We start from the raw sequence: 144,179 nt of genomic DNA on the forward strand, positions 1-144,179 counted from the left end.
ACTTCAAATGCTTCAGTCAACCAGAATTAATTGTTTCATTCTGCTGAATATTGGGAATTTTTTTCTTTCTGTTTCAGTTCAATGCATAGTCTCCTCCCCAAATGGAAAATCAATAATTCTCAGTGGCCTTAATCAAATCACGCTCATTATCAGGCCTTTTAAGATCAGACATGGTCCGTTAGATGGAGGAGGGAGATAGCTGGAAGGAGGTCATCCTGCGCTCCTGAAGAGAGAACATCCCAAGGCACTCAAGCCACTCCTTTCTGCTCAGAAGGTTTGTAGTCTCTTGCCTCCATGCAGGGCCTGGTTTGATTAAGACCATCACAGAAGGGTCAAGAGTACACCTACCATATCTCATTTACTGAGCAGGGAAATCCCACATCTGGCTTCCCCCTCAGGGCCTTGTCATTCTGCAGTCATACATCTGCAGTTCCACTCTGTAGTACTCTCTGACCTCTCTTCCAAAGGACAGCTAGCTGGCCTCATCTGTCAGCAGCTTACTCGTCACCCGGTGGTCACAAAACAGCTGAGGGGTGTCCTGTTAATGGGTCCCCTGCTCCTGAGGGAGTCCTCCTGCAGTCGAAGGCTGCAGCCTTTGCCCCATCACCTGACAATCTGACGTGCAGTCTTTGATCACTGGAGAAGGTACTTGGGTGTGCTATGGGGAGGTTTCATGCTCATGATCAAAGCTGATTTAACATTGCAATGAAATAAAACTTAGCTGCCCACTCTTCTAATTGGCAGAAATAATCCAATAATTTAATCACTAATTCTCTGTTCATAGTGACACTTTCTGATACAACAGTGAGCGGGAAATAGAAATGGGTATCCAAGAAGGTAAAATACCCCTAAGGTTCAAACTGATATCCTTCTTCAACCCTGGGGTTGAGAGTTCTTCCCTTTAGTATGAAGTGAATGATTTGGTGTCTATGAAATTCTCATCTTCTCCCCTTGTGTCATTTGGACACAGACAACATTCCTCCAAGGATAGGAGGTCAAGCTCTTTTTTCATAGATCATTGAAGAGCTTGAGGGTCTTCCTTGGAACATCCTTCAAAGATGTTGTAGTCTTCACACCAGATTCCAGAAGACACAAATGCTTCTGCTTCATTTAACACATACATGAAATGGCACAACCAGGCATAAAACCTAACAAAGAGCTAGAAGTTCTGGGCTGCTAGAGCTGAACGTTTTCTTCCTAAAGCTCAGAGTCCGTTGCTTCCTTCCTGTCACTGGCTGCTTATTCACCATACAGCTGTGGGCATCCAACCATACCTGGTCCCATTTGCTGTTCCTTTCCAGAGGGACCCTGTGAGGTGTGATAACACTGAGTAGCCATGAAGAATCCAGACAAATGAGCAAACTGCCTGCGCTGGGCCAGCTGGGGCATCTCAGAAATCCTCCTTCCAAACTCCTTCCTCCCCTGTTCCATTGAGCTGGTCTGTAACACAGGAATTGCTGTGATCCACTATAATGCTGTTGACTGGTCTTATTTCTCCAGAGCCCATAACCCCCCCCACCCCCGCAGTTGCCCTGTTCCTGTCTTAGCTCATCTCCCAGGAGCATGAAGGGATGAGATGGCATCAGGACTTTGACCCCTATTGTCTGTATCCTTCACCCGGGCCAGGTAAATGCCTCGCTGCTCAATGCCCAGCCTAGTGCAGGCCATGACATCTGTGAGGGTACATCTATGTGACCTGCCTCTGCACACCACTGCTGGGGCACACAACTCCGCAAGTCGTGTGAATATGGTTAACACAGGCAACCAAAACAGGCCGTAATAATAACCACAGCTCAGCACTGCCTTCACTTGGTTTCCAGTTGGGGGGGCAGAAGTGCACTCATGGAGGTAGGACAGCATGAGTTAATGCTTGCCAGCTCTGCAGGAGCCACGAGCGCTTTTGTGCTTATATCTCCCAGGGACGGGCCTGGGAGTGCTTGTGAGACCTTTTCTATGGATGACCTAACAGAAAGGAAGAGACTGTGGAGGATGAGAGCCCCAGCCTTCTCTTGTTCACATGCTGACCTTTGCCAAGTCATTTTGTCTTTCTGTGTCTGCCTTCCCTTGAGGGAAATCAAAAGGTGCTTATGCAGCTCAGTGAGGTGTCTGGTGCTCCTACCATGAAGGGGATAAATTGCGTCAAGGAGTAGCCAAGCTACTGTGAGCTGTTTATGGGGTCTGACTTTGGGAATTTCTGCAGCAAAAAAGGAAGAAATCACAGGCAAAATATTCAGGTAGGTCTGTGCAGACATCAAGGAGGGACAGAGCCCATCACCATGAGAATCAAGCAGGTGTCAGCACCAGAAGTCACAGCTTTACTCAATTCTGTAAATTTATGGTTTGAAACTTTTTTCTTCCCTGTTTGCAGACGCTTGAGAGTTTTTCAAAGGGAAGGACACATCACTGTTTAGAGCATTTAATTCCACTAAGAAGAGGCATTTCTGGTCTCCATAGGTCACAGAGACCCCAGGTTGAAAATATCTGCTATAGCTGTAAGTAATAACTCTTAGGTACTTGCTGTTCCAGACCTTAGAGGACAACACAATCTGGGTTTCTTAGCCAAAGCATTACATGGGCCGCCTACTACCGGATCTCTGGCTTCCCTTGCTTAACTTTGTGCTGCGCTTCACTTGTGAATGAAATCAAGCATAGGGAGCCAAAGTCCTTGGTCAATATTACCTCTGAATCTTCTGTATAGCGCAGAGGATTTGAATCATGGCTCCAGATCCAGCCTGTAGATGCCTGCCCTCATTCTGTATGTTTTTTATTAAAATAGTCTCTCAGCGAATGTCATATTAGCAAACCAAAGTTTGGGGGCTCTTTCCTCTTTCAAAGGGCAGTCACTGTGTCATGACATTATATCTCATCATCATCTTTATACTAGCAGCCAAAGAGAAAGGCTCTAGACTGTATTTGATTATTAAAAAGTAAGTAATAAAACTTCATCATTTTTCATTTTGTGACTCGATAGCAAAAGCACTGAACACTTCTGTTTACCTTTTTTATTACCCAGTATTGGCATTCTTAAAGTCTGGACTGAAAACTCATCATCTTTTTTCATTAAAGTGTTCAATATCAGGCTTTCTGCAATTTATTGTTCCTTATTTTCCATGTATTAGGACAAAACGCTAAGCCTAGGATGTCCGTTGCCATTGCTAAAGCGCTTCATCCTTGTCTGATTGGAAAGCCACTCTTCATTGTTCCCTTTTGTATGCTCTCCATTAAGCCAACTGGCTTCAGCTGCTGGCAGATAACAAGCAAGAACAAAAAGAGGTGTTAAACAAAAGTGCCAGGAAAATCTCCAAGCAGCCCTCAGTGTGAGCAGATCTAGCTTGTTAGCCACCCCAAGAGAAAACTCTGGTGAAGTTGAGAAGCCCCTTTCTTAGATGCCTGTGCTCTCCCAGGAGACTCACTTGCTCTCCTGGGTAGGGTTGGTGCATTGTATCCGTCTCTGTCTGACAGAGCTGCTGCTTCACTTCCCACTTCTTTTCTCATCTGCCATATTGCAAATGAGATGTAGCAAAACCAGCAAAACCAAAAACCTCAGAGCAAAAGTGTGCTAGAAACTTGCTTATGGGAGACAAAGACAGGCAGGGTGGAGCATAACCAGACACAGCAAATGCACATGAGGTGGCTTGAAGGAACACATCAGACTGAAGGAGTGGAGCGCAAAGTCCTGGGAATGATCCCCTTCTGTTTTGCAACTATTACCCAGCAGACCAGAGGTGAGGATGATGGGCTGATGGAGCAACATTGTAGAAGCACAGGGTGTCTGCATTTTTATATCCATTTTTCTTCCTTGGAGCTGTACTGACTCATCTACCTCATGAAGACGATTTTACAGTGTCCCTAGGAGATTTCAAACTCTCCAGAAACGCTCTTCAAAACTGAGTGATGAAGGTCACTCATGATTTTGAAGTGAGGCTGCTGCAGGGCAAGAGGCTATTGGAGACGCATGTGATTTGGCATCAGCAGGACTGGTTGCCAAGACACCTTGGGAGATGATGGCTTGTTCTACACGAAGTAAATGACCCTCATAGTAACTCATCATCAACCCATAAAAGCGTGAACTCTGCTGTGACCAGACCAGATTAGTACTGTATTTAATGGCAGCAGTGTTCAGCGTGAATAAGGCCAAATCAGGCTATAAAACTGCTTCAACTTGTGCTAAAGGGTCCCACATAGTGCAAAATTTGAAATCTGGCTTTTAGATTGGCTTGCTGTGGTGGGAACCTAGTAGTGATGCCCTTTAGCTATGGTTGGGTTTAGCACTAACATAAATCCCTGCTGCTGAAGGCTGCTGCTGCTGTGCAGGACCACCAGGCTGGAGCATTGCTTTCCACTGGCATTAGCGATCATGAGTCTTTGCCCTAAGAATAGCCAGGGACCAGGTGCAAACCCAGGTCAGCAAACAAAGCCACAGCTTCTGCCAGCAACAAGCAGAGATAAATTGTTAGGGATGTGGGGACTCCAGTAGCAAAGCCAAAGGGACAGTTTTTAAAGAGATTTGGTTGCCTCACTCCCAGGGCAATCAGGAAGAGTGGAGTACATAAATGCTGTGGAAAAAAAAAATCTGGCCCTCAGGGCACTATTTGCCATAGCAACCAAATGTGGTATCGCTCATCTGGATCATCCTCAGCCCACCTCCCCTTGTGTGAAATAAAGTGTCAGGACCATTTTAAAATGAGCTTTTGACGTACTCGCAGCCAGCAGTACCACTTGTGGTGACCAGCTGCTCATCATCAATGTACTCCATAACAGTGGCCACCTCGTTGCCCAGGCTTCCTACAGCATCTGCCTCCAGAAGGAGTTAGAGTAGGAAGAAAGCAGAAGTGATAATACCTAGTGCCCTGAGGAGCCCATAAACCAAGGACTCGAAAGAGGAATAGGAGAGAAGGAAGGCTCTTAAGAGTCAGGCTTTCTTACATTTTGTTTTCCTTTAACGAGCATAGGCTTGCTTGGATCCTCACACCCACGCAAGGGTGTGTGTAGTTGCCAAGATGTGTTTGTGTGTGCAGCTATCACAGAGCTATAGAGTAATGGGTCCAAAAAGGGATTAGACAAATTCAGAGAGGGTAAGTCCATGGTGGCTGTTAAACTTGGTGGTCTGGACACAACCCGGGGCCTAGAAAGCCTTTAAGTTGCTGGTTGCTGGAAGCCAAGAGAGGATGCCAAGCAGAGCCTCGGTCTCTACATTTCCCATTCTTAAGGGTCTTCCCTAAGGATTTTCTACTGGCCTCTGCTAGGATGCTGAGCTAGACAGACCTTTGATCTGACTGTGTTCATCTGCCTTCATGTTGTTAGTCCCTTATGTAACTTGGGCACAAAAGTGGGAAATGAGCTTAGCTGTCCTCCTCAATCCCAACACCATTCCCAGCATGCCCAGTGCACGTAGGATCTGCACTCCTAGTGTGTGCTGGCTAAAGGCTGGCGGCTACATGCTTTGAGGAGGAGGAATTCATAAATCTGTTACTGTTTTCACACTCCTGAGGTTCAAAACGTTGTCTCTGCCAGAAACAATAACCTTTTCGTCTTGCTAGATGGGAAGTGGGATCCTGCTGACTCACTTTCTGCCATGGATGCTCCCTCTCTGTCAGTATTTCACTCTTTCTCTATGGTGAGGTCCCATCCCTCTGTGGAGTGATATATATTAGCCAACAAGCACGCAAAGCATTTGCATCTGGACTGAAGTTCATGGTATGTTGTTGACATTTGTTTTCTTTGTTTACTGCAGGGTAGGAGCGAACACCCCATCCATGAGCATTTCAAAGACGAGCAGCTAAGCATGTGTTGCAGTGAAATCCCCTCCTCTCAGGGGCAGAGGTGTGTTAGTCACACATTTTGTCTGGCTCCCACTGGCAGAAAATGTGGTGTTGCATGGCCCAGGGCAACACACCTATCTGTGCGGACATAGGCTGCCACATGTGAGGGTGGGCGCTGCCCATAGTCCATGTCCTGGGGCAATTTTATTCAGAAACAGGGCTCGAAAACAGCTGATTGAGTTATGTTTCTAAGCATAAACCATCCCTCAAACTTCCCTCTCCTATACCCCAGAGAGCTTCTATTTGTGCTTCTGACCCATCGCAATGCTCTTCCCCTGCTCCCTCGTCCTTCTGCATGTCTGTCTCCTGGTCTGCCCAGACCATTTCAAGACTTGTTCCCCAATTCCTGGCTCTGGGTGCTTGTTGGCTCTCCTTTCCCCCTTCCACTGACACTCTCCAAAAATACTAAAGTAACTGAGAAAAAGAAAACTTTAGCTCTTAAGTCATTTGATACCCTATTCACATAAGTTTTGTGTTGTGTCCTCCAGTCCCAAGTGCTTGGGTCCTATCTGTTTTGGGCCAGGACAGTGTTTCCCTGTTTTACATGTGTGGTTTCCCAAGCATGGGGAGGCATAGATCTAATTCTGTGTCTAGTGCTTAAATTTTCCTCTCCACCTGCTTTCAAAAGACATCCTGCTACCTCATTTTCATATCATCCAGTGTGCTCACTGACAGCCAACAGGGAAGAGGAAAAGAAGGTATAACTGGGCACTGTGATATAAATTAAATTTCTTGAAGGATTTTCTTTGGGCTTCAAATGAAGAATGGCTGAATTACTTCACACTTCAAAATAAATTGAGCTCGCTGCCTTTTCCCAGAATTCAGAGCAATATTGCTTTATCTGCTTTACGCTGGGTCAGCAGGGTGTGTGCCTTTCTGCTCAGCCTGGATGCAGTGAAGCTTTGATTTCATCCTCAGTTGCATACAGATTCTTTTCCTCGAAAAGCATGTGGCCCTTTTCCCTTTTCACTTCCTCTTCGGTTTCTCTTCTTTCATCTATTTTGAAGTTTTGATTTGGCAGAGGTCTGCACAAAAGAAAATGTGGAAGTTAGGACAAGGAGGCCTACGGCAACATGGGGACAAAGAATCATCAAAAGGAAATTAAGAACTGAAACGACAGTGCAGCATCGTTAGTGCTGGGTACTATTTTGATGCCGGAACAATGGTACCCAAAGCAATAGCTTATTGTTCTAGGTGAGTTTGTGCTGTAATGGGTTCTGAGCAGAAACAGCTCCCTGCACACCATGTCCTTTTATATAGCATTATATTAAAAGCACCTAATAGTGTCAGCCCCAGTCCTCCAAGCAGTCAATATACTACAGATATACTACTTCTGCTAAGGATCTACCTGGACTGGAAGAGATATCAAAAGCTCATTTATTTTGAGAAAGGAGACAATTTTTAAAAAAGCTGGATGGAGGGTGGGTTCTCTAGGTATTAAATGAATCCAAACAGAAAACCCCACAAAAACTGGTTCATAATGTACAGCACGTGGGTAGACAGCTAAACCACATGGAGCTCTCCTGCCTGCCTCCCTGCACATGGGTAGCACTCTGACCAAGCATGTCATGTTGCAGGATCGGGGCTCAGTGAAACCTTCTGTGATGGTGGATTTCATTTAAGCGTGCAAATTTCACACACAAAACAAAACAAAGCAAACCAAGAAAACAGGAAAAATGAGCCTGTAAAAAAAGAGTGTGAGGGTCCATACTTGTGGCTTCTGATCTGATTTGCTCAGTTTTACCAGGAAATCTTTCTCATGAGTGCCAGTTCTGCAACCATTCGACCTCTGCTCCTTTCTGGCTCATGCATCATCACCAGAAATAAAAACCCCTGCAACTGGAACTTAACAATTCCACTGCGAGGCATGAATCAGAAAGGAATCCAGAATTCTCTCCTACAGCTCCATTAGCTCTGCAGCGCTAATAAAAAATTATTTGTTGCTAGCAATTTTTTTGAGCAGAAAAGAGCTTTGCAAGACTTCTCAGAAAGGGGTCTGCTCTAGACATTTAAGACTTCATTTGCACACTTATTTTGCTGTTTGTTATTGCACTTTACAGTAGTTATTGATGGTGTGAAATATGTGAAGGTGTTAGATGTAGAGCACAGCGAGGGGCACTTTGTGACTCTATATCTAATGAGTATTTCTCTGTTCTCGTGGGAGCATCTGTCGGTAATGCACAATGCAAGTCAGAAAGACTCAATGGTGCTCAACTCTTAAAGCGCATTACAAGAGCATTTTTTTCACGCTTTGTATAACAACATCTAAATGTCTTGATCTAACAAACTGGACATAGTTTTTCCTGCAGATAAAACCAGAATCATTCTGGGTTGCGTGATATGAAGTGATGCCCAAAGTGACTAGGAGGTAAGATAGCCAGCTGAGAACCTCAGTTGTGCACAGGGAGCAGAGCAGACTAGCTTCAATCCACTGTGTCACCACTACGACTGACAACTGCAGAGCAGATTTTAGACTACTGAGGCCAAATTCCCATTAAAATTTTGCCTGAGTATGGAATGCGGAGTAGGACTCTTTATTTGTTCACTAGGGGAGGAAGTAATGCCACAGTAAGAAAGCTGTTCTTGTAAGTTATTTATTACTGAGTTTGGGGTTGGTTAGGATTTGTGCCAGGTACTAAATCACTGCAGGTCATGGAAATTTTATTTTTAAGCATTGCTCTTTTGGATGCCCCAAAAATTGCTTTAGCTGTGAATTATTCTGAAAGACCATGACCAATAAAAATGTGCGAACCGTATATCAGAGCCAACAGGTCCCTGCTGGAGAACCTGAGTATAAAATAGGAAGCCAGAATCAGGACTACTAGGAAATAGGTTCCTTTTTCTTCTGCAGGTACAGGCAATTGTAAGTACTGAGCCTAAGTTTTCAAAGAGGCTGCCTCAATTATTCCTCAAAATCTATAGGTACCTGCAAAAAAACCCCATGTTTTTATGGCCAAGCAACCTCTCTGCATCCTCTATCTATTTTGCTTTCTTGTCCCCTCTATTCTGTGCTCTCACTTTATTGCGTGTCCACAGAAAGCCTGGTTCCAGCTTATCCATCCCACATCTAGCACTGTTGTAATGCAACCCATCTCACAGAGTTCCTTCTGAGATACACTAGAGAGGACAAGACTGAGATGGTCATGGACTCTCTAGATCCTCTGCAGCTCAACTTTCTTCAGGTAAAAGCCTGAATAGAAAAGAGAAGGAGAGCTTGCCAGCAAAAAACTCCAAACACGGAAGGCAGTGGCTGTTATGCCCTTTCCAAGTTATTACTTCACTCAGTACACCCTGTTGCTCTGACAGGCCTTGAGCCCATGGAAACCTGTCCAGGCAGGGGAGAACACTACGGCTGAGAGGTCTGGATCTGTCTGCCAACAACGGACTCTTGTGTGAGTAAAGCATTTGCTAGGATTTTTACAAGGTGAGGGTTAGGAGAATCTTGCTCCTCTATTTAAGCACCTGGATTTTAGGTGGTGGATGGAAATATTAAGTAATGTGAAAATAATTCTATTCACATGATGTGTGTCTGTGGGTGGCAGTGTTCACACCTCCACTTACAGCTTCCCTTGATGTCTCCCTTAGACATGCTGGATTGTCCCCCTGAAGCACCTACCTTTTTCCACTGACTCACATGTTGAACTGACTGATCCTTACATATTGAACTGACCTCAAATGAAATCTCCAAAGTTGCCTGTTGTAGATAGTACCAAAATGTCCCTTGTTGTATGACTGCTCTAGCCAGAAGTGATAGGAAAGAAAATACTCAAGCTGGTTTGTTCCATTTGGCACTTCTTTTTCCCTACCTAAAAGCTGCTGAGCTGAGGTGGATGCTTCTGGGAAGACTGTGACTCTCTGTGTTGACAGTGTCTCCAAGCAAGTGGTACTTCGGCATTTTCTCATCAACAGCCCCAGCCAGTGCTGGTCCAGACTGGATCCCAACTCTGATGAGTCAGTGTGAATCAAAAAGTACATGTGATCATATCAGCTTCTCATTGTCATTACCTAGAATATTTATCAGTCCTTCTTGAACAACCATGCCATGCGCAACCTTGAACAGGGTCTTCCCCACCTCCCATTCTAGGGACTAAATAACAACCGACTCCTCTGCAGGAACCCATGCACTTGCTTGCAGAAGCAAGGATACAGCCTTGGGCTGATGACAGGGAGTGCGCTGTTTGTAAGGAGGAGGATGATGATGTGTGGCAGTTCAGCAACTTTCCTATCTTGTGACTGTCACACTGGTGATAGCAACTGGCAGAAGAGAAGAAGGGATGACAGCCCCATTGTACCTGTGGCAAACATCACTTTGGACACTTTTCCACTGGGCTGTTCTCTCCTTCTCTTTACCCAGCATGCTAAAATTAATGTTCTGAGTATATAATTAATGTTATGTTTTAGTAGCTGACCAAAGAGTTGTAAAATGCCATATTTTCAACAAACAATTTAACACATGGGACTTTGCTGAGCTGGTATATTCCAGATGGAAAACAAAGCAATACATGTGCCACAAATGCCCTCCTTTCCTGCTGCAAACTACTTCTACTTCTTCGTAACAGGGTTCTCTTTAGGAAAAGCTTTGTATCAATGGTACTCAGGCATGAATTTATGATGCAACTTTCATAGCTGGAGTTCCCAGGCAAGACCTGTTCTTCATGTGCAGGCATCTGTTCCCCATTATCATAGCTGTAAGGGTCCCTGATGATGCTTCTATAGTCTGGGTGTTGTAATTCATCACATATAGAAAAAGGATACCTTGGGACTGCTCTGGTAAACACACTGTTACACAGGGAGCTGCAAAGTTTAAGACCAGATATACTAGAAAAACCGTAAGCAGAGGAAAAGGAAGGAACCTGCAGTACCTGCATCCACCTTTTGCCCTTCCTTAAGATGATTCCTTAAGCTTCCTTAAGCTGATGTGCTTTGGCAGCATGGCATACTACAAGTTCTCTGTCTTTTCTGCCTCCGGATTCTTGGAAAAGTTCCTGAGCTCTTCCTTTTTCCTCACTCCAGCTGGCTTGAAAACTCTGTCTCTGCCAGGTGCCACTGGTTCATCAGGATAAGGTTCCTTGTCACGTCATGAGGTGCAGTGCCACAGTTACATCTTCAGCTCCTCTAGTTATGCCAAGCTGCAGAACTTGGGGGAGCACAAGTACATCATGTACAGCATGGACTCCATCCAGATCACCCATGCTTTAAATAAAAGCATGGGCCAATGACACTACAAACACACACATTTTTCTCCTTTACACCTTCCCAGCCCATGGATTAGTCTGTGACAGAAACAACATATTCTAACAATGCTTAATATATTTTAGACACATCTAGTAGTACTTTGTCCCAACATACCAAGACGCTTGGGAAGGAAAGCTGCAATAACAGGCTAGTACAAACAACTGAGTAAAGCCTCCTGCACAGGCTGAGGTACAACCATGGCTTCTTTTCATCAACACTCCCCCACAGAGAGAGTTATACCTTATCCATTGACAACACTATGCTCTCTCCTTGTTTCCATGACCTAGATGTAGACAATCAGCTCCCCTATGAATTTGGCTGTTGCATCTGGACACAGAATGGGAGAAGACCATAACTAGCCATCTAGGAAGCGCTCTGTACACCCAAAAGGCTTGCTAGGAAACATATCCCGCCCTTGCTGCAACCTGTCATCTCCAGTCCCTGCCCTATGACACAACAAATGCAGGACTTGTTTCATGGAGCAGAATCAAAAACATTTAGAAGGTTTTACAGACATTTTAACCAACAACTGTCATCTTCATGGAGAGATGGACAAGGTGTTTCAAAAGAAACTGTTAGTAACAAGGACAGAGCAAACATCATTATAATGATACACTAATGAAAAGATTTTTTTAGTTGTGTTCGATGTGTTCATTGGCAATACATCTTTGTTCCCACTGAAGTCAACTCTAAAGCTCTCACTGGGAGTACCTATGACAATGCAAAGAGAATCTGATCATACCAGAAAATGACATTTAGGATCTTGGGTGCTTGGGAATGGGGGTGCTAACAGGAAAAAAAAAAATCCAGAAGGGCTGATACTCTGTATCACACTTCTTTTTCTAGAAAACATATATTCACAAAAGCTTAAGTTGCTCAATTTTTTTTGTTGTTGTTAGTTTTGGGTTGGTTCATTGGGGTTTTTTTATCTTTTCTTCCTGCTTTTCTTCCACAAAGACATAAGTAAAAAGATACCTCTGAGCTTCAGCATAGACTGTTTTCTCTGTGTTTTAAATTTTCTCCTTTTGCATTGAAAACAAAAGTTGAGGATACATTTCCTCCTGCTGAAAATGGGGGAGGTAACTGGTAGATGGATGATGGCAAAATATTTATCTAAACAGGTCCCTGGGTTCCATATTCCTGATGTTAACTTCTGAATATTCATATCTGCTTGCTTCATCCACAGCTGAAGGAAGGAAGGAAGGTTATGAATAAAGATAAAAAGATCCCTCTTTCAAAAGAAATGTGTGTCTGCAGATGTGTGTGACACAGGGGAGACAAGGAAAGACTGATATCACAGTGAGAGAGGAAAAGGAAGGAAAAAAAAAGCCACGTTGGATGATGTGCAACACTGTTTCTCATCCCCACTTTGGGAGAAGGGCCTGATGCTACTGTTGTCTTGAGGAAAGATCTCAGGGGGGCAATGTTTGTATCAGCACTGTTGATGCCAGATGAAGGCAGTAATGTAGGGATAGTGTCACACAATGTAAGGACACTGTCATTCTAAGTTCCCTCTGTAGTCAAGGGATAAAGACAATCACTCTAAGAGCCTGATGTGTGCTCTGAACTCCAAACTTCTGAAGAGGGTATTCTGGAGATCTTCATCTCCCCACTGACTGTAGAGGGGTCCTCAGCTGACCAAAATCTTAACTTCTGGGCTTCAATTTCTGACAGATTTGTGACTCTGCAGATGCCAGATTCCTGCTTCAGTCTCAGCCCTGTCCCTTGGGAAACGCTAATGATAAAGATCACAAAGCCCCAGACTCCCAGTCCTGAAGTACATCTCACTTTGGGAATGCTGACTAAGCTGGTTTTCAATTCCCAGGTATATTAATGCAGGCATTAAGTCAACAATGTGGTGTTCCTTTAGGTAAGAAAGAGTCTGCCAAAAAAATGCCAGTCTATTTATCTGCATCAGTTTCACAGTAGGCTGGGACAATTTGTGCCAGGTAAGGAGCCAGCCCATAGACTTCTTTCTCTGAAATAAAGGTTTATTTCCATGTTCAAACCGAGTATACTGCCTTACTGCTTTGTCAACTACAGCATGGAAAGGAAATGCACAACAGAATCTTCTGTCTTCAGCCCAAAGCTCCTCTGGATAAACAGGATCAAATAAGCTACAAGTTCTCTGTAACAGAACATAACAAGACAAAATAGAGACACTAAGATCAAGGAGAGGATTTTGAGAGGCATAAGTGGTGCTGAAACAAAAAAAAGTCTTGCTGACGGTGTTGGATGCCTTTCTGCTCTTTATACCTTCAGAAACCTTATCTATAATAAACTGGTCCCAGAGCATCAGCCAATTAACAAAAAATTATTTTTGTTTTCCACAAAACAAAATACCTTAAAAAAACTGATTTGTAGAAACTTGTAAAACTTTTCCATGGGATGATTTTTATGGGAAAATAGAAATTATTTTTGTTTTCAGATTTTCAAGGAAATCTGAAATATTTCAGTGAACTTTCACTTCACTTCACCTGCAGAAATGTTTTTGTTACACCTTTCATGAAAAGATTTAATTTAAAATGTGGCTACCTATTTTATTTTGGTAAGGAAAGAAACATAAGTTAACACAGTAGTTTGAAATATTTCTATGAAGTGGACTGAAAGTGATTCTTTTCAGTTCTTGTGACGACGTGTACATACATTGTATTGTTCTTGGTGAATGCAACCTTACCAAAGTAAAAGCAGCAGGTTCATACTGGTGTGCCAAGGGAGAGCCATAAAGCATCACAAGGAAGATGAAATCTGCCTGCCTGAACCCAGGTATAGTCACATGCAAATTAGCAATAATCTAATTAATTTAAATTTCCCAAATAAATATAAAACATCAGAAAACCTTAGTTATCATGTTGGAACTGCTCTCCAATGCCAAATTTCTGCCTACAACATGGTTTTATGGAGACTGTAGTAAGTCCAGAAAACAAGTTTTGTGAAAATGCTGCCAGAAAAGGAGTCTGCACATAATAATGCAAACGTGTTTTTTATTGCTATACAAAACTCCTTTGTATAGTGCTGGAGGCTACCTCAGTGACTTGTGAGATGACGCTTTCTTCATTACAAATATTCTCATGAACACAGAAGCGTAATAGTTGCAGTTCATGTGGCTTGGTAGAAATGGCAGTAACTTGGCTGCCTCAGCCCGTTGAAATTCTGTGGCTGACCAAAGTGCAGTTATTTTCTAATTTCCACTGGAAGAGGTAAAAAAGAAGCCAAAGACAGTTCCCCCAAAAATACTGAACTGTAGCACATCTGGGAATGTATATGAATACATATTTTATATGAATTCTGTCATGTTCTAGATCCATGATGCTTAAAACTGAGATCCTGTCTTTAGCCAGTGTACTTATATAAATGTGTGTATGTATTAACTCTAGTGGTAGTAGTAGACAGCCATCAGCAGGTCGTATCTGCTGATAAGTTATCATCCTGATAAAGAATGAACTGTTTCTTCCTCTTCATCATCCTTCAAACATCAATGTCCCATCTGACACCATCTATCAAAGACGTGTTGCATTTTTTTAACTTCAGATGCTTCTCTGGAAAACTAACTGAAAACAATTCTTGTCTCCTCCTCTGGTTGTATAAGCAACAGCAGCAATTATATAACTGCTGAAAAACCAACCTCCTTTCAGGACAAAATGTACATCCAATTAAAAGGACAAAATAATTGAAAGATACAAAAGGACATCCAGAATATATGTTTTTCCTGTGCAGCTAACCCAACGCATCCCACCATACAAATAAAAGTTAAGCAAAAGCTCTACTACAATCAGAAGCAAATAAACTCACTGCACATCATGGTCTGGCTGCATTTAGGGAAGAAAACTTCTCCCACCAAATCCAAACTCTGCAATCCTTGCATAAATCAATGACATCATCTTTGGTGACTCACTGCCTATAATATTTATATTCAGCAGGCTGTCTCCCTCGTGGGAAAGCGTCTGTACTGCTGAGACCCATAGCTCATTCTGATCCTTACACAGGAGGTAAAGAGGATGTTCTCTCACCTTGCCTTAATTTCACACACTTTGCACAATATCCCAGTAGGATTTATTTTCTCAATTTCACAACAACATTGAACAGTTCTTTGTCTCCTGAGAAGCTTCATCTTGTGCTGTCTAGGGAATATCATAGAGAAGAACATATGTGAGTGTGCTCATGTTCCTGTGTACAACATGAATCATCTTGGTAGACTGTTTTAACATCATACACTCAGATAATGTGAAGGCTGAAAGATAAGCACTTACTAAACATGAGATGGCAGTGGTGCATGCAATATCCATTTTGTTTCAGTCTGTGAAAGAGTGATGATGCATTCTTTCATTACATGCTCATACACCTTTTCTCAAATATTCTCTTACACATTTTTGTTATGTTTTCCTATTATCTGAGCTGATCACCCCAGGCTCTCTTTATAGTCAATAAGAAGAAACAGGCATTTCTGCAGTGCAATTTGTCTCATCTGAAAATAGACATCTAAAATATGACAGCTGAATCACACTTGAGAAGCACCCTTCAGACATTTACACCTGTATAAAATTCAGCCACTTGGCTTGATTTAGCTCACAGACCATTGCCCTACATGAATGGCAAGATAAAGGACAATGCAACTCATCCATCTCCATCCTTCTTTAAACTTCAAGGCTGTAATGTGTGTTATCTCGAAGATATTTCTGGTAGATGAAAAAAAACTCCAAAGTGGCAGAGAAAATTGTAAGCAATTTTCCTCATTTCTGTAAATCATTGAATGCACCTCATTATCTTTATGAAAGGCTCTATTTTCTGAATTTGTGTCCATTCTTGTTTTCCTCTTTGGGCTGTTAAACTTCTGCAGCACAAGGAATACTACATGCTTTTCCCCTCCTTTGCACTTCTCCTCCTTGATTTAAAATTTCCGTTGTCACTTCCCTGTTGAAAAACTCTCTGGCAACAGACTCTATGTTACCTGATCTAAAAGCAGTCACAGCTTTGTATTGTGGCCTAATGGTTTAAGTAAATTATTCTACATCAAATCCTGCAATTTTTTTTTAAGTTTATTGACAAAACATCTTTTCCATTCTCCCTCTGGCTCAACCTGCATATTTGCTGTTACCTAGCTTATCATCAACAGCATTATTAGGTATACAATATACCACATAAGGGACAGTTATAAACAATTTAATAATGTTTTATATTCCTGCAACTTTTTAAATCCCAAAGAATTTTAGTCAAGGCATAGTGATTCCAGATTTACACCAGAAGAACCGAATCCAACATCTGGCTCAGAATTTAATCCAGAATAAAGATGGTTCAAACTGTGAAGCTTCTGTGTGCATGTGCTGGTGGGGGGTGGAAAGTGCAAGAAAACAAGTGTCTTTCTGAAATGGAAACATCAGACAATTTTATAATTATATTACTAAAAGCTGGGAAAGCAAGTTGTGTCTCCCACACCCAACATAAAATTATAAACCCAAAAATATGATGTTCATCTGACCCTTTAAATGCTATCTCAATTATTTTCTGTCGATGGTATTTATAGAGTATCTGTCACTGCATACAGGCACCAGCTGCATAACCACAGCTATTTGGATATGATCAAGTTAAAGCCATAGGACTAAGCGTAGCAACCATTAATTTCTATTAGGATTCCACACTGCCCACAACAATGTGATGCTCGCAGTATTACATGCACACGTACTGAGTAAGTCCTGATCTTCAAATGAACAACCAGTGCTGTTGTGAGTGGGTAGGTCTTAAACATCACTCCAGATCTCAGATCTCAGGCGTTTTTAAGCACAGATAATGCAAATCATGTGTTGAATCCAATGCAGAGCATTTCTAGACACACACAGGTATGGCTCACAAGTAGCTTAGGCTTTGTCCATACAGCATCTTCGAGCTTCAGTTACCCTGGTAAAGGGAATACCATTCCCAGCCTGCCCAAGAAGTGTGTCAGCACCCTACTTACCAGTCAGATCTGCCAGCTGTGCTGCTCATGTAACTGCTCCTCATCTATTTCATCCAAAGCCTGGCATGTAGAAACACACTGCCATTTCAGAGGAAAAAAATAGGGAGGAGTAGGAGGGGCCTGGAGTTGAAAAACTGAAGTATTTTATATTATGGATCCCTGCATGTGACTACATTTCCTCAGAAGGTGTCCTCTATTCATAGGTTTCCTTGAAGCAAGACTGTCAGGGCATGCCTGGCCAGGTTGCAATGCACATGAGGTAGCACTTCGTCTTACCTGGTATGACATGACAAAGGCCTCTCCTGGCAAAATAAGAGTGAGGAAGCATTACTCTGTCTGCCCTCCTTTCCACACAAAAAGGTGGTGCATTCATTTCAGAAGGGTGAATATGCAGATTTTTTTTAAGAGCAGAACTTCATAGCATTTCCAAAAACCTACAGACACTGAAAATATCTTAGGCATATCACCTGCTGGTGAAATCAGCATACTACCCATTTGACCTAAAAGATACATCTTGAGAAAAGATCAGGAAAATAACCTAACCTACTGGAATGAGGCATCCCCTTTTATTTGCTTCATGGAGTTTTGTTTTTATATTTTGAGATATGACTAATGAAAACCAAGGCTAGTTTGGCACAAGCTGCACAGAAGTGCTGCCGATCTCTCATGAGCCTTGGTTGTCCACAGGGAGAAATAGAGAGGGCTGTTGATCTGATGCAAGTGTGAATTCAGAGAGCAAGGCACTGACTTTTCACACAGAGATACTATGCTGTCCATTAGCCTGAGCAGTGGTGTCCACATCCCCATCGCTTTGTAGGGACAGCCTCTAGAATGGGTTTGTAGGCACCTGAACTGAGCTCTTCGTGAATGAGTGAACAGAGCATGTGGAGGTAGTCAGTTCCTGGTGCCTGGTCAGCTAAATAACTGTAGACTCCATCTGGTCCATTGGCTAGGTCTCCATCATCTTTCATGCGAGCTTAGACATCCAACTTACACATGGACACTGACATACAGACACCTGAACTTAAGTGTCTATAGTGTCTACAGTCTGGATCTGAATGGCGGCTACATGTCACTGCTTAGTTTTGCACAGGTGTGCTGATGCCCAGTGAAGCCTATCTGTAAGGAGACTGGTTAGATCTAGCCATCTGGAAGTGTCACCTTGGCATCGGAAGGAAAGGCCTGGGACATAGTCTAGTGTAAGGGTGGTGAGTACAAGTAGATTATATATACATGCCCTGTGCATGTTCTTTCACCAAACTTAGGTGAAAGACCCTGTCATCTGCTGGACGAATGCTTGCAGGGCTTACCCTGGGATGGGATACTATTCCCTCTTGCCCTCAGAGAGAGGCTACAGACAGATCTGCCACAATCTGGCATCTTGGTATGACAGCAAGGTCTGCCAGGAGGCACCGGGATAGATGTCAATGCTCTCCAAGCCACAGAGAAGTTGCAAACTGTCTTTGCTTTGCGTGCCACAGGCTTCTCAAATCAGTAACATCATCATACACAGCATAGGTCATGAAGGTGTTTTTGACTCCTGCCTGGAGTTATGAAAAATACAAAGGATAATGACTTCAGGTAGCAGACAGGGAAAATCATCCAATCTAGTTCCCTTTGAAAATGATCCTGCCAGTGACAGGGCTGAACATGGGACAACCAGAAAGCAGGGCCCAGCATTCTCTAAACTTCCTGATTTTATGAAAGCAATTTACAAGGAACAATAAAGAAATTGGATCAATCCATGTCAAGAGGTCTTTGGACTGGTGGGCTGAGCGGAATGCAGGGGGCATGCAGGGGTTCCTCTGTGCTTTCTCCACGAGGTATGGTTCCTCAAACAGAAACGCAAGTGGAAAAAAAAGCTATGTGAGAAAACAAAATGTAGTCCTTTAGCCTTATCTCTTTAGAGAGCCTTATCTCTTTATGTTTGTTTATCCTAAGCATTTTCAACTCAGTGCAGAGCTCTCTCCTCCTCCCCTGTTGATAAAGAAGATCCGTAGATGCTCAAGATAAGGAAACTAGGCAGAAGGCCACAAACAATCATTCCTCAGAGCATGTGTGTAGCCTCTGTCCCTCTACATCTTCTGCAATTAAGCACCCTCCAGAGGGACCAGACAAGACCCTGGTCCTGGTGTGTCAGATGCTACAAAAAACTGCATAAGAAAGAGTCTCTGGCCCAGTGGGAGCAGGCAAAGGCTGAGAAGGAAAGAAAGATGGCATGAGTTTAGAGGAGTGGTTAACACCAAGGTTTCAAAAGTAAGTTTTGGATCCCCAGTTTTAAATACTTCAAAGGACCTGATCACTAAGTATTTTAAGCTGAATACTTAAAATCACTAGAAGTTTTGGAAATCCTTGACCTATACCACCATGTTATGATAAACAATATTTACCTCTACACAGGGAACATTCAGGATTGAATGCTCATCCCTTAGCGCCCTTCGCTTCTACTCCACTTTGGTGAGACCCCACCTGGAGTCCTGTGTCCAGCTCTGGAGCCCTCAGCACAGAAGAGACATGGACCTGCTGGAACGGGTCCAGAGGAGGGACACAAAAATGATCAGAGGGATGGAACACCTCTCCTCTGAAGAAGAGTTGGGGTTGTTCAACCTGGAGAAGAGACCTTATTGTAGGCTTCCTGTACTTAAAGGGGATTATAAGAAACATGGGGACAGACTTTTTAGCAGGGCCTGTTGCAATAGAACAAGGGGTAACAGTTTTAAACTAAAAGAGGGTAGATTCAGACTAGATATAAGGAAGAAATTTTTCACAGTGAGGATCGTGGAACACTGGTCCAGGTTGCCCAAAGAGGTAGTAGATGTCCCATCCCTGCAAACATTCCAGGTCAGGTTGGACGGGGCTCTGGGCAACCTGGTCTAGTTGAAGATGTCCCTGCTCATTGCAGGGGGGTTGGACTAGATGACCTTTAAATGTCCCCTCCAACCCAAATTATTCTATGATTCTATGATTCTACATTAAATGTCATTCTTATCTACCTAGTGAAACTCTTGATAGAGACAGGTCCTGTCATGATTGCTTTCTAGATCTGAGGTATTAACGGCATAAAGCAGCCAGTACTAAATTGAAATATCTTCCCAGTGCAGCTAATGAGGTTGATCTAATTTGCAATACTTTTCTGATGGTCCTATAAGCATCACCAAAGCAGCAAAAAAACTACAGATGAAGGGACAGAGGTATATTCAGGCTACTCACAGTGTGCTTAAATATATATGACTCCTTTCCACTGAATTTGAACAGCTCTGGGTAGCAGGCAGGCTGAATGGCACATTGCTCTAAGATATCATACATGTTGCAAAGAAAAGGTTTGCAATTCATTTTACCTACATGTGGATTGCTAAAAGTTATGCATGTAGTCAGAGCTAATTGCCTAGAGTCCTTTTATAGACTGTGAGAGGAAGGTATTTTCAGACGGTCATTCATCATACCCGTCCTACCCCAGAGATGAATAGCCTGTATGAATGGCTGTCAGCCTCCAGTGACTGTACGAGGAGCCGAGGCATGCCTCATACTAGATCCAAAGTCTTTAGATGGTAAGAGTCATGCCAGACAGACTTACACAGGTTGAACAGGAGCCCATGTACCCTGTCCAGAAAAGTTCACATGTATGCATTTCTTTCTATCTAATAGAAAATGGTTATATCCATCAGTCCTCTTCCTCTGCATCCTCCTGCATTTTGGCTACACCTATCATTACATTTCTCTTCCTGTTCTCCTGACATTAATGCAGTAAGGCACTACTGGAGAAATACAGTTCTACTGGGGGAAGGAGGAGGGATAAAACGCGCTGTGTGCAAACCCATTTCAGAGGCTGAGATCAGAAAACCAGAGCTCAGGCAGAACAGCCTGAGTGTTTCTGGCGTGCTTGCAGGCACAACACAAGTAAACATCTGAAAGACAAAACTACTATCGGCTCGGCATAGAAAGCAAGATGCCAGATCCAGACAAAAATGAGTGTGAGGCCCAACCTAAGCATGTGTGTGCACGCTGAAAAGAGCCAGAAATTCTCTACAAATGTCACCATCCCCTCTGGTTTGATATACGGGCCCCAGAGGCCAAGAACTTGACTCTCGGATCTTTTTTCTGCAAACTGTGACATCTCAGACTCACATCAAGAGCTTGCTATATGTTTTGGCTCAATATCTGCTCCCAGTTATGTTGGTGGAAGAAACTTCAGATTCACACCAACCTAACAGAGTTTATTTTGCCATCTGTCTGTGTTTAGTCTTCATATTAATAATTAAGGCAAGCAATGCAGATTGGGATGGAAATTCTTTCCTGAGAAAGAGTTGTGTGCCATGCAAACCACCTAGCAGCCACTGAAACTATTGTTTCAAAAATTACTAGTGAGAAACTTCACTACTCATTTTTCCATGAGTATTGGCATTTCTAGGATGTCCATTGCCATGGGCCTGTTTAAAATTTCTGCTAAACAAGAGCATGCCCAAAAAGTAATGGGCTCGGTTAATAACACGCTGTGAACTTTGTGAGGGTTTTCTGAGCTATAAATGTACTTTCTGCAGTCTGTTAATGAAATCATCCTTCCTGTCAGTGAAGGAGGGCCATGGACAGGCGAGTTGCATGAGTTGTCCCTGATGGAGTTTTTTGCAGCCCACACCACAGCTCAGGTTTATTTGCACAGAGACCCCTTCATTGGCTCAGGAAACCCTTCCAGTCAATGGCCACCTCCCTCGAAAGGATTGTTGGCATTTAGTGTGGCCTTGGCTCATGGCTTTCCTCCACCCAAGAGAGGGGTGGTGGGTCACCATCGAGCCAAGAAGGTCTCGGTCAGCCATTCACTGCATTCTAACACAGGTTGTCCAAATGAACAAGTCTGGTTTATGATATGCAACACATGAAATCCCAGAGGGGAAAGGTGAACCTGGCAATAGGTAAAGGCATTATTAATTTCACGGACAAATGCATCTGTCACCGCTCATGTGGGATGTTTTTGCCTCTCCCAAGTTGTTTCCTGATTTACACTGAGCACAAGCCACTCAACTTCTATGGGAATATGACTCAACACTAAATTTTGGCACAGGCTGCTCAGAATTAATTATAATGGTGAAGTGTAGAGCTGGGGGGGCCCCAATTCTATTGATAATTCTCCTTACTATGTAATCAGATTTTAACCCCCTTTGGCCCCGCTACAAAAGTTCCCATCCAGGACCAGTACTTCTCTTCTGGAGGATAAAATACTTACTTGAGTTTTTTCCCAGGTCTCTCTATAACAAGAGATTTCAGACAGTAATTGATAAATCCATACTAAAGGGAGGGAAAACATTAACATATTATACCTCATGGACTAAAAGGGGAAAAACAGAGCTCTTGAAATGCTAGTTAAAATGTAATGGCAAGCCTCTAAAGAAAACAACAATGCCCTCATTTTTGTGTACATTTGTTTTTTTAATAGCTCTGCTCATTTTGACCCCCGGTCCTAAATTCTTCACATCAGTAATTCAAGTTTCCATAAAGAAAACACAGTTAATTTTGAAGCCACAATGTAATTAAAGTCAGTTACAAGAAAATAATCTCTGGGTAATTTGAATCCTTTTAGAACCGATATGGCTAAACTATTGACAGAATAAAGAGGGGAAATTAATGGATCTCATATCAGACTTGAGTGTAAGGCAACTGTTTAGTTTGGGAAAACCATGCAGCAATTGGCATTTAAATCTGACTTACAAAGCTTGCTATTGAATTTTTTTAAGTGTTCTCTCACTGCATATTTTCATCTTAAACAGTGATACTGAAAGAAGCTTACCATGGTTTGGCTGTCTGCTTGCAGCTTCTGCAAGGCAGGTGCTCTCGGCTCTTTGCAGCAACCAAGTTACTCCAGCTTGTTGCTGTTCCGGCTCACCAGCTGTGAGTTTCTTTTCCTCTCCATTTCTTTTTTTATAGTACATCAGTTTTGAACGTCTAGAGGCCATGGTACACAGGACTGAGAGATCCACAGAGATATATAAACCCCATCATTTGTCTTTCTACATATCCTTTCCCAGGAGAGCAGGGCATACTGCTCCGAAGAAAACAAAGAGAAAAGTATTTTTGTTGGTCTGAGTCCGAACTACGTGTTTCAAGGTGAAAACATGAAGTAGCTCAGGAGCTGCTGAGGATAGGGGTATTATTTCTAATAGAGCAGTCTCAGTTTTGAAATCCGTCGATTCTGGAAGTAGGCTGCTCGCTCCTTTGAGTGCTGCTGTTAAGCCAGCTCAGACACCGTCCATCTGTATGTGTCTCAGGGTACGTCTAGGCAGCCAAGTGCAGTCCATTGCCTGCCCAGCCTCTCAGATGACAAGGTACCCTCAACAAGTTGCACACCAACTGCACCTGGCAAGCCCTGCTGATCTTTGTCTAAGGCATCATACCATATGAGAAGTAGAAAGACCAAATACTGTGTTTAAAAAGGCAATACTTTCACTGAATCTCTTCATCCTGAGATCTCTCTTAGATTATTTAATTTCTTCCCATCTTCTGTTTCCCTCCAGCCCCCTAAAGTTGATAGACAGGATCCAGATCTACCATAGTGAAGGAGATCAGACTCTGATCTTTTATATCTCACTTCAGGGTAGAACAAGCCTGAAATCATCTCCCAAGGAACAGGAAGTGTGGTGCAATGTTGCTATAACAGCTTGTCTGTGGAAAATGCCATGTTGTCATGTGCAAGTATCCCCTGACAGTGAGGTACTTTTGCAAGAGCCCTTGGACATACTTGTGTGAATAGAAGAGCAGCAGCAGTTCTCATATTCACACGGCATTCATAGAAATTCTGGTTCTGTGAGCAGTTGCACTTCCAGGAACATTATCAACGAATCCTTAGGGCCCAGGTTACATGGGAGCATCAGTAACAACCAACAGCCCTGCAGGAAGACAGCAGTAAGTGCTGCAGAAATCTGACAAAGGTGTAGGACAATTCTTTCTCTCAGAATTACACCACTCGATGGCTTAAAGTTAATAGGCTAAGAGGCAGACAGACTGGGCTAATTCTGGACTTCTTGTGGGTCTAACAATTCCTAGAAGTGGAGCTGTGCCTGCTCAAGCTTAGCTCCAGACCATCTTTTCCGAAAGCAGTCAGGCACCAGTGCAATTGTCAGAGTCACCTAACTCCCACTGATCCTAGTTACATGCCTTTTGAAAAATCCCACTAAGGGCAACTGCAAATCTGGCCCTGAGTATACTCACGTCAGTTTATTCAGCTGTAATTATGGGTCAGCTCTGCTCACACTGGAGTCCTTCCACTGAACTGCTCACTTTCCTGGCACAGCAAAGACCTATATCATTGGGGGGCGGGGGCAAAAATTAATTCTGCATATTGGAAACTGAAAAGTGAAGCTATTGAAGGGTAAGAATGTGATGAATCAGTTCTCTACAGTGAAGTGATACTAAAACTAGCTCTAACTTAGAAACAGCACAGAGGATTTTTTTGTGGATCAATCCCCTTCTCCCTTTGTTGTTCCCCATACAAGTATCTGGAGATAACGGTACCGTGTTTCTCAGTTAACAAGGACGCAGTGTCATACATCAAACCACAAGCAAGCCCAGACTAAGAGCCTGCGTGTGATCAGTCCCAACAGTGATGTTATACCTGGACCTTATTAATGCAGGGAACCTCATTAATCTGAACACTTTGGGACCATACAAACATCTGAATTAATGAAAACTACCATCACTGATGTGTAGTCACAACGAGTGCAAAGACATTCCTTTTTTTTTTCTGTAAATGAGTATTTTGGCATAAAAAAAAGAAAAGAAAAAAAAAATCAAGAAGTTTAGCCTGCATGCATTAAATATAAACATACCCCCGGAAGACACAGGAGCAGCTGATGAAGGACCAGGTTAGCTTTTGACTAACTGAGCTGCTTGGATTAGCAAATTTTGGAATTACAGCATTACAGGCCCCAAGAAGCTGGCAACCTCATATATTGATTCTCCTGGGTTTTGGAAGGAACTTCAGAATCAGGTCAGAAACTCTTAGCTCAGGCCTATCTCAAGATTGAACTTCTGAATCTTCAAATCCTCTGCTTATTATTTTTAATCCAGCTTCATATTTTCTGTGCCTAAGACTACATCGTTTCTGGCAATGACATTACTTTGTCCATTTGTTTCCAGACGTAGTCAGAGGCAAGTGGTCAGCATCTCAGACATGATTTACTGAGGTCTCGATGTCTCCTATGATGTCATGGTTATTTATTTCCTAAGGAAATCATCTCCCTGGAAGAATAAACTAATTTAAAATACTAATGTTAATTGGAAACTGCCAAACAAATACTTGTGAATTAAGGAGCCTAGAAGTGAATAACAGATACGCACGCTGACTGTCTGTTGATGAAGCAGGACAAAACACTTCCCCTTTCATCCCGAGGTCTCTTGCTGATCAGAGAAACAGGAGGGCTGCAGAATAGCTAGGAATGAACTGCCACCGTGTGGCCACGGGACGGTTTTAGCTACTTTTCTAGAAATCTCCTTCAAGAGCTGTTTGCTCTGAGGTAAGTGACAGTCCCCACTCAGTAGCACTTACTAGTGAAAGTTTTCTGCTCCATCACACGTTTCACTTCGATGGCGCTTGCAGTGTCTCCCTAACAGTGGCCATAGGCTTCTTGGTGAGGTTCTTGCTCCCTTCTCAGTCTGTCTGGCTGGCCAGCATGAAAAGCTGGACAGTCCTTGACTGCTCAGCAACTACCCAAAACATCAGTACGTTATGAACATTTTCTCATCCCAAATCCAAAACACAGCCTTACAGTAGCTTCTATGAAGAAAATTAACTCTATCCCAGCTGAAACCAGGATACAGTCTCACTTTAATAAAAAGGTGGACTGTATCACTTTTAATTCCATAAATTCTTTTTCTATATTTGCTAATAGGTCACCTCATCTTCTGACAAGGGCCGGGGTATCATAACCACTGAGGTGATTATGCCTGGTCTTGCCTTAAAAAAGACAGATATTTTTTTAATATAAGCCTGTTAGTAGAAAACTTTCCACCATGCACTAAATTATCGCTAATCAAGTAACAGTCTCCACCCTCTGCTTCTCAGCCTGGTCTGAAGCAGCTGGGCACATATGTTCTGGTTTTCCCTCAAAATTCTTTCAGAACAACACATTTTTCTAGCCTTTATACTCAAGTCAAGAGTCATTCTACTGACTTGATGCAACTTGGTTCTACTTTACCATGGGTGTAACTCAGAGCTACAGGCCCAAAAGGTGGCAAAAGCCCCCTAAAAATAACCTGCTGTGTCAGGCCGACTTCGTGCTGCTTTCATCTCCTTGTGGACCTGCTCCACCATGGAAACAGAACAAGTGTTCTCCTGAATTTGCCCAAGCAGAACTACAAGCTGGCCCTACAGCTGTGAAAATTTTGAAGACATCTAGTAGGTGCTAATCTAATGTTTTTTATACACCCCATTCAGTCTGGAGCAGCAGATAACTATATATCTTTGCTATGCACTACCTTGGAGGACTTCCTGCATGACTTAATGCCTCCTTCTGCCTTCATTGTAACTTTATGGCACCAAAAGACTCAAACCAGAGTGCACATCTTGTCCAACTGCCAACTTTCCGTTAGCTGCCTATATTTCTTCTGGTTTTGCCAAAGATGCTTTCAATTTCAGCTCACTTACGTGCATCATGATTACACCGAGTTGCTCAACACAAAAGGACAAAATTATTTTGAATCCCCCCAGACATGATTTCTTCAACAGACTTCATCTCTCTTCAGTTACCGGATTGTTGCACACAGTGTCTTTAGTTTCTCACAGGCAGCTGTGGATGTGGCATCACAGAAATTCATAGCCCATTCAGAGCTAGTGCTGAGCAATCATACTAGCTAGAGGAATTTGAAATACCCCAGTACTTCAGCTGAGATGAATTTGAAACAACAAAATAAGAGATGCTCTCCTAAAGATCTTGCCTATTACTCCAATGCACTGTGGGAAAGAGCTTTTGGGGATCAGTGCTGCAGGGAACGCTCATACACAGCGTCCTTGATCAATAGAGCTCCTAGTTGATGCACTTCATTATCAGGGCCTGGGGGCATGACTGAAAGAGCTCACTAATAATCTCTGCAAGGGATCTAGGTCATACAGAGCTCTGCTGGTCATGAATAATTTGTCTGTACGGTTTGCATTGTCAGAGCACCTACAGTAGGTTCTTAATTTCAACACTGCAATGCCTGAAAATAGCTGCACGTTGCAGCAAGATAATTTAGAGGGCCTACCCAAGGCAGATAGAGTCCATTTAGTGTCAGCGCAGAGAGATCTGCATCCAAAGGCCTTGGGCAAACAACTCAGAGCAGCCAAGGAGCACCTTTGTAGGGCAGCCGACTGCTCCTGGAAACTCTGTGAGAAGCTGCCAGTGTCAGGCAGGGACATGGTTCTGTCTCGGGGAAATACAGAGGGTGCTGCCATTCACACTAAACCCTTCTCTGAAGAGGCAGTAACACAGGGGATGGAAATGCTTCCCTTTCCTCTCTCCTCTTCCCTTTCTGCTCAACTACCCTGTTCTAGCACAGGTAGCACAACACGCAACTTCGAGGCTTGAAGCCTCAGCTCCCATCTCCCCAGAGAGTGCCCTAAGATGCTAGGACCACTCTCCATAAGTCTGTTGGAGCTGAGCTGTGTCAGGTGAGGAGCTTGCAAGGGCTAATACGCTAGGAGAAGGAAGATGACTGCATTTATGGGGTATGAGGTAGAAAATGTTCTCAGAGAAAAACTGCTTTATTTTACTTGCTTAATAAAAATGTCCTAAGATGATAACAGGCTTGAAGTGAGCTTTAAGAAAAGGAAAAAAAAAAATTAAAAACCCACAGAATCCAAATTGAAATTACAAATATTTTTTTCACTCTCTGGCTCTTATTCATAGAAGCAAACACACATTTCACACTGGAGTTTGTGTGCTGGACAGCAGGGGGACCCTTACCCTCTGTCACAGCAGATGACCAGAGATATCTCCATTTTACAAGGACAGACAAGAAGTCACAGAGAAGGTCAAACATGTTGATGCAGTCTGGTTCTGCACATCAAAGTGCATCCTTAAAACAATAGCAAAAAGATCAGCTACTCCAATGAGTAAAACCTTGGCACTATGAACATGGAGCACAGCCCAGGCTAAAACACCATTGGAATCCTTTTATTTGTCTTTCATCGGTATTTTAATTATGCACATGCCTGATTCTGTTATAGTAACTGAAAAAGACGGTGAGGTTTTCTGTCAGCATCCATTCATGCTGCAGGTTCTAGTAGCAAAAATGTGACCACACACTCAGTAAACATATTCCTCGGCAACTTCAGTGTGAGATTCTGCTTGGAGAGGGTTTTCAGGGTGACACAGTTGCCAAAAATGTGCAGGTTTTGGCCTTAAATGATCATATGTCAAAGGCAGAACAGTTTGAAAGACAGTTATGAAGTTCAGTTCATGGCAGTCAGGACAGGACTGGGGAGGTACAAAGGCAGCAACACTCTCTGTATAGACAATACAGACTAATCATGAGAAGGACCAACAGCAGGGAAGCAAAACCTAGACCTTAATTTAAACTCTTCACGAAGATGTATCAATGATGTTGGTTAAACCAGTCATTTTGAAAAGGAGATAGACTAGACAAAGAGTGGGAAAAGTATCGCCAGAATTAAAGTGCTACAGAAACAATTCACCTCTTCCCTTCATGAACGCCACTAGAAAAAGGAACAAAATGCTTTAATCAAACAGGAGATGCCAGCTCTGAAAGGAGGAACATGTGTTTTTTTGGCACTCTCCTATCTCATGACAGAAAGTGTCCTAGATGAGTGAGATCTGAAAGAGGTACTTCCACCTCATGGCAGAAATGCTGTTTGAATAGCTCAGTCACAAAAACTAGCAACACAAATCAGAAAGAATTGCCACCTACCAAATGTTCTGTGTGGTGGGCACAAGGTTTATGGAGGTTATGATATATCAGGTGTGTTATACTGATGGCCAGTGCCTTAGGAAATTTATCCAAGCCTGTGGACATTAAAATACAGAATGTAGAAACAAGAAATCACCAGTGAATCACCATCTGGTCATACCAGTGCTGCCATGATCCATCTGTCACAGTGAACCACCGACTGAACATCAGATGAAAAAAATCAGAGTAAGGAGAGGCTTGATTCCAAACATCTCAGCAAATCCTTAAGACAAAGCATGAGCTGGGGCATGTGGCTCAGACTGATGCCTGTGATATAAAAAGTATTGCCCTATCTGAAGGGCCATAGGCTAGTATTTCCATAGGGTGCTAGCTCCTTGTCACTTTCTATGCATTTTTAAATTGCTGTACATCAGTAAAACTGGCAGAGTATGGGGCTTAACAATTCCAAGCAATACATGGAAGACATAACACCTCTAAGATGAAAGAGCCTGAAGAGGAACTCCTAATATATAGTCTTTAACGATGAAGTAGCAGAATTCCAAATATTGGGTATAATCTAATGCTGATGTAGTGGATTTTTCTGCAAATTGTCTTCTGCCCTTGAGAACAACCTTTGCTTCAATTTATTCACAAAGTGTTCTTCTCCAAGACATTAATCTTTTCTAGTGTACACTGGGATATCTAGATTCGGCAACTGGGTGTTAGCTGAAAACTAACAGGTGGTGTGACCATATGAAAAAAGTTGTATACATTTGTGCATGCAATGAATCCCTTAATGTTGTATCACAGGACAGAACCACTCCCAATAGCAAGTAGGGTACTAAGATAACTTGTTTTTTCAAAACACACTAAAGCAATTCCTCAAAACATAGGTTTCTAATGCTGATTTCTTCACTGCAGCTTTTTCTGCTTGTACCACAGCCTGCTTGTACCTCCGTGCTGCTGTATACTCTCAGATCACAGAGTCAATGATGGCACATACAAATTTTCACATGCAAAAAAAAGACAAAATTCTGCTTCACTGCTCTGCAGATGGAAACACTGGTGCAAAAACTCCAACATATTAGCTGAATTGCTTGAATTGCTTTACAGTACTGGAGTCAGAAGAAAAAATACTGCACCAGGCAATCTCTGAATCATTGCTTTCAATAACAGCACTAGCAGTTTGTCAAGTTGGAGTTCCCCCCAAGCTGAATGACAAAGCAGTATTGTTAGGCACAATGAACTCTATGAGTTAAACCCTCATATGAGTCAACGTTGGAATAGCCATGGCTTAAAATATGTCCCACACAAAGAACTTTTGGTGACTGCGCATGTCACTTCTAGAGTGTAAAAGTTGAGTCAGAGGTAAAAGAAAAAAAAGAAGCAGGTCTTACATGATCTATTTCATATATTCTATCTTCAGCTGAAGAGGGGATATTCTTTCAATATTCTTTCTTACGTGTTTTGGGCTTAAATTTTAAAGTGCTATATGCCCCTTCCACTGCCTTGGGCAAGTACATGGGATGTCTTTCCAACCTCTTCCTAGAGCCAGTGGTTCTCCGCTGGCTGTTTCTTTGAGACTGGTTTGCAGCCTTTGCTGTTTGGGCAGTATCTTGTGAGTATCTCCGGGGAGCACGAAGGATCCAGTTTGAATGTAAACTGTGTTCGCTTGTGCTGGTAGCAACTGAAAGACAGAATATAATCTGGCGTTAACAGTTTGCCATTGATATTTTTACATGCACAGTGAGAGAACAGGGTGCCTTCTGGGTCCTTCCTGGAGGTAATGCTGAGAAACCAACTTGGTTTCACTGCAGGATGTTGCTTGGGATGGGATTCATCTTATCTAGTATTTCAATGTCTGCAGTGTAAATACGTATGTCAGAGCTAGTCCCTTTATACACACTTTTAGAGCACAGCTAATCATCTGACCTGTTTCAGATATCCACCTTAGTCTAAGACAAAGGAGACAAATGTCTGTTTCTCTTCACTGATTATACAGGATAGATGATGAGCCCAGATAGGCACATCTTCATTTAGTTGGGCAATGCCATCCTTTCTGATGGAAACATACCACTATTTAGCCTAATCTCTAAATGACTTCTTTTTCTGCTAGTTGAAGGGAAAACATCCAGCCATTGTTCAATTAGAAGAATGAAAACCAGATGAAGAAGAAATCATCTTTACATATATTTTTATAGCTCTCTTCCAAAGACAGCTGCATGGGCGGAATTCACCTGTGTGCAGAATGCAAGTGCTATTCCAGCACTACATACGCTACATTTGCTCATGCAATGGCCACACATAAAATAATTGCACCTTTTCAACAGGGAACAAGCAACTTATTGCTGTAGTTTTACATACTGCATGTAACGGTCTTAGATTTGGGAAGCAAAACTTGGTGGAAAACCATGTCTGTTAAATAAGCAAACATAATCTTAAAATGCCACTCCTTCCTCTACCCTCTGCACACCATAAGTAATCAAATTTCAGCTGGTTTATACTGCACCATCAAAATCAACATCCACATTTGGCAGTTCTGGAGCTCTCCGCCATCTCTCTGAATCCAAGTCTGCAATAACTGAGTCGAAGAAAGCTATTGCTTCTCTTACATCTGAACTGGACTGTGGGCCTTTTCTCTCCATGGGCACCTGTTGATAAGATAGGGGGGAAAAAAGAGTTAGCTAAGGGTTGGGCACAATGGCTTCTTAATGAGCAAACTGTGTAAGGAAGCTGCAAAAATTGTATTTGATTTCATACTTCAAGCTGGCAGAAAAGGACACAGGTCCATATTACTCTGCAGTTTATAGTCATCAAAGAAAGTGGGACAGCAGTCTAATCCATCTTGTTACATGCTCAACACCAAATGTCTTCCACTTGGGCACTCCTAGCCAAGTCTCATAAAATCCCTCAGAATCCCCATATCGGGCCATTTAATTAGGTGGCTAAGTGACAGCTGGGCTTTGTGGACAAATTTTTCCTACCTAGCAGTAGGCACCTAATGAGACACACATTCGATGTAGTCATGCAGGGTTCCTACTGTAATTAATGCAGAGCTTGAGTACCTTCAGAAGATGAGTCAGGCCTTAGGTAGGCTGAATTCCCCTCTGCAGGCATCTCTTTCTCTTAGCTGCAGAGGGATTCTGGGGTAACTTGGTTACTAATTTAAGCATCTTATTAAAATGCCTAGGTTAGGTGAAATGAATACAGATCTAAATTGCTGAAGTCTTTTTGAAATGGAAAAGGACGGTGTGTGCTAAAATATGAGTCATTCAACACTGTGCTAATTCCCACAGGAAAGCCATGGGGTGTAAAATTAGGAGCCTGTCTTGATAAAAAAGCAAGTGCCTGTCTATATATGCTGAAGCAGTCATAAAGCCTCGGTTAGCAATTCTGTAGGTCCATGTGGGATGAATACTTCCTGCCAGGCTCTACCTAATGAAAGTCAGTATATTTTCACTGCCAGTCCAAGCTAGATGTATTGCCAGGCAGCAATACCAAGTCCAAAAAGTACTACCTTGGGTTTCAAACATGCAAGAAAAAGGCACGTGCTCTATCGCATCTCTGAAGGACCGGCTTGCTCTCCATTCTGTGGAGGCAGAGAGATGAGCTGGCTTATTCCCCTCCTGACATTATGGGTTGATTGACATCCTCACAAGTGCTAAAAGATAACTGCTACCACACATCCACTGAAAATAGTGACTGCTATTATGACTAAGCCCTTATTTGTTAAAAGACATTTTCAATAAATGCCTATGTACTTCCAGCATCTGACACACCTTTCTGTTCTTCTCTCTCACTAGACCCAACGGCAAATTTTGAATCCACAGTCAGCCTGTAGTCCAGGCCCCAGGGATCTTTGGATTAAACCTCCCATGAGGACAGGGTTGTCTGGACAATACCTTCTCATTAGTCATGCAGCAGGTAGGAGAAAGAAATTAATTTCCACTGACAGGCAATTTAACACAAACAGATAGTTAAGGACAAAATTATTCAAGCCTGTTGATAAGACAAACCTCACAATCTGTGAACATAAAATTTGTCATTAGGAAGCAGAGCATTCTGGCTGTTCTAGAAGTCTTCTCAAGCTTTCCCTAATTTTCTGTAAAGCCAGGGCTGTGCAGCTTTGACCTTGCCATTTGTGTGGGTAAGAATGACTCATATGGGTGGCATACCCTGATGATGTTCCTGTCTGTTCCTAAGGGGATGGCTCGTGAAGATAGCGTGCCAGCCAGTACCAGGGCTATTCATACATAAGAGCTAGGTGGCTACAGTCAGATGACAGCACTCTTAGCCTCAGCCTGTGGGAGATTCACTTGTTTGCCAAACCCAAGTTAAGCTTTTGGTATTTTTCTTAAGTGGTATTTTCAGTGGCAAATCTCAGAAATTCACAAACCCAGATGAAGCCTAGTTGTGCAGAATCTATCTCCCAGCCACCTGGTCCATGGTTTTAGTACCCTTTTGTACTCATTTTTTTCCACCTGGCTGATGGTTAGTCATGTACAGCTCTGCTACATCACTGCTCTGATGACTACATCAGGGAACGGGCATGCTGTAAATCTTCACTGCCTTAAGACAATCTTTGTGTGACAGTGCACAAAGTCAGTTCACAGACTGTATCTATAGTGTTGAGATTAATTTTCTGGCACCTGGGAACACCAGGCCACTCTCCTATATCTCAGTCATTCTCTTTGGATGTTTCTCTGGCCCTAAATTTTAATGTCTTCATAAAATCTATCTTCTCCAGCCCACTGAGCTGAGTATTGTTTCCTACTATTCTTAACTTCTGATAGTCACTGTTCAAAGCATTAAAAAGATGACATAAAGCCCAATAAAACCAAAAGAAAAATTCCCACTGATTGACTGGGTATTAGATAAAAATTAAAATATTAAAAAATGTGATATCGAGCCCTAGACATGTGACCCTTGTCCTTTGATTAAGCAATGCCTGTAACAGAGCTCAGCTTCAGCCATTCTGACATTCTGCTGTGGCAGAACATCTAAATGTGGCAATAACTTTTTGATTAAGTCTACCTGGTCTAATCAGTAAGTCATCCATACATCCCTTCTTCCCACCATCCCCATTAGTATCCAGTTTAAAGTCTGCACTGGGTAACCTGTGAGTCTGCTGTCAAAGTCATGTTTGTGGTCGTCTTACCTAAACTATTACCCCACCTGCTACAATCATCTCCTTTGTCCTCACTGAATCAAGTCCAGAGTCATATGACTGAACTGTCTAGAGACACGCAATCTATAAAGTGCAACCAGGAGGAAGCTTTGCAATGCTTTTCTCTCTAGGATACATAGAAATAGTCTGCACCAAAGATGATATTTCAGTTTTATTTTTGTGGTATTATTACAGTAAAAGGTGAAGAATTAGACCGTCTCAAAATGACCTGCCAAAAGAATTCCTCATGCCCTACAGCCTATAGTAGAGCTTGCACTGATGTGAAACATAGCACTGACAAGCTATCTGACCAGTCAGAAAAAAATCCCATTTGTTTCAACGAATTTACAATTATTTTGTGTAAATAATCTTATGCCAATAAAAAGTAAATTTAGGGATTACGGTGCTTGTCAATCATTAGGAGCTATAAATAACCATAGTGGAGAATTCTGAGGCACTTAAGTAGCCTGTCAGAGTATTGAGAGAACAGCTTGCTCTTTCATACCATGTTTTCAGATACTTCCCACACTCTCATACCTCCTCCGTCTCCTATTTTCTCTCCCCTCACACAAACATAGACATGTACATTTCTTCCCATGACCAGTCATTCATACTTAATTTCACACTACTCAGAAAGAATCTTAAGGTATTTAGCAGCATTTCAAATGATGTAACAGTAAAAAGACAACCATCTGAGACCAATAAAGTAGAAAATCAATGTAGGTCATAGTTACTTCCTTCATGACTTAAGCCCAAGCACAAGGCAAAAGTTCTTAGGAATTACCTTAGAAGACTCTTTGGAAGGAAATGGAAGAAATGACTTCTTTCCAGTATTGGATGGCTTTGTGGATGTTGGGGAATCTGCAGGCATATGCATGGATTTCAAGTTATTGATGTTGTGAAGGTATTTTTTCCTCAAGGATAACAGATCCTGTAAGTACTTCAAGCAGTCCTGAGTCTTAGAGTACATCCAGTCTCTGTCTTCCTCTTTTGACTGGAAGCAAGAGTCGATGCTGGTTGTACTTTTGCATTTTTTTAGTGGTTCACTAACTGTTTCCTGCTCACCTCCAAGGACGTACATAGAAGTGCTGCGGATCAATCTCACTGCAGAACCTGTGCCATCACAGTAAGGGATGTTAGCTGTCACATTTTTTCCGTGGGAGTTGGGGTGAAATATAGAATGGATCTTTTTGAACATAGTGTGTCGCTTCCTCCCCTTTATACCTTTTTTCTTTCAGCACCTTAATTCAACCCTAGATCTGGTAATCGGCAGCTGTTACTCTTGCCCTCAGCAGGCAGACAATTTTGCCACTTGCCGTAATGAGGAGAAAAAAAAAAACCAACTAAACCCAGCTATTGCTGCACAAATTGCTTTCAGTCTAATACATTGTGAAGAGCATGAAGGCAAGGCAGAAGTGTGCTTTCTATTCCGTTTGTGTCAGTGAAATCGCTGTATCCTTTCCTCGGTTTAAAATATAGTACAGGAGGTCAAATATCACGCCTTGACCTTTCATGTGACCGCCGCACCCCGTAAAAAACATCAGCGCCGAGGCAGAAGCTCCCTCTCCCGCCTTTCCTCCGCGCTGCCGTGTCCCGCCGTCCGGCCGCTGACCGTGGTGCTGAACCGCCGCCGCTCTCCTCCCGGCATCCACCCGCCCCCGGGGGCGCGGAGCGGCAGTCCGACAGGCCTCCGCGGGATGCTTTTTTGGAAGAGCTTGTTGAGATCGTCCTCGAAAGGGACAAAATTCTGAGTGCGGAAGAACAGTTTCTGTCGGATGGAGTTCAGCTGCTGAGAGAAGTCGCTCTGGGTTTCAACCCGACGGCAACCAGGAGATGGCTACAGATACCTGATACCACAGCACTACTAGGAACAAAGTGGATTCAGATGTCAGGCTCTGTTACACTCAATACAAAGATGCCCTGTGTAAGGGATGCTGTAAAATAAAACACTTTTCCAAAGTACTCATCTGGCAAAATATTACAGACAGAAACCAAAGAATTTGCATCATTCCACATTAGTTCTTCTAGATTAATGCAAGAATATTTAACACAGTGGTTCTGATAACTGTTTTTTTGCTGAAAGCTACTAAGAACATTGACTACTATTGGCATATTCGACCATTGCTAGTATTTGTGACTGTGTGACAGCACGATGTATGCTTTAGAGATAAGTAGATAGTGAATTTGATCAGTTCTCATGACTAAGACAATCAACAACCATTTAAAAGAAAGCAGGAATGTCCAGATTTACCGTGTTCAAACGAGTTTCCATAATTCATCTTGCTCAAGCATTGAGTGCTTGAGAAAATAATTATTTTGAGAGCAAATGGATATCAACCTGCAGACTCTGCTGAGCAAACTTCTGCTAATGCCACTGGAAGTACCAATTGAACATTTAAGCATCCTAAGAGCTGTAGGATCTCAACAGGAAAGATAGGTTCTAATGTAAATTTGCATCCATTCCCTCAGGAACTCTGATTTAAACATTATTAAACATCATCATATTAAACATTACCACAACCATCTTAAAACATGCACTTTATTCCTTTTGCTTATAGCTAAAGTTGAAATGTCCTTATAACATAACTAAAAATTGAGGCAAACTAACTTTTTGCCACTTTTTCAGCCTTCTAATACTAGCATAGGCATGACTCCCACTGCAGCTGAGAGCAGCCTAGAAACTCTTCTGAAATATATTCAGCTGTTTGAGATTTAGCGGTATAGAGGTATTGCATTATTTATTATCTCCAAAGTCCTACTCAGTCCCACAGCTAGGTAATAGATTAAGTTGACTTTATGCTAGCATAGACCATTAGAGCCATGAAAAAGGATGAGATTTCTCCCCAAAATTACATGTCTGAGATGGAGAAAGTTTCTGGTCATCAATACTAACATAGAATAATAATAATAGTAATTTCATCTACAGTTTGATTTCATTTTCAGAGCAAAAGGCTACAAAGGGATTTTAATTTATTGTCCTGAATGAGTGAGGTAAATATCTGGCATAGTCATTCTAGACACAGTGTTTACTAAGTTATAAAAATGAGATTGTTCCAGAATAAACCTATTAAAAATTACTTAGATTTGCTACATGGGATACTGGTCTTTGTTTATAGACATGACACAATACCAGTGAGCCTCACAGAGGCACTCTAAGAGACCTGATAGTCACAAAACCTGTGATTCAAGAAAATCGGTGGGAGCTCAAGGATTATTGACACAGAATTCGGTCAGTAAGATCGATGGGAACTCCAGCGAGCAACTGCTTATAGGATCAAACATTGCCATTCAATAGTAGATTGATTTCTAATTTCTGGATTTACAAAGAGCTACAGGGTAAAGCAAAAAAAAAAACAAAAAAAAAAAACAACAAAAAAAAAAACCCAGACCCAAAATTCTGTTCATGAAACCACAGAAGAAGATACACCTATGAAAAGTAAATCTGATTATATACACTGGGATTTGAAAAACTTTTCATATGGGCCATAGATTTTCCTATCCTGCTTCAACTAAGTACTTAAAACACATGTTGACCTCTCACTAATTTAAAAAAAATATTTCAGGCTCTTAGGAGGATTCTCAATTTCAGGCACGTTCATTTCCAATTTTTAAAAAAATCTTGCTGGGTGACATTCATTGCATGCCAACATATATGTGGTTCCTGTTGTTCATGGTGGTGTTAAAACAAGGAAGGATTAATAAATGCATGAGACAATACAGTAGCTGCATTATATACTATAATTTCATTTGGAGTACTAGTGGGTCATTTATGATTATTTCAGACATGAATATTTTATTCTATGCATTGGTTATGGGCAGTGGGAATACACAATCTTCCTCTCCTATTATAAAAATGAATATTAATTTGTTTTCTTCAGAGTATCTACTGTAACTTAAATAGCTCCATGGATTTAGAAAGTTAAATGACAAAATAATGGATATATTTAAAGGTTATAAAGGTCTCTAGTGTGTTTTGTGGGAAGAGGAATGCCCTATGTCTTTTTAAGATATTTTCCTATAAGACATTTGCATTGAAAGATGTTTCCTGAGTAGTGGTTTATTTATTTATAGTCATCCTCTGGTGCCTGTGTACCTGTAAGTGTCCCTATCTAAGTAAGTAGCAAGGCAATTATAATTCAGCCACTGCAGATCACAGGTCTCTTCCCCAGTGTTACTGCTAGGGACTGAATATGCTATCGTTATCTAAGATGGACGGTAATTAAAAACCAGGGTCTTATTCAAGAATTATTTCCTTCTGCACAAAGACACTCATCAAATGGCAAATACAGTTGAAAAAGAATATTTAGTCTGTTAATTCAAAGTACCAAATTCACGGGCAGCTATTAAATCATAAAAAAGACCTCCCAAAGCAGGAGCTTGTGAGAAGCAGATCAAATAGACCACACTAAATATTTAATGGCATCTAAGATTACTAACTGTGGCAAGGCAATGCCCATACCCTGTTCATTCATTTGGCTCCTTGAATCTGACTTCATTTACTCAATGTTTCTTATTTTAAGTGGCTTTTTTTACTGCTTTCCATGTTTCTGTTTTCTTTGTAGCTAGCAGAGTGATCCAAGTTCCATAGACCACCACCCAATCACTCCCAAAACTGCTTTTGTTATCTAGCCCTGAGACATCAGGGTAGGAAAATCAAGTTAGAAAATCCAATGTATGTATTCTGTTTAACTAAATTAACTATACAATTGAACAAAACCCCATAAAATCAGATTTATAAATAAATATACTTAAAAGAAAAATCACACATCTTTTAAGTTTTTCACAATAACTTATTTGTCAAATTGCATTGTTATCTCCAGAATAACATGATATCATGCATACAAATCTATCTACTTCATAGTTAGATTTCACACAAGTGACTGATACAAAGGAATGTCAAATCATACCTGAAATGAAGTAAAGCTCTGATGCCAAAGAAGAAAACCATTGACAAACTGTAGATGACAAAGTATTAGTTTTCTATCATAAAGTTGTATCAAGCTGTTGTATCTCATCCAGGATAATATACTTTATTATATTTAAAATATTAAAGTGAAAACACTTCCTTCACTTTTGAAGAAAACAAAATCCACACTTACAAAACATGTGAGTGGATAGTAAAATTATTGAGCCTTGTGTTATTTTAGATAATTCAGAAACTAACGCACAGTTGGCAATCTCTGTTGAACTCTGCTGCGTCTATATAGCTACATAAAAGAGTAGATTGTTTGGAGAAAGCAACTGAAACGATCCAAAACAGAGGAAAATGGAGCAAATAATTCATCACAACAGGTATCTACACTTTGCTCCCTAGTCCCTTACTATTTACCACTTCATACGTTCCCTTGAACCTCTGCAAAGACACATGAAAAAAATACACAAACTCCTAGAGATTTAAGAGAAAATCAACAAATGCAGAAATGCTGAGACCACAGCTCAATACTAAAGAAAAATAACAACCCAAGTTTTGATACCTGAATATGGTGGTTGTCATGACAGTTACTGTTTCAAAGACAACACATACTTGAAAAGATTAGATGGTGGGGCATTCCCAAATTGTAGATCAGGTGCTGAATGTCAGTGCTTTTGGTGGGTGGCAAGAACATCCACTATTAGAGGTGCAATGCCACAGGACTCCTACCTTTCATTGACTAAAAAGGAAGATGGAAAAATTATGGACCTTGTTATCAAACAAAGAAGAATCTTCAGGAATGGTTGTTCCTTCTCTTTCAGCCCATGAAGGTAACAGTCTGGAGGAGTTCTACCTCCCCAGAACTGCTACCAGCAACTGCTTGATATCTTCCTCTTTTGGGAAGTTGTCAAAGTATGGGAATGGAGAGCAATTCAGATACCATGCCTTTGAAATAGTTATGATTGCTTCTCTGAGGTGTGAAACTGGAGAAATCAGTTTCCCAAGAATGAAGGTAAAGATTTTCATTTGAGCTGATATAGGTGTAAATGCAGTAAAATCTAGATGTGTTGCCCATGCCAGATTTAATAATGATTTTTTTTTTTAAGGGCACATGCTTGAGCCGTTGTGTCAGTCAGGCAACACTGACGGGCAAAACCAGCTGAATCAGAAAATCGAGGCTCCTGTCAGAGGATGAATAGAATTTTTTGTAAATATGGAGCATCATCTTTCCATCTAATATAAGGTTGAATCTAAGTATTTCCATTTGACTTAGACCCTGCATATTCTCCATAAATTTTCACCGTATGCAAAATTTGCATTCATTGAATAGGTTTTGTTGCAGCATAAGCACTGACTGCGACCAACCGAAGCAGTGACTGCATTCCTATCAGGCATGAGAAGATAAATGCCATTCATGTACAGAGAAATGCTTAGGAAATGATTACACAAATAAGACATCAGTCAATATTTTTTTTTTTCAATTATCCTGGCATAACTGTTATTTATTCAGTTATCCTGGCATTACTGTTGGGAAAAGTTTTGTGTGCATCCTATAACAAAGCAATCAAATGCACTCTAGTGAAACAGCCCTTGCTTTAGAGTGATCTCTATAGCTGTTGCCTGGCAGCATTTTCAGAGGGTAAGAGGTTACCACACTTATCCCCTGCTGTATGTAGCCTCCTCTTTCCCTTTGTTTCCTCGAATAACAAGGGAAAAGCTTTACAAGGGAACTTTGTCTTGTCTTCTGTCACACAGGGTCAAGGGACAACCAGTTGGCCTTGCTTGTTTCATTAGGAGAATTCATGTCCTTTTAGTAGAAACACTGTTAGGACCTTTCAAAGCTTTGTTAGTCTTTGTTGAATTAGTTATTGTCTCGCCTCTTGAGGCTTTTGTTCCAAAGACGGCTGAAGAATTATTGTGATGTCTAGCTTGTTGCCTGTCACATCCATCACCCATTGATAAAGTCTTTGCCAGGAGAATGTGATAAATAGCTAAGATTCCTTCATGATAGCTCAATGAGGAATGGATGCTGTAAGCAGCAGTTCTTCAAATTAGTTTATAAAAGACAAACATTGAAATGACCTGTCTTGATCTTTAACTGGATCGTCTTCTCTCTCATCTGTTTCTCATTCAAATTAAATTCTAATGCACTATTTATCCTTCCCACAAATGAAGTCCATAGGATGATTATGAGAGGGGACAGTCTGGATCTCCTGGTAAAAGTTATAGAGTTGCCAGACCATATCAGTCATCTCCAGGCAAGGCCCACTCACAACACCTACAGATATTTTTGTAGGCATCCTTGGATCCCTACCTCCCATTTCTATCTCCTTCCTACTCTGCTAGCCCAATGAAACAGGGCAAAGACTAGTTTAACTGGAGAAGAAAACAAGGAGCAATTTGGCTGGGATGTCTGAGAAAGAGAGACTCAGTACAAGTGATATATCATATGAGCACTAGGGAGGATGGAAAGAGAAGAAATACATCTTAAGCACTTCCCAATAGTTTTTTTGAGTATATTAAACATTTTTCTGCTCAGACCACAACGTCCCTGGGGAAAAATATATCTGTATACAGCCTAACACACAGTGGTCCTGCCCTGACCCTGCTGCCACAACATAATTAATAAAGAGGAATTATCCTCTTTCCTATACATTTCTTGAACATATCTCCTAGTACATCTCTTTCAGCACCTGCAAAAGCAGTTTCCAATTGGAGCAACTCTGGTCATGCTAAGGAATACAAGGAGACAGTCAGGACCCCTTCAGCACACACCAGCTACATCTGCAATGACACCTTGCAATGACAAGGACTGAATCCTACACCACCATCACTACTATGAGCGCACACCGCCAGCTGTCTGCTCCAACAACTGCTGTTACCCACTGTTGGAATGGGAACCTTTTACTGATAACAAGTAGCTCTCTCAAGGGAAGCAACCAGAATATGCAAGCGGAATATTAATCAGGATTGGCAGGAGCAGTTTTATGTTGCCTCTCTCTAAGTGGTCAGTAAAGAAGCAGGAGAATTCAGATTCCAAGTTGTTCTTGCTCATTTACCCGTTTTAACAGGAAATAGTGTTGCTGGTAAACATGAACTCTTTCTCCTCGGATAGTTTGACCTTCTGCCTCTACTCAGTTCCCACCTACCCTTCCACTGCCCTTGTAACGCAGCCCCGCTGGCCTGTATTCAATAAGACACACTGAAAAGGTGGAGGAAGGAGAGGAAGAAGTGGCTATCCAGCCTCGCCCACCACTTTCCAGTTAAACTTCAAAAAGCGTTTCCTCTATAACCAGTGTGAACCCTCAAATCACACACTCAGAGCTGTGGCTATCTGCTGGGGCAGAGAGAGTCCATTTACATCTGCCCAGGAATTTTCAATCAATTAACATCATCTGCTATAGTAGCTGACCTACTATGTGGAATCTAAAGATGAGGGAAAAAATAGCATTCTAAAGCAGTGGCTGCACAGAAATTGTAAAGAGACCTGCCACCAGCCTGTTGGGCACAGTGTAGCTGCTGCTGGAATATCTGGATTCAAAAAGGCTGCATAAAGCCCTTAAGCCACTTGCAAAAGTGTCCCTGGAGCAGACACTGCCTGCAGTGGGTTTGGAAGTTTTAAGAAACTTTGACATGGCTCACCATTAATACTAAAGGAAGTAAGACAAAAATAACCTTTATGTACTTATGTCCTTAAAGCAACCTGAAAAGTCTCAGGAAAGGTACCTGGGTAAGATTTCAGTCAGGTCTGAAAAAACACAAGGAGACACAGGTGCAGGTGGGCATGTATGCTGAACTGGGTTTGCAGCTTAGCAAGATGTTTGCAGTAATCTGCAAAGCCAAAGGACACTTTCCAGGTTAAGCTACTCATTAAATGCACAAAGCTTGCAAGTCAGCTTAGGCTGTGCTCGAAGGAACATGGAGATTTACACCTGCACCCTGAAATCGGGCAGAACATGTACCTTTGACCCAAGGTCTGCAAAATATGGAGCTGCTAAATATGTTTTTCTCTGAGACCTCCAGGTCGGGTAGGAGGGAAGTGAAGCTAGGTTAACTGAAATGGAAGGAAATATTTATGTGAGCTCTGGTGAACTGAAACAGCTGAATCTTACAGGCCTGTAAGCTGGACATCAGCACAAACTGAAAGAGACCATCAGAATGCAAAAGATTGAGGTAACCAGCATTCCTCTTGGGACTTTTTCCTAAAACCATTATTAAGAAAAAGCATCTCCAGGAAACTGTGGTAGTTACAAAAGTTCACAGGCCAAAATAACAGATCAAGTTGTGGCTAGAGCTGGCAGCAAGCAAAGGTCACTGCATTTCTAAGTCAAACAGTCAGCAAGGACTTCATGGAGGATCTTTTACATATCCACTGGAGCTAAGCAGATACAACAGGAACATCCAGAAGAATTTGCTGCAGTGGAAATGAACTGCAATCTATCATCCATAATTCTTCCTGCATAAAGAGAAATCCAATTGTCTGAAAACATGAGGCAGCAGAAACTGAGTTGATATTTCAATTTAATTCACTTCACCTTATAGACTTCAGCAGTATGCAGAACACTATCTTTTATCACTCAAGTGTCACTGTTCTTCAATGTTTGCATAGTGAATATGGTTATGGCTACTGATGTACTTATGAAATATGCACTTACATTCCTCCACAGTGTGTCTGGATTTGTGCCTGTGGATATCACGAATTGATCTGTGGTGGTTGGGTGTTTGGTTTGGGGTTTGTTTTTTGTGGTGTTTGAGGGGGGCAGGGAGAAAAGAGGAAGGCTAATCTTGCAAAAGCAACCTCTACAAGGTCACAGAACTCTTTCTTTAGAGTTCACTGCTGTTGCAAAGACTGTAATGTCATTACAGTTTGCAAGAAGGGCTCTCTTTGTTCCATCTCTTTGGCATATCTTTGCAGAAGTGATTATGAGCCTGATTACAGTTCTAAACCATGTGAGAGAAAAAAGATTAACAAAAGGTCTTGACAAGGATGGTCGTAACCTGGAAAATGTCATTCTCCTCAATTTCCATGACAGTCACATTTTTTTCTGAAAAATGAAATCTGAAAATATAGTTTACCATGCAGAAACCAAGCTTTGCTTTCTGCCATGCCTGAGGCCGTGGGTCGGGCTCACAGCTCATGCAGTACACCTGACTACTGCCAGTACATCCACAGAATGTCCTGCCTTTAAGTAAAAGACAACACCCAGCCCAGTGAACTGTCCTCCCTTCCTGTCTGAACTACACTGCTCCTTCCAAACCTCGGAGATGTTGTGGGTTGCCTGGCTTTTCGCCTCCTTTTATTTTCTTGCTCTTCTCCTCAGTTACAGCTTAGGACAAGAAGGAGAATGTTCGCAAGGACCTCAGCCACCCTCATTCCCATGAGCTGCTCCTTTTGCACCTCTAAGTTTTACCACTAGATGGAAGCCTTGACCTCCAGAGTTACTCCTTCAGCTTCCTGACCATTCAATTGCACATCCGACCTTCTCGCTGAGCTGTTTTATCCACACTGAGTCAGAAATTTAAGTAACAGTTCTCTGGGCTCAGGCATTTCTGTAGCTCACTGATTCGTACATGGAAAGTATAAACCTCCCGGATGTGGTGGAATTCTCAGACAAAACTGTAGAGATTACTAGGGCTTTATAAATATTTACTAACAACATGGAGCTGGATCGGATTGGCAGTGGACAAGCAAAGGGAAGAGAACGGGATCACTCCTTCCCACCAGTCTCAGCACAGGGGGGTAGTCACCGGTGGTATGGTTGGGGTTGCAAAGCCTGCTGAAGGCTATTCCTTTTGGCAGCACTGAGCTCCTCAGCACAGTACTGAGGTCCCAGGACATAACATAAGCAGTGGCTACACACTCTGAGTCTCCTACAACATTTCTGTTTGCAAGCACCACGTGAATGAAAAGTGAGTTTTCCATTGTTACTGTGAGAAATTTTGCACCAAATACTGCCTATAAATGAATATTTTTTACATCTTATTTCCAAGCGGTTCACTGTGAATTTTTATGTTCAGTATTCAAGGTGTTTAGGACATACGGCTCTCACGGGATCATTCTCCGACTGGAGAAGTAGCTCTTAGTAATAGGATATGAACTGCTGAATACTCATGATTATGAACTCAGAATTTGCTTTTGAAGAAAACTCATGTTGGCTGTTAGCCAACATCAATGAGATCAATGGGAGATATTTCTGCTCCCGAGTGCCAAGTCAGATGCTGAGGACTCTACTGTGTTAGTAGACAGCAAATTCATTTCAATATTTAGACAAAGCAAACAGGAAACATAGTTTATAAAAATTCTCTTAGAAATTCAGAAGACCGTTCCTGAAAAGAATTTCTGGTGCTTATCTGCCTTTAGTCTTTACTTTTATAAGGCTATGGAAACATCTAGGGGCAAGGGGATGACGTTCCTTGGTTCTTGCTCTTCAATTACAAAAATCTGATGTGATCTTTCTGTTTATCCCTATGATTGTTCTCACACACAGTACTACAACTGTTATGTCTTTAGTGCTACCAAACTGCAGAACAGTTTAGATTAGATGGTGTGCATGTCAACCAGTGGCATGTGAGGGTACATCTGCACAGGTGCATCAGATAGTGAAAGGTTGAACCTCTGGCTCTGAAGGAAACAGACACAGCATGGATTACATCTACCTAAATAAATTCTCTTTTTTCCCCAGAATACCTGGCTTTGTCTTTAATGCCAGAGAGAAAGATGTCTAGTCTGTGTGGTTGCCCAAATTGTGATGGGTGCTGTTTGATGGAGAACTAGTTGACATGAGCTAAAACTGCTGAAAAGCACGTAGCCAGTGTGGACAATCACAGGCTAGTCATGATTCCATGGACCTGTTCTATCTACCACTATAGGCACAGCTTTTAAAGTCTAGGCCCTGAGCTGGTATAGATAAACTAATTCAAAGGATTTACACACATTCAATGTAGTCGAGGATTTGGTGCACACTAGCACAGATCAGTATAGATTAGGAAAAAAAAAAATAGGTCTATAGATTTGTTTTCATCATAAAAAAAAAATACCTGGAAATTTCACATTGCCATTTGCCAATTACTTTTGTGCAAGACAGACAGAAAAACCAACCCTTTCATGGGCTTCACAGGCAGCTCTTTCCTCTTGGGCTCTGCTTGGGGTTAGGATCATGCTGTCATTACTCTAGATGCCATTAATCTCTTCTGTTCATTTGAACCAATCTGTTTCATAGCCCTGCTTGGCTTCTTTAGGGGTCCTTTTTGTGGATTGGGGCATGAAGGGGAATATGTACCATTTCTATAAAGCAATTGCATTGTAACAAGAAATAGTATTGCTTATTACAAGAAGGAGAATGCCAAATGTGTATGAGCTAGCCCACACCATAAGCATGTTATCTCAGAGGGACAAACTACTTAAAGTCTAAATGTAGTATGTCTGAACTTCAAAAAGACACTGTAAAAAAAACCTACCTTTTCTGGAAAATTGTTTGATGTTACCACAAGTAACACTGGAGATTATTGTAATTGAAAGGGATAGAAAATCTTGGGCTTGGGCATGGTTTCTTTGCATACACATTCCTGTTCATTCTTTGTGGAGCATATTACATGGGTTAGGGTATGGCCCTGCACCAGCTGCACTTCCTGGTTAAGCTTGCCTCAACTTCACCATTACAGAATGATAGCTTGAACTAATAATATTCAGCTTGTATACATCTCTTATGTAGTAACAAAGAAGGGAAGAAGCCATAGTTGAATGCAAAAAAACCCCAACAAAAGCACCAGCTGGCAGGAATGATGAGTGGCTGTACTATCTGAAAATACTTTGAATTTGTTTCTGAAACGAAATGCATTTTGGGTTGCCAGTGTCCCTTTAAGAAGTACTGTTTAATGTGAAAGCCATTTGGAGAAGAGAAGCAAAAGTCTCATTGATAATAGTATCAGCATGGAATGAAGGATGATGTCATGGTATTTCATCACTGCCTTCTGTGGTAGGGCTTGTGTTTATTGAATGAAAAAATGTAAATAACAAATATGCGGTATGCTAGAAATAGCACCTTTTTGTTACACTAAGCATTTTCGGTTTTCTGTGATTTGCAGATGTCTCGGATTTTAGAAGCAGGAAATGCACATACACAGAGTGGAGCCTGGTGTATGGGAAGAGGTGAGAATGCCAGTATGATGGCTAAAATTTCAATTAATATTTGATTCGTGTTTTATTTTAATCTGTAGTTATAACACAGTCATGTGAACATTCATTTTAAGGGCCAAACTGCTTAAATCTTTTCTTCCACTAATGAGCCAGCTGCTGCCGAGACATTCACCAAATTCAATAGATTCATGATCTGTTCCTTAATCTAATTACTAATAAAGGTGCCCACAGAAAACTTTTTCTGGATTGCTCAATTTTACAAAGTTTAATGTAGTTTTACCAGTCAGAGATATAAGTCAAAGACTGCACTGGTTCCAATGTCTGATACAATTAGGTTAATGGCATGAAGCCGCTGGAGTGTGGAGATGCAGGCAGACTGCTCCATGCCCAGGAGTCAGAGCCATGGTCATATTTGCCCTTGCTGTCAAAAAGAAGGGAACAGCAGTGACAACAGTGGCTAGAAGGATCTTTCTAGAAATAAAAACTGTCAGGCTCTCCTTGCATTCTCATGCCCATAGGCAGCTGTCCTCCAAAGTACTCCCACTTCCTAGAAATTTCAGTAGGTTTTTCTGGGTGTCGACAGAGAACTTTTCACTGAAAAAAATGAACTTGGTCTAATGAAAGACATGAACTGCTGTGCTCCTCAGGTCCGAGTCTTTCCTTATGTAGGCACTAGCATGAGAGTATAAAGAGAGATCAGAATGAGGTCTCCCTGCAAGCCCCTAAGATGTTAAATTTTTGCAGCAGTCTTCCTAAGTATAGGAGTTTTCTCCCCATTTTCTTCCTGCTCCTTGCCTCCATTTTTGTGGGTTTTTTTATTCCTAGGTTCTATCAGCCTGTTTCCAAGCCGTGTTCTAATTCAGCTCTAACAAATTCAATGCTGAAATGAGTGGCCTACTGTCCTCCTTGGCCATTTTTCTGGCTATATAACAGCTTACCTCACTCACCCTTCAAGTTTGTAATCAAGATCAAGTTTGATGTCACATCTATACACTCCTCCCACAACTCTTTCTTTTCTACAGAGGTGTAGATACAGGCCATTTCCACCTTGAACAATATCCTCTGTCATGTGGATTTGCCTGTGTATTATATGGGAATCATTATAAGTATTTCTGAAAAAGAGCCTAGTTTATATAGACATGAAGCCTACTTTCATTAGGGCAGTCGGATTTCATTTATTCATAGACTGGTTCTAGCTTTTTTTTTCTCCTCAGGAAAAAAAAATGCTCTCAGACATAATCCTGTTCTTGTTGTGTGTAGAAAAGGAGGTCAATAGGAGGGATTGGAAAACACAGAGCAGATTAGGTGGAACATTCTCATTAGTGAGATTAATGATCACCATGCAACCATCCATGCAAGGGTCAGACTGTGCTTTCTCGCTGGCCCTTAGGGTCAGATTATCCAACCTGTTAGGGATCTGCTATGCTGCATAAGCATGATGAAATCTCAGTTGGAGCCTTAAAGGAGCTAGAGACGCCTGGAGAGAACCCTTCAGTATGAACCAGAAGTGCTGTGCAGGTGGAAGGAAGGTATCTGGATATGACATCGCTCAGGTCCAAAAGCAGTCTGTTCACACGGCACTGCACCCAGTTTCACAACCTTTGTTTCAGATGCACCATTACATGAGTTCAAGTCAGCGTGATTTGGGATTTGAACTGGCAAGTCCACCTGGCTTGGGAGCATCCCCACCAGCTGGGGAATCTCAGTACTGTGCTGCATTCCCGGGTATCTCCTCTCCACAGGGATGGATGGGGAGAGGTCAGACAAGGACCTCCCCCAGCACCACAGGACATTTAGTATATTTAATTGTGGAGTGCGAAAAGAAGCGCTTGATAGTTTTTTAGCACATAGGCCCAGGCTCCCACTAAGTGACAAAAGCTGGTGTGGATTTCTAATGCTCTACAAGCAGTCCCTTTCTTCTCTTGCCCATGTGTAGCTTCAAAGCAGTGAAAAAAGAAGTCCATCTTTTAAAGAGAGATATTCTTACAAAAGAGCTCTTGAACTGCTGGAGACTTTTACTTGAATGCCCCCAGGAGTCCTAAGGCATGCAACTTCTAGAGATTTTATTGTAAAATGGAGTTCAGATAAACATCAGTAGCACCTCGCCTTCCTTGCGGCTGCTTTCTGTTTGCCCTGGCCACTCTGTCGGAACTGATCAGTGACCCATGAAGATCAATAAAAGATCACACAATAACTACACACACTCACAGCTCAGCATCCCAACAAATTGTTTGGTTGGTTAGTGTCATCTAGATCTTAATAATGTGAATTTTCTGGTTCAAGGCACAAAATCTGCCATGCAAGTACATACAGGGGCTATTGATTTCAGTAACTCAAAGCAGTGAAATTAGGTGTTTAAGATACTGCCTACTCGCAAAAAGTGTGCTGCCTAGTACTTGGAAGGGAACAAATTCCTTTGGAGGTGACTCAGAGGACCTATTTCTCTTCACTGGCTTTGAAGGCAGTCCAGAGAGATAAGTTTCCAGGTGTCTAAACCTCAGCAGCCTGACCACTTGCCCAGAAATCTTCTCCAAGACCCTCTGCTACGTGGGAGCAAGGAAGATCTCCCAGAGTACAGCCACAGTCCTCCAGCACCGTGTCCCCAGTGCTGTTCCGGGCAGCAGACAGGCGGCCCACAGCCAAGGGCCTTACTGCAACAGCCGTAGCGACACCCCATCGCCTGTGCCCGAGGCAGGAGACCCAAAGTCAAGGGAGCTCCTTTCCAGGCAAGGGCTTTTTGCTAAACTGCGATGCAGAGGAGTGAGGACTGGTCCTAGTACATTTCTTAACTGCATGGAAAAAGAAAAGAAAGCCAAGTTGTAAGTGAGGATCAGGCCTAAAATTAGCTCAAAAAACCAATGTGATGAATATCATGGAAAGGTTTCCTCTTGTAACCAGAGCTGCACAAATAGTGAGAAAAGCGAGTAACAATGTCTCTCTGTTACAGACTAAATAAATATTCTGCTACTGAGGATGCTGTTGCAAGTAGAGCTTGCACTTGGCAAATAAAGAGATCAGATTAGCAGCAGGATTCATAGCCTTTTAGATTTACTAACATTGCAAAATAACCAAGACAACACTCTTACAGCACTTCATATTGTCTTAGCACTGTGTAAACATCACCTAGCAATATACCTCAACAAAACCCTCTATCTTCCCAATGCCCCAGCAAGACCTAGCTTTAATCAGACACCTGCTCTGTGGGAAGATTGGCTTCCCTATCTGTCCAGCCTTTGGCCAGCCCTACAAGGTGGCTAGATATGGTTGTGGTCCTCTGTCACTCATACTAGAAGAGAAACCTACAGCAGATATATCATTATATAGTTTTTGGACTGTAAATCACTGCTATTTTTTGTTGGCTTGTGAAATGATCCAGAGCCCACACTCAGTTCCCTGAGCCATCTAATACCCTTTCCACAGCTTCCACCATTATCACCCATTAAAATTCTTCCTTCCTTACAGAATGTTTAAACATATGTTATTGTATCATAGCTGATATGATCATGGCTGACAATGTGGGTGGGGAGATGAATAAGACTTTTTTTGGTCCATTTACTTCTTCCAGTACCCAAAAGCTTTGCCAAAAATGCAAGAAAGGAAGCAATCACTCAAACAATCCAATAAACATTTTCTTCATGTGGGTGATCTCACGATAAAGCAACCACAGTAACTATAACAGCTACTTTTCTACCCCAGATAGATGATCTTATCCCACAAGAAAGGTTTGTCTAGCAGAAATAGGCAGTACGCTAACACAGTTACATTAACTGCAGTTTATTGGTTAGGATTATAAAGCTCCTTCAAGAATGAGGAATTTGGAGGCATCTGTCTATACAGGATAACACTATCATAAGCCTGGACACAGTTTCCTTACCACTCACATGTAGGCTTCTTCTCTAGCAATGAAGAGAGACAACATCCAATGTGAATCACCCTGAGGGTGCCTGTCTTTCTCCATTAACTAAGGCAGGCAGATGACTAGGTCAGCTAAGCTCTTCACCTGACAGTGCTCAGAAGAGTGCCTAATATTAAGCAAAATCCATTCTGTCCGATACCTGTTTGGTATGGTCACTGTGCCCTTGGAATACAAAATGGAGCTGCATATGGCTCTTCACTCAATGAACTTGCAGCCTGCTTTCACACATAGACAATCTCCATTCTTCTATTTCAAATCTTATTTCAGATAAAACACTTCCTTTACACTTTCCCCCAAGTGGAGACTTTTCCTTTACCCTTGTACGCTGGGCTGGTGACTAATGCATCTGGCTTTTTTTGGCCTGTAAGTTGACATTATTAAGTTCTCTGGACAAAGATCTGTTTCTCTCATACGTCCAGCAGAGACTTCCGAAGAAGGAGAGTGAAGGAGAAGATGACATAGCCCTTGTTTATAGCAGTACAGATTTTCCTGTACTCCTGCACCGCCTTATAATAAATATTCTCCAAACTTCAGCTGACTGAGGACAACATGCAGATGCTGGAACTCATAGTAAGAGGTATTTTCGCTGTGATTTCATGAGAGCACCAGGAAAAAAGTGGAGTTTTGCAGAAGACAAAAAAATAGGGTAGGGACCCTGAAGATGAGCTAAAGGAGGTCACACTGTGGCAGTTAAAAAAAAAAAAGATACTACTAAAAAAGTAATCTGCTTAGGGATATGAGCCAAAAGAAAGACTGGAAGATGGCAATTTATATGAAAATCAGAGGAAAATAAAGGGATTCCGTAACCTTGGATGGACTAACTTATGCTTTCCTATTAATCACTCCATCCATTTCTTACAGGCTTGAGAGCTTCCTTATCCTCTGAAAGCAACATTGGAATTAACGGCTCATATTCAGAGCAATAACAGAGATGTAGATTTTGAAGAGTGCTGAGCATCTGCATGACCCATGGACAGTAAGCTCTGAAAATCTTGTCAGTATTATGTGGGAATCTAAACACAGATATGCATACCTAACTCAAAATGGATAGGCTTGAAAGTGATTGTCTAAATGTAGGATGAGATTTTATTTGATAAATCCCAGGTGATTAAAATTGGCTTCTGAATCATTACTCCATGCACAGAACCTCTGGAGAGCAAAAATTTATGGGAGCAACTTTTGGGCAAGTAGAAGTAACTTGTAAAACTTCTTTTCACATTCTTTGAGGAGAAGCAAGTGCTTAAAATCATGTATTTCGCTTCTTCCTTTGACAGCCTTGGAATAAAATTTTTACAAGTTTTAGACCTTTTCTTTTTCATTTAAGTTTTTCTTAAGGGTGGCTTTTATAGCTTTAGCATTATCATGGAAAACAGCTGAAAATGATCCATTTATGACATCATTCCTGCAAATACAGAATACTGCCCATAGTGCGTATTCCAAAAATACTGTGTAGATCCATAACATACTATGCAGTAATAGGCCATAGTAAATAGTCACAGAAATGCCAACATGCACACACACACATTTAAGGTTATAAAGGATGTATATATTAAAAATGAAATTTCACATTTTTACATAGTACTGCCATTTGCTGAACAGATAAAAATAATGAATAGTGTTGCTGTAACATTAACAGTGCATTTTCAGACAATGAACATAATGAATAGTGTTGCCGTAACATTAACAGTGCATTTTCAGACAATGAACATAACTGTTTCATTGGTTTAATCCATTTCTGTTTTGCCCAGGATCTGTATCTAAACCATTTAATGAAATTCACACACACCATTTCTTTGAGCATAAACAACATTCCTCACTCACAGAGAAGAACATGCTGCTTGGCTTCCTTGAAATAGCTAGTTAAAGGAGATATGATGCATTTATTCCCCATTCACTGTGGAGTGGCATTTTTTTACACGCTGACGTGCTGTGATGAGCACTTTATGATGCGTGGCTGACTGGCTCTAATACCACTTGATCTTTTATAAATTAAGAGGCAAGAGGCTGCAGCCTATCATGTAACTCCATTACTGGGATTTGGATTAAGGGTGTCTTGCACATGTTATTGTCTTTCTTTTAGCTGCTACATCTTAGGTGCCTTGAGAATAGCTTTTGGAAACCTTTTTTCTCAAGTCGTCCTTTTACTGCCCATCCGGGCTCTCTGTAAGGACCTATTTGCCAGTGAGCTGCATGGGCCCAAGTCTGGGGGAAAATCCAGCAATCAACAGAGAAAAAGAGTAAGTTTAGAAAGAAATGTTTCCATTTCATTTCCATCTACATTGCAAAACCTCATCCTGGCTACTAGAGTAAATGCTTTTATTTGCATAATTATTTCTAGGTTCATCCTAAAAAGATTTTACCTGTTATATTATGGCAGTGACTGTTTTCCTAAGACATCTATTATAGCAGGTATAGCAGTGGGTACAATAGCAGCTAGGCCTTTTCCTTTCATCTTTGAGGGTTGCTGGATTTTTAAAGTTTAAAGACAGTTTTCTTGCTCCTGCATTCCCTGGGATATGGGGCTTCCTACTGCAGCACACCCCTCCCACCCCAAGTCACACAGCCCCTGGTACACCCAACAGATGGGCCACATGGGATTTTATGGGAAGGAGTAAAATTAATAGGGAGCAGGGAAATGAGAGTTTAGACCCCCTCCTCCCTCTCTGCCACAACAGAGAAGCCAGACTGATACCATTATTCCAGCTGTGGCCCAAGGGAAACAGGGCAGAGGGCCAGTGGGACTAGGCAGGGCTGTGCAGGTCCACATCAGATCCTGTAGCACGGTGGAGAGAAGATACGTTTCAATCTTATTTCATAAACTGGACCTTCTTCTTCCTGAAAGGCAGAATGGTTAAATCCAGCTGGGTTTCTTCACACTTATGACCAGCTGGGCTTCATTTGTGCATCAAATAGCTTGGAGCTAAGAGGTGCAATTAGCAAATTTGATAGTTGGACATTGTCTCTTGATGTGTCTTCCATGAAGATTGATACTGTTATCTTTATTCTTCCAGACAATCCTTTTCCTCTGTATTGGGTTTGCGCGCTATGCAATTCATTGCCCATCAAATCAAATCAAATCAAATCAAATCAAATCTGCATACTCCGAGAGGATATGACCACTCAGCTGTGCACAGGATGATACCTATAAATCACGAGAGGCCAACTCCAGGCACTAGCACTGCCAGCCACTAGTGCAGAGGTCTTGGCAGATTCACCAAGAAGCTTGTGTTACATCACAAAACTCTGACTGAGGCATACCAGAGCTAAGAACAACAACCATTAGATGCTCTGTCACCTACACAGTGCAGCTTTCCAGAGGCAAGGAAATTAGACTGTAACTGTGCTAAGACATCTTTCCTGTTTTGTTAAGATTTTTTCCCCATCACTAGCTATGTTGACTGCTACTAGAATGTGCAGAATTCACAAAATGAGACACATATTCTCATAGCCAAACTGCTACCACAGCCAGACAGAGGTGGGCTAAGTGTACCTATGCACTGACCCACTTTGTACACTCCTATGATCCATGGCCTTCTTAAATATCAAAGTTACATCTTGAGATAAATCAGGGAAGTATCATTACAAGTTTCCCCTGTCCGTACATCTGCTTTTGGCCACTGAACGAGACAGATACTGGGCTAGATGGATCTTGGATATGACCTAGTACAACCATTCTTATAGTGTCTAATAAAAGAAGATTGCAGAGCAGCCAGGGATTCCAAGAGGCACCGCTTTTCAAAGGGAGGGCACTCACATGCTCCAGTGATGGGCAGCCATCCAAAACGCTAAGGTAGATGGATGGCAATAAACTCCAGAGATAAGCAGATGGCTCCCAAGCTACAGAATAAGTTCACAACAACAAATACTAATGGTCTTAAGCCATTTTATGAACTTCTCACAAAATGCCAGAGCCAGCCACATGTCTGAGCTTCTTAAACATCAAAGCTATTTTCTTAAAGTTGATTTATACAAGCCAAAAGAAGTTATGTAATTTTCAGTTAAAACTTGCAGACCACAGAAATAGCATCCAAATTTTCTTCCTAATAATCCTTTCTGGCTAATGGATTTTTGGGCCAAGTTTCTGCCCTTCATATTTTTATATAGCCCAGTTATAGTTCTGCATAGTTCTGCAACTTTTTCAGTGCAGTTTGAGAACAGCAGATGAAGCTGAATTGAATTCGGGCTACTGTGGTCCCATCCTCTGCCATGGAAGAGCCGTGCACGCCAGCCATGCTGTTCTGTCCCTTTCTGTTGTCTTGCTGCTGGCATTTGTGCAAGCAGAAGATGAACCTCTCCAGGAAACTAATTTGGCTGAAGATGAACCTCTTCTATCTTTTGCTGGGCTGGTTTTCAGTCCGATCAGCTCCTGCAAATTCTCCAGGTAGTGTGGAGGTGAGGAGGTGGACACGCATGGTCAGGGACAGCAGAGAAGGGCAGAATTTGCAGCCTCACTTTAGCTATTAACTGCTGAGGAGCTCTGCTGCTAGCAGAAGTATGAGACACCCTGGTTCTGCAGGTCGTTGGACGATGCAGTTTGCAGGTTTAGTTGAGACCTTTAATTTGATCCACAAGCTCTCAGAAAAGGCCACCCTGGTACAAGTGGATCAACCAGAAAACTGGGATGGTTTACATCCTTTCAGCAACTTGCCTGCTGTGAGAGGACATTAAAGAACTGCCTGGCCCATATGCTGGGGCAGAGCGTTTCCCCTCCTTTCAAGTCCCAGTGACGTTCTCTCTATGGTTCCTGTGCAAGACTCTGCTTTCATTCCCTGCCAGTTTTTAATACAAGCACATAATTTGCATTCTCAGTTGTGAGCGAAGTAAAGAGAGAGGTCAGCAAAACTGCTACCATGGACTTCCGGAGGGCAGACTTTGGCCTGTTCAGGTCACTGGTTGAGAGAGTCCCTTGGGAGACAGTGCTGAAGGACAAAGGGGTCCAGGAAGGCTGGACAGCCTTCAAGAAGGAAATCTTAAAGGCGCAGGAGCAGGCGATCCCCATGTGCCTTAAGAAGAGCTGGCGGGGAAGGTGACCGGACTGGCTGAACAGGGAGATTTTGCTGGGACTCAGGGAAAAGAGGAGAGTTTATCACCTCTGGAAGAAGGGGCAGGCAACTCACGAAGAGCACAAGGATCTCGTTAGGTCAAGCAGGGACAAAATTAGAAAGGCAAAAGCTCAGCTAGAGCTCAGTCTGGCTACAGTTGTAAAGGATAATAAAAAATGCTTCTACAAATATATTAACAACAAAAAGAGAGGCAAGGAGAATCTCCATCCCTTACTGGATATGGCGGGGAACATTGTCTCCAAGGACAAGGACAAGGCTGAGGTACTTAATGCCACCTTTGCCTCAGTCTTTAATAGCCAGACCAGGTATCCGCAGGGTATTCAGCCCCCTGAGCTGGAAGATGGGGATGGAGAGCACAATAACCCACCCATAATCCAGGAGGAAACAGCTAAGGACCTGTTAAGCCACCTGGACACCCACAAGTCTATGGGGCCTCATGGGATCCACCCAAGAGTACTGAGAGAGCTGGCGGAGGAGCTTGCCAAGCCACTCTCCATCATTTATCAGCAGTCCTGGTTAACAGGGGAGGTCCCAGAAGACTGGAGATGGGCCAATGTGACGCCCGTCTACAAGAAACACTGGAAGGAGTATCCGGGGAACTACAGGCCTGTCAGCCTGACCTCCGTACCAGAGAAGATCATGGAGCTGTTCGTCTTGAGAGTGCTCACAGGACATGTGCAGGACAACCAAGGAATCAAGCCCAGCCAGCATGGGTTCATGAAATGCAGGTCCTGCTTGACCAACCTGATCTCTTTCTATGACCAGGTGACCCGCCTAATGGATGAGGGAAAGACTGTGGATGTTGTCTACCTGGACTTTTGTAAAGCCTTTGACAGCGTCTCCCACAGTATTCTCCTGGAGAAACTGGCGGCTCATGGCTTAGACAGGTTTACTCTTCGCTGGGTGAGGAACTGGCTGGATGGCCGAGCCCAGAGAGTTGTGGTGAACGGCGTTAAATCTGGCTGGCGCCCGGTCACAAGCAGTGTTCCCCAGGGCTCAGTTCTGGGGCCGGTCTTGTTCAATATCTTTATTGATGATCTGGATGAGGGGATCGAGTGCTCCCTCAGTAAGTTTGCAGATGACATCAAGTTGGGTGGGAGTGTTGATTTGCTGGAGGGTAGGAGGGCTCTGCAGAGGGATCTGGACAGGCTGGATCGATGGGCAGAGGTCAACTGTATGAGGTTTAATAAGGCCAAGTGCAGGGTCCTGCACTTTGGCCACAACAACCCCATGCAACGCTACAGGCTTGGGGAGGAGTGGCTGGAGAGCAGCCCGGCGGAAAAGGACCTGGGGGTGCTGGTTGACAGCCGGCTGAACATGAGCCGGCAGTGTGCCCAGGTGGCCAAGAAGGCCAACAGCGTCCTGGCCTGTATCAGGAATAGTGTGGCCAGCAGGAGTAGGGAAGTGATTGTGCCCCTGTACTCGGCACTGGTGAGGCTGCACCTTGAATCCTGTGTTCAGTTTTGGGCCTCTCACTACAAGAAGGATGCTGAGGTGCTGGAGCGTGTCCAGAGAAGGGCAACGAAGCTGGTGAGGGGTCTGGAGCACAAGTCTTATTAAGAGCGGCTGAGGGAATTGAGGTTGTTTAGTCTGGAGAAGAGAAGGGTGAGGGGAGACCTTATTGCTCTCTACAACTACCTGAAAGGGGGTTGTAGCGATGAGGGTGTTGGTCTCTTCTCCCAAGTAACCAGCGATAGGACGAGAGGAAAATGGCTTCAAGTTACACCAGGGGAGGTTTAGATTGGATATTAGGAAAAATTTCTTCACTGAGAGGGTGGTCAAGCATTGGAACGGGCTGCCCAGGGAGGTGGTGGAGTCACCATCTCTGGAAGTATTCAAAAAACGTGTGGATGTGACACTTCAGGACATGGTTTAGGGAACATGGTGGTGCTGGATTAATGGTTGGACTTGATGATCTTGAAGGTTCTTTCCAACCTTAGTGATTCTGTGACTCTGTGATTTATATGAAGTACGATTTCTCTTTTGCACCTGCCTCTCCCCATGCTGATCATCAGTGATGACACCTCTGAAGCAAAACACTCTTGACTCACAATTCACTGGAAATCATTGCCTCAGCACAGGTAGATACATCATGTATATAAGGTTGCTCCTAACATGAGAGAAGGGATATTTTAACATTTCTTCTCTCACCATATCAGTAAAAGGACTAATTATAGCCTCAGTCTAATGAGGGAGACAAAAATTGAGTGTGCAAAGCCACCAGACACAAGAGCTCCTACACCAGCCAGAGCAAATGGGACTTTAACACCTCCCTCTACATTAGTAAAACTATTCTTGGTTACAGATATGAAAAGTGGAAACAGAATCAAATATCTTCTAACAAAAAATATTTAAGTTTTATTTCTGTGATCTACTTCACTATGTTTACCATGGCTTAGATTATGCATAAAACAGACATTCCTGCTGTTCACTTGATAAATCTGTTACTAAAACTCACAACTACCAGATAAGGAGTTTTCATAAAAACATTTAAACCTAATAGGACCATCATTAAAAATTTATATCACAGGTAATTCAAAAATGGATTTTTAAAAATGTGATAGAACAATTAAGAAATAAAATCTCCCTTGGAAATCCAACAGTGTTTTAAATGTAGCTGCTTTCCAGAGTAAAATGTTTTACTCTCACAGCCAGCTGCAAAGGAAAAAAACTGAAGACCATTTTCCCCTTCAGAAGAGGCTGAACGTAAAATCTGATATAATGTTTACTGCTGCTGCCATAGGGGTTTAATCCTTCCTCTTTGAACAACAGTAGTGGTCCTTGGGAAAAAAAAAACCTCCTCTGCCTTGTAAAGCATACTATTTCATGAAAAACTTAATTTAATAGGAGTTGCCATGGTTACCACCATAGGAGTGCTTTTGTGAATATGATGATCATTCACTGACTGTATGTGAAGGGCTCAGGATGCTCACTAGAAGCCAGAACTGTGTCGCTGTCCTCATAAAAGTGACACCAAGTCCATTTTCCTGGTAAACTTCTCAGATACGTGGCACCACATGACACTTGCTAGCACTCCTAATGTGACAACTGAAACATTTCTACTGTGCTTTAATGGATGTGTACCAATACACTCTCAACACTTCCACCAAGGGAGTAACCAAGCAAACACTTGAGCATCACCTAACACCCACTCTGGCTCAAGCATTGCCTCCCCAACTCAACAAGTCCACAGAAGACAACTACATTCTCCATCCTTTGGCCAGCACAGATCAGAGTAGCTTCTAGCCAAGCAGGCTAAGAGTACCTGGAAATACGTGCAGATTTGTAGGTCTACATCCAGCCATTGAGATTTTGAAAGCAACTCTCCAGTCCCAGTGGAGTCCCAGATGGCCTTGTTTGGACTGTGCCAGTGCACTCTCTCTTGCAGGGCACCAAAGGAGAGGTGCAGTGTAACACCAGCAGCTGGTGACCAGAAAAAGGGGAATTCATCTGCATGACTTCCACATCCCTTCACATAACTGTGGCATGTAGCCCTTGTACACCAGGCTTTCCACATTCAGGGCTGTCCAAAATGGTGCTAAGCTCTTCTAGGTTCCCTCACACCAGTGAAGGCTGAGTCAAGGTTTGAAGCAAAAGCTCACCTCTTATACTTTATCTGGGATGTCAGTATCAATCAGTCCACTCACAGAGCCTGAGGACCAATTCGTTATTCCTTGGCACAGAGCCACTGCCCTAAAGTCCAAGCCTGGGTGCTGATCCTGGCACCTACACACAGAAAACCACTGATTACATCCACTGGAAAGAATGTGGCCTCACACTTGCAATGTGAGGGCAACAGGAATTCTTTCAAGTCCATGATACAGAGCCACCTGGCCTTTACGTACCCTGAGAAGGGTTTTCCATCACCCAGCTTAGTCAAGCCTCCAACTAGATGGTTGCACAGAGGTGGGGTGCAGCTCTGCTCCCCCTTGTACTCCCATTGAGTTCTGGGCTTCAGGATGACACAGAAAGGGACTCCAAATACTCAAGTTTTTACAGCAGTTGTTACTGAGTGCTACAAGTTTTCAATAAAAAATTTAATACAGTAGAATTCAAGTAAAAAAGAGCAATTTGCTTATAAAATACATATTTGCTACACTGTATCATGAACTTTGGTAGGAGTGTGCATGCTAGGGTTTTCAAATGAAACTTAAATGAGTGGGACCTGGGAACAAAACTCCCTGAAACTCCACTGAAAACCCTTGCCTCAGTGCTTTGAAGAAACAGCTTTTTATTGCATAGTTGTATTTTACCTCAAAATTGTAGAATTTTAGGAGGTTGGGTGTCTGGCTTGAGACCTACCACAAATGAAACTGACCTCATTGTAACCCTTAAAAAAACCCAACAACCCAACAATCTATGTGAGAAACTGCCACAAATATTTTGGCAACATTTACCAGTCTGAAAGTCAGCCTCTTAGGGCTGACCTAGAATGAAGACTGAACCACATGCCAAGCCATAACTCCGCTCCTCCTTCCAAAACTGCAATTGTCTCCATTTTTTTAATCCACAACCCAGTGTCTTAAGTCCAGTAGTGAATGTTAACAAAGTCTTGACCTGCAGAGTGCTAATTTCCTCCGGGACCACTAAAGGAGAAAACCTTCTTTATAAACACCAGATCCTGTAAGCTGAGAAGTTCATCACTGCAACACCTAGAGTGGGATGGAAAGTGCCAGGGATGGAATCCAGAACCCCTTATTAAGGGTGAGATTCTGCCTCCAGAGCCAGGTAGCAGAGGATGGAGACTCTTTATAGTCCATTATATAGTGGATTATAGTCCATTTTGAAAAGCTAGTTGGGAATGAAAAACCCCATCCTTTAGCGTCATTGTCTTTTCTTCGCCTAGAGTCCCAAATCCTCTGCTAAGCTAGGTCTGTGTTCTGTCTCTCAGAAACTGGAAGGACTCTTTAACTTATAGTATAATGCCAGAAGGAACTGCAGTGGCCTCTGTCCCTTTTTCTTTTGGAATTGCACAGAAAAAGGGAGAGATCCAAAATGCTGCATGAAAAGAACTGAATTGAGTACTTTTTTTTTCCCAGCAGCTCAACCTTACCACCAGAATTTCAGTTACATGAAGAGAGACACATTTTTCTCCTCTCTCCCTACCCTACAGTGAAGCTCTGCCACTGTATAGAAAGAAATACAGGTGAGAGGCTAGAAATATCACATAAGGGATACCAGAATCGGTAGGACATCCACATGGGGCAGTGGTCAAAACAGCCACTTCTTTTCTTTGGGCTGAAGAGCCAGACTGACGCTCTTCTGCTTATACTCCATCCTCATGGCTGGTGCAGGAAAGATGATAGCCCAGCAGGCAGAACTCAAGGAGCAGAAAAGAGACTGAAATTTGAATCCAGGTGTGGATTCATGAGGGAAATAGATGCTTTTGCTTCCTCTCCTGTTTTAGCACACATATGATCTGATGCTGTTCATCTATCAGCTTTCCACTCTCCCTTTCTTCAGCCTGAGGCTGCAGCTATCGCTCTCCTGCACCATGTTCTTGGTTACTAAGAACATTATGTGAGGGATGAGGAGGAGGTTCTGCTGCTTGCATTTCCTTCTGCGAGGACAGAGGTTATAGCAGCTGGAGGCTGCAGGTAGGTGGTGCTTAACCTTGCTGATACGAGCTAAGACAGTTAACCTTGTACAGTCTGGACATACAGCACCATGCACATTTAAAGTTTTCTTTGGAAGGTAGACACCTCCTAATTAGCCACTGTGTAGGACTTACCAGGCTAAGAGATTTGAACACAGTCACAAAAATTCACTTTACATCCTCTTTTAAGTACCTTAACTCCTATTTTAGGTCTGGCCCTAGGCAAGAAGAGGCAAGAGAACTTTCTACAGAACAAGCATTCATATCATTGTCCTCAGTGTTAGTTTGGTTTTGACAACAGAGTGGTTTGCTTGTTTGGCTTCTTTGAAGATGTCTCCTGATACTTTTGTGTCTGACAGTCTTTGTGACCACTGCTATTAAATGCTGTTTAATGAAAGGCTTGAAATTTGGGGACATTTAACCTAGGAATATTTTCACTATGTCCTTATCTTTAAACCAGTATCACAGCCTTGTAAGTATAAGAAAGTAATTAAAACTTAACTTCTCCTTCAACAAACGCTACAGAGGAGCTAATGTGAAGCTCAGGTAACAGAGAAAAATCTACGTAAAGGCCAGGACTTAACACCTCATTCATTAAAATCTCTGAAAGTCTTGGAATTTAATGCGGAGAAGTCTCCTTTTCACCATAATTATGTGATAGACCAGAATAAAACAGAGTTAAATGAGGCAAATATATAAATAAGAGAGCCTTGAGTTTGTGGTAGCTTTACTTACTATCTTAATTATATATTTCCTTCAAATGTTTCTTTTCTCCCTCCCTGGGACAGATGGAATAAATTAATCTTAAATGCAGCATAAAATCTATTCCAGATCCTCTCATATGCCAGTGTTTAAACATAACTAACTAGAATAATAGAAGTCAGAGATGGAAAAGATCTATTAGCTGACCACCTAAAATTTTACATATAGAAATGTATCAATTTAACTAAACCTATTTCTAAATATTTAAGGAGGTTTGGTTACATCTTAAATCAGTTCAACAGTGGCTAGAGTTGATTTATTTCACTTTGAAATCACACTTAAAAGCAAATGGAAGTGACTTGCTTTTAAGCACAGTTGCACTAACTAAATAAATGCATGCGTGTAGACTAAGAATCACAGAGACAGCAACATCTGTCCAGGTCTGGTAACACAGACTATGATACCTCCTTTGGGGGGCTCAAGGTCCTCCACTGCCATTGCAGTTGACAGAGAATAAATATTTACCTGTTCCCAAAACAGAGGCCCAAGCTGGGAATAAGATATACTGAATTGATATCTCGGTTTTGCCTCTTTCTGACCTTGGATGAATCTCTTAACATCACATTATGTCTGAAAACATGTTAATGCCTCTTACCTGAATATAATGATTCAAATATGAGCAAGCTGAGAACCAGCTCATGCCATGGTTACTTTCATAGCCAGGCGCAGCATTTTGGTCCCAGTCCTAAAAGAAATTGTACACATTTAATTTTGTGAGTAAATTAGTTTAGATGGCAGTTCACCAGTCACAAAGGATAGAAGAGTTTGTTTCTGTATATTCTGAACTACTACGTAGGTGCCTGTACAGGACTGTTCTGTATGAGCACTTTTTAGAGCATTTTGTCCAAACTAATATGTTTGGTAATGTTTATGTGAAATCCTCACCATAAATCATTTATACTGCTTTCAAAATGACATGCATGCAAACCCAGCTAGATATTCAAAAAAGATTAAATACCATCTTTCCTATACAAGGATTTTTTTTTTCCTAATTCTTGATGAATAGTAGAGGCTGAAAGTTTCTTCTAAAGATCACTGGAGACATATGGTGGACTGACCTCCTGTGATGCCAAGAGACCGCAGGACTGCACACGAGCCCAGCATCTCTCCGTTGCAGAGCAGTGGGAATTCACCAGTTTCACAATGAGCATTTCTGGGTTTGGTACCTGCTCGTTGTTCCTACAGTATACGAGCAACACTTTGACAGATCCTCCCAAGGTGTTCTCCTTTCCTTTGATTTTACAAGCATCCTACCCACATCCCAATTATTTCAGAGAACCAGGGCCATACACTGTCAGAGACAACAGTGGCATGAACTACACCCAGCATGAGCCTGTTAAACAATGTTAGATGTTGCTGTTAATTTGTGCAACTGTGTGCCTATATATGTCTTAATGTACCACTGACAAGCATGAATGTATCTTGAAATGAAGGATGTCAATGCCATACAATGTAGACATAGCTAAAGAAGTACTGGTGGCAAACTAAAACCGTTTAGCACTTCTTATGCCAATGTAAGATTGTCTTATACAGTATATTTTTACATTATGGTCCATCTTACATCTCAAATATTGAGATTTTCACTATTTTTCTTCTTTCTTGGAAGGCACAAATAATAAGTAGAAGAAAATAGTTATTTTTTTAACAACTTTTTTTTTTTAACTTCTGATCACTTTCTGCAAGTGGCCATCTCCTGCAGCCAATAGTAATTTGGTAGTTGGAGAATTCTGAAGATGAAATTTCAATTCATCAAATATGATATTTTCCACAAAACATTAATGGAATAGGTTTCCCAGTTCTGGGGTAGATTTCTTTTTTTTAATTTTCCCACAATATCTAGATTGTGGGGAACACAGAACACCACCTCCTAGTTCTGTACTTGAACCTGACCCAGAAGAGACACAGGTGCTGGTGTCCCAGCTTGGAGACACAAGCTAACAAATCAGTTCTGTCCCCTTCTCTTGTCATCTGCTCCGGCCTGAATGACCAAGTGGATTAAAGAAAGACTAATTTTTTTTCTTCTGAGCGAGAGATTGGGTCACACCTATGTGGGTGAATATTTGTATTTACGTAAGCGGTGGAGAAACAGAGAGGTGTTTGACTCCAAATACAAAACAGACGGGCACGCCTGACATGCGCAGAATACAGAAGCTCACCTACAACTTTTCACAGCACTCTCACGTTATCGAATACAACTGCCATACAATGGCAGATATACATCAGAATATCTTCCCAGGCAGCATTGAAAATGCACCTTTTGCATCACATCATTCTTTTGTCGTCATTACAGAAATTCTCATGCAGTGGGAAAACCATCCCCTGCCCTCTTCTGCGTGTAATTCCAAAATGATTATATCCGATGTAATGAGCAAGTGCCAGGCAGCACTGAGGGAGCCTGGAGAAAGCTCAGCGCAGCGAAAGACTTCGCACAAAAGGCTGTAACGGCGGATACTCCAAAAGCACATGGGGGGCGAGGACGTCCATCCACACAGCCGCTCCGCGCTTTCACTGGCTGCGGGGCGCCGCACCTCTTAGCGCTTCTTCCAGCCGGAAAAACAGAAGTGATGTAACGAAGGTGCTGAAGCGGTTTCTAACACACGAGCACCCAAACACGGTGGCCCTGTCGACAAGCGCGGATGGCAGGTCTTCGCCGCGGGACGGGGGTGTTTTGAGGGGCGCGGGCGAGGCAGGCGGTCCCCCTCCCCTCCCAGCGGGCTCCCCCGCGGCCCGCGGGCGGCGGGGGGGCAGGGGCGATCGGCGCCGCTACGGGCCGGGAGGGAGGGCCGGGCCGGGCCGGAGGAGCGGCTCCGACCCCCGGGCAGGCGGCGGCAGCGGCCAGTGTTGCCTCTCGCAGACGGCGGAGCGGCGGCAGAGGCGGAGGCAGGTCGCGGCAGCCGCCGCTGCCCCACGGGAGGGCGAGCGGGCGGGCCTGGACCCGCCGCCGCCATGGAGAAGCAGCCCGGCGGCGAGGACGACTGCGTGGACTCGGGAGCCGAGACGGGCGGGTGAGTGGCGGCGGCAGGGCAGGGGGTCTCTTACCTTCTCCCCCCCACACCGCGGGCCGGGCCGTGGCAGCAGGGAGCTCCCTCCCGAGCCGCAGCGCCCGCCCGGAGACGGCACTTGTTGCCCGCTGGGCGCCGCCGAGCGCGTCCTGGCAGCGGCGGGGCCGGGGCGGCGGGTGTGTGTCCTGGGCTGAGCCTCCTCCCTCCGACAGCCGGGGCTGCACCCCGGGCAGCGCGATGCCCTCCTCCCTGCCCTCATCCCGGGGCTGGGGGTCTCCTGTGTAAGCCCCTGGGGAAGCGGGGAGCGCTCCGGCCGCGGGCGTCACGGTGCTTGGAAAGCCCCGGGGAATCCACCTTCTCTGTCGGTTCAGTAGGAGAAGGGTCCCCATTAGCCTCCTTCAGCACATGGGGAGGAGGGTACTCTAAGGGATCGTGGCTGTGGTCTTTGAGGTCCAAGGCACGTTGTGCTGCCCTCGGCAGTGGGGCCCAGTGCTATTGCTTCAGGGGCTGTAGAGACATCGGCCAGGGCTTAGTGCTGCACCATCCCTCTATCCCGGGATAACTTGTGTTAAGGATAGTCTAGAAGCATGCCCAGCTACCTATGCTGTCCTTGTGGCAGTGGCACCTGAACAACATCAGTCAGACAGAGCTGACTCCTTAGAAGGACCATCAGAGAGCCACAAAAGCGGGTTAGATTTGTAGGCACCCTGAAATTGGGTTGCTGTTGTCATGATACTCACTGTACATCACCTATGAAGTGCTGTGAACTTTGCTGGTAGTTGTCCAACCTGCAAGTGTCATAGAAGAGTCAAGGCGAATGCCTTTTTTTCTGACTTCATGACCCTGCTGCCAGAGGTGTGCTATGTTTGTTAGTTGGATCACTTCTCCTAAGATGATGGAGCTGCAATGATGATCCATGGAATCTCCAATTCAGGTCCCACCTTCAGCCCTTATCTGTGGGAGATAGAGGGAAGTGCTTTCCAGCCTGTCCTACATGCTGCTGCTGGGTCATCTTGTGGGGAACGACAGTGAGCCTTTGCTCCTTCTCTGGCTCCAGAAGGACAAAAGAAAGTTGCCCACTCCTGTTAACACTGTTCCCTCCTAGGTCTTCATTGTCCTCCTTCCTTGCTTTCCCAACAGTTTTTCCCCCCGCTCCCTTGTCTGGTGTATCTCCTTTGGTTTCTAGTCGGACTGTTGTGTGGGCACAAGGGTGTACGCAGAGACAGATACTTCCCTTTGCAACAAGGTCAGACAGTGTTCCTGTTCTTCCTCCGACTCCTTTCCTTCCTCCTACCATAACAGCACATGCTGATGTTCAGGAAAAACGATGGTACCCTAATCTCAGACTGCTACTGGTACATAATAGCACCCACCCTTGCATCAGGGCTCCACGCTGTTGTGGAGTCTCCTTCTCTGGAGACCTTCAAAACCTGACTGGATGCGTTCCTGGGCAACCTGCCCTGGGTGATCCTGCCTTGGCAGGGGGATTGGACCAGATGATCGTCAGAGGTCCCTTCCAACCCCTACCATTCTGTGATTCTGTATGAGACTGAGAGCATAAACAAAACTGTAAAGACAATTCTTTTTTGCCAAGTGGTATCAGGTGCATGGCACCAAAACTGAAGTAGCAATATTACAAATTGGCGGGGGGGGAAAGGTGGAAATGGAATATAGCAATCTTTTTCATACATCCAGCTATTAATTAAATAATTTTTTTACTCTCTTCTGTGGTCTGGGAAGTTAAGGACTTTTTCCATCACCTTAGTTGACACACCTAATGGGAAAAGTTTTTAAATGTTTTATGTGACATGAGCTTAAAGGAAAAATCCAGGCCTCTTTCCAGATAGTGGGATAACAGGTTTTTAGTTAATCTTTGGCAAAAGTGGTAAAAGGAAGACAAAATAATCAGTAAAATCATGGCTGGTTTAAAGCTCAAAAAGTCCTTGATGAGTCAAGTCACTTTTAATTCGCTGTGTTTATCTGGAATAGAAAAACCTGGGTTTTCTTGGGAGGGGCACTTGGAAGGATTTGACCCAGCTGGTGACATTAGCCTTTAGACCTCAGTGACCAGCATGACAGCTGCTTTGTGTCTGGTGTTGATGAGGTGCTAAAGCTGATGATTTTATGAAGAAGCATCCCTGTCCCAGGCTTGACACAGGAGGGTGTAGATTAGCAGAAGAGCCTGTCTGAGGAATCTGAACAATGACATATGGCGATTAATAACTGCAGTGCTTTGTGCTGCAGCTTGTTTTGAAAAGCGGCGAGTCTCCGCATTTCAATTATTATTTTTAGATTTTTTTAGCAGCTATTTTAGTCAGATAAACATGTTGCGTATGTCTCTCTCACAATGTTTATATTTCAGCTTTCTCACCAAACCAACTGTTCACAGCACTTGCTTTTGCCTCCTACCAGAAGATCTGCTTTTTGCTCTGTCTCAGTCCCATCATAGCTATTGCTAAGTTGAGCTGTTTTCCTTTTTCTCCAATTATTCAACGGTTAAAACCAAATTAATTAACTATTTTGAAGTTCAGCCGTCATCCTCTGAAAGTACAAGGAGAGGCAACTGTCGAAGTAATTCAGCAACAGTTCTACATCAAGTGGTCCCTTTCTGTCACCGAGGGGACAGTAGTGGATAGCGACTGTAGTAAATCCAGGCGCTGCAAGCCCTTGTCATCTCGATGACTGTATTTAATGATGTGTGAGCTCTTATACGGAGCCTATACTGCTGAAGCTGTTTATAGCAGCTAACCAATCTAATACATCAAGTACTCTACCGCACATATATTCCTTAAGGTTTTGCTGTGGCTTCCTGCTACAAGAGCAGGCAAATCTCTGTGCTACAGGCAAGATCAGTTACAGTTTGAAGCCTTCATTTTCCTGATTTGCTGGAAAATACCTTCCTCTTACTGCATTTACTTCGATAAATGGGGTTGGCAAAGAGGCTGCTGAACAAAAAAAACGTATTTTGAGTTCCTGAATCCAATAAGAAAGGATTGAGCTGGTGTTGTCAAGAACCTAAATAAAGGGAGTAGAACATGTAAGCCAATTAGTTTATATTGGCTATTTATTAATGAGATTTGAAAAAGTTTGACCATACTTGGTCTTAGAGATTTTGCCTGTACAAGTTGTGTCTTCTTGGGAAGTGTATTTTTGGGCTTTATAGTATAAAAACCTTATTTTATCTGCTTCTGAAATCTTTTAGCCCAGAAGTATATGAGAGAGACAGTTTTCTGTAGTAATAATGTTAGTAGTGGATTTGTACTGTAAAACCTGTCTTTTTAGGAAGAAGAAAATTTCTTTGGGCTTTGATTAGAAAGCAGGGGGAAAAACAAGTGGAAAAAGAATGAAAGGTGGAGAAATATGTATGTTTAAAGAACTGTAGATAAATTGCATAGAAAATAAAAGCTAGAAAAATTAACTCTAAGCTACCTAAAATGAGTTATAGAAATGTTAATTTTCAAATTTTCTTGAGAGCAATTATTTCATTATTTCACTGTCCGTACTCTGAATAGCAGAGCAAAGGTTTTTTGGGGCTGAAACTCCCAAGATGACAAACTAAAACAATTCTAGAAGTTGTTGGGCATGTAATTTTGAAGCGATGAGACAGATTCTTGCTACTGCTGATGTCCAGGGCAAAGCATCAGCTGAATTCATTGTGTGCAGGACTGATAGCCAGAGCGATGCATAGCGAATGTGGAAAACTGGTAGCTTCTCAGACCTAGAGTCTTAAATTTTTGATTCCTAAGCTTTTATTTGGTCCTGTTAGCTGTGCTCAAGGACTGCGTCTATAGGAATGCTCCCTCCTATTTATCAAGTGTATATGCCTTAACTGAGGATAACACCGGCATTAATGAAGATTTCAATCTATGTGACAATTCCCAGCAGAACTTCAATTGTTCCTGTAGACAGCTGTGAGAGCCCATGTCTTAAAGGGTTCACCCTTTAATCATTAGCTTACTAGTAGTTTCAAAGTTTGCCTAAACCCTCAGTTTTCTCCTTCCTCGCTTGGAAGTCATTTAAAGTTTTGAGAAGTTATAACTTTTAACTTAAATTATTTGAATTTGCAATATTCCCACTTGTATTTCAATTAATTTATTTACCTTTTTAGAGAAAGCGGGGAGACATTATTGAAGTACAAGGGTGGTTTCTTTCTGTATAATAATTTAAAACCCTAAATATTGATGATTCAAACTGAATTTATGAGTAGTTAATTGCCAAGTATTTGATGAATTTTAGGAAGAAGGAAAATTATACTGTCTCTTTGGTAGCAGACAACTGCCAAGGAACAGTTCAACGATATATACAGAAACCTATTGCAAAACAGACAAACAAAAGATTCTTGAAGCATAGGGCACTGTACCATGCAGCAGCTGTTTTTAATATTTCTTTAGTAAAATCCATTACTACTTGGTTACAGTTATATTCAGGGGCGTTGTTGGTTCCTTTTCATTTTCTCCTGTGGTTCTATCGCTCAGATTAGCTTTTCAGAGATTATGCTAATTTTTTGAACTGTGCTGTACTTGTTTGTTGTTTTTCCTCGTGGTTCTCGCTAGCTGCATGTGTGGCCAAATCATGAATTATTTGAGCCTCTGTTAAGCAGAAAAGCAAATTCTTTCTTCGTTGCCGTTCTGCAAAATGTGTGAGACACTAAAGCAGAAAATACAATTGCTAATAGGAGACAAGGCAGTCTATAAAAAAAGAGGGTGTACCCCACTTAAAGGAAAAAGTATTAAGAAAATTGTAATTCATGTATGTCCTCAGTCAGAATGCGTTGCTTAAATTATCAAATGAATAGTTGAATGGTTTATTGGGGTGAGAGATTGTTTTCATGTCACATGTTTCTAGCTTGAGGGGATTCAATGTTTATGACTGTCATCTGTGTGGTAGTCCTTCAGTATGACATGTCAGTCTCTTGTCACATATTTCATCCATCTATGAGAAACTCTTAGGAGTAGAAATCACTGCTGCTGAAACCTATTTTAAGGCCTGTTTTTACCTTGGGATTTCTTTTATTATTTTTTTTCTGAGACTTTCACTTCTTATATATCCATTGTTCCAGATGTGCCGAGGTAGACAACTTGTCTCCGATTTGACATTCAAATAATATAAATTTGAGCTATTTGTCCCAAATCAGGGTTGAGGCACCATTTCTAACCAGATTTACTCGGTGGAATGAAGCTGTTTGGTTGAACTTCAGGGTAAGCAGACCTGCTAGCGCATGGCATTGGGGCTAGGCACCAAAAGTGAGGTTGACACAGACTTTAAATGACATTCTGGTAGCCAGGAAGTCTATGCTGACACCCGTGATGGTTAGGTCCCAGCAGGCAGTGAAGTTCACCTCAGCTAAGGTGTGAAGGTTAGGCGTTTGGTATAAGTTAAGCTGCTTCTCTAGTTAGTTAAGAGCAACAGGAGCCTGGGAGGGTGACACACACGCTGGCTTTGGACAGGCGTGTACGTGCCACCTGAGTCCTGATGAGTCCCTCTGGTGACCGCTCTGTAAATGAGCGGTGAGTGGGGTGTGCAGGCAGGTGTGCTCACTAAAGCAGAGCGTGGTCCTGCCCCATCAGATGCTTTTTCAAAGATTACAAACAACCCTTCATCCTTATGACAATGATGATGATGTCTCCCACACGGGGCCTCAAGCACTGTTGTTGGTATTAAGGTCCTGAGTGTGGTAGTTACAGCTGAGGGATGGAAATCCATCATCTGACTTCATCACTTGACTAGAAATCCAGAGCAAGGTGTTTCAGGACAAGATGCTCTGAGTTATTCCATTGCAGTTGTCTTGATTGCAGAAGTAGAAGTACAGTGGAGGTAATGGTTTTGCATTGGACTGATATTAGTGAAACAGATTGTAATCTGACCTGCAGGAATGTGGTGAGAAGAAACCCAAGACAGAGCTACAAAGCTAAATCTTCTGACTCACACATTGTGCTTTAACTGCTATAAAATCGTCCCATGTGCCCTGTGGAGCACTTTCTAGGGAGGGAAGGCAAAGAAGCTGTTAAATACAGCTTTTAATATGGAACAGTGAAATCTGAAACAATGCTAGTTGGAAAAGGCAGGGAAATGTGAATCCAGCAGGTGCTGTTCCGTCAGTCCTAGGCAAGCAAAGGATGCAAACAGCATAAGAGCTAGTAAACTTTCCACAATTTCCTTCTATGGGGGGACTAAGGAGTCCTGGCAATGGTGACCTTGGGCATATCATGGTGTAGTGTTGTGTTAGAATAACTTGAGAGACACGTGTTCCTTTTACACAGCAGACCGCCTTATGGAGATGCTGTCTGGCTTGGAAACCCTAGCTACAGCCATGCCAGTGCATTAAACAGCATGTGAGGGTGTCCCTGAGCCCTGGGACAGAGTTGTCCATGTTGTTGAATACTTAAAATGGTTGATGGCATCAGTTTGGATGGGGCCATCTAGCTCTTTTCCATGTGATTCTTGAGTGTATTTTACCGTGGGCCAGGGACTTGTTTTACCACGTTACCATGGCCCAGGGACTGTTCCTGGCAGACCACTTGCCAGTCTGTTTTGGAAGGCAAGAGGTTTTAATGGTACAGGTGCAGACTGTTTCATGGCAGTTGGCCTCAGTCCCAGACAGTTCTCCTGAGCGCATTTGTTTATTAGCGTAGATGTCACAGCTGTAGCTATGTTAACGTGATGCTGTGCCATGGCTGATTAGCATGCCGAAGTAACCCAAGAACAGTGTGATGCTGGTGTAGCTACATGGCTTATGTGATTCAGAGATGTAACATCATTGTGCTCCTTACTCAAAGAAACAGATTTAGAGTGTTTTTATATACCATACTCAGTAATTGCAAGTTGTGCTAGCAGCTGCTTACTGGTATATCCCTTTCTTGGGCTATTGCCCTTTCTTGGGTATTTTGAGGCTCTGTATTGCTAAGCAGCAATGAGTATTGCAGGCTGATCTCAGGGGATTCCTTCGGATCATTTGTGCTCGTGATGGTCTTACGCTCTCCGATAACGCAAAGTCATGATCCTTCAAGGGCACTAATGGGAATTGAGGTCCCACATTTATCTAAAGCTTCTACATTCCTATTTTAATGTCTTTTGACATGTTCACAGCTCCTCTTTGCTGGTGGGCTGACCATTGAGCACAAATTCTTTGCAGACCGATGTGTCTTTTGACTGAGCGATGAGCCCTCCTTTTCAGTGTCTCCCACTGCTTCAATACCCTTTTTGATCATTTTTTCCTCATTATGTCTATAAAGGGAACAGTCCTCTATTTGTTCAGTTTCTGTCCTGAATGTCTCTTTCCTTTTATCTATAATGTAATATCTATCAGAGGAAATAGCTTGTTGCAAGACCATGTAATTGGCCTGGAACCTCTGAGCCCCAGTATGGCCCCAGTCTGCCACCATTAAAACCCCTGAGTGCTTTACTCTTGACTTGTCCTAATGGGAAAATCCTCTTCCAAGGGAACTGATAGAAGCCGATACTCAGGGTGTTTAAAACAGGGATGGAAAGAATGGGAAGGAACAAAGCTGCCTGATGTCCAGAGAGTCTACATGACCCAGGAGATGTTTATTTCAGTACTTAATTTTTCTAATGCATGGTCATGTCAAAGGGAATGTGTGTTGTGTATACACACATTCTGAACCAGGATATAGTCTAAAAAGCTTAAAAGACTTACAGAAACTTCAGAATGTAGTATCCTAAATAGCTGACTGTAAGGAAAAAAAAAATGTATTTTGTAAGCCAGCACTACATGTCATGAATCTGAAGGGTTTGTGCTAATGTTTTGAAAATATTAAGGATTTTACTATTTACACTATTATTTTTGTTCTTAAGAACTAGATTCAAGACAAAGAAATTCTAAGAAAGAAAGGAGTCAGAGGGAGGGCAAAAGGCGATTCAGGTTGGCCCTGAGAGCATGTAGAGAGACTCATACTCATCCCATTTGGTTTTAGGCATGTAGCTGAATGTGGTTTCTGTAGGCTTCATCTGTCGACAACAGCTAGGGAGAGACACACTTCAGACCTCTCTTTTTATTGACTATAGAGGGAGCTTAGGGAGGGTACGGTCCTCATTTCAGCAGCTGAGGTTGACATAAGCCTTTGAGCTTAATTATATCTTTTTTTTTTTTATTCTTTGTATGTCAGTTATGCAACAAATATGAATTAAATATTAGCTTGAACCATATTAGAATTATAAAAAGCCCCCACTACAATTCTAAAGCCTATTAAAATGTGTCTGTGCAATTAGTCTCCAAGCACACTGTTGTCTCCTCCTTTCTCACTCCCCATCTTTTTATTTTTCCTCTTGTCTCATTTTTCATGTCCTGCCTATAACGTCGACTGCCACTTCCTCGGTTCAGGACTCATTAATTCTCCGTGTCATATAATGTGCCTGCAGCACTTTGGGATAATAAAATAACACTGTGAAGCAATGGAAAGCTGCTTCTACTTGCAGTAAGCAAAAGGCAAAATGTTGTTGTGCTTCTATCCAAAAAACAAGCAGTGCAGATTCATATTGAATTAGCCACCAACTGCTTAACACAGATATATTGAAGGACAGCCCCGGGCTGTTTTCAAACAGAAGTGCAGACTAAATGAATGTTTGCTTGGGATGCTTGGAGGCAGCTGGATGTATCTTGCTTGCCTCTGGGCTTGTGAAGAGTGACATGTTACACAGTTTTCACACCCTTCCAAATATACATGGTGCCAAATTTATATCGATCTGACTTGCTGAAAATACCACGCAGCTTTGTGGCCCGCACAGCACTACTTAGCCAGCCCTTGGGATCACTTCCCCTTGGTCCCTGCCCAGAGCCGGACCGCTGGTGTGTACGTGGCCCAGCAGTAGGAAGAAGGAGGTCTTCTTCTCTGCTGGTGTCGTTACTGCCTCTGCCTTTCCCAGCTACACCAAGGTCCTGGGAGAGGCTGGTTGAGGGATTTTATCCATGGAGGAGGTGCTATGTAGCAGGCATATATGGGGCGACTGAGAGGGGCTACCAATGACTTAATCCAGTGGTCTCCGCCATGTGTGACAGATGTTTCCTTGCTCCCTGGCATTACCAAAGTGGCTGGGGGTGCAGAATTTAGTAAAGGAGAGAGAGTGAGGGCGAGCTGCAAGCCCTCATGAACAACTCTCTCCCCAGCATTGCACAGACCTTTTTCAAAAGCCATGATAACCTCATGGTACTTGATGGTATTGGTGGATTTTTTCTTCATGAGTATTCTGAAGAATTCAGATTGTGTCATTTTCACCAGTCTAGCGGGATTGGCAAGAAGAGTTGGGAGTAGTTCCTCATGGTCTTTCTCACTTAAACCAGCAGTCTTAGCATCTGATCTGCAGAATAGCGAGTGCTAAGCTAGGGGCTATGAAATATGGGGATGACTGTAATTGGTTTATTTCTTCTGCAGAGATATGTCCATATTAAAATCAAAAGCAGCTACTATAGTTATGTGGGGTTGATGTCCTTCATTCCCTTGGATGCCTGAGAGCCTGGTATCCTGAGAATATGCTTAGATGGTATTTATTTCCAGACAAATATCTTAGGAGTCAAGGCTCACGTTTTTTTAATTTAAAGCAATATTGCCAACTTGTTGCAATTATTTATATAAAACAAGCATTTAGGTTTGGATCCAAGTACTGTGTTACGGCTCCCCGAACAGTTTGCCTGTTACGTTCAGGGCATGGCAGGGCATATGCGCAAGGCGTTAATTGTGGCGGAGAGCTCTGGTGAGTGGGGTCTGTTTAGGGGACCCAACGAGTGGGGGAGTGGAGGTTCTATGACTGTGAACTCCAAAACCAAACCCTCAGAAGTCATAGGTACGACCTCAGAAGTGGAAATGATTTTTTTTTTTTTCTATGCAGTGATGGCATATTTGTTTTACCTTAGTATTTCTGAATTTGTAGGACATAAATGGGCCATGTTTTAATCAGCCCTGAATGGGCTATTCAGGAGTTTGGGGTTATATGCAGCTGCAAAATTAATTGCACTGTCGCTCAAAATACTTAAGTGCTCAGACTTTCTCACGGGTAATCCAGTATGCAGTGAAGTAGAACCAATGGGTGTATGGTTTTACTGACAGATGTCTTAGAGGAAAAGGGTTTCCTAAAGCAAAAAACTTTGTCATATATATGTTTGTATTTTGGTACTTATTTTGTGTCTTCCCTGACAGTTGTGACTAACGAACATTAAAATTCTGCTCTTTGAATAGAGTTCTCTTTTAAAACAGACAAAAATCTGCAAAGCAGCATTTCGAGAACATAAGGTGAGGAAGATGAGGAGCAGAGTCAAAATCTAGTTAGACCTCTGCTCCTAACCTGTGTGTGAAGCAGCCTATTTTTTCCTTTTAGAGAGCCTTCTGAGCTTTAATTTTTATGCCTAAAGTTAGGTTGCATGAATAGCTCCTAGATAAAACCCTAGTCGCTTCATTCATGCTATGTAGGTGTTTTCAAAATTCATGCAAGATGCCAGTTTTTCTGAGGCCATGTTCAAAACCTGTTCCAGTTACTATCTTAGCACAAAAATAATGCTAAATGGGTATTAAACTATTTTTAATGTGCAATGTGAGTTAGACTTAGTACATTTTTCATTATCTATTTTAGATTTTATATAGTCTAACTAAAATCTTTGTCTTGCAGGTCTGAGTACAGCCGTATGTCCTCTACCAGCAGTGAGTATAACTTTAAGAATTTTTTTGCAATGGATTCTCATATTTTTTTTTTTCTGGTTGCTAATATTTATTAACATCAACCTAGTGTTATGATGGAGTTCACTTTGACACAGTAAAACCCTTGTTCTTTCTCTTCTTGGATCCATGTCTAGAAACAGTATAGAAAATTAAATTGATTGAATGTTTATGACCCATGTGTAAAGTCAAAAATATTGGAGCTCACAAGAATGCAAGGTAAAATGAGAACAAAATCAGTAGACACAGTGAGGCCCGTGCAAATGGGTCCTCCAGCCAAATGAGTTTGCAGTGATGAATGTCATTAGAGCTGGGGGATGCAGGAATAATTGAATGCTTATTTGTAAGCTGATGCCAAGGAAGCACTTGAGAGCAAATTCCATGCAGCATTTCTTTGATTTCAAAGATGATAGATGTTGTAGTAGGTGTCACAGTCTTTCTAGATGTTTATGATAGCCACTTGAATGTCAGGTTATCCAACTGATAAACAATGAATCCTGGTATCTGGATTGTTTTTTCTTTCTTTCTCACCAGTGCAAAATGTCCATTTTTTAAGGAACAAGGTGCACTTTTTCAGTCCTTTATCTATCCACTCCAACCGTTTTCTTAGTTGTAGGACATACTGTATCCACAGCACTTTGAAATACAATAATGCTTATTCATGCACAGCTACTAGTATCTCTCTCTTGTCAAAGTGCAAGGTGATGCCTGTCTCCCTGATTCACATGTAGACATGAACTTTATTTATGCCAAGCAAGCAGAACAAAAATTCACAGATGACAAATTGTGTTTTATAATCTGAATCTTTAAGCATCATGAAAATCAGAGGGGAAGAAAGCTGTCGTTTTTTTCTCATTCACACATTCTGGCTGAAGCGTGGAGAGGGTTATTTTCCATCTCCCATGGTCTTCAGTGGAGGACGTTTATTGATTTCAGCAAGAGCTGGATCAGACAGCGTTCGTAATGTCTGGCTCCTGAGCTGATGTGGCTAGCAGGGAGCTCGCTGTCTTTCCTCCATCTGCCCTGTGTGCGTCTGTCTGAGAAATAGAGAATTTAGTGCAGCTTTTTCCTAAATTCTGTTGTTTAAATAGATTTCTGGATTCCCGCTGTCAGACCTAATTTTTTAAATGATTGGGAAGCAAAATCCAGGCAATCAATTTTTCTGTGATAGTGAAAGCAAATTGGATTAGTCTGGTTACAGCAGATGTGTGCCCTGCCACTCCCTCAGCTCGCAATTTGGGGTGATGGCTTGGGGAATATGCTTCCTCCACTTTTTGGGAGGTGGCTTGGAATTCTTTGCCTAGTAGAAGTACTTACTTGGCAGATAAGTTCAGAAAACAAAGTGTAAATAAAGTATTTCTCACCTAAAAATTTGCTTTTGATCCCTTACCAACTTTGCATGACTGCTGCCTGTTTTACAAATAAAGGTAACAAATTACATGTTTAAGTCTTTGTTTTTATTAAATGAGCTGTTTGTAAGGGTAATTTTTGGTTGTGTGGCAGCTACAGTGTGTCACCTACAAACTGTGGTCACCTCAGTGTCTTGCTGGCCACGGCTGTCCAGAATATGTGGGGATTACAGTTGTATTTTAACAACAGTCATTTGTCAGTACAGGGAGGTATTATCATTTCAACAAAGACACAAAAGTTCAGGAGACAGAGCAGTCTCCTTCTTTCTTTTTTCTGCTTCCAAGGCAAATTATATTCATACAGCTTCACAAGTAGTGGTATTTGACTTTGCATTTTGTGGGGTTTGTGTGGTCGGTTTGGTCAGACAGTCTAAGAGTAACAGAAACAGCTAAATGAAAGAATTTCAGTAAAATAGAAATGCTTTCATGTCAGAGGCTGGCAGTCACGGGTGTATAATGCATTTGAAGAAAATATTATTGGGGAAGAGATATGCAGGGAAAAAAGGTGATTTGGCCGTTTTAATTTCTTTGGGGAAAAGATTCAGGAAGCAGTATCGTTCATACGACAGAAAGCAGTCTAATCAATGATGCTGTTAGGCCCTAACATAATACAAAGTAAGCTGTTGTAAATTAAAAAGCAAAGAATCTCCATTACCTACAGCTGCTTTATCTGAAGCTCCTGGTCTAATGAAGTGGAGTTTATCTAAACCAGAAGGATTACAGGTTAATTTGGTTTTACAGAGGTCTTAGTACTACTGATGAGGCTCCAATTTCAGTGTTTAATAAATAAATAGTCTTCTAAATTTCTGGATGAACTCCACTGGACAACAGTTTTCCACAGACATGCCAAGAAAAGGATAAGAAAGATTTAGCAGGTGAATTAACCACAGCTGCCTATATCACTTGCTGCAACAACAGCAGCTGAACAAACTGCAGGACTTTGCACCAATGCAAAAGTATACAGGAACCCTAGACCTCCCAAGACAGAAGTAAAATCTCATCAGCTGCTCTATGGCAATGGAACGATCATGCTATACATGCGTTATTTCTAGTACGTTTTTTCCCTAAGCATATGGCAGCAGTTATCGTAGGCGACGTACTGCTTCAGTAGTTCAAAGCCTTGCCTGATGGGTTGGTTGGACCTTGGGTCTTATGAAGCATCTCAATTCTTTTCTTCTTTGCCCTTGTGTCCTGGCTTTGGGTAACCCAAAAATGCTTTTTACTGGCAGCATTTGTCTAACATTTGTGGTTTCGTACAGCAAGTACTTTGGGAAACAGCACCAAAGTTTGCAGAGTGTGTCCATTTCTGCAAGAAAATGCAGCAGTTATCTGCCCTGTGGGCTCTGGCTGTTGTCAGGGTGACTGTGCCCTTTTACCTTTTCTTACTGAGCAGAGTAAATAGGCCACGCAAACCCGTTTGCTGGATGCTGGGTTTTGAGGTATTACAGCTTTGAAAGGTTCAGCAGTGCGATGAGGAAGAGGTGCTAAATTAATTTTGACTTTGTTTTTCCCTGAATTCTGGTGTGTATAGCCACTTTTCCCTTTGTTCTTTAGCAAGAGGTGTGCTTTGTCTTATTAATCTTCATTAATCTAGAAAATGTATTAAGCTTCTTTTTTGCTCGTATTTTCAATTACCTTTTCAATTATGGTTTTCAATTACCACTAGGGATCCCTACTCATATACAAGAGGGAATTGTGCTAGGCACTTTACACACACAGAAGAGATCTTTACTCAAAGTGCATAATACCAAAATATGAAAAACATAGGTGGCATGTGGATACAGGCAGTTGGAATCACAAAGAAATAATTAATTAGTATTGGTCAGCACAATAAACAACAGTCTCTGCACATCAACATTTTAATTATCTTCAAATTGCTTTGAGCTATGTGTTTCAGGGATGATTTTCGACCAGGGAGGAGGAGTTTTGATGGGGGCCGCTTATTTCCTCCTCCGCATAATCTTTGCGTTTTATGATAATGGCTCTTTGGAAAGGCTCAAACCAGAAGTGGGCACTTTGAAGCAAGACTTTTGTGATTTGTAACGTTTGAAATATTCCATACCTAGTCAGCTCTGGAGCTAATTTAACCAGGTTGTCTTAGAAATACTTTTGGAAATGAGTGATTTCTTCCCCCCCCCCCCCCGACATTTTTCAGCTAGGCAGTCAGTAGGGATCTGCCTGGATACACGTTTGTACCATTCCAGCTAAGTCAGTAAATAAACATCAAACTGGCCCTATGGGATAAGATGCAAGTTTGCTGCAGATTTTACAGCATTTGAGATAGTAAAACCTGTAGCACATGGTGGTTCATGTTATTCTTCTCAATGAGGTAAAGGGTTTGTCACTCACCTGCTTTGCAGTTCACCTTCCTCTGCTCCCCTGCCTTTCATTTAGCAGCTGGGAAATGACTGAGTCCTTCTGGGGTGTTTTTTCATTGTTCATGTTCTTCCACACTAAAACTGAGAGCTGGGATACTAAAATTTTATTTCCGTGTTGCACGTACTTCCTAACCCATAGAATTTCACCCAATTTCTGGTTCTAAAAGTTAAGCGCAAGACAGTTTCTTATGGCAGGTTTACAAATATGTGGGTTACTGAGCATGTTTCTTTTTAATTTTTTTTCTGCCTGGTATTCTGTTCAGATCTTTGTTTTGGGATTTGGTCAATGTTTTGTCAGTGTCATCTGCATCACCTCCCTGGGCTGGTTTGGGACTATATTTTTCTCTACAAGTGACAAGAATCCTCATGTGCAAAACTTGTCGTCTTTATGGAGGGTTAGTAAGGGCAAGGTTTCTCTTATTCTTAGTTCCAGAGGCAGGGTGAGGTGCTAAGGCTGTGTCTTACCTCCGTGCACCAGCTGTGTGTTGAAATAGGCTGTCCTAACGGCACTTTGGGTGACAGATTTTATCTCCAGAGTGGTGTTTGCTCTTTGTGCTTGATCTGGCCACGGGGACGGGAAATCACTAGCACTACAGTGCTTGCTGTTTCTGAAAAGCCCCTTGAAACTTTGTGTTTGTGTATGCACCCTGAACTAGTCCCAAGACAACATACCCTAATTGACGTCCTTTTTCTTTCAGGCTTATTCCCAGTCTTTTTTTAGACACCTAGCAATTCTCATTAAAGACAATTAGGGTAAGTTAATGGGATGTAGTCAACTGACAATATTCAAATTAAAAAAAAAAAAGGTTGCCCAAAAGATAGTGCTGTCCTGAATTTGAGGTAAGCCTTTGTTTTCCTGAAGCTGCGTTACCTTTCTTTGCTGATTCAGTGCTGTATTTATCTGCCCTCATTTTGAGTAACTGTGTGTGCTTTGAAGCCAGCTGCGAGGTTAGAAGTAGAAATTACATATTTGTGTGCGCTGTCACTCTGAGGACCCATCAAAAGCTCCTCAGGTGCCGACGTAGTCCATCGGGTGGGTTGTGAGGGGTCAGTGTTAGGCCACTTGTCCCATCCATGCTCAGAGCTTACCAAGGCACACTTACATGACAGTTTTCACACCATTTCCATACTGTGTGCGTGTAACAATATGCTGCCTTCTCTTTTGCTCTTTGTTTTGTCTCTTTTTATATTTTTTTTTTCCCCACCATGGCATCTGCTTCTTGATGTTACCTGGCAAGAATCTTTCTCTTCCCTTTCTATTTGAGTTATTAGGTTGTAAGAGTTGTTGGAGGGAAACGTGAAGAGGAAAATGTATCCCTGAATAAAAGACAGAGTCAGATCCAGCCTGAGCAATAGGTCCTTTATAGAGGAGAGCAAAGTCAGTGTGTCTCCAGAAGTTCTCCCATTTCTAATTCTTAAGAATTTTTGTCACCAAACACTCCAGAGACCGAGGGATCACATCTGTCAAAACGGGCACTAATGGAGCTTTTGACAGAAAACAAAAGATGTAGCCTTGCTGGTTACAGAGATAATGGGAGCTACAGAGGTGTAAGGATTTATGTATTAGTACATAGTATTATGTAGATGTATAGGTGCCTTGTAACAATAGCATATGGAGAAAAGGCTTCCCGTTACTTGTGTATCATTTCAAAATCTGTCTGCCTTCACTTAATTGTTAAAGATGATGAAAGCTAACCAAGAGCAGGAAGGGGGCTGGGTTTGATATGGGCTTTTAAAAATCTGTCATGAAACTAAAATTTCATAATATAGTTGCCTACTTTAAGTTTGGTTAGCTCAAACCAGTTCTGACTGAGGCACCGCTGGACTGGGCATCTTCTAAGTATATTTCTCCAAACAATGTAATTTAATAAGTGTAAGGATGTAATTACATTCCTTTACTGCAATATGAAGATATACTGTAGTATATTGTTTCTTATTTCCATAGAGAATTGAGATGCTTTTACAATGGCTGGCAACAAGCTGTATTAAATACAATTGTAAAAACAATTTACAGTGGGCTTGCCAGCATCATGCTGCATTTCCAGAAGGTGTTGTTATCGAAGGAAGACTAATTAAAGTATGAGGGAAAAATGGAAGAGGAAATTGGACCCAAATTATGTAGAGCGCTCAGCCTGCAGCATCTGTCAATGTTGCAAATTCAGGTGTTTTATATAGTAGTGAAATCTGAAGTGTCAGCTCCTGTGGAAAATATAGTGACCAACTTCTGCATATCTTGCTCGGCCTGTGTTACACTGCTGGAGGTAAAGAGCAATGCTGTTTCCCACTGTGGCTGTGTGAAGAAGGAAAACGTCATTGCTACATGCCACCTAGCAGTCTTTGACTGTGCAAAACACATTTATGTATAGAATCACAAAATCATTACGGTTGGAAAACACCTCTAAGATCATCAACTCCAACCGTCAACTCGACACCACCATGCCCACTAAACCATGTCCTGAAGTACCACGTCTACACATTTTTTTGAACACTTCCAGTGATGGTGACTCCACCACCTCCCTGGGCAGCCTGTTCCAATGCTTGACCACCCTCTCGGTGAAGAAATTTTTCCTAATATCCAATCTAAACCTCCCCTAGTGCAACTTGAGGCCATTTCCTCTCGTCCTATCGCTAGTTACTTGGGAGAACAGACCAACATGCACGTAGGTAGTCGTAGAGAGTGATACAATCTCCCCTCAGCCTCCTTTTTTCCAGGCTAAACAAGCTCAGTTCCCTCAGCTGCTCCTCTCAGGACATGTTCTGCAGACCCTTCACCAGCTTTGTTGCCCTTCTCTGGACTCATGTAGCTGCTTGTCATCAAATTCCACCGTGATGAAGGAGCAAATGCTTGCATACAGGATAGAAAAATATAGTACTGAACCACAGAAAGTTGAGGTTGGAAGGCAGCTCTGCTGATTGTCGAGTCCAAGCCCTCTGCTGAAAGCAGGGGCAGTGAGAGCAGGTTGCTCAGGGCAACATCCCATCATGTTTTGAATATCCCCACAGCCTCTCTGGGCAACCTCTTCCAGTGAGTGACCACCCTCACAGTAAAAAAGTTTTTTCATATGTTTAAACAGAATTTCCTGTATTTCAGTTTGAATCATCAGCCCAGAGCAACATCAACAAGCTCTGTTGCTCTCCAGTCCCTAATTTTCCCTCTCACTTTCATAATTTTTAATCAACTTCTTCCTGTTTTACAATGGTATTTGATCACAAAGCACCATCCCCCCTCCCAGCTCCACCAGCATCCCAGTCTCATCCACAGATATCCACAGATGATGCATCCTGATTTTCAGGAGCTGCAGATGGACCCTTGCCTATGTCAGGAGCGGCACGGAGTTATCACAGCTGCCGAGCACCATTGCCTGGAAAACATGCTGGAGATGTTGATATTGAGTTAACATTGTTATTTACGCTTTCACCTTTCAAGAAGTTGAGGTTAGGATGCTGTTCTAGTAGGGTGATAGCATGTTGAGGTTGGTCTTACTGTACATGGTAATTTAGAACCATAAGGAGTAGAGACGAAACGTGCCCTTAAAGACATGACTGAAGATGTCCAGTGGCCAGAAAGAGAATGTAAAAAAGGAATAAAGTGCAGTCATGTGTAAGGACATGCACAAATGAATGTATAACTGTGTTTAAAATCAAATCTAGATTTTATTTTTGCATGCCGAGTGTGTGATATTAACCACAAGCATGCCCTTCCCACTGTAAAGACTGAAGTTCCCCTTTAAATGTATTTAGCTTGGAGTAACCCATTTGTGTCTGTTCTTTGTTAAAATCAGAGTTTCCCTCTTTAGGATCATATGGAACGCACCAAACTGTGTGTCCCATGGTTAAATTACTTCCTACTGGCTTAGTGCTAGCTTGGGATTTCTGTATCGAGGGGGTGTAAGTGTACCCTAAACAGTTACTGGACCGGAGCTATCAAAACTCTGTTTCTGTTGTTTTGTATATTGTTTTCTGACCACATCCAGTCAGGTTTTTTTCCTGTCATAGAGATACAGCAGATAAAAACTGGACTGGTTATTAAAAAAACAGTAGTAATTTGTGTATGAATGACAATCTGAATGGTTTTTTAACTCCTTTTTTAAACATAGTCACAATAAAAAACACGTAAGCAAATATTTCCTCTTTCTCATTCCCAAGCATGATTCAGAAGCATATGAAATCTTTGATAGACACTGAGCTATAAAGTGCCACACAATTCTAGTAAAAATTTGCAGGAAAGATTTCAGAGAAAGTTAAATTGGATTATTAGGTGATTAGATTTCCCTCTGTGGAAGCGTTACTGCTGCTGTCTCAGAAAACAGCAGTATTTAGTGGGTCTTTTACCCTGAGCAATGGGTTGCAGGAAAGATGTTGGCATTCCAAGTTCAGCTGATACAGTGATGAGAATGATCTGGAAGTTGTTGAGACGTCTGTCTGAATTGTTAAAGCCCACAGAGGGAAGCTAAAAAAATAAATCTGTCCCATGACAAGTCATGACTCAGAGACACTAGTTGTGGTAGAATGGGAAAAGCCATCTGACTCATCGAGTCAAATGACAAAACATTTGTGAAGGCTGAAGCTGTTAAGGCAGTTGCTACTAAATGCATGCCGTTTTGACAATGCCAAGAATTAGTTTCCTCATTTTATGGCCGCAGTACATCATCGTGGTGTATATTCTTTAATTTGAACTTTTTAAAATAAATAAATTTTAAAAAATATTTCTGCAAGCTTGGTGGGGAACCAGGACATTTGTTAATCGGTGTGTGCCATATTCTAGAACAGTAGATGTCTACTGCCTACCTCACTTTTGTTGGTACCACATAATTGTTGATTAATAGTTTCAGGAATAAATCTTGTATATGTAATTTCTAAAAGGTTCATGAAATGTTTACCAGATGACTCCTGGCTGCCACCATATGGGATCAGGATGAATAACTGATGACAAAGCATGCTTTCTATTACGGCTTCCCTTTTCCATCAGCTGTTATGGGGTAGGTCTTTTGAATCGCACACTGCTGTTGGCTGAAAGGATTATGAGATTCAAAATACTTTTCCACAACTGTCAAGTCTAAATGGCTCCTTTGTTGTGATGCTAGTATTATTGATTGTCTAGAGAGACACAAACATGGCAATGCTTGACCATGTCTCAGGGTTTGATCCCATATTTTCTTCAGTTGTGTCTTGAGTGTAGATACTTTGTTGTGGCTTGTGCCTTCTCTCTGTCTGGGTTTCCCTGTGTCCTGGTTTCAGCCAGGATAGAGTTAATTTTCTTCACAGAAGCTAGTGTGGGGCTATGTTTTTGATTTGGGATGAGAAAATGTCGATAACATGCTGATGTTTTGCGCTGTTGCTAAGTCAAGGACAGTCCAGCTTCTCGTGCTGGCCTGCTGGCAAGAAGCCTGGGGGTGCACGGGAAGCTGGGAGGCGACACAGCTGACCCAGGCTGGCCAAAGGGATATTCACAGAATCACAGAATCACTAAGGTTGGAAAGGACCTTCAAGATCATCAAGTCCAACCATTAATCCAGCACCACCGTGTCCCCTAAACCATGTCCTGAAGCGCCACATACACATGTTTTTCGAACACTTCCAGAGATGGTGACTCCACCACCTCCCTGGGCAGCCTGTTCCAATGCTTGACCACTCTGTCCGTAAAAAAATTTTTCCTAATATCCTCCCCTGGTGCAACTCGTCCTATCACCAGTTAGTTGGGAGAATAGACCAACACCCTTGTTGCCACAACCCCCTTTCAGGTAGTTGTAGAGAGTGATAAGTTCTTCCCTCAGCCTCCTCTTCTCCAGACTGAATAACCCCAGTTCCCTCAGCCGCTCCTCATAAGACTTGTGCTCCAGAACCCTCACCAGCTTTGTTGCCCTTCTCTGGACACGCTCCAGCACCTCAGCGTCCTTCTTGTAGTGAGGGGCCCAAAACTGAACACAGGATTCGAGGTGTGGCCTCACCAGTGCCGAGTACAGGGGCACAATCACTTCCCTACTCCTGCTGGCCACACTATTTCTGATACAGGCCAGGACGCTGTTGGCCTTCTTGGCCACCTGGGCACACCGCCGGCTCATGTTCAGCCGGCTGTCAACCAGCACCCCCAGGTCCCTTTCTGCCGGGCAGCTCTCCAGCCCCTCCTCCCCAAGCCTGTAGCGTTGCATGGGGTTGTTGTGGCCGAAGTGCAGGACCCTGCACTTGGCCTTATTAAACCTCATACAGTTGGCCTCTGCCCATCGATCCAGCTTGTCCAGATCCCTCTGCAGAGCCCTCCTACCCTCCAGCAGATCAACGCTCCCACCCAACTTGGTGTCATCTGCAAACTTACTGAAGGATCACTCGATCCCCTCATCCAGATCATCAATAAAGATATTGAACAAGACCGGCCCCAGAACTGAGCCCTGGGGAACACCGCTTGTGACCGGCCGCCAGTCGGATTTAACGCCGTTCACCACAACTCTCTGGGCTCAGCCATCCAGCCAGTTCTTTACCTCGCGAAGAGTAAACCTGTCTAAGCCACAAGCTGCCAGTTTCTCCAGGAGAATACTGTGGGAGACGCTGTCAAAGGCTCTACTAAAGTCCAGGTAGACAACATCCACAGCCTTTCCCTCATCCATTAGGCGGGTCACCTGGTCATAGAAGGAGATCAGGTTGGTCAAGCAGGACCTGCCTTTCATGAACCCATGCTGGCTGGGCCTGATCCCTTGGTTGTCTTGCACATGTCCTGTGAGCACTCTCAAGACGAACAGCTCCATGATCTTCCCTGGTACGGAGGTCAGGCTGACAGGCCTGTAGTTCCCAGGATCCTCCTTTCGGCCTTTCTTGTAGATGGGCGTCACATTGGCAAGCCTCCAGTCTTCTGGGACCTCCCCTGTTAACCAGGACTGCTGATAAATGATGGAGGGTGGCTTGGCAAGCTCTTCCACCAGCTGTCTCAGTACTCTTGGGTGGATCCCATAGACTTGTGGGTGTCCAGGTGGCTTAACAGGTCCTTAGCTGCTTCCTCCTGGATTATGGGCGGGTTATTGTGCTCTCCATCCCCATCTTCCAGCTCAGGGGGCTGAATACCCTGTGGATACCGGGTCTAGGTATTAAAGATTGAGGCAAAGGAGGCATTAAGTACCTCAGCCTTGTCCTCGTCCTTGGAGACAATGTTCCCCGCCATATCCAGTAGGGGATGGAGATTCTCCTCTCTTTTTGTTGTTAATATATTTGTAGAAGCATTTTTTATTATCGTTTACAACTGTGGCCAGACTGCGCTCTAGCTGGGCTTTTGCCTTTCTAATTTTGTCCCTGCTTGACCTAACGAGATCCTTGTACTCTTCATGAGTTGCCTGCCCCTTCTTCCAGAGGTGGTAAACTCTCCTTTTTTCCCTGAGTCCCAGCAAAATCTCCCTGTTCAGCCAGGCTGGTCGCCTTCCCCGCCAGCTCTTCTTACGGCACATGGAGACCGTTTGCTCCTGTGCCTTTAAGATTTCCTTCTTGAAGACTGTCCAGCCTTCCTGGACCCCTTTGTGCCTCAGGACCGTCTCCCAAGGGACTCTCTCAACCAGTGACCTGAACAGGCCAAAGTCTGCCCTCCGCAAGTCCATGGTAGCAGTTTTGCTGACTCCTCTCCTTATTTCAGTCACAATTGAGAATTCCATCATGTCATGGTCGCTAAGCCCAAGATGGCCTCTGACCATCACAGCTTTCACCAGTCCTTCTCTGTTTGTAAACAGCAGGTCAGGCAAGACACCTCACCTGGTGGACTCACTCACCAGCTGTGTCAAGAAGTTATTCTCCACACACTCCAGGAACCTTCTAGATTGTTTCCTCTCTGCCGTGTTACACTTCCAGCAGATGTCCGGTAGATTGAAGTCCCCTACAAGAACAAGGCCCAGCGAATGTGAGACTTCTGCCAGTCGCTTATAGAATGTCTCATCTGTCTCTTCATCCTGGTTGGGTGGTCTGTAACAGACTCCCAGCAAGATATCTGCCTCATTGGCCTTCCCCCTCATCCTTACCCACAAGCACTCTACTTGGTCTTCACAATCTTTGATTTCTATGCAATCAAAACACTCCCTAACATACAGAGCCACCCCACCACCTCTCCTTCCCTGCCTATCCTTCGGAAGAGCTTATAGCCATCCATTGCAGCACTCCAGTCATGAGAAGCATCCCACCATGTTTCTGTGATGGCAACTACATCATAGCTGTCCCGCTGCACAGTGGCTTCCAGCTCCTCGTGTTTGGTGCCCGTGCTGCGTGCATTGGTGTAGATGCACTTGAGCTGGGCTATCATTTTCAACTTTGGCACACCACCCCTAGACTCATCTTTAATGAGCCCGGTTTTATCCCCTTCCCCCTTCAAATCTAGTTTAAAGCCCTCTCGATGAGTCCTGCCAGCTCATGAGCAGGAATCCTTTTGCCCCTGGGAGACAGTTGCACTCCATCTGCTGCGAGGAGGCCCGGTGCCGTGTAAACTGCCCCGTGGTCAAAAAAAACAAAATTCTGATGACAGCACCAGCCCCTGAGCCATGTGTTGATCAGGTGTGCTTTCCTGTTCCTTTCAGCGTTCCTCCTTGTCACTGAAGGGATTGATGAAAACACTGCCTGTGCTCCCACTCCATCGACCAGTTACCCCAGCACTCTCAAGTCCTTTTTGACTGCCTTTGGGCTTCTTGGTGCAACCTCATCGTTGCCAACCTGTAGGACCAACAGTGGGTAGTGATCAGTGGGCCGAACCAGACCAGGGAGTTTCCTGGTGACATCTCTCACCCGGGCTCCGGGGAGGCAGCAGACTTCCCTGTGGGTTGGGTCTGGCCGGCATATTGGGCCCTCTGTACCCCTCAGAAGGGAGTCACCTACAACAATTACCCTCCTTTTTTTCTTATCAGAGGATGTCTTGGTGCGTGGGACTGGCTGACTCACCCTAGGCACCCCCTTGGATGGACCTTCGTCAGGGTCCTCATGTTCCTGCCCCTCACGTTCCAGAGCCCCATACCTGTTGTGTAAGGGCAGCTGGGACGTGAGGGAGGCCAAGAGGGGATTTGCCTGCCACCCCGAGCAGGTACCTGTTTCCATTTCCCCTCACCTCTTAGGTCCTCTCCTTCTGCCCGGCAGCAAGAGGGCAGGGGATCCCCTGCTGCTTGTGGAGCCTCCACCAGCTGCCTCTGCCTCAGGGCCGCCGGGGCGTGGCTCCACCGATCTGTCTCCCTCTCACACTCCTTGATGCTCCTCAGCCTCTCCACCTCCTCTTTCAGCTTTGCCACCAGGCTGAGCAGGTCGCTCACCCAGTCACACCGCATGCAGGTGTTGTCTCCGCTGGTCTCTGGCACAAGCGACAGGCTCGGGCATTCCCTGCAGCCAGACACCTGGACAGCCGCGTGCTTGAGCGGGAGCTCTGTCTGTGTCGCCACATTCTTTCTGCCCACGGTTTTCAGCCGAGTGGCGACCATGGCTGAGCCTCTTCTGGGAGGACGATGGCCGCTTGTCAGAGAACCTCTAGTGCCGGGGGGGGGGACTGCGCCCTGCCCGCACGCCTTCCCTGCGCGCCCTGTCCGCGCAAACTGACGCGCAAACTGATGCGCCATGTCCTGTTTGCCCGCCCTGTTCGCCATCTTCCCAAGAAACCATTACGCGTGATGGAGCCCTGCTTCCCTGGAGATGGCTGAACACCTGCCTGACGATGGGCAGTAGTGAATGAATTCCTTGTTTTGCTCTGCTTACGTGTGCGACTTTTGCTTTGCCTATTAAGCTGTCTTTATCTCAACCCATGAGTTTCCTCACTTTTACTCTTCTGATTCTCTCCCCCGTCCCACCGTGGGGGAGTGAGCGAGCGGCTGCGTGGGGCTTAGTTGGCGGCTGGGGCTAAACCATGACACCCTGCCACCTCCTTGAGATACCGGGAAGGTTTGTGCAAAAGCTCAAAACTGATTAGAAGAAGAGATCTGCCTGAAAAATAACATTTTTATCCAGATCAGTTCTCTGACTGCCACCAGAAGCACAATCCTGATTACTCCTTGTGTGAGGGCTTCTCCTCAGTCTGTTCAGCAAGCTGTTTCACCTTGCACATAGACCTGACACATGGGAAGCACTGGAAACGCTTAGCTGGGAATAGTAGGGAGAAGAGTGCCAGCAGCGAAGTCTTAAATTATCTTAAGACCATCAAAAATTCACACTCTAAGTTAACTAGAGTACATTGTGTGAGGTATGGAGCTCATTGTTGGAGCAAATTTGTCAGCTGCTCCAGTGTACAGCATTTCTTGGGTTTTTTTAAGGCAATGGTCTTTCTGCCCTTTTATAAAAACCATATTTTTGGGAATCTCGGCTTTACATAGGAGTCAGATTTTAAGAAAGTACAATGCTTGCAATCAAAGGACTCTGAACAGTATGGTGTTGGACACAGTTTGAATGCTGACATGCATTGTACATCTTTTGATTTACTGATGGGAGTTTTGCTGCATTACTACACCTTGCAACTCTGTACAGAATCTGATATTAATACCAAAGATCGGTGTCTGGGTTCTTTCCAAGTACAACGATCCATCTCGTTCTTCAGGAAAATTTTACGATTGGGAAGGACGTGCATCTTTGCAAATCTTAACTCTTCTAAGGTGGAAATCTGTAGCCATTTGGAATAATGCTCTCTCTGTGTTTCAATTTCAGGCCCTCTTCTCTTCCCTAACTCCCTAAAAAGTGAGGCGACTATTTTTTTAATTCTGCATACACTATAAGATAACAATAAAACAAATTAATGTCACCGTTGAGCATTAACAATTAATGCACCTTCCCTGTATTTCTCCACTGGACTGAATTTAGCAGCAATATAGGCTGTTACATACAGTCCCGCACCTTACCCTGGTGACCCAGGCTCATTTGTGCCAGTAGCATCACCAAACTCACTGGAGCAAATCCTGTGAGCAGCAGCTCACCATTGGGCTTCAGTTCCACACTCAGGGGTTTCTGATTTCTTCTTACTGTTTCTTCTTGGGTGTTTCCGAAAGACACAGAATGACAATTGCCAGCTGTTTTCCACAGATCAGGAATATGTTCCAGGTTATAAAAATTTTCCTTCCTGTTTCTTTTATGGGTATTGGGTCTCCTGTGAGAACTAATCTCTGTGTGATGAAGCCATTTGATCCCCTAGATAGGCAAATAGAGATAGATTGTGGCTTTTGAGTGAAGACAGCTAAGACAGTGAAGACAGTTTGAAGGTGTCAAACCATGTCAATCTGTTTTGTGGCGTGGACAACATATGCAGACCAAGACACCAAGACAGCTCTCTATTTGTGGTGAACTGTGGGAGGGAAGAGGGGAAATGACAACAGTTGACATCCAGGAGAATACGCCTGAAGGTACTCACCAGCATTTTGGGTTCTTGCCTTTCAGCAAGTTAGTAGCTAAATCTGTGGTTGAGGAGAATATTGAAGTTACTTCAGAAGATAAGTAGATGATATGGATTTTTTTAAAAAATAATTGTAATTCTGATTATTTCCAACTTTGCTGTTTCCAATGTAACATATGGTGTCAGCAGCGTATTTTGAGGGAGAACACTAGGTTGCAAGAGCACCATGCAGCAAGAGTAAAGAGCTCATGGAGAAGACCGCAGCATTGGCAGAAAAATCCTTAGCTTCGGAGGTGTCTGTGAGGAATTGCCAAGCAGTTTGCTTGCTTGTAAGCATGGTGTGAAAGCACCCGCTGTGGGTTCCTACAGTTTGTCTGCATGAAGATTCCATACACTTTCTTCTCAGAGTTGGGGGTCTTTTTTTGCTGGGTGCTTAATATAGAATAATGCACAGCCTCTGCTTTGACATGCCTACAGGCTCCATAAAGCCTAAGTAGAACACACGGACACAGCAAGGAGAAGGCTGTAGTGTCAGGGACATGGGATTACACAGCCACCCATCCCTTTCTTTTTAGCCTGTTTTTGAAGGGAAACATGATGTGAACGTGTGCTATCTTTCTTCACAGAGACACTAACTTCCCACGGGTTTCATCAGAACTGGATGAAAGGCAGTGGGACAAACCTTTGTCTCCACAGAGAAAAAAGGCTGTAATGTGAGTTCAAGTTACCCCTTCTAACCTACAGCTGGACAGTCAACCCACAGGCAACACATACACCTTTATACCAAGCGTGAACTGCTTCTTGTCTGCCAGGTAGTTAGGGGATGAGTGAGAAAGCAGCAGTACTGTGAACGAAGAGATGAGGGAAATAGGGACTGAGAGTATATCTGTGACCTAAGGAATCCCCGACTCTTCGCCTGTCAGCAGCCTGAGTAAAGGAGTCAAAGAGGTTGGTTTTGGAGGATGTAATGGAAGACATGACAGTCACATAGTTCAAGAGCATTTCTTCCGTAACGCTCATCACAAAAGCATGTCTCATTTGTTGACAAAGTGGTACAATAAGGCAGGATACCAGAACAAGAATGATGTTGAAGATAAGCATGTAGACCCACAAACTTTCCCTCCATTTTAAGTTGCATAGCTGAGGTGCCCAAGATGGAAGTGGGAGTTACTTGGTTCCCACTATACTTGTGGACAGTGGAGAGTGATGGGCCTTATCTGAGGTTTGATTCTGTCTCTCACCATGGACTACAAAAGGAGCACAGGACAGCCAGCCTCCTTCTGAAGGGACATCTGTCAGATACCTAACCTTCTGTGGGATGACTCTGGGCCATAATGGTTGTGTTTCCTATGAAGATGATGGAGGTCATATGGTCCTGAAGGCAAGACAAGATATTGATCTTGGCACCATAGACCCTGTGACTGCAAACAGGAGAGCGAGTGTCAGGGTGCAGCTGCATGATCAGCTTAATATGTGTAGCCACACAAGTACCCAGGCCAACATAATGGAGTGGGCAGGAGTGCATGGAGAGGTGAAGGATGTAAGATGGCCCCTGTCAACAGCAGCTTAAGTTGATCATGAAAAGTTACCCTTAGGCAGGTCAGGGAAATGTAGCTGGTGGGGAGGGATGAGAATTTACTGGGGCATGTAGCCCAGTGGGGAATTTCAGCAACTGCTGCACCATCTAACAGCAAAAGTACCACATGATGAGATCTGCCATTGCTTTTGCTTGATCATGCAAGGCTTCTGTGGGCATTAAGCATCACTTTTTGATAAGATTCATTCCCGCAGGGCTGGCTGCATGCTGTACACTAAAGGCAATGACACCTCGTAACACTGTTCATATTAACGTACCAGAGAAAGCTTTTTATCTCCATCAGGCAGATAATGGACTTAATTTTCCAGCTTCATTTTTGCTCAATACTTTTTTTGGGGGGTTTTGTGGGTTTTTTTTGGTTCTACAGCAACTGGATAACAGCACAGAGAGCCTATATCATGTGCCCATCTGGAGGAGCAGATTGACCATTTTGCCATGCTTGTCAGTATGCTGGTCTGCTGTGCATTGTCTATACTACCCTAGTGCAGATGGGGGAGTGAGCATCCTGGCACCATTATCTCCATTAGAGAACATTCAACTGCAACTCCACAGGAAAATGCTGCTCTGATGGGAGCGTGAAAGACGTTTCTCCTCTTGTCGCTGTGCTGTGCAGAATATCCCCTTTCTTATTGCTTCTGAACAACCTTCATGAGTTTGAGGTGGTATGCAAAGCAGGGCGTGCTGAGAAGCACATTATCCTGCAGCCCCACATTTGTCAGATGCTATTAAACAGCGGGGAAAGAGAATGGAGGAGCTGGTGAATCTGTCACATCCTGCTTGTTCAAAAGGTTATTGATGCTGCATAATTCATCAAAGCATGACCTCACAGTGGGTTCTGCTGCCAGAGGTGTCCAGTAACAGCTTCTGTTGCAGCTGCCCATAAAGTGATGCTCCTTGTTTATGAAAATAGCCTCTGTCTCTGTGTCTGCGCATAAGCCTTTCAATTAATACACCTAAAATGGTCAGTCTTGCCTTGGACTCAGATAAAATGTGAAGGTCCTGTTTGGTAAGAAATGCAACCATCTTGACATTTCTTAGTGTTCTGGAATGGGATTGAAATAGGGAAATATTGACATTTTCCGTGCAACAGAAATCCCAGGAAGTTTCAATTATGAAATGTTATAGTGCTTTTTTTCTGACATTATTTATACAGTGTTTGGATTTTTTACATTCCCACAGTTGAAACATTTTGATTTATTAACAATGAACAAAATATGCTGATCTGTAATGTTCAGTTTTGTATTATTTCATTAATTCCTGATAGCATTTATTTCCTGATAATGAAGTCCTGCTCTATGGGAGATGCAGGTCAGAAGCTTGGTACATTCACTCTGACCCTCTCCCACTGACTGATTTACATATCCTGTAGTGCACCATGCAATTTTGTCAGAATGAAATGCGAAATCTTACTGCCTAATGTAGTGATAAAGGAATCTAGTCTGTACAGTGTAAGAGAGGTTTGGCTGTTGGTTCCCATGAAGCAGCATGTCACAGCAGGAAAATGGAAGTTCGTGTTCCAGTATTTAGATTCTCAGTGCAATATTGCAGGTCAGCTAAAAAAAAAATGATGTCAAGTATTTATAGGTTGAATACTTCCTCTGAGTTTCCTGAATAGAAGATTGAAAATGTAGGTGGCTAGAAGATTAATAATACCTGCCACAGTTTGGAAACACACTTTCCTATGCACAGACTAGGGCTGGGATCCAGTCTGCCTAAAATTTCTCTTTGCGTAGACTCCATCTTAGCTCACATACCAGGTTTGCCTAACCCTGTAGGTAACTATTCATTAAATATCTCCTGGTGAGTCTGAGAGGTCTTTAGGTCCATGTCTTGATTCACCAGCACAGGGTTAGGAGAGACATTTCATCCTTCCTAAGCTCTGCTATGGGCTGATTTTAGGCAGTCAGTGGATTTCCAGCCAAGTCTACTGGAGAAGCCTGGAAAATCATATGTCATCAAGACTGCTGAAGGTGGTGACTTCACCTGAAATAAAAAAGTGGTTGGAGCACTGCGCTGAGAAAGGACGGGTCTTCGTGCAGGGCGGCTCCAGGGGAATGCAACCCCGGCCTCTCACAGCGTAAAAGAGGGACCAGACTGCAAGGTCATGGCCGGATAACCCAGTAAACGTTCTGCTTGAGCCAGGTGCGCGAGAGTCCTGGGCCCAAAAGCAAATGCAAGAGGAAGACTTCTCTAACCTAGGGTTACTCAGGTGGCATGGGAGAAAACTGTGCTCATTGCTTCTAGGGACATTTTGCCTCTTGTGTGGTTTAAATGTAAAATGCGTACATACTTCAGGGAGAAGGAGTTGTAACTCCAGTTCCCCGTACCTCCAGATGAGCCTAGCTGCTTCTCAGCTGCTGGGGTTGCTGACCAGAAGTTACACCCGCTTTTGCCTGCTTTGGGCCAGGAGCCCTGCCTTCCTGGCCAGCTGCAGCAAGGATGACGGTGTTACCAGATACCGGAGTCTTTATGGCACCGCTCAGGGGTTGTGGCTGCGCTCCCCACCCCGCTTTCCACCCCAAGGGAGCAGAGCACTTAACCCATTGCTTCCCACTTCAACCATGGGTATTTGTGTCACTAGATTGCCATTGTTGTCATTGCCATCCCACTAGCCACTTCTGGCCAGGGGAGGGCTGGGCAGCTCTGGATGCTGAGAGGGTTGTCCTCTGCAGACGCTGCTGTTCCCTACAGAGTGAGGGGTGAGGAAAGGAATTAGGGAGCCAAGATCATCTAGAGGGTAGTAATCAATGACTCAATGTCCAGATGGAGATCAGTGATGAGAGGTGTCCCTCAGGGGTTCCTACTGGGACCAGTACTGTTTAATACTTTCATCAATGGCACAGGCAGTGTGATCGAGTGCACCCTCAGCAAGTTTGCAGATGACACAAAGCTGAGTGGTGCGGTTGACATGCCTGAGGGACGGGATGCCATCCAGAGGGACCCGGACAAACTCGAGGAACGGGCCCGTGCAAACATCATGAGGTTCAACAAGGCCAAGTGCAGGGTCCTGGACCTGGGTCGAGGCAACCCCCAGTCTCAACACAGGCTGGGGAATGAAGGGATTGAGAGCAACCCTGCCGAGAAGGACTTGGGGGTACTGGTGGACAATAAGCTGGACATGAGTCGGCACTCACAGCCCAGAAGGTCAACTGTCTCCAAAGAAGCATGGCCAGCATGTCAAGGGAGGGGATTCTGCCCCTCTACTCTGCTCTGGTGAGACCCCACCTGGAGTCCTGCGTCCAGCTCTGGAGCCCTCAGCACAGGAAAGACATGGACCTGTTGGAGCAGGTCCAGACGAGGGCCACAAAAATGACCAGAGAGATAGAACACCTCTCCTGTGAGGACAGGCTGAGAGAGTTGGGGTTGTTCAGCCTGGAGCAGAGAAGGCTCTGGGGAGACCTTATTGCAGCCTTCCAGTACTTAAAGGGGGCTTACAGGAAAGATGGGGACAGACTTTTTAGCAGGGCCTGTTGTGATAGGACAAGGGGTAATGGTTTTAAACAAAAAGAGGGTAGATTTAGACTAGACATAAGGAAGAAATTTTTCACAATGAGGCTGGTGAAGCACTGGCACTGGTTGCCCAGGGAGGTGGTAGATGCCCCAAAACTGGCAATATTCGAGGTGAGGTTGGACGGGGCTCTGAGCAGCCTGATCTAGCTGAAGATGTCCCTGCTCACTGCAGGGGGGTTGGACTAGACGACCTTTAAAAGTCTCTTCCAAGCCAAACCATTCTATGATTCTATGATCATCCTCCGCAGGTTTTTCAGAGGCGGCAGCTTCTCTCCAAGCACTCGGCAGGGGACGTAGACAACTGAGCTACAGGCAGGTACCTGTCCTGTCTTCCCCCAAGACAAGGCAGCTTGAATTTCAGTGAAGTCCTACTGAAATGAGGCAGCTGGCACAGACAGACTTGACAGCACCCACTGCTTTCTGTCAGATTGTCTTTCGGATGAAAAGATCCTAGTTTCTGGGCAGTGAAAGGAGGGGAGGAAGAACCACGGGACAAGACTGCCATTCTGCTTTGCAGGACTTTGTTTTTTCTTCGCTCAGCAATATTGCGTCAGCAACAAAATAAAAGTAATATGTAGAGAAGGACCGATCCAAAGCTCAGTCATGAAATATCAGGTCACTCTCAGCTACCAGCTTTAGGACATCAAGTGTGACAGCCCCACAGCATTTGGGCTGACTGTTTGCTTTAACCTCTCATGGTTGGTTAATACTACCTAAAAGAGGAGTAAAAAGTTTAGAATTGTAAAATACTCTTTCAATCCTGGTTGTAATTACCTCTTAGCAATGTTAGTGCCTTGCCAACTCAAAGAGAACTAATCCCCTTCTGTCATAGGCAAGAAAAAATGTAATAGCTGTGAGAACTGTGAGCTTATTTTCAAATAGATGCCTCAGCATTTTGATATTTTCTGTGGGATTAACTAGTAACACAGGAAGGCTAATACATATGCAGAGCTTTCATTTGCTTCTGTGACAATTTGCCGGGGGCAAACTGAACTGTGTCATGAGAAATGGTGTCGTTTTCCCCCCTTCCTTGTCAGTTGAAGCAAAAAGACTTGTTAGTAACCCAGAAACAATTTGCAACTTATCATCGGTTCACGGGAAGTTTCCCTTAGCTCCTTGCCTCATATTTCTGCTTTTCTCATGTTTCTCTTTTTCTTACCAAAACAGAAAGGGCTCCCATTTTATAAGCCCAGAAGCCACATAATTAATGGCGTAAAAGTGTTGTGGTAAAAGCATCTTTGCTAATATAAAATAGATACTGAAGCTCTTTCTGTACTGATTTGTTAGACTTTTCCCCCTTCAGCATAGTTGCTTCTAGCTCAGAAAAAAAGATTATTTGCTCTGCTGCACATATAACCCTGGCTCCTAACGATGGCTTTGTGCCGTGCTTTGAGGTGGTCTTCTGAGGCTGGTGCTGCGAGCATCTGGTGCTGATGGGCACAGGCAGCGATGGCTGCAGAATACTAATGCTGGGGCTGGCTCCCACAAGGCTCCACTTTTGAAAAATGCTTTAGCCATTCAGTGTCCATGCACCATGCTGAGCAACAGGAGGGCAGAAAAGCCGTGCTCAGGGATTTTTTTTCCATGCAGAGCAAGAAGCCAACAGGAACGATGGCTCTCTGCTTTCACGTTGTTGTGCCCAGGCTTCTTTCAGAGCTGCAGTCATTTATATGCATAAATATCAAGCCTGTCACTTGTTGCAGGCTTTGCTAGCATTTGTGTAACAAAGGGAACAGAGGGAGGAAAGAGCTGAACATCTTCTATTCCAGCCCTAGAAAATGAATGACTGCGTAGCCATGGCAATTACTTTCTTTCTGGTTTTATTAGATCACTGTCCTCTGCAATTTGTTTTCCTTCCTGTCCTGCTGTCCTGTGTAAAGGACCATCAGAGGATTTCCCCCCAACACCCCCTTTGTTTTTCTCCCACACTGTGACTGTCCACAGTGGATATCTCAAAGAATTACCTGCCAGTAACAATTGTCATAGCAAAGCCTCTTGCTATATACCAACACAGATTTTTTTTTTTGCTTCAGTTTTTTTCGTCCATTAACCACCTGACAAAGTCACTCCGCATCACCCATTTCGTGCAGAGATACGAGAACTCTGCCGCAATTGTATTTTTGATTATTTACTTGATTTTTCTATATCTCCCCTAGGCAAAATGCATGCTTGATATTTGCTCTGCATACCATATCTTTCTGCATCTTCTAAATTGAGGCTGATGGTATGTTTACCAGTCATCTCTGGAAAGCTGTGCAGTTGCATCTAGCTTTTCTCTGGGTCTTGCAGCTATTCTGTATTGAAAGACAGCTAAAATACATTACTTGTATAATACTGTTTTTCCATTAAAGCAATTGCTGAAGTATTATAGGAATGTTATTCTGTTGCCAGGAGGGAGGAGGGAGAGGTTCGTACTGACTGCCAATAGGAGGGGAAAGAGCCTGTGAGACAATCCCCCTATTAAATGTGGTGTGCACAATGAAAAGCTTGGGAAGCCTTTCTAAGGCTTCACACATTTAGGCTTTGTGCCCAGGCTCGGGGTCTTGGACATGGAGGTGGTTTCAGAACACCACACAGAGGGAACCTTTTCAGCAAAACAGCCAGATTACCTGGATAATTTATTAAATTCTCTTGGATCTCTATTCACATGCATCTTTACTGGCATGCAAGTCCAGCAGAACAGAACTGACAATTTCTCCCCTGCCCTCCAACCAGCCATTGCTCTGCTTCTGAGCTGTCGAAGAGGTTTCAGGGACAACAACAGTTAGAGCCCCTGTGAACATTCCCAAGGCTAACCAGAGGTTTCTTTTTTCCCCTGAGTAGGTGTAATTTTTTGTGCTTCCTGCTTTTACCAGTCTTCCCTAATCTTATAAAAACCTTGAAGTAGTAGTATTATAGTCTTGATGGTCTGGAGACATAAACAGTGCAGGATTTGTAGAGACGAGTAATATCTTTTCCTGAAGAAGGGCTTGTGTGCCTGAAGGCTTGTCTGGTTTTTTTTTCCCAACTGTATCAGTTGGTCTAATAAAAGATATTACCTCTCCCTACAAACTTTGCCTTACTTATTAAAACAGTTGCCTCCAGGACACAGAACACTCTTAACTGGGTGGAAAATGCCAAAGTCAAGGTGATAAGAGTGGATTTCAGTGGTGTGATTTTCCATGCTCCAAGCCAACTGGCAGAAAATAAAACAAGGTGGGATGAACGCTGTCCACCCTGATCACTCTGCATATCATTAGTGCCCCCTTCACGCCTGCTGTACATCAGTATTTTTATCTCTCCTACTGCTCAGCTGTATCAGGCAGCTCTTTTCTGACACAGAAACGCACACCAAGTGACATCTTTTGGATGCTGCCTCAGTAGAAACAGCGACTCTTATGGTATGCTTCATGAAACTTCTCTGTCTTCTGATTATTTTCTTGGTTGCTATATCTCTGTACATGATTTTTATTTTACTGCAGGTGCACTTGAGAAAGATGAAAAAAAAGCCCAGTGTGACTGAGTAGGCTGTTTCTCCTTCACTGCTCACCTAAATGTTGACAACTTGGTTACAAATCTTAAAGGCTATTATTTTTCTTTTTATACTCTCAGGTGAACTTTCTGTGGAAGGCATACAAGACCCATTCCTTGTTAGTGTGCATATTATCACAGACCCAGGTGAATCCAAGACTCTTCAGCAAGCCATCGATAAGCTTCTAGCCTGGATCCATCCAGACCTCCAGTTGTTTCGAGTCTCAGAAAGACGAGTGCCCAAGAAGCGCGGGAAGCCAGGTAAGGCTGGTGTTTCTCAGCCAGCCCTTGCCGTCATTCTGTTTCTGCAGGAGGAATATGGAGAAGAACCAATCTTGCAGCTCCATGAAACCTTCCAGCAGCCACCTTGGCATTACCACCACACCGAGCGAGTGCATGGGAAATTCCTCCCTTACATGCCATGCAGCCAGGACTTTTACACTTTGGCTCCAGAGACTCCTCTATGGGCCATTCGCCCAGTGCACTACGGGAAAGAAATTATCCGCTTCACTATATACTGCAGGAGTGAAAACTTTGTTGACATTTTGAAATTGTACGAGTTAATACTGAAAAGACCAGTATGTCAGAAAAAAGCAGACTTTTGTGTTTTTCCTGTCTATTCTAACATGGAAATAGACATTCAGTTTTCTTTAAAAAAACTTCCGAAGGGCCAGGTGCCAATGCCGACAGAGTCAGCAGTGCTGGAGTTCAGAGTGAGAGATGTGGGGCAGCTTGTGCCTCTCTTGCCCAACCCTTGCAGCCCCATCAGTGAAGGCAGGTGGCAGACAGAAGACCATGACGGAAATAGGATCCTTTTGCAGGTAGGTTCAGTACACAGGGAAATAGAAGCACGTTTATTGCTTTTGTGGAGGAAAGCTTAACCTGCAATGGCAGCCGTAAAAGGAGGCTTTTTTTTTTTTTTGCTCTATCCTAAGAGAAAGAGCCAGGGACGTACCACTAAAGAAAGAAATTGAAAGCCCTTACTGTGTATGTAACTAATCAGGAAAGCAGTGGATGATACTATCCAGACATCAGTCAAGCTCAGTTTATGCAGAGAGTGATGTGAGACGAGGTAGCTGTTTAAAAGAATGAGGAGAGAAGGAATTATGAGCCCGAGTGGAGAAATAATGGCTGATGGGTGTAGTTTTATAAGAAATATGGGCACAGAACTGACAGGGGTTTATAAAATAGCTCTCAGTTATGAGGTTTTTATGGAAGACAAGCAGAATTCCTGATGGTACTCATTATTTTCTAGTATCACAGGGTGACAAACTGCATCTCTCTTTTGCACAGCGATAATAGGATGGGGAGAGAGGTAGTGAAGGACAAGAAATGCACCCTGAAGAGCAGCCTGAGAGAGACATTGCCACAGACTCTCTTTTTGAACTAATCTCAAGTGCTCTTCACCTTTGGAAGACTGTTGTTCAGATTTCGGAGAAGGGTATTTTTTTAGAGTGAATTGCATTCGTGAAGCTTGTCAAATTGTCCAACCTCGTTTCTGTGGAAGAGGCGTTGTGGGTGCCATCCTTGCACCGTACGGACCTCCCAGCGTGCAGAGAGGTGTGTACACAGAGAAGTGTGTACACCCCCCTGCAACACAGCGCCTCTGGGTTTGTAGCTCTTGGGACTGAAAATCCAGGTACATGGGGCATCTGTGCTCTGGTGAGTCACATCAGGTGGTGGTGAAACCTTTCAGTGCAGCTTTGCAGATGCCACCCACAGAGACACCCCATGCCAGAGCTGAACAGCACTTGTGCAGGGCTCAGGAGGCAATTCAGCTTCCCTGCCCATCTGCCCAGATAGCCACCAATTTGTCAGCATTACTGCTTGCACTGTAGGCATATCTGTGTTATCCTGAGATGTCTTGTTAACTTAAGCTCACAAGAGCCATCATGAAACTTTTACACAGCAACCACACTCACCTATGTCCCCTTTTCCCAGTTCTTTTTCAGAAGGTTTCTGCGATGTGATATAACTTTGGTTTATGGGATCTTGCACAGGTTTCAAGTAAATTGAAGGGAAGGGTAAAAAAAAAAAAATAGGGCCTCTAAATAAGTCTTTCAATTTCAAAACAGCAAGGTTTCAGAAATAACAGGTGCCAGGCAGTACAAAGGTAGAGCGAGACTTGCCAAACAGCAGACTGAGGTTAACCCTGCAAAGAAAATCAGAATAAAATTTTAGCCATATGCACCAAAAGAGGAGAGTGAAAGCCTGCTAAGTGTGGCTTCCAAGTGCAATTAATTTTCATTTCTGTTTTCAGTGAGGACAATGATGCTGAACAGGAGGGTAAAATGGCAAACAGGAATGAAGTTACGGAAATGGAAATCATCACATTGGAAGTGTGGTGAAGCAAAAGATGTTTAATGTACGCAAAATGGGGGGAAACCAGACACGGGATCTAACTTACGCGATTGTAAAGTCATGAAGCTCCTAGTATACAGGTTTTGAACAAGTCTGTACAACCAGAAGCGGAGCTCTATAACTAAACCGAAGGGAAAATGTCCTGTTTGTACTCAGATGACTACAAGCCACCAGCGTAACATAGCCATGAAAAGAAAAGTGCAGTCTCTGGTGTGTACCAGAGTTAGTATCCCCTAAGGCGTGTGGGAAGTGCTTGTGCCATTGCACAAGGTCCCATGGGCCTCACCTGTCTTCAGCCTTGGGCTTCAGAAAGGTGACTGCAGAGAGGGCTCTCACCCATGCAGAGGAATGGAGAGACATCTTACAAACGGAAACTGGAAGAGTAGGGTCATCTGAGCCTAGCCAAACTAAGTCTAACGGAGCTCTGTGCTCAGAAAATATACCAGAAGGTAAACAGCAGGAACGGGAAAAGGCTGTTTCACTAAATGACTTTTCTGGCACAGGAACAAAAAACTGTCAATAAATAGATTTAAGTCGGCAGCTGTACATATTGATGGCCAACTACATAACAGCCACCCAGCAGTTACAAACAGGTTAATACCCTAATTCAAGACAGGTTGATCAGTTATGGAAAAGGGATTATATGATGAAGCATGCATTATAGGAAACACTGGATTTGGTGATCCATGGACTCATATTCTTTTAACTCATTCTGAGCTTAAAACAATTATACTATCTACCTTTTAAAGTAACAGGATTACCTTTCGCCTTCTCGTGGAGTGCAGCTATTAACAAAATTATCAATGCTACAGTGTTGTTAGTAACTTTCACCTCTTCCCAGGTATATGAACCCAAACAATGACCTCCTACTGTTTTTCAGCCTACACATCAGTTGGTACTTAATAACCGTCAGAATTTTTTTATTTACTTCATATGGATACTGCATCTTTTTACAGATTAAAATTACCAATTATACCCAAAATGGTAGACTAACATCCCTGTTAAATTACAGGCAGTATTTAATGTTTGAAGTTTGAATGATTAGACTAACAAGATGTGACCTCTGTGTTTTTCTTGGTGTGCTTACAGGGACTTGGATACTTGCCAGCCAGATTGATCCATGTTCTTAACCCATTTTGCAAATGCAATTACAAGGGGCTTAGATAAAGTCAGTGCAAGAGAAAATAAAGTTATTCATGGGCAGGATAAGTCTGTTTAATACCACAGAAACCATTCCTTCATTTGCAAGGAAGCCCTTCAAAATTATTTTGTCACAGTAGCTTTTCCACATTGGCAAGTTAGCTCCAAGGGTGCAGCTATATACCAGCTGAGGCAAAGGGTAAGCTTCAGTTGGCTTTAGCAGGAGCAAGGCTTAAGAGCATGTTTGCATCCTGTGGGAAGACACCCACACTGCTTCACCAGTACTAAGCCCAGAAGCAGGAGCACTGGGGAGCTCTTGCCAGAGCAGTGGGAAGAATATGTAAGTAATGTAGCTAAGAATATACCATATACCAGTATACTGAATATACTGCCAGTTTTATAGGTCTTGTCCAAATTTGTGGCTGCCTCTGGGCCTAATCCGCACAGAGACAGCTGAAGTGCTAATGAACTTGCACTCCTGGCAGTGCAATGTGGGAAGCAGGAAGGGTTAATAACTGATGGGACTGGCTTGGCCATGCATGTTTGGGAAGCAGGGATTAGTGAGTAGAGAGAAGAAAGTGAACAGATGGCTTCTTTAAATTATGAGAATGTCTTTGGATAGGGTAGGAAAGGTAAAATAACATTTTGGCAGAATTTCCTAGCTGCTCTTGCATGAGGGAGGACATACAGACATACTTGGGAGGAAGGTGGGTGACAGAAAATTAGTATCTCACCTAGGTAGTGACTCAGCACTTAAGCATAAGACCTACTGCCATTTTACATGCCAAAGGGTAGCTCAGCCACCCAGAAAAAGTGTCCTGGCAGATTAGACTCAGGAGGGCTGTGCCCTCCTGGAGTGCCAAGCAGGCACCCTAGGAGATAGCAGAATGGACTAAACATCTGTGTTCAGGCACCTGATTCACCCTGTAATAACCAATTTCTGGCTGAAATCCCTCCACCATCTTCAGCACCAAGAAGCAAGCAACATTGCCAGAAAGCCAAGGCAAATAAAAACCCCAAGAAATGAGTGGTTTGTTACCAGTCTGTGCTAATCCTGCCTGAAACAAGGTAGTCAGATCTGGCATTGTAAGGCTTTTATGCCAATTACTATACTAATGAACCTCTACTATTTATGGGGTGGCGGTTTTTTGCCTAGCATTGCTTTATAGAGCATCCTTGAAATAACAGGGCACTGGGCAACCGTAATCTTGAGATCAGAAGTGGTATAATCATATTTAGGAAACATGGTTTATTACCTGAAGCTTTGGTTCTGGGAAAAGATTGGCTGTGGACCCAACCACTAAGAATGATTAACCTGCCGCTGTGCTACCTGCAAGCTCAGGTCTCTGCTACCCTGGAGGTTTCTTCATTGCTCGGTGTACAAAATCAGTACTCTAGATCTATGGTCAGGCAGTAGTCATCCCCTAATGGTTTCATGAGGTCAGCTGCAGTCATTTATGTACAAGATCAGTATGTTACTGTTGAATATGTCCTTGGAGTTGCCAGAAGTCATTCTGGGGGTGCAGGTGTCTGCCAGCTGCATGCATAAAGGCAATGCAAAATGCCTGAAGATGGGAAGCCGCATGAAGGTTACATGCCTACACGGTCATCGGCAAGTATGTTATACAGAAAAAAGAATCAAAAGCTTATAGCTGAGAAACTCTTTGTTTATTCAGTATATTATATACAGGTGTCTGTGAGATTCATGAACTCATCTCTTCATCCCCTTTTATCTGGGGCCAAGAGGAGAACAAAGTGCCTTTATTTCCCTCAGCTTATTTAAAACATGTATGTATCTGCATGAAAAATGTGGTTGTAGTCAAACCTCACACTCAAGATAGCTGAACACAGAAACCAGAAAGAGAGATTTTTCCATGAGGCACAACTGGCCCAATGTGTTTTAGGGAGCAGAGACAGTGCCTTCTTACAGAGTGCTGGAGGCTCAGCACTCTGCGTCTGAGAGAGTCCTCTCAGACAATGCAGAAAATACCCTGTCTTAGATACATGGGCAGCAAGGGTGGGTAGTACTGCGTTGCTGAGGTCAAAATAATTGCAAGATCTGAAATTAGGACAAAGCTTTTCCTTTTCCTCTCCCAGCCCCAACTGAGACTAAAAGAACCATTTCACTGTCCTCGGCAGGACAAGTTTGCCTTTCAAGGAATGGTTTGCCTTTTAAGCTTGTCTCGGCCAAGGAGAGGCAAATCTTGGAGGCTCAGGGTCTACTTTTGTGTTGAGAGGTTTATGACACAGGTCAGCATGGTCATGGTTGCATTTCCTTCAGCTGACCCACCAAACCCTTCCAAGACCTCACCTGGCTCTGCATTTCCTCTCTCCAGCACAAAGCAGTGTTCCTTCTCCTTCCCTTAGTTTCCAGTTTGGGTGCCTGGATGATCATCCAGCATTTGTATAAATTCATATCTTGATAAAACATCTAAATAGCCTAGGAGCATTAGTCAATCTGCTACCATTTTAGGGGCCTTGGGCTTTGTGGCATCTCTGTCTTATGCACCTGCCTGAAGCAAAATATTTTACTCTATTTTTCCATTCCTTTTAGTGCCATAAGTGTTTGGTTCTTCTTAGTACTAATGATTGCTTTTGGGGGGAACACAGCACATCAGTCACTAACTCAAGTAGGAGGAGACTTTTTAGTTGTTTTTCTTCCTCCTAAGGTACTTTCTTTCTGTCTTTCCCATTAGTGCAGTTATGTTTCATGGCATAATAAGATCTCTGATGACTCTATAGACCCAGCAAAAACTCTTGAGAGTGAATATATTTAGCGTTACAAGACACCCACCTGTTCACATTTTGTAAACACAGTACATGCCACTTTTCAAATGTCTTCAATTTTAAATCAAATTTGTGCATTTTGCCTTTTGATATACTGCCCTTCTGAATTCATTTTGCCTTTCAAGTAAGACTCATTATGGTAATACTGAGGACCAACCTCTGCCACTTTTTCTTGTGTTGATTCTTTTTTTCCCCTGGATCAGTCCCACTGCTTTTAATACAGTTACACAAACACCATTGCACTCCTGTTGAGCAAGGCAGGTATAAATCTGGGCTCGAGATGGTGACGTCATTGCCGTGCTGGCTGTTTGGCTGGGTTCTGACCTCAGCAGAGCCTTGCTGGCAGTGCTTAATACAGATAATGTGTAATGAGATCACTATCTGCTTTCTTAAAAAGCAGATAACTTAAAATAGACTGTAGGAGCATTCATGGGTTTTTTTGTGTCAGGTATAGGCAGCCCAAGTGAAGCTGAAAGTGCATTTCTGCGAGATTCATCCCAAGTTGTTTATGGTGTTCCCGGATATTCATCATGAAATTCTTCTGCAGCCCATTGTAATACACAAAGACTCTAAATCCCTCCAGGCTTCACAAAGATTTGTGCAGAGATTATAAATGAGCAGCAGATTAACGCCAGATGAAAAAATCTGTTCTGTTAGAGAGCTAATCTCAGTCAGTTTAGTCAATGGCCGGGTTTGTTGTGTGTCTTTATGGCAAGGTCTTTCTCCCTGTATTTGGAATTTCAGTCAAAATTAACATGTCAGTTTGGATCAAGTCTTTTTCCTCTCAGATGGCTGACCCCCTCTTCAGCATCTCTGCCACGCTTGTGCCTGGCACAGGCAACATGGCTACACCAGGCAGGGCTCTGCCGGGCTGCAGCCAGGTAACAGGCAATGCAGAAAGCAAGCTGTGAGAAGGCTGAAGATAAGGATTAAAAAATAAAATAATTCAGAAAAACTAAAGCAGATGCAATGGCTTCCAAAGCCAAGGGAAGAACAGGGAAGGAGGAAGAAGGCTGTTCTGATGAAAAGAGGAGCTGCGTGTGCATGACGCTGTACTCAAGGGACAAAAATAGGTCTTGCTGATATCCCATGGCCGAAAGGGCAGTGGGAGGTCAGGGTCACCCACTTGCTTGTCGTGGTTTCTCCCAAGAGCAGTCACACCTGGAAATCCAGTTTGAACTTTGTGGGGCTGTCAGGCACTGTAAGGTTTAAACGAAGGGAAGCGATCACATGAACGCACAGGCTGCATGCAGCTCTCCCTGTGCCCTGCCAGGGTGGTACGAGGGAGCACAGTCAACAGCCTTGGCACAGGACTAGGAGCTAGTTTTGCCAGAGTTTTAATCCTGGCTAAATCATTGAATCCTCTGTGTGATCTCTGACAACCTACAGAATGTAGATATAGAGGTCTTATTAGTCCACATAATCCAGTTCTCTCTCTCTCTCTCTCTCTCTCTCTCTCTCTCGGATTAGCCTGTAATCTTTATTCACTAGTATTTCATGAGATGGAGCTTCTGACACTCCACCTGTAGTATAGTTGTGCAGTCTGGTATGCTCACAGTCGGGAAAGTTTTCAGTTACGTTGCATTAAGATGAAAGTATTAAAAAAATCTCCCCTTATTATTTCCCCTTTCTGCCCATATCATGAAGAGCAGCATTGGAAAATAAGTCTTCTAAATCATAATACATCTAAACAAAAAACAATCGAGGTAATCAAGTCTTCCTATAAACAGAGCTGTTCAGAAATAAGCTGCATTAGTGATGTCTCTTGGTCTGTCCTGCGGGCAGCCATCCTAAGGGCAGGCTGTACCTGTCCTCTTCTCCTCACTGATCCACCATTACCTCCTGCCAAGCCAACTGGGCCTGACCAGAAGCTGTGACCCAGTAGCAGGAATAACAGCAAATACCTTGTATAAAGTTAAGTGCTCTTATCTGTCGCAGGAACGTTAAAGAGCTAGGAAAAAAGTTAAAAATAACAAAACCTTAAAACTAATATCTTACCTAAAGTAGATTTTTCTTGTTAGTGTAATTATGTTCCAGTCAGGCCAGGTACTTAAAGCTGTTCAGCTGCACAGGGCAGGTTGCCCCTTCCAAGTGCTCCCACTCAGAAGTGCATTTCCCCTTTCCTTTGAATCTCCACTTTTATCTGCATTTTGGTTAGAAAGTTCCTACATGAGAGCCCCCGGGGTTTCTAGCCAGGGTGTTTCATCTCACCTCATTCATTTATCCTGGCCTTGCCCTCTGCTCCACACCCTCGTAGGCAATGCCTTGGGTAAGCATCCTTTTGAGTACAGGTAATCTGGTTGCACCTATAGTCATTGTGTTGCATATCCAAAAGTAACACAAGCTCATTTAAACTGGAGGGTTTGTAAATATTTGAAAGAGCTCGAAACAGCTATTCTTGTGTCTGTGCTTTGTTCCCCAAATGCTTAAGACTTTACCTGTATTAATAAATTAAACGTGCCCAGGAACATTCCCACTGAAATCCCTGGTATGGAGTGGCCTGTGCACGTGCTTGCAGGCCAGGCAGGATACTGCAGGTACCTGCAATTACACAACTGAATCAGAGCTAGTATGTCTCACCAGTGGTGACCTGAGAGACCAAATTAAATTACTTTTTCTTTGGAACACATGTCAAAAGTTATGTCGATAAATAAGAATAACAAATTATTACCATGATCTAAATACATGAGACTTTTACTAGTGTGCAAAATATCTTCTCTATACACCAAAGCAAAAGGAACACATGGGAGTTATCTTTGCAGGATTTGGTTCAGCTCCAGATTGTAGATATCTGAAACTGGTGTCTAACTGCAGGTATTTTTGTGTGAGCTACAGTCTGTGTTCTCACTGTAGTTGATGGATATGTACTCAGTACAGCCCAAGGACTTAGAGAGCAATCCAGCTAACTAGATACAGGAATTTCCTCTAGGGAAAACTGAATTGCTCTCCAGGCTCCACTGGCTCTATTAACTAGACAACTAAATCCTACCTGTGATGTCTGTGGGCTCTGCTTTATATATACAGACAGATGGTATGGTCTGCCCAAGGTAAAGGCAAGGCTTTTGTACTGCCCACAGAACTCTCCCTAGTGCAAGTGTCAGATCTGTTCCCAAAAGCCTTGTGTTTTCAGGTACAGTTTTGTCCGAGCTGTTACCAGTGCTTGCGGTCCCAAAGGTAAGGACCTCCTTACCTTTTCACAAACAAGAAGACTGTACTTGCTTGGATCCTTGGTTTCTTTGGATGCTTGATCTGCCAAATTATAAACTAACCCTATGAAAACACAAGAATATAACAGAAAAACTAGCCATGGTCAGGCAATCTACCATCTTCTGTCTGAGAGGTAGGAGAAGTGTTCTGGAGGTGCTTCTGTCGATTAAGCAATCGTGGTGGCTGAGTCTGTGTAGTGTATCTGATATCAGAGCTGCTGCACAGAAAAAAATAGTACCTTTGGTTAGTGCAAACAGCAATATAATGAGGAGTGTTCTCTTGAAAAAAAACATCAAAAGAGTGCCGTGATTTGGTTGTGTACTTCCAGCATGCTATATTGTTATTGCTGTGTTATCCAGAAATGTCTTCAGTTAAGAAACAGCTGGTATTTTCTTCATGGACACAAGCCTTTTATCTTGCCGAGTGATTTTTTTAAACAAATTAGCTCACCTATTGCATAAATAAAATAACGTTACATGTAGAGTTCTAAAGCGATTTCTGGTTAATGTTTTATTGACAATTTGACTTATTTTATTTGACTCTTGTACTCAATTTCTTATCAGCTAATGAAACTGCTACACTACTGTGGTTAATTTACCCATTAATTCATTTAATTCTTTATGGCATTAAGGAAAACAGCTTATTATATTATACAGAAATAGATAATGAATTAACATACCTCATTACATATACATTGGTCGGTATATAGATATTAATCTACAAGGCCTAAATGAACTCCTATTGTTTGGCTGTTCTATAAATCACCTCTAGTGAGAATGAGCAAAACGTTTTTTGCCGATGTGAAAATCCTTTTTTGCCTATAAAATCACTGCAATAAAATCAGAAGATGGCTATGACAGATCTGGGTCACTAAGACAATGCGATGTGCACTAGCAAGATGTTATAAGCAGCAATGTATGGAGTTCTTTTAGAGCAGTGGATACAAAGGACCTCCTTGGTTGCCAGGTCTCATCCCTTCCCGTCATGTCATATAATCTCTTTGGTAAAATGATCAAGCTCCATCTTTATGCATTACTCACCCCAAAAGACTCTTCTTACTTCTGTTGTGATTAGAAACCTTTTATTAGTTTGTGGGTCAGGTTTTTTAATGGATAGTTCACATTTTTTTTTTTTCCTTGTGGCTGCATCTTTTTCAGTTTGAATTTATTCTTTTTCACGTAGGCATGATTTGAGTCATGTGCAGCATTCTGGATGAGGCCATAGCGGTGTTATACACAGCGCATGAATACTTTTACTCACTTGAGACTGCCCTGAATCAAATTTGTCACATCCTTGTCACTTTAATAGCACACAGTGACCAAGACCTAGTACTTTCTCGTCTGTTATTTCCAACTGACAAGTCCCATAGCTGAGATTAATGCTTATACTCAAGGGTATGATCTTGCGCTTTGTCCGACTATCCCTTTTGGGACAGAAATCCAGCATTTTGTATTATGTGAGAAATTTCTGTAAGAATTTAAATTAAACTTTTTAAAATGCAAACTTCTAAAAGGCGTACTGAGGTAAGTGGGTTGATGAAAAACCTTATGATTGCTTGGACATTAGGGGCTCAATTCAGTTACCCACACATCAGTGTCTAATCCCATAGAAAGGCTACGTGGCCTCCAGACAGCTTCTTTAGAAGGAGATTGGCTCCCCATTTGTCACAGCTGCTGTCTGGCAGGTAGACAACTGAATCCTGCCCTAGGGATGAGATTCAGCTCCAGATTCAGATCGTAACCATCAGGCTAGGTCTTCAGTCTAGGTGTCTTCACGCAAATTAGATGTTCAAAGCTGTCCTTAAAGTCATTAGGAGCTAGATAATAGAGTAAGTGGGTTCTAGGGTGCACTGTTCAACTAACCAGATGTGAAAGAGAAAATGTGAAAGAGTTGAAAGAAGTAGTAAATTCCCGTTGAGACAACAGAGAAGGAGGTTGCTTGCTAAAAGCTTTTTGATGTTTCAGAGGAGGCATAAAAATATTTGCACCACAGTAAGGAAGATATGAGAAATAATAATGATGGTAACATACATCTCCCATTTCTTCATTTTTGTTCTTTAGCTGTCCAGTGAGGCAGTAATGTTGGAAGACAGAATATGAATGAATCTGAACAAGTCAATAGTAAGTGAGAATTTCAGGCTAGTGTAATTCAGCCTGCAAGGCAGGGCTCCTCTACCATTTATTCTTCTTGTCTTCAAGGGTCCTTATGTAAATATTTGGGAATTTGGCAGGGTACTTTCTCTTTGTTATTGAAGTGAAACATTTGCTGCAAGCATACTGAATGAAGTCTGCTTCGTAATTATTTGCAGTCACAACTCAGCAACGGAGACTTACGGTTGTAAGACTGCCAATTCTGTATTAATGTGATCTTCTTTTCTCCCTCTCTCGACTGCAGCAAGCACGCAGTTGGTGTAGGAAGTCTGCAAAGCAGAACAAGCAACCATATCCATCTGTGTCAACAGATTCCCGCTTCACCACTCTGCCAGCCTTTCTTCCTCAGAGCCACAGATCTGTCCCTGAACAACCAGAAGAAATGCGTCAAAAAAAGGTACATCATGCAAACGGCCTTGGTCATCATCTTGGTTTCTCCCAGCAGGATTTGAGACACAGTGATCAAGGACACTTCACACGCAGCGCTTCCAGCATTTCATGGTCATTTCAACGAAGCAAGTCTCTGTTCTGCTTGCCCACAGTGAACTCCTCCTCAGCCTCAGAGACTTTTCATTTCAGTGAACCATTTCAATTTTTAAATACTGGGTCACCTGCAACCAGGTTAAAAGCATGGAGATGCAGCCCCAGGCTTAACATTGATGACTTGGAGGGTGCGCAGGAGACTGATGTAGACACAGGGATGAAGCTTTCATTCTCAGACCTGTCTGTGGTCTCTGCATACTCTGCCCTTAATGGATCTTGCAATGACTTGGAAGCCTCTCTTCCCCCACAGAAGCAAATTCTTGGTAAGACTAAACAGGCAGCCACCAGCAGAAGGCCTGTATCAGCCATGTGCAATACCTTTGAGTCAGTTGATGGTTCACTGCCTTCTCTCTCTGAATGGTCTTCCAGCTCATTCACGTCGGCGTCTGTCTCCAAGCAACCCAAACAGTCCTCAAGAGGACCTCCTTGTTCTCTGGATGATTGTGGTGGTGTTTGCTCAGCTTCACCAGCTAACGAAGAAGAATTTTACATCTGAGGTTTCTCTACCTTACACTTTCCGGGGCAAATGTGTTCTACTTGTGAATGACAGCAGTGGGCCCACCTTGAACTTGCAGAAGATTCCTCACTGAGGAGAAGGTGGTACAGCAGAGCATGCTAAGTATTTGAAGAAAGCATTTGGATCCCTCAGAGACGGGTGTCCCCAAAGTACATACAGTAAAGCAATCTGAGCCTGTATCCTGTACGTTTGTGCTGGAGGCTTGTCTACGACAGTGCAAGGTGGATGGTTTCTATGACTGACCCTTGGACTGGTGGTGGAGGAGATGCCGGAACAGGTGCATGATAATCCAGTTTCCTTTGGCAGAAACTGAAGAGTAATTTGTGACACCAAACTGCTTTAACTTTTCTGAGAAATTCTCTTAACTCAAGAAAGATGGGAGGAGAAACGGGTCTTTTTTCCCTTTCAAAAGTTCTAAAAGCAGCTCTAAGCCCAGCAGGTCCCAGTAACACATCTCCAGTAGAGTCAGGCAAGACATTTCCTGTGAGGACACACAGTTCCTTCTAACCTCTGAGAGTTGGCAGTGCTGAGGTGGGGAGAAGCTTCACTCCTTCCCCAGAGAAGAGGAAGTGCCACTGTATCTATTACTTTGACAGTCCAGGTTGTGGCAAGTGCCAAAAGTGAAACCTTAATGGAGCGTTTTCAAACCATCCCCTCAAAAAGCCCATCCTTTCCAGTTGGAAGGGAGCCAGTCTGGGCTGTTGTCTGACCCACTCGTGTAGACAGTGGTAAACCCAAGTAAACCATGTTTGCTACTTCTAACTCAGGCAATACAGAGCTTACCTTTTTGGAATATAAAACAGGGAAGATAAGATAACCCAGCATTTTTATATATTGCTACACCACTAGTCCCAAATATATGGCAACTCCCTATTTTTTAAGGGGTGGTTATTTTTCTGTTAAAAATAATTAATGCAGAAACTTATTCTTCATATTTCCAGTGCAAGCATACTTCTTTCTGAGTAAAACGCTTTTTTTCTCAAATACCTCTCTCCAAAGGGAGAACAAGTCAAATTTTACTGGCTTTTCAAGTGATGTTTTTAAAATATGCCTTCTTGATAATCTGTTTTGCTCCGACTCATTTGGTATTTAAAAAAAAATAAGTAAACAGCTGTTAATATGACAGCTAAGTACCTTCACCAGGATTTAAGTTGTATATACAGATTGCATCACGCATGTTCTGAAAAGTTACATTTTTGGCAGAGAAGCGGCACTGATTGCAACACTGGTCTAGCCAGTGAGGAAATTACCGTGTTAAATGGTGTATGTATAATGCTGTATGTAACCTATATACAGGTACAGATGCTGAAGACCTACCATGATGGCATTGTGGTGGATGGAATAAAAACACATTTGTGGAGAAAAATGTTTGCTTTATTACCAGGTAGTTTTACTCAGAAGAATCGCTGCTTTGGAAAAAACAAAACAAAACAAAAAAAAAAAAAAACCCACACGTACTCTAAATAATATTCACAAAAAGTGGAACAGCTTCCCCTGGCCCATTTACATAACAAACAATTCTGGAAGAAAGCCAGGGGAAAATTGAGTACAGGTTTATAGGGGAGGAGGGGGGATTCTATTAAAGCTGCACCCCCAATCCAGAAGAGGCCAGTGGGATAGTCAGGAGTCAGGATGCTACTCCTCAAGGCTTTTTCCTTGTGCTGCCATTTTCTCCACGCAGGGAAAGAGGCACCAGGCTGAAGTCCAAGTCTCCTCTTTGTGAGATGCTATTGCAGCAAGTACCAGACGTAGACCTTGTCTTTTGCGCTAAACACAATGTATAAAAAGGAAAATCTGTTCAAGCTCTAAGAGCACAGAAGATTATCAGCCTTCTCCTGCCATCCAAACTCTTTAGGCTTACTGCAGTTTTGGGTAAACTGTTCTCTGAAGACATCTCTTGGACCAGAAATAGCACCAATGAGAGATTTGTCATGGTGTGCATCTGTTTACCTTCTCTTTACTCTTCCAGAGTCCACGCAGTCTTTCCTCTGACTTCCGTGGCCTTTAGATCAACCCCCCTCTGAACACAGCGAACCCAATTTATCCCAAGTTGTGCTCCATGTTATTGTTTGTACCCTGTCAAAATACTTGGAGAACACTGTGAGTTCAGCCGTTTTTTCCATCAGCTTGCAATCCACCATTTGAGCAGCAATGCCTAGGACAGTCAGGCTCCACAGATTTAAACTTATGATTCATTATTTTCTGTCATATTCGTGGTAGTACAAAAATAAGTGATGAAATAGCATTGCATATTTATGGGACAGCCATTTTATCAACACTAGCCACCTCCAGATAGGACAATCAACAGGATAAATTTGGTTCAAATCTGTTAAAAATTTTAGTATTTATTATTTGGAACGGGGGAAAAAAAAAGCCTTTTCACAACATTTTAATAATATAGGTAACATTTGATCTGAAAATGAAATCAGAAACTGGTTTGTGCTGATGTGTCTATCTGATCCTGGAATCATGCCCAACATCCAGACTCCCGACAAAAGCTGGTTGGGGCTTTTAAGGAAGAGGAGGCTTTGAAACATCTTTCTGCCTGGGTTGTGCCTCTGCAAGGAGGAGTTCAGCCCATCTGGGGGCCGTCTCCCGACATGGCAGGAAGCACTGGCACTGGAGGTCTACGAGCAAGCACAGGATAGCTCAAGTATCAGTCGTGAGGCTCATGTGCGGCATTAACCGGCAGCTTCGCAAACATCTCAGCTCCAGATTTTACCACGTTAATCCTAATGGGAAGGAAGCCAAATGAGCTTCCACGGACTCTGAATTTATGCTGTCTCCACTGGTTCTGTTTCCAAGTATTTCTCTTCTGTTTACTGATACTTAACTAGAAATGAAAGTTTTAATTGTTTACATTCATGGTGCTTGTAATCAAATTTTGGAATAACTGAATGTCCTACTGTCAAGAAAAACAGAGTTGATGATAGTGTGCAGAAAACTTTTTGTCTGTAATAAAGCAAGGCAGATTTTTAAGAGTGTTTCTCTGAAGGTAGGCTTCATTAATTCCCTTCCCATTATTTAAGGGGCTGATCTCTTCAGGGAGTCGAATATGCACAAGTTTTATGGCATTTACTTGTTGTTTTGGTTAAATTATGGACAATTTCATTTGAGAACTGCAGGTTTTCCCTGAACTTTCTCTCCTTCTTACCCCAGAATGCACTGCTTCTGTGAAATAAAATAGAAATGAAAGGTCAGTTGTGCTTAACATTCTGCGTGTTCATTTAATGAAGTATTGCAGACTTACTATTTTAACTAGGCTTCAGAATGAGTGCAGTGACACAAGCTATCCAGCTCTTGCAGTGTGTGTTGGTGGGATAATTACAAAATAAGTATAGCAAAAATATTTTTATGTTGGACTCGGCTTTGCCTCTGCAGACCAGATCTTTTGATTCTCACTGTGCTGCTGTAAATCATTTGCCCCAGTAAAGCTGAATGATGAAATAGGAGCTGTGACACATATTGGTAATCTTGCGTGCTTAAATCCCATCTTGGTTTGTTTCATGTACATTGGTCTTCATAATAGTGCTTCCCTCTTATTTCCATCAGTTTGTGGTGTTACCTATTGCACATTTCTTTATTCCCCTCATGGAATGTGTCAACATTACATTGTATATGCAAAGCTGTGTAGGTTTGGCTTTGTTTAGTTTTTATGTGTTTATGGTTTAACACTGTGGGGTTTATATATAATTTATATGGCAGTTATAGAGTTGTAGAAACATCAGGAGTTGGAAGAGGCCTCTGGAGGTCGTCTAGTCCAAAGTGTCTGCTGAAAGCAGTCACAAAGCTGCTGAAACCTCAAAACTTTGAGGTTAAATCAGGTTGTTAAGGACCTTGCCTGGTCAGGCTTGAAATATCTGAAGGTGGCAATGTCACAGTGTCTCTGGGCAATGTGTGCCAGTGCTTAACCACTGTCCTGGTGAGGAAGTACTTTCTAATCTGCAGTCAGAATTTCCCATGTTCTAGCTTGCAATCTTTCCCTCTTGTTTTGCTGTGTACCTCTGAGAAACTCTGGCTCTGTCTTCTCTGTAATTCCCCTTTAGGTGCTGGAAGACTGCAGTTGTTCCCACAGCCTTTTCTTGCACATCGTATGCTCTAGCTCCCTGACAAGCTGAACTCTCTCCAGTTTGTCACTATGTCTCTTGTACTGAGGCACCCAAAACTGTATGCAGCCCTCTGGATATGGTTTGAGGAGTGCTCAGTAGGCAGGAAGAGCAATTTCCATCAACCTGATGGCTACTCCCTTACTTATACCGCTCACTATGCTGCTGGCCTTATCACTGCAAAATCGTGTTCAACTTGCTGTTCTCTGGGACCCCAAGATCCTTTTCTGCAGAGCTGCTCCTTAGCCAGTAGGTGCTTAGCTTGCGCTGTCATAGCAGCTTAGTCCATGCCAGGTGCAGGACTTGCATTTGTCTTTATTGAACTTCGTGAGGTTCTTGTTGGCACCTTCCTCCAGCTAGTGAAGGTGTCTGTGAATGGTAGCCCTGCCCTTCAGTGTATCAGTCATTTCCCCTAGTTGGGGGTCACCCGCAAACTTGCTGAGGGTGCATTTCATCCCCTTATGCAAGACATAGATGAAAACATTGAACAGCACTGGGCCCAGTGTTGACCTCAGAAGAATGGCTACCAGTTAGACTTTAAACTGTTGTCCAGTACCCTTTGAGCCTGACAATCCAGTCAGTTATTCACCCACATTGTAGTCCACCCATCTAGTCCATGTTTCCCTGATTTGTCTATAAGGATACTGTGGGAGACTATGTTGAAAGCCTTGCTAAAGTCAAGGGAAATTCCATTCACTGTTCTTTCTTCATCCATCAAGGAAGTCATCTCATCAAAGGTGGAAATTGTGTATTCTACTGTTGGTAAATACATGCTGGCTTTTCCAAATCACCTTCTTGTCCATCTTGAGCATGGAAATGGCTTTGAGAATTTCTTGATCATCTTCCAGGGGGCTGAAGTTCGACTGATCAGCCTGTAGTTCCCCAGATCATCCTTCTTGCCTTTCTTGAAGTGGGTTATGACATTTTCTTTTTTCCAGACATCTGGAACTTCATCAGTCACCACAATCTTTCAAAACTGATAGAGAGCAGTTTCACAATGACATTGGCTAGTTCCTTTAGCACAGCCAGATGTATCCCATCCAGCCCCATGGACTTGTGTACGTCCAGCTTATTGCGTCCCTGACTCAGTCTTCTAGTGTGATTATTCATTTTCTCCTCCAAACTTTGCTACTAGATACAGACACGTGGCAGGCCTGACAGCAGGTCTTCTGAGTGAAGACCTTCTGAATGAAGACAGAGGTTTTTCCAATTGGCAGGTTTTTCCAGTTACAGAAGACGGGAACTGTTCTAGTCTGTTCTGAACCAGTATCCAGTTGTTCAAAGAAGGCTTTGTCTGTCTTCTCTTCTTGATTGAGTGGGTTGTAGGAGGTGCCCACAATATCCCTTTTGTTAGCTTCTCCTGAACAATGAGCTCTTGACTGTTCATCCTCTGTTGCCTCACAAAGGTGTGTGTATTCATGCCACTGAGTTGCCTAGAGCACAAACTTCACCACCATCTGCCATCCTTTCCTAAAGAACCTGTATCCAGCCACGGCAGCTGTAGTTATGCAACTGTCCCATCACATCTCTAATCATCTGTTTCTACATCCTGAGAGTGCTGAGGTCTTCCAGGAGTGATTTCCAGGTTCAGCAGCCTGAGCATTGGCACTGGTCATCCCATACGCCCAGCAGAATGGAGCTACCCTGGTCTTGGTAAGACAGTCCCATCTCACAAAGGGATTTGGATGCAGAGTAAAACTGTGGATGTGTTAACTATTGAAAAAATCGGAATATTGGAACACATTGGTGTTTTCAGTGGCTGGTATCAGCAAGGAGATGAACTCTTGTGATCCTGTGCAGAAGCTTTCTGAGGCCTGCAGTTTCATGCCTATGTAGCAAGCACTGCAGTGGCCTAGCTTGGACACCTGAGCTGCCTTCATAAGAACATATACAAAGGCGATACGAATGATTGTGTGGCTCAGGAAGGCCTGAGGTGCCATAGATGGCACTTCTGTAAATGGTTTTCCTCTCTTGAATTTGTCCAATTGTTTTCTTATCCCATTTATCACCTGCAGCATCAGCAGGGAGTTCCACTGCTACACATGGAACTACTACATGTTGTGCTGGAAGGGTTATCTGCCAAACCTGCCACCCACTAACTCCATTTGATACCCCCTAGGTTTGCTCTAGGGGGATGCAGTCAATAATCATTTCCTGTTCACCATCTTCAAACCACTCATGGTTTTATAGATTTGTATAAAACCTCCCTCTGTTCCATTTTTTCCTTTCAATCTGAGAAGTCCTAATCTAGTTAGTTATTCTCAAACGAAAACCATTCCATGCTTTTGTTCATTCTTGTTACCCTTCTGTATTTTTTTCTATTCTGTTGTGTGCTTTTTGAGGTAGGGGATCCATAACCACACATAGTTTTGGAGATGTAGATGCACTCTGGATTTACATAATGGCTTGAAGGTGTTTTCTGTTTTATTCTCTGTTCCTTTCCTAGTAATGTGACTTGCTGCTTTGACTGTGGCTGAGCACTGAGCTACCCTTTTCATAGATCTTTATATAGCCCCAAGGTCCAATTCCCAAGCAGTAAAACTCAGTTCAGAGCCTACTGTCATGTCTGTAAAATTAGATTTATTTTTTTGTTGTAATTAATTTTAGAATTAGCTACACTGAATTTCATCTGCCTTTTATTGCCCAGTTGCTGTGTATTGTGACACTCTTCTGCAACTTCCCCAGTTGTCCATCATCGTTACTATCTTGGATGCTTAATAACCTCAACAAACTCCCATCTCATGAAGGCCCCCTTTTTCCAGGTTTATGGCATGCTGAACAATATAAGCTTGAGTACAAATCCCTGCATGACTCCGCTGCCAACCTCCTTCCACTGTCAGAACTGGCTATTTATTCTACCTTCTGTTTCCTGCCTTTTAATCAGTCCTTTATTCACATAACCTTACATCTTAAACCATCACAGCATGGTTTCTTTAAGAGGCTTTGATGAAGGACTTTGGAAAACCGTTCTTAGCTGTATACCTATTTGTTGATGCCTTCTGAAGCCTCTAATAGATTTATGAGGTGTGATTTCCCTTTATAAAACCATGTTGACTCTTCCCCAAACTAATTCAACATTACTTATGTTGAGGTAATGAATTCTCTCTCATCTCAGCCAAAGTGTCATTTGAGTACAGAGCAATCCTCCCTGTGGCATCCTTTCCCAGCTTCCAGGACTCAGCACAGTGCAAATTGCTAAATTTACACAGAATCCAGACTTCCTGAGCCAAAAACTGTGTTCAGATCACTGTGTGACCAACTGCTACATTGTGCTACCAAAATTCATTTATCCTCCATCAATTTGTCAAATTTTCTGTTGAATCTCTTTTCATTCCTTGGGTTTCCACAGCAGTTCATGGCAATGAACAGCACTGAATTCATGCCCTACATGAGAAGATAGTCTTGTTTATTTGCAGCCTAAACCCAGATAATTTCACTGAGTGCTTCCTGTTTCAGGAGGAGTCAATGCAGAGTGCTGGGCCATGTTACTTCAGTACCTGGGAAGGATCCTGTCGCCCTGAGCTCAGGAACAAGCAGGTTGTGAGATAACTGGGTGGAAATGTCCTGCATTTGTGCATGTGGGAGAGAGATCCAACTGCTCGATGTGGAAAGCCCTGCAAAGCATTGCAAATCCTGTAATGAGGAATGTCTACAGTGGTAAATGGAAGAGGAACAGGGAGAAGGTTCAGACACTGGATCATTTGGTTGCTTGTTGGCTCTGTTTTGCACCGCTTCAAGCAGCTTTCTCCCACTACAGCAAGCCTGGGTGCCTCTGTCTCCAGCACTGTCCCACCAGACTTTGCATCTTCCTGTCCTCCCACATGCCCTTGGACATCCCACAGGGCATGAAACTCTCCCCCTCAGGGCCATGCTGTAAAAACACCTCTCAGCTGGGCTGCAGCGCAGTCCTCGCTTTATTTCGGATAATGACCTCCTCTGCAAAATAGGATAATTGTGTCCTAGAGCTGTAAGGATGCCTCAGCACTCCAGGAGGGAAGCCAGGCCAGCTGCTCTGTGGTATGTCTGTCACCGATGGGACAGCTCTGAAGGGTGTGGACACAAGTAAAACAGTGCTGGGCTGGCCCTAGAGCTGGAGATCAGTGTTCAGGCTGCTTTAACTTAGCAAAAAGGCATCTGGAGCCTTAGAGACTGAACAGGCGCACCCTTGTCTCTGCTTTGACTCAATCTTTTGCATTAAGCATGGTTTGCTTTAGAATCAGTTGTCCTTTTTAATCACTTTTCTCCTGAATACATCAGGCATAAAATGCAAAATAGCTTGGTAGATGGAGGCCATTAATCAAATCTGCCCATTGTAAATAAAAATTGCTAACTATTAGTACATAATGAAATGGCAACGGAGATGGATTTAGCCAAAGCTGACCAGTCAGTAAGAAAAATACCTTATTCACGTCTCCATGACTGCAGAGTACCTGTGTTTTGAGACGGGATCACAGCAATGCAGCATGCTATTTTTTTGCATGTACCTCGCTGGGAAGCCACCAACCTGCAAAAGTTGCTAGTGCCATCTCGTGGTCTCCATGCACGCGAGTGTCAGCTCAAGGACCCGCCAGCCCGGGGAAGTGACACCCCCAGAGCACCTGGTGGGGGACCCTGCAGGCCCTGGCACGGTGCCCTCCGCACCCTGCAGTGGTGCCTGGCGAGCCCGAGACCTGTCCCCATCCCCGGGGTCCGCCGGGTTCTTTGCAGCAAGCGTCCCCGAAGAGCGTGGAGTGAACGCGGTGATGGCCACTTCACAGCACGGCAGAAAGCAAGCCGTGCTCCAGCCATCTCTGCCATCATGACCTGCCTGCTCTCGCACCCTCTGTGCCCTGCGTTTCACTATTAGCAGCTGACAGTGCCTGCGCTGGGTTTCCACCGCGCCGCTGTGCTTCGTCACCCTCCCTTCCATCACAAAGCTGGGCAGCAGTATAACCCAACGGCTTGATGACCCAAATGGCTCTGCCGTGTCCTTTTGCTGCATCGGAGCCACGGGCGAGGAAGCAGCCACAGCCCACGGGGCGACCTCCCAGGGCTGCGCTTGGGATGGAGCCGAGCGTCTGCTGTGAACAAGCCCTGGAGCACGACGCGGTAAGCCGGCTGGCTGTCACAAATTCCCCTGTTTACTTTGATGGAAATTTTAGCCCTCTTGGTACGGAGATAATCTGCTAAGTATGACCCAACTGCCTGCCAAGACAACGCTTCTTGTTAGGTTAGCAGTGCCACCAGAGCACTCCTGCTCCTTAGGTGTAATGCACTCGGTGACAGGGCCTCCCAAAACTTGTACAGTTTAAAAACGCAATACTTAATAGTAATTTTATAATTCCTCCTATTTCGGTGAATTAGCAGCCATCTTTTTGCAGTTCACACGTGCTATTGCATGGACCGATTTTTTTCAAACTGGATTGTGGTTAGGAGCAGGTGGTTTTTTACATGGTTTGCCATGACACGGCTATGAGTCCCACTTTTTCCTACTCTGGGTTTTTTTGGTCACAAGAAAGCAAAGGTTTAATTAATTACTCTGCTCATGGCTTTTGAGTAGTTGCCAGCGTCCCCTTGTTGTGCCGCGTAAAGCCACAGAAATGCAGCCACTGCCCTGAAGTTTCTTTCCCAGCTGCCTTGCTTGCTTTCAAGAGCTGGTTGCTCTATGGTTTTCCCACAGGAGGGGAGAGGATGCTCATTCCCACCCTGCCACGTTTGTAAAAACTGCAGAGATTTTGAAGAAAGGAGTTTCAGGGCTGCCTATGGCAGCAGTAGGCACAGCTGCTGCTGGGGCTGCTGCTGTTGCCCGCCTGGATATGTGATGGGGAGGCAGGAGCTGGAGATGAGGGCAGGGGAGTGCTGGGACAAGCCAAAGGGCAGGAGAAGAGCAGAAAGATGGGATCCATCTGTGATCTTCCTCCCTTCTTCTATCCCCAGATAGTGCACCAGCCATGGAAGACCCTGCTCTTCAAGGCATCGGGGTGAGATAATGGGGATGGTGGATGGGAGCCATCAGTCCCAGGGGCTAAGGATGCTGAAGCTGTCAGGTTGCCAACAGGGCCCGAGTGCACAGAATGTTTTCTAGGTTTCCAGGACAACTTTTGCTCTGAGCTGATGGGCTGGTTGCTGTTTCAAGCCCTTCCTTTGCAGATCACAGAACCACAGAATCACAGACTCACTAAGGTTGGAAAAGACCACTAAGATCATCAAGTCCAACCATCAACCCAACACCACCATGCCCACTAAACCATGTCCTGAAGTGCCACGTCCATACGTTTTTTGAACACTTCCGGTGACGGTGTGTGTGACCACCTCCCTGGGCAGCCTGTCCAGTGTTTGACCATTAATGATGGTTCATTAGTGATGAAGTTCCCTTGGGTAAGATGACTTCCCTTGGGTTCGTGCTGCCTGTCCCCATAGACCCTCCTCTTCCCCATCCTTCCCTTCTTCCCCTTAATCTTCCCTTCTCTTTGTCTTCCCATCCAGCTCATCCCTCTCCTTCACAAAACCCCAGGCCCATAAGAGTCACCTTCAGTAAGGCACTAACCCTTCCTTGGGCAACACAAGCCTGGAAGTGCTCCCGCTCTTCCCACCACCCAGTTCCCCAACACACCCCCTTGTCTCATCTCTTCAGACAAGACCCACAGTTGGGGCTGTGCCGGCAGATCTGCATCCAGAACAGAGGAGGACAGGCCCAGGCTCCTTTCCTCCTGCCCACTCCTCTCCTTAGCATCTTCTTATTGAATCAATGGGTTCTGGTACCTACCTTATCTCTAGCACGCTGCAGGGTACAAAACTCAGCTTTCAGCATTGCTGGGAATCGTTCAGCGGCATCTGCGAGGATGCAGCTGCAGGTGTGCCCTGCTCTTCTCTGGGCATGGAAGCTCGCTGTCTGTTAGACATACCAGGTCACCAGAACGTGCCTTTTCTGATGCTGCAATTTTTGGTAGATGGTCCAAAGAAAACCTGGCTGCTCTCTGGAGTGACAGCTAGCTTGCAGCCTGACACGTATGAATGGCATAGCAAGATGGAACAGATTTTTGCCCCAGGCCTTCTCTGCTGATGTGTTAAGTTTGGTGGCATCATTTAGAGAAGAAGTGAATTAATCTTATTGGAGTGGTGTACAAAAGAGACTGGGGGGGTGGGGGAAAAGGGGGAAAAAAAAGGATGTGTGAATCCATGTTGATTATTTTGAAGCCATAAACAAGTGGCATCAGAAAAAAATTTGACAACCATATGGACTTTCAGAAGTGTGAAATCTTCTGAAAACGATATGCAATTATGTAAAGACTGGCAGAAGACTTGAGATATGGATGGATGAGGAGTAGAGACAGGGACTGCAATCTGTGATACAGGAGTTAAGATTCTGGGTACATGAAAAGAATGCTATATAGAAAAAAGTTTATAAATTAAATTGAGTTAATTTAAATTACATGAGAGAGTTCTCCTAAAGGTGATCGGAATAACAATCAGTCCTATTTCTTGTTGCTGGTTCTTAGCACTAGACTCTTTAGGGAACTGCAGTCTCAGGGACTGAGCAACAACTTTTCCACAAAAATAATCATCATTTTCCTGGGAAGCTTCACTCACTGAAGATGCATTCTGGATTTTGCACAGGGCAAAAACTGCAGGTACAAGAGAGCAGATCCTGCTGAAGAGCATCAGGCTGTTTCCACTCAGTTCAGTAACTAATGTGACAGTGCCAGGTTTGTCCCCTGATGTTGACCAAAAGAGTGAACATCAGCATTTCTTATCCCAGAAGTTGGGAGGTGCTGGCATTGCCCCTGAGAGGCAAGTAGGAGGACAAGAAAGCAGATTTCCAAATTTTGTAACTTTGGTGTAGCACATCTCCATACACACTATACGTGTGTATGGTGGGGTGTGGTGGGTTGACCCTGGCTGGACACCAGGTGCCCACCAAAGCCAATCTATCACCCCCCTCCTCAGCTGGACAGAGGAGAGAACATGTAATTAAAAGCTTGTGGCTTGAGATAAGGACAGGGAGATCATTCACCAATTACCATCACAGGCAAAACAGACTCAACTTGGAAAATTAATTCAATATATTACCAATCAAATCAGTGTAGGATAATAAGAAATAAAACCAAATCCTAAAACACCTTCCCTCCACCCCTCCCTCCTTCCTGGGTTCAACTTCACTCCCCATTTTCTCTCCCTCCTCCCCCCGAGCGGCGCAGGGGGACGGGGAATGGGGGTTGTGGTCAGTTCATCACACCTTGTCTCTGCCGCTCCTTCCTCCTCAGGGACAGGACTCCTCACACTCTGCCCCTGCTCCAGCGTGGAGTCCCTCCCACGCAAGGCAGTCCTCCATGGACTTCTCCAACGTGAGTCCTCCATGGACTTCTCCAACGTGAGTCTCCTCATGAACTGCTCCAGCCTGGGTCCCTCCCATGGGGTGCCGTCCTTCAGGAACAGGCTGCTCCAGCCTGGGTCTCCCACAGGGTCACAAGTCCTGCCAGCAGCCCTGTGCCAGCGTGGGCTCCTCTCTCCACGGGGCCACAGGTCCTGCCAGGAGCCTGCTCCAGCGTGGGCTTTCCACGGGGTCACAGCCTCCTTCGGGCATCCCCCTGCTCCGGCGTGGGGTCCTCCCCAGGCTGCAGGTGGAGATCTGCTCCCCCATGGAGCTCCATGGCTGCAGGGGCACAGCCGGCCTCACCATGGGCTTCCCCAGGGACTGCCGGGGAATCTCTGCTCCGGTGCCTGGAGCCCCTCCTGCCCCTCCTTCTGCACCGGCCTGGGGGTCTGCAGGGCTGTTCCTCTCACATGTTCTCATTACTCTCTCCGGCTACAATTGCACACATTTTTTTCCCCTTCTCAACTCTGCTCTCCCAGAGGTGCTACCGCTGCCGCTGACTGGCTCGGCCTTGGCCAGCAGCGGGTCCGTCTTGTAGCCAGCTGCATTGGCTCTGTCGGACACAGGGGAAGCTTCTAGCAGCTTCTCACAGAAGCCACCCCTCTAGCACCCCCACTACCAAAATCTTGCCATGCAAACATGAGACATCTCCATGGGCCACAGCACCAGACTGATGAAGGTGCGTGGTATGAAGTCACCCACACACCAGGTAAGGAGTTGATGACTGCTCTGCTGTCTTGGGGAAAGGGGGGCTATTGGCAGGGGCGACTCATCAGATCTGGACAAGGGCCACCATGCTGTGTGAGGTCTTACCTGCTAGGAGGAGAGAAACTTGAGATGTCTGGAATCTGTCTCGGGGGGACTAAGTGCCACTCTGAGCCTCTTTACACCCTGAGTGTTTGATGCCTTTCCCCTTCAAGTTATCACAGTGCACAATACTGTGAGACACAAATTGCAGCAAAAATCTGTTCAGGTTTGTTTTATAAATGGCTCTGATCCGCCTCTGATTTAAGCTTCCCCTTTGGCAGCAGCCCAGGTCCAGATACTGGCTTGTAATGCTCACCACACCGTGAGAGAATGGGAAAAGTGGATGAAAGGAGAAAAACTGAAAGTGGAAAACAAACCAGCTGTACCATCCTAAAGAAGCAGGAACAAAAGTAAGCCGAATGCTCAGAGAAGGAATGATCCATCATAAGAAAACACGGATCAGAGCAAAAGCTGGCTTTCATGTGTCAATAGAGATGTATGATGGAATGAAATGAGTGATGTATATGAGCTGTAGCTATTGGCATATTTGGACGTTGGATCTAATACACCAGCAGAGCTTTGGCTGTGCGGTTACTGTGGTTTGGAAAGAGGAAGATGATGCTACCGGTGCATCCTGTAACGCACATTACTGCAGCACACCAAAGCACTGGGGTCTCAGCCCGAAGAAATGCAAAGATGGCTGATACAGGGGAGCCCAGAGCCAACTGAAAGATCCTAGCTGATCTCTCAAGAGAGCACTTGGGGCATTTTGGAAGCCCTGTAAAATGTGTGTTTGTTTAGCTCAGCAAAGATGCGTGAAAGGTAGCAACGATCATCTTTTCCCCCTTCAAATTGACAATCGCTTAATTGCCTCAATGGAAAAGCTGCCATTTGGGCCCCTTCCTGGCACATTTTCCATCCTTCTGGAGGATGCCATTGCAGTAGGCAGCAGTGCCTGCTCCTTCTCCATCAATAGGGATGTTCCCTGAGCCACAGAGAAAGCAGAAGGCCCCTCTGTGATGTGGTATATAACCAGGCCCTCGTATGGCAGCTCCAGGACCCAGATCTCCAAGAAGCGTCTTACATGGTTGGCTCGCTACTACAGCCACAGCAGCCTCTCTCGGCTACATCCATCAACAGATATCCTGCCTCCCTACAGACTTCACGGGTCTTACACAAAGTGGAAAGTTTCTGCAGGAGGATTTTGGAGCAGCCAGCCTCAGCTGCCCGGGGAAGGTGGTGAGAGGCAGGGAAGGAGGAGCTCCTGGGAGATCCAGGCTGTACGACTGCTTTACGACAGATCAGACGGGGAGGATGTGCATGTGTGTCCCTCATAGCCCAGCTGTGGTGTGCCATCACTGTGGCATCCCAGGAGACCTGACTTGGGAGCCGTGGAAGGGAGGTGAGAGGGATCCCAGCCTTGTTCTGCCATTGCACGGGATCAGTGTTGAGGAGACCATGTGGGTCATACCAAGCATTGAGAGAGCAGTTGGAACATGGCCAGACAGACAGGTTGTTCCACACTGAGCACTGGTAACAAGGTTTCTGGGGAAATATCTTCACCTTTTGGGGGCTTCAAGCCGTTTTCTGCTTTTCTCCAGTGTGGTTTATATCTCAGCAAGGTATATGCTACAGAATTGCCTACCTCTACTTTGCTTTGCACCCAGCATGAAGAAAGTACAGAATCTGGGACATATACAATCCTATAGCCTGATATTTTGTGTTGCTCTCTCCATTCTGCAATATCCCCATTAGAACCCAATGTCTTTAAGAAGTCAGTACACACACAAAAAGGTTCACATGTATCTTAAATTTTTCCAGATGTGTCTTCTAAGTACACCCTTTCTCTCTTTCCCCTTGCCTTTCATTAGGCCATCGCAACACCCAACAATCTTCTATTGCTTAGACATTATGACATTAGACATTAGAACAGTCATAAGTAAATTTAATGTCCCATGGTCTCCTTCCACCACTGAAGGCGGTAGTCCTCAAAGGGACGAGCAAGAAAGTGTCACTGATCAGAATGTGATGAACTGTATAGAGGAACATAAGGCTCCTCTGCTATTTAAAAAGGAAACTCCTGAGAATAGTTTAAGATGCCATGATCTGTATTTTCAGACTGTGGAATGACAAGCCTAAAGAAAAGCATATCAAGACCTTTCTTATTTCTTTATTTAATGAGGTACAGGGTTTAGCTGTGGAATTTAAATGATTGACTGATAAGTATTTGGAATTCTTGAGGGTCATAAAGATCAAGGCAAATGGATCAATCCAACCTAATTCATTTTGACACTGTGATGACTGCTAGCTCTTTTTTTTCCCTAAACAAACTGAATATTTTTCCTCTTCTTGAAATTTTGAAAGAATTTCAAAAATCTACTGAAGTAAAAGGAGAGTCTTGTTTTCCAATGAATTGTAATATTAAATAAGCCTATATTTGACACAAGCACTTACAGACAGATGTAGCTGTTCTATCTCTAAAGGAAAAAAAAACACTGGAAAACAGCAATTTCTTAATTTCATGATTCATTCATTCATCAGCTGGTCCTTTGGCACTTTTTCTTAATTAATAGAGTTGTTGTGAGACAAAGCAGCAAGAGAGATACACTAGGCAAGGAGAAAAAAATCCATTGAGAAATAAATGTTTTATATTTAATTACAACAGTCATGCCATGAGCATATGTGTTATGCCACATCTCAAGCAGAATCAATGCATCATTGTGTTCTTGAAGAAGTAACCTTCAGAAAGAGCAATTAGCTTTTTAACAGTTTTTCTTTTCTATTACTAGTAATGTTTTTGATAAAACAAGATAGTTTAGCAGTTTAATTTTGTCTTCCTCCAGAACACATATTTGCCATGTTTACATTTCCAAACATACAACCTCAGGGGCTGGGAATATAACAGTGCGGAGAGTCCCAGCTTGAAAGGCATCTCAGGACAAAAGTGCACAGAAGACAACTCCAGATGAAACACCAGCAGCCATCCTGTAGTTAATGGCACGTTCCTTCTGCATGGCTTCACACAAGACCCTCAGCCACATGGTGCCTCAGCCTCCCCAGAGAAAAATTGATAGTAACATTGTGTTACCAAGCCTAGGTCTAATGTAGAGCTGCTTACTAGAGAGGAACTTAAACAAAACGATATTATTCTGTTAGATGCATATTCCAGCAGACTTCACTTTAAAGGAGGAGAAGGCAGCATATGTTTTCCGTCAGAGCTGAGCCCACACCTGAGCCCTGAAAGCTCAGCTTGGAGCCACCTCTCTTCTCCTGCCAGACTCCCGCTGTGTCGGAAAGCGCTCGTTGCTGGGTATGAAGCAGGCTGCACACTGGTACGATAGAGGGCAGCTTCCCAAAATCCCTGCTACTCTGGATATTATTTTTACTCTCTTGATCTCCAAGAACCGCTATGGCTCAGGGGTGATGCTTCAGAGTTAAGGGGTTAAAAAAAAAAAGGGCATATAAGCAAGCAAGCAAGCAAGCTTCATGCTGGAAACCAGCATTTGTTCGTGTGAGTACCTGCTTGCCTACTTCTACAGGTTGAGCTGCTCTTTGCCTTTCCTGTTTGGGGCCATCTGAACAAAGGTAAACCCCAGGCAGTGGATCACGCTGTGCTTAGAGGATCGAAGGTGCCCCGGTCATCACCTAGCTTCTTGGTGAATTTGCCCAACGTTAGCTACTTCAGGATCAGTAAGTTACTTTTCAGGATTCCACTTCTGGGACATTCTTCTTCCCTGACCTGTGTTCTGCGGCTTCCTCCCTTTTTCCATCTGGAGGATCCACCTGACCTACCTAGTGGATGGGGGAAAGACTGTGAACATTGTCTACCTGGACTTTAGTAAAGCCTTTGACAGCATCTCCCACAGCATTCTCCTGGAGAAGCTGGCGGCTCATGGCTTAGACAGGTTTACTCCTCGCTGGGTAAAGAACTGGCTGGATGGCCGAGCCCAGAGAGTTGTGGTGAACGGCATTAAATCTGGCTGGCGGCCGGTCACAAGCGGTGTTCCCCAGGGCTCGGTTCTGGGGCCGGTCTTGTTCAATATCTTTATCGATGATCTGGACGAGGGAATCGAGTGCTCCCTCAGTAAGTTTGCAGATGACACCAAGTTGGGTGGGAGTGTTGATCTGCTGGAGGGTAGGAGGGCTCTGCAGAGGGATCTGGACAGGCTGGATCGATGGGCAGAGGCCAACTGTATGAGGTTTAATAAGGCCAAGTGCAGGGTCCTGCACTTTGGCCATAACAACCCCATGCAACGCTACAGGCTTGGGGAGGAGTGGCTGGAGAGCTGCCCGGCAGAAAAGGACCTGGGGGTGCTGGTTGACAGCCGGCTGAACATGAGCCGGCGGTGTGCCCAGGTGGCCAAGGTGGCCAACAGTGTCCTGGCCTGTATCAGAAATAGCGTGGCCAGCAGGAGTAGGGAAGTGATTGTGCCCCTGTACTCGGCACTGGTGAGGCCGCACCTTGAATCCTGTGTTCAGTTTTGGGCCCCTCACTACAAGAAGGACGCTGAGGTGCTGGAGCGTGTCCAGAGAAGGGCAACGAAGCTGGTGAGGGTTCTGGAGCACAAGTCTTATGAGGAGTGGCTGAGGGAACTGGGGTTGTTCAGTCTGGAGAAGAGGAGGCTGAGGGGAGACCTTATCGCTCTCTACAACTACCTGAAAGGGGGTTGTGGCAACGAGGGTGTTGGTCTATTCTCCCAACTAACTGGTGATAGGATGAGAGGAAATGGCCTCAAGTTGCACCAGGGGAGGTTTAGATTGGATATTAGGAAAAATTTCTCCACCGAGAGTGGAACGGGCTGCCCAGGGAGGTGGTGAAGTCACCATCTCTGGAAGTGTTCAAAAAACGTGTGGATGTGGTACTTTGAGACATGGTTTAGGGGACACAGTGGCACTGTGGTTGGACTTGATGATCTTGAAAGTCCTTTCCAACCTTAGTGATTCTGTGATTCTGTGATTCTGTAATATAGAAAAAAAAATGCAATTTTAAAATTGTTTCTCTGAGCCATAAGGGTGATCCTATCAGCCTGCCTTGATGTGATGCAGAAGTCTTGAGCAACCATCATAAACGAGGCAACATGACAGAGGCAACAGTCCAGCAGGACTGAGGGTCTGTGAAGAGCCTTGAGGAAGCAACAGGATTCTGTTTTGTCCAGGGCACGTCTTTGTGAGAAAAGTTTTATATTAACATATTGGTTCCCTATTCGAGTGCTGGTCTGGCCATTGCCACTGTCGTGAAGATCAAGAGCCAGAGCTGCTAACATCCAGCATTAACACCAGGTAGGGGTTATTTTGGCTCTCCAGCAAGTTTTCTTGCCACCTCGTGTACCTAGTTTTCTCTGTTGCCTTAGCAAATAGTAGACCAACCCTGGTAGAGCTGAGCACCATCATCTCCTGACACCAGTGAGCAGGAGGGTGCAACTGCAAATTACTGCTTGTTCTTGGAATTTGGAAACGAAATCCATGAATTATCTTCAGGTCTAACACTGCATTGCACTTTTATCCTTGCATGCTCTTTTCATGGAGGAGAGAAATGCAGCAGCCACAGGTAAGACCTGTGTGCCAGAGCCCAAGGGAGCTGCCCAAGGCCCCAGGCTGTGATGGGGGTGGGAGCGAGGGGGCTGGGGAACGGCCAGCAGACACTGCCAGGCCATCGCAGCGGAGGGGAAACCAGTGGCACAGGGCCAGCCGCCGGCAGGGGAATCAGATGGCTGATTTCCTGAGCTCTTCCCTGAAGAGTAAAGAAATCTGCTTTGTCTCCTAGTGAGAAAAGCCCCTGGCTTATTCTTAGCAGGTAGCCCTCTCTCTCAAGCACAGCGGAGAGAGACAGGAGCTTCTTTCCCGGAGACCGAAGGTACCCTCAGATACTCCATTGGGAGAGAAAGGACACTCTACCCTCAGCTGCCGCATCTACTTGTTCGGGAACCACATGCCAGGTCCAGGCTTGAGCTGGTAGAGAGCTGCTCAGGCCCGTGAAGGATGTGTGCTGGGGCAGTTGCCTTGCTGGAAAAAGAAAAAAAGAGCTGCTGTAAATGCATACATCTTTGCAGAAAACTGTCAGCAGGAAAACAATGGTGTATAACTGGAGAGAACATGCTCACGAGGGGTGTGATGGTTCATTTCTCAGCCACATCAGCCAGACCACATTAAATTGGACACCAGCAGGAGGTGCAACCCATCCACCCTGCTGTAAATCAAGCCCTTAATGCTCTCTTCTGCACTGACTTTGACTAACTTCAATTACCAGAGGGATATTTCCACTTGAAAGAGGATCCCAATGCCATTCTGAATGTATTTATTAATCTATTTTTGGACCTCCTGCTTTCCCCCTGCTCTGATCTTTACGGCTGTAAACAAACCTTGATTTTTCTCCAGCAGGATTCTTCGTCCGGGTGTGTGGCTGTTCCTTCGGGTCTACTCAGCTGTCATTCACAGCGGTCACAAGGACAGGCTGAGCCCATCACCCGGACCACTAGGTAGAAATACTGGACATCACAGCTCCTCTATGGAGATGGTAAACCAAAGGCTTTGCCTTTCCTGGTGCAGGGCACTCTGGGCAACCATTGATCCCACATCAAGAGGGAGGGGAGAGGAGGAGCCTGGTTGCACCAGGACACCTGGACTGCAGTAGCCCGAGAGCTTTGCTGTGGTGTCTGTCCCTCACACGGGTCTCCTTCGTGCCCTGAGCACACACATCCCTCCCCTCCATCAGACATGGTGCTTGTACTCAGGAAAGAAAAAGAGAGAGGATTTCTATCCATAAAGCCATGCTCCTTTACTGCTGAAAAGAAGAAGAAACTGTTCTTCTCTTTGGATTTCCATGCTTTTCACTTCCTGCCCTGTTGCAGTGCCACGCTGAAAAATGCTGTCTGTGAAAAGAAAACCCCGATGGAAAGTTAGTGCTTTCCCCTTTCCTTACAGCCCAGCTTCACACCGCGGTCTCCCCACTCCGTGTTTTAAGCCGTATCTGCCTGTAACTCACCCACAACCCCGAGCACTAGACCTCCCTCCGCGAAGCACATGCACCGGCAGATAATCCAGATCAGTTTACCTCTGTGTACCTGGCAGCACGCTACTGTGCAGTGACCAAATATCAGAAGAGTTTGTGGTTAATTAGGATCAGATTAATCCTTACTGACTGCCTGTCTCTGTGTAAAAAGGGCACTAGAGGTTAGCAAGTATTAAGTACCTTAAACGTCTACTTGCATAATGTAAAAACCTACTGAAGATCCAGACTTTGTGCTTGAAAGTGTTGATGTGAAATTATTTACCCCTAGAGGGATTTAAACATGCATCTTTTCCTATCCAAGCAAGGAAATCCATTAAAAATTTTCCAGGAGGAAATGTAACAAATATTTGGCCATGGAAAATAATAAACCAGCAGTACAATGGAGACAAGACATCTACAAAAGAAAGGCCTTAGAGATTCTGTACATTATTTCCAACTACTAAAAATTTAGTTCAGCATATAAAGCATAATTTTTATAGCTGCAATAAAGCTTTTTCTGGGATACAAATGTACCTAGTTTTCCATTTTATTAGTTTCTATTTATCATACAAATACAACAACTAATCATTAGATAGCTTCATATTTACACCCATGACACTCCCTATGGAGCCCAGGGGCCTTCACAGAAAAAACCCATTTCCTTGCTCTTATATGTTCAAATTATTTAACGCATTCCTGACACTGAAATGTAGATTATATTCTGTTGAAATGCTTAGCTATCCCTAAGCATGTAAGTGATTATTGGACCTGTCAAAATAAGAGGAACTTTTGAGCTTTTCTCTTAATCTTAAACTTAGTAGTACTTTTAAATGAGGAAGGATCCTGAGGTTGATTTAAAAAGCCAAGCAGCTATATAAATGGAGATAATAGTAGAAAGATTTTTAGAGGCACGACAGACTAATGAAGGATCTACAGGTCTGTGAGAAAATGTCAAATTCACACATATCTTCACCTATGCTGATAGACCATCAGGCCTTTTTTCTTTCTGATTTTTTTGTAACTGGCACATTTATATAAGTATTAGGGACATTTATATAATAACAGGGTCTTAGTGCCTTTTGAGGTCATCTATTCTTGTGACTTATTCCCCATTTACAGTCATAAGCTTTTCATTGTGACATCACCTTGGCGGCCGCAGCAGTACCTGTGATGTCACCAAAAGGGATTATGACCTGAAGTGGGGAGTAAGCTGCAGGAGCAGATCAGCTCCTAAAGAATCAAGGTTTTGTTTCTTCACCCTGCTAGGAAGGAAGCAGCCCACCCACCCTTTCTCCTCCGCCTGTCATGGTGGAGCAGGACCATTTTTCCATGCAGTGCTGGCTGGTAGTGCAAGGACCCCTTGCTGCTGCCACCAAAACCCACCAAGGCTCTGCCGTGAGCTCTAGTGGAGCAAGGCTGGCAAGGGAGCTGGGTCAGGCCCTCCAGAGCTGGGACCCCCATGTGCACCGCTGCTCTTTGGTGCTGCTCTGCCAGCGCTGGGGTGGCACAAATACAGGAATCTTCTTAGGAAAGAGGCGGCCAAGATTGCCAGGAGACATGCCTGCCATACAGGGCCATCTGTGAACTACAGCTGAGCTTTTCCACAGCTATAAATGTGTGGGGCAGTCTTGTGAAGAAGCATTGAATGCCAGGGAGGAAGACTGGGGCTGGCTGGGTAGGAGGGCTTGGTTAGCTTGGGTGAACTTTGGTGCATCGAAGTGGGTGCATGAGAAAATATGTGCAACGTACATATACGTACAACCTTGCTTCTCTGCCCAGCTCAGGGGTACATCACAAGCTGAGGTGACAGGGTAAGACAACAGCTTGGTGCAAAAATGCAGCAAGCGCAGGGAGACATACACGAAAGCTACAATGGGACACGTTGCAGATGTGCTGTTCCTGCTGTGTGGGCCCAGCAGCCCCAGAGGTCAGTCAAATGTTGCTCACTTGGGTCCAGCTGGTTTTCTGACCTTATCCCCTGGCTGAAGGGAGGTTATCTATAGGATGACAGGCAGGATATAAAAACTGCAGCTCAGTGCTAAGCCAGTTTGGTAATGTGGCTTTCAACATAGATCTACCTGGTCAGTTCAGGCCACAGGAGAGGCCTGATGAACTGGCCTATGCAGAGCTGCCATGTAAATAGCATTCCTCCATGTTATTACCACAGAATAGCCCAGGTTGGAAGGGACCTTTAAAGGCCATCTAGTCCAACCCCCCTGCAATGAGCAGGAACATCTTCAACTAGATCAGGTTGCTCAGAGCCCCATCCAACCTGACCTGGCATGTTTCCAGGGATGGGGCATCTACCACCTCTCTGGGCAACCTGTTCCCATGTTTCACCACCCTCACTGGGAAAAATTTCTTCCTTATGTCTAGTCTAAATCTACCCTCTTTTTGTTTAAAACCGTTACCCCTTGTCCTATAGCAACAGGCCCTGCTAAAAAGTCTGTCCCCATCTTTCCTATAAGCCCCCTTTAAGTACTGGAAGGCTGCAATAAGGTCTCCCCAGAGCCTTCTCTTCTCCAACAGGGAGAACAACCCCAACTCTCCCAGCCTTTCTCCATAGGAGAGGTGTTCCATACCTCTGATCATTTTTGTGGCCCTCCTCTGGACCGTCTCCAACAGGTCCATGTCCTTCCTGTGCTGAGGGCTCCAGAGTTATTCAGTCTGGAAGCTCCCATTTGATCTCACCTCTCTCACCTACTCAACCAGATCACTCTTTCTGAAAACCAGGCTTCTTATGTGAAGTCACCTCTGCAACTTCATAAACACTTCCATGTTTTCATCTTCTGTTTGGTTCCCTGTCATTTCAGCCAGAGCAGTAGCAGAAATTGCAGTTGGCAACGTGCTCATATGAGGACCTCTTCCAATGTCATTTACTTGGCATCATTCATTTGGCATTGTAGAAGAATGTGATAGTCAATTAGATAAGAATTTGGGGGGGGGTATCTGAATTAAAATCAGCTTTTAACATACTTTATGTATGTCCCCTGTCAACTGTAAATACATTTAAATTGTCAGTTCATGTAGTCATCTGGGAGGAAAATATGCTGCCACAGTGTTCCTCCCCACCTCTGCTTTTGGCTCACTGGCACGTCTTGGCTGAGTGTGAATTTCCACCAGGCCCCATGCAGAGTACTGACTCTCTCCCAGAAGCATTTTAAATCTGCATATACCAAAAGAGTGACTTTTGGGGGCAGAGGTGGCATTTCACAAACCAGCAAGTCAACTCTGAATGTGCTGATGCAGCACTTCTGAGATACTGCAGGCAGCAAAGTAGTTGATCTGTGACAGCAACCACCACAGGTCAGCTGTGAGCTCAGGAAGGGTCTTATCACATATTCAGAGTCCACAGGGAAGAGGCTTCATTGCTAAGGTCTTCATATAACACTGCAGGAAATATATACACAGCTGAGATTAGCTCTTTGGAGTTCATGCATTGTTTTTCCCGGAGTTACCTAAGCCATCTTCCCCTGTGAGACATGCATAGGAGAACTACTTGGATGACAATAAGGATGTACAAAATCTTTACTCTCTCTTCAATCAGTTTCTCTTTTTTTTTTTTTAATTAAATAAGTTCCACCAACCTGAAAAAAGAAGTGATCTTGTCCTTGTGGTTTCTCAGCCCTTTTAAATTCTGTCTATTGAAAAATGAGAAATGAGAACAGTCACCGTCAGTTAGAAGACTGGCCTGATTTGGGCTCTTATTCAGCCTACACTTCTGCATGTGGAAACCTGTGTCACTTCATCAGTGTTATGATGTTAACCCCATGCAGTGAAAGAGGAATTCCTGCTTGCTTTTCTTGGCTTGCCACCAGAGAAAGGCACCATTCCACCCAGTGCAGAAGACATCACACAACGCATTAGAAATATCTACACTGCACTTGGAAAAGGAGTTGACTCCAGCACTGATAGCTCACACTGCTTGTTAACTTCTTATCTGGCTAAGTTTTGGGTTGCTCACACTACCCGTCTCCAAAACTGCCCCTGGGTACGGTTCAGGGTTCGTTTATTCCAGGACTCATCCCAAAAGCCCTCGTGGCAGAGCCTGCCCCAAGCCTGTGTTGCACAGAGTCCTCCAACACCAGCCCATCAGCCCTTGCATCCTCAAGGGTGCCCATGTGCCCTTGGGCATCTCACAGGACAGGAAACACTGGTCCCTGGTGTGATGCTGTAAAATCACTGCTTTGTTATTCCACTTACAGTATTAGAGATGTAGGAAAATGAACTCACAAAATTGTGATATTGACGTTTTAGAGCCACAGGGGCTGAAGGGGATCAAGAGCCAAGTGCTGTGCACTTTGGTCACAGCCAGCCTGTGCCACTGCCTCTCTGCTATTTAGCCTGCAGCCATGGGCAGGGAGGCTACCTCCAGCTGTGAGAGCTGCCAAAAAGCCTTTATCGCTGCTAACAGTGCTGCTTTCCACCTGTAGCTGGGCAGGAGGCTGCGAGCGAAGCGGTCCTCACTGCCAGTTCTCCGCTCCCCATTTGCACCATGCAGGGATGGAAACTGGGACTTGCTTCAACCCAAAGTGCAAAGAAAATGCTCTAAGCCTGGAGTTGTACCAGGGCTCCTTGTTAGACCCAGCATCTGGGGGCTCCTGCAAGACGAAGCCCCTTTGTGGGACTCTGCACCGTGTGTCCTCCCCACTGGGTCCTGGCCGGACAGGCGCTGGCACTGAGGTCATCTGCTCAGTGAGGCCATGCCAGCACGTGGAGTCTGGTCTGAGATGCCATCGCAGGGTCAGTTTTTCTTTTCTGGCTGTTTTTTCTTTTAATAAAGCCCCCCAGAAATTATTCACTTCGCTGGACTTCTCCTTTGAAGGCAACCCTTTATAGTGGTCATCCTTTGAAGAGCCAAATTTTGCCCTCACGCCCCAGTGGGAGGCAGAGGCAGAGGCAGTGGTGGATTTTACATGGCACGTGGGTAGCAGTAAGCAAATTCACTTGAACTTGCTCAGCTGGGTGTTTCGCGGCTCTGCAGCCAACTGCCTCCCCGCAGAATACACTCTGTATGAAAAGGTGATGCAAATTTTTCTTACCCTGAAATTCAGCAGAACCTTCTTCCTGATTGAGCAAATGTGTTGGTATCTTGCAGTGCAGGCTCTCTCCTGGAGGAGAGATGTAAACAGGAAGGAAGCTGGTTTGGATTCAATTTAATTTCCCCAGGGTTATATATCTTAAAGAGACCAAGCATACAAAAAGCAGAAGGCTAAATTGCGTTCTCATTTATGAAGGGGTAAATGGACAGTAATCCTGCTGCTAACAGGGTTGTGCTAGAGGGAAAGGAAGATTGCTGGAGACCAACCTGACATAGGAAAATAAACAAGAGCGTTCTGAAGAGGAAAACCTCCCTCTCACCTGGTCCTCTCACCTTTTTCTCTTCCAGCCTTTCCCTGGGCTAAATTCTGTTCCGGATTTATGTGTAAAGTCCATGCAGCAGGAACCCAAACTAGCCAGAGCCCCAGAGCAGAACTGCTCCCCCTTTCCTCTCAGGCCATGTTAAACCAGGGCTCGGTTTTATTAGAACACAGATTAATAAATCAGAGAAAACTCCAGTCACCTGGGAGAAACCTTTCCAGAGAAATCTCCCCCTGCCCACAGTGCCCGTGCAGGCTGTGCCTTTCCTTCCAGTTTCTCATTTCAGTCCTGTGACTTCTAGCTGCTTCCAGGGCTGAACAAGCTCCTCACCTTCCTCCCCAACACCACAGCCACGGAGGCTGGACCCTGAGTCTGTTTCCCACAGTCAGGGAGAACCCTGTCCCCCGGAGGAGCCTCCCAGCCCACACTCCCCCAGCAGCTCCCCATTTGCTCGAGGACCCAAGTTGATATTGATGGTTTGCATTCACACTTCTGTACCTGAGAGCAAAATTTGGCCTGTGAAGACCTTGAAGAGGAAGTTCTGGAGAACAGCTGCCTCTGACCATTTCTCTTTCCCTTGTCTCTCCTTTCTACTCTCGCATGTTTTTCTCACCAGACGTGGCAGAGCCACCTGTGATGGCGTCTGTCAGTGCTGAGCCATGGGGGACGCTTCAACACTCTGTCCCCTTGCCCACCACGATGGTCACACAGGATGACATCATACGCTAACAACACTGGTGCACCACAGATGCAGACAGGATCGAATCCACCGGTGAAAGCAGCCACTGCCCGCCGCTTCTCCCCAGTGCTTCCCACCAGTTCTGCTCCCTGTTTGGGAACTCGCTCAGACATCAGGAACCTCTTTGCTGTTTTTCATCTCAGAGAGTGATGCTTTTCTCTGCTCAGTGAGGGGACAGAGAGGTCAGGCTCCCTCTGAAGCCCTCAGAGCTGTTTCTGTAGATGCCCAGAGGAGCTCCATGGAGGCACAGCACCGTGTGCTCCAGCCTCCTACCCACACACCGCTGTGCCATATTTCCTGCAGATTTCCTTGTTCTGTGCCTTTCTGCACTTCCCTCACAGGCAGTCTAAGTCATCTCAATGTCAAGAAGCATTTCTCAAAATACAACTTCTACCACTGCCCCTTTCTGTCTTTGAAGCGTTATCTTGGGGACCAATCAATTGCATTCCTTTTTAAAAGCTTTTCCAGCGATTTAAAAATAAAATTATTGCCAGCAAATATATGAGTATTTTCCTCAGTACCTTGTGATGCATATCTAGATTAAGACTCAAAGAAAGACGTGATGCCTAAACTAGGACTTAAACTTTTAAAGTCTAAAAATAATGCTAAAAAAGAGCTACAAACCCCCTTTCTCCACAGCAGTCCAACCTTAACACTTCTGCAGGTCCAGGGCACCTCTCTCTTTGACCTTGAATTTCTGTAACTGGCCTATTTTGTTTGCAGCCCCTGGGTTATGCCCCAAACCACCCTCACACGGACAGCCCCGCTCCTGGCTCCCCAGGCTCACTTGGCAAGCTCCGTTTCCAGACTCAGCCCCACGTGGCACCATCTTCTCCTCAGACACCCAGTTCTCAGCCTCGGATCCCACTTTGGGGAAGAGAAACTTAAAACTTAGGCTGCTAAACTGGAGGGGCATGAGAGTCTATGATTTTTGGATCTGGCTTTGATCGTGATAAATGTTCATACCCTGCCCCCAGTATTTTATCTCTTGTTTTTCAGCCACAGCTGGTTTTACTGACTCTTCCTTCTACTGCCTTTTATCCTTCTAATAATTCACTAATGGATTTTCTTTTTTATTCATTATATGTAAAGCCCATTTCTTATTCCCCATGGCTGCTTTGAACAGCATTGATCCATTTTAGGTTTTCTTAAGTCTTCTCTCATTGTCTGCAAACACTGTTTTTGCTGTTAAGATTCCTCCATGGCTTTCCTTTCCTAAATCAGGTGCAGAGAGGGAGGGTTTGAAACAAAAACCCCAATTTCTACATCCCCTCTCTGATGAGACGTGAGTCAGAATGTTTTTTTTTCCTCTTTCCCACAGAAACTCTGCTATCCTACATCACATTTATACTGGGTCCAAGTTCCAGTTACATTTTCCATAGATACTTACCCCAAATCTGAATAGCAACATTGGCTTCATTTTTTGCCAGATGGGAGTTGAATGTCAATTTTTAACAGTAATTTCTAAAACCTTCACGGGATCCCTACCCTTTTTCTAAATTTTAATAAATCCACAGGAGAGTATCAGGCAGGGCACAAAGGAAATGTCTCATCAGGTCTGGAGCCTCTGGGAACACCACATCAAATCCAGCTGTACAGTCCTCACCAGCAATCAGAGTTAATCTATCTACTGACAGATCTGAGCCCTTTGAGAAATCACTTGATGGCCTCCGTTCCATTCCCTCCGAATACATCCCCATTCCAGTGTACACTATTAATGATAACTTCATCAGAGAGGTCCTCCTTCAGCAAAACTCTTAAACCCAAATGTAATTTTCAGCATGAGGATGTTGTCATTGAAATCCATAGCAAAAGCTACATCCCTGCCTGTTGGACTAGACTGAGACTGACAAAACTCTTGCCCTTCAGCTGTCCTAGTAGGAATGAGGTCTAAACCCCAGGATCCTGAGACAGACCCCAGTATCAGTGTCGATTCTGTCATCTTCTCAAAAGAGCAGAAAGAGGAACAGCACAAGTGCAGCCAAAAGGAGGCCCATTGCTTCATGCTCATTTGGGCCCTAATTCAACTGCATGGCTGCCTCTTCCCTGCTAAGGATGAAATAGTAGCATATAAACACTATTAATTGATTTTAATGACCTTTTCCCCCGTGTTTGCTTTCCCACTTGCAACAGGAACATATGATGTAAAATACCTAAGTGTATATGTAACATCAAACTCCATGGAGATCAGTAAGCTGCCATTTTACACACATTTTTAAGCCAAAACCTCGCTTACCTTAGGTGCCGTTGTGAAGCTGTGGGGTTGACCCTGTGTATATGACAGACAGGATTTGATCCTATCATATGAAGAAAGCCATGAACAGCTGAAACTGCTTTTAAAGTGGTCACAACCACAGCTCTTCTGCTTCTGGTTCATTCAAAGCAACACCTTCCTCATTTGATCTCCTTCAAGTGCACCACTTCGTTGTTTCTTTCCTCCTGGAAACTAAAGAGTGAATGAAAATCTTGCTATTTGGGATGGCATTAAAAAAAAATAATGGCAAATAAAGACATTTTAATTGCATGGGATTTCTGAATCAGGTTTCAAAGTGGGGGAAAAAAATAGCTGTGTGCCTGGTACACAGAGAGCCCTTTCTCTTCCCCTTTGTGGCAGAGGAATCAATGGAATTCATACAAAAGAAGGAGGGGGGTGGGAAGAGAGATAGGAGATGCCTTGCTCGGTACCAGCAGGTCACAAGTCTCATGAGGCTCAAGCAGGGCTTGCAAGGAAGTTGCTGACTCTATCTCCATGTGTACCTTTTTGTTCCTTGCCTTGGATTTGCTGGTCAGTGGCATGCTGCTTTGCCTGGCTCTCCATAGAGCTTGTAGCCTACAGGAATTTGGACAGAGTGGTACAGACATCGCCGACAGAGACTCTGATCACTGACTATCCCTTTAAACGCAGTCTCATGACTTAGTCTTTACTCCACTACCTATTAAAGAAGGAGACAAGACGTTCATAGACAGCTTCCATTCAGACACCCAGAAGGACCCAGAAAGGCAAGACAATTTAACAGAGCTAACTGTGAGTAAATACGAGGCATTAGAGGTGCTCTCTAGAGCAAAGGGCATGGAGAAAGATTTGTAGGAAATCCTGAAGTGAAAGAAGGTGCAGTATTTTTTAAAAAATACTTGCATACGATGTTCAAAAGGCAAAATTCTGTAAAGAAACTATTCTGTCATTTTAGTATTTTTCCTTTAAATACAAATCTAAGTGTCTCTTAGTGTAACGTTGACTGATGCTTGATTTCCCATAAAAACCCGAAGCAGTGGTTTTTGTGCTGCAAGCACTGGAGCCTTTTGCAAATAAAACCTTTTTTCACTGGGATAAATTTCATAGAAGGAATATCTGGGGGGAGGAATTTGAAGCCAGCCTTTTGCAAACTTGGATCTAAACCCCAGCCTGAAGCCCCCACTTAGATACCTGCACCTCATGAGGGGTGGCCTTCCTTCTGGGAGTGCTGGATGTGACCCCCTTTCTGCTGGGGACAAAAAGGAGCTGTGGGTGCTCAGAGGCATGGAGACCGCACAGCTTTCACTAAGGTGCCCCATTACGTGTGCAGGTAGCTAACTGTTTAACCAAGGGGCTCTGGGTCTCCACACACTGTAATGACCAACCATTCTATATGGGTACAGGATTCTGGAAAACTCGGTTCTCGTTAGCCAACGGAGTCATCAGCATGTCCCTATGACTTATTTTTTATGACAACAGCTTCTGGGTAGATCTGGACAGGTGTTTTACCAGTGATCATTACTCTTGCAAGTCATAGCTTAACACTGATGGAAAGCGAAAGTTCCTCTGTCAGCTCAGCCTATTGTTTTTCTAAATATCTGTATTATTAATTGCAGGTATGATTATCTGGTGGAGAGTGTTCCCAGCTTGTCTTTATGTTGCCCATTTTCTTCTCTGCGTTTATCCTGTCTGCTTGCTGCTTAATCAAAGGAAACTGCGTCTCCTATGATGAGCTGAAAGAGCGGAGGACTGAATTTGCCATCAATCTCTACCGGCATGTATCCGAAGCAGAGAACAGAACCAACCTGGTAGTCTCCCCAGCAAGCGTGGCTGTTTCTTTGGAGCTGCTGCAGTTTGGAGCTCAGGGAAATACCTTTCTGGAGCTTCAGGATGCCCTAGGATACAACATTCATGGTAATGTACTGTTTAAAAAAATACTTCTTGCCTTACATTTTGCAATAAATTCACAGCTTTACTAAGGAGACAGCAATTGCACGCTTCATGCTAAACTTCTGTCTTCTGTCTCACTGCAATATGTAGTTTAGGAGTGTTTTCTCCATATTTGATAGCCAGGTGTCAGCTGCACGAAGGAAACTCAATGGAATAGTTGATACGCACATTACTATTCCTCTTTTTTCTTGATCAGTGCTTACTCTTTCACTGCACTGAAATACAGCTACACCTAGAAAAGCTGTTTCCAACAAACAGCAGAATTGCTCCTGGTTTCCCAGGGCTTCATGGTGCCTGTTGTGTCCTGGCTTCCCATGTGTCCTCTGCGAGGAGGTGCCAGGCACAGGACAGTCATTTTCTCTCCTAACCCCACTCATGTTTTCTCTCCTATCCCATTAACAAATCATATGAAACCTGTAGAAATTGAATTATCTTTAAGACTTTGCACCTTTTTCTAATGTTATTACAACTGGCCAAAAAGTTGAAAAGTTATTAGGAGGAGACTGGCAGATAGAGATATCCACTGACAGATGGATGGTGCAATTGCATCTTTCCCTGAAAGCAGGCTAAAATAAAACTCACTGGGAATCTGGAATGGATATGGAAAAGGCAGATGTCTTAAAATCCAGCATTAAGTCAGTTGAATTTAAGGATGCTGTTTTCATTTTAGCTCTGGATTATCCTACCATCCCACATCACACATCAAAAACTATTTTACATTATGGGCACAATGTTTATGAAAAGCAGATGACTGCCTCATCTTCAAAATTTACAGCTTACATACAAGACTCATGTATAGGGGTAACACCACTCTTTCTCAGCATAAAATTTACTTTCAGCGTATGAAGACTAAAGATAAAACCTACAGCAATTTCACCATCCCGTGCTGGAACCTGCCTTAGTCACCGTTACCATTCCAGATAGCACTGATATTCAAAACCAACACAGCGAGTAAGAGCTAACTCTGGCTGATATATACAGATACAGCTGTATGTACTGATGCAAGGACATCTCTATCATGAGCAGCTGACAGAATGAAGTCTTGCTTGTAAGACTTCTGTTTCTGTAAATTCAGTAGGGCAATTTTAGACAACATTAATTCATGCAAGGATTATACCTTGCTTGACACTTCTGGTTATTAGGGGCTCAGTTATTTAGAAAGAAACTTAAGAATAATATTGCACA

The 144,179-nt window shown here is 43.7% G+C and overlaps 3 protein-coding genes across 3 annotated transcripts in view; 2 read left to right on the forward strand and 1 right to left on the reverse strand.

Moving 5' to 3' along the window:
* Positions 1 to 30,323: 30,323 nt before the first annotated feature.
* Positions 30,324 to 35,243, reverse strand: LOC309407292 (uncharacterized protein C13orf42; the record flags this gene model as incomplete). The annotated part of the gene is made up of 3 exons (XM_082002772.1): positions 30,324 to 30,565; positions 31,388 to 31,529; positions 34,830 to 35,243. The coding sequence occupies 3 exons, from the start codon at positions 35,241 to 35,243 to the stop codon at positions 30,324 to 30,326; spliced, it is 798 nt and encodes a 265-aa protein (XP_081858898.1).
* A 30,134-nt stretch (positions 35,244 to 65,377) lies between these two features.
* Positions 65,378 to 112,496, forward strand: FAM124A (family with sequence similarity 124 member A; the record flags this gene model as incomplete). Its single annotated transcript, XM_082014095.1, has 4 exons — positions 65,378 to 65,436; positions 76,048 to 76,079; positions 99,894 to 100,633; positions 111,702 to 112,496. The coding sequence occupies 4 exons, from the start codon at positions 65,378 to 65,380 to the stop codon at positions 112,494 to 112,496; spliced, it is 1,626 nt and encodes a 541-aa protein (XP_081870221.1).
* Positions 112,497 to 142,699: 30,203 nt separating this feature from the next.
* Positions 142,700 to 144,179, forward strand: part of SERPINE3 (serpin family E member 3) — a gene marked incomplete at both ends in the record, with an annotated part of 21,049 nt that continues 19,569 nt past the window's right edge. The window contains one exon of the mRNA XM_082014372.1: positions 142,700 to 142,958. Coding sequence (XP_081870498.1) covers positions 142,700 to 142,958 — 259 coding nt within the window. The remainder of the gene's footprint in view (positions 142,959 to 144,179) is intronic.

The sequence above is a fragment of the Phaethon aethereus genome, assembly GCF_964289735.1.
Source record: "Phaethon aethereus genome assembly, chromosome: 1".
NCBI classification, from domain to species: domain Eukaryota; kingdom Metazoa; phylum Chordata; class Aves; order Phaethontiformes; family Phaethontidae; genus Phaethon; species Phaethon aethereus.